Here is a 139,468-nt window from a genome sequence, read left to right as displayed (position 1 = left end):
CTGGTCCTGGATACCAGTCTGGGGAGAGGCAGCAGGAGGTCTGGGGGTTGGCACCCTGTGTGAGCTTTCTACATCTGCGGAGGAAATGCCTCCAGCAAAACAAGGTCCTGCCCCATCCCACAGCCGACATCTCACAGGGCTTGCCATGCCACAGAGTCGGCATCTCCATGTGAATTCCCTCCGAACATATCTAGGCATGGAGTAACGCACCCACAGCTGCTGTGCAGGGCAGCGCTGGGTGTGCACAGCTCCATCCCTGCCCAGTCGTCCATGCAGAGCAGTTGCAGGAGCTATTTCTGCTCACCTCCTGTACTCAGCTGTGGGCACGTTAACCACAGTGCTGTGGGCCAGTGGTAGGGACAGCTGCTGATGGGGGACAGCTGGGTACTGGCCTTACAGGAATTCATTAAGCCTTGGGTATGTGAGTTGAATTTTTATCAATATAGAGATGAAGGGGAAAAAATGACCCTGCTGTGTGGTGGCTCCCCTGCCTGGCACAGAGCGCTTCCACCTTGCACTTGGGGCATGATAAAAATCAAAGGCAAGAGGAGGGGATGCTGAGCCAGTGGCCATGATCCAGGAAAAGAAATTAAGGAAGGACAGCCACCCTGGGGACACCACCCATCACAACAGTCCCACAAGCAGTGGCACCTCTGTCACCACCAGGTCCCTGGGATGGCAGCGAGGGAAGGGGTACAGGGGCCACAGCATCACCCCAGCTTCATCTCTGGTCCCCTCATCCTCAAAGCAACCTGATATCCTCTTCCGACACTGTGAGCGTAGCATGGCAACAGTGACAGCAGCATGGCAACGCTGTGCCGACTTGGAGACGTGGAGGAGAGAGAGTGTCAGTGGATCCCCTCACCTCAACCTTCTGCATTCCGGTTGCTCTGTGCCTACAGGGACTTCTGGGACGGGACAGCTGCTGCAGGTGCCATCTCCTTTGCTCCCTATTGCCTGGTATGGCATGAGATGAGCTGTGGGACCTCAGGCCAGGTCTGATTGCTCCTGATATGCGTTGTCCTTACATGTCCGCTACTTGCGGAGACCCATACAGTGCAGGGAACAAAAGGGACTGAGTATGGGTGGAGAGGGCAGAGTGGGGAGATGTGGAAAAGCAGCACTGAACTGGCTCTGGAGCCCATATCCATGCAAATTTGCTGTGCAGGATTGAGCCTGAAGACGCAAACCCATTCGGTGGGGTGCAAAGTGTCCTGAGACAGCACAGCCCCATCAGACAGCTCTCACCCACGACCCAGCCCTGCCCTTCCTATGTCTGTCCCCCTCCCCTACTTTCTCTCCATCAAGAGGTTTCAGAAACTGATATTTCTCAGTGGTCCCAAAGCCAGTGCTCTCCATCCTCCCTGGAACCCTAACCACTCCAGGAGCTGTGGGCAGAGCAGTGCATGGAGAAACCCCCAAATTTCCCTTGGAGCAAACACTTTCCTTGAGAGGTATGTAGGAGAACAAAGAGGGCAGTCTGGTTTCGGGGTTTTTCTTGGCTGCCAAAGGCACTTCCCCATAACAGACCCCCCCACCTGCTGCAACAGACCCCTCCCAGACAGGGGGGACACCCGGGGATGTCACTGGGTTGCAGGAACGATGGGCATCTGAAGCATCCCAGAAACCCGGCGCAGGGAGCAGCACCATTACACAATGCAGCACACGGCAGACGGTGCAGCGGGGCCAGCAGGGGCACGCCAGCCCCCAGCGTGAATTCCCTGACGTGGCAAAGCCTCTCCCGAAGCCCCCATCGCCACCCACCCGCACACGCAGGCAGCGAGCCCCCGCGCATACGCAGGCAGTGCCCACACATGCTGCCTCTAAAGGAGAAGCCTCGCCGGAGGAAGCGCTGAAATAGCGACTTGCCTCATTCATGCGGCCTCCCCGGAAGCACAGCAGGTGCAGGCAGCATGGGTGCAGGATGGGTTCTGTGCCAGACGTGCTTGGCCCTTCCAGGACAACCCCCACAGCTGCTGCCTGCAGCACTCAGCTCCTAAACGCTGAGGGGTTTGCTTGGCACACATCCCTGTGCATCTGTGCTGTGGGGGGCTCATGGATGGAGGAGATTTCACCTGCAGTGAAATCCCTCTCTTTGCAGAGGGGCACCCATGCTTGCTTTGGGATGGACTTCCCCCGCCTCTTTTTGGTTCCAAATGCCTACAGTAGGGAGATGCTTCCTGCATGGCTTGTCTTAGAAGGTAGAAGGGTCCCCACAGACAAAGGAGACCCTCCAGACATGGGCACGTGCAGACAGAGGTGCCCACAGCCATATCCCCAGCAAAGCTGACTCCCATCTCCTGCTCCATGAGAGCTTTTCTTCCCCAGACAAGGGGCTTGCAAAGCACATAGCCATCCTCTTCCTCCCATTGCTGGACTCCCTCCCAGAGGATGACCTGGTCCAGTAGGGTGACTTTCACCATTGCCCTCCTCATGTCACTTCTGCACATGAGAGAACAAGGGCTGTGACGTGTGTCTGCACAGCACGCAGCACATGCATGGCACATGCATGAACAAGGTGTGCACCATGTCTTGCCACATGTGATGTTTGTGCATGCAGTGCATGTAATACACGTTTTTCGTCCTGGAGGGATGCAGAGCAGCGCATGATCTTTCTCTGGCATCATTGTAGGGGACTGTGGCATAACATCCGAAAACTCCATGTCTGGGCTGGAAGGCCTGGGCTGGAGGTATCATCTTGGCACGCACACTGGATGCTGGCACACACAGTGTGTTGTGAGATTAGCATTACATTAAAGATGTTGCTGCCCACTTCTCTCTTATCTAAACCTTGAAGATGGAGATCCATGATGTCAGCATCAAAAGCAGCTGAAGGAGGGGGTCTAGTGGCAGGACAGTCCTGTTTTGGCTAAAGGTTGACAAAAAACCTGATAACACTTCAGCACAGACTCTCAAAGGCCACGATACCCAGAGTAAGAGTTTTTAATTCGTTAACTCATACTGAACATGTAGAACTTAACTGTCCACCCAAACGATGCTCAACATCACCCCATGGAGAGAAACAGGTATGGTTTAGGACATCAGGGAAAGTATCTTGGAGGGAAAGAAGAGAAAGGAGGAGCAGAGAAAGGAAGAGAGATTGAAGGAGAGAGACAGAAGGGGAGATGGGAAACTGCACTCCTCTTCCTGCTCCAGGACAGTGATGTCTTCTTGGTAAGTGCTGTGCTTTATCTGTTGGTGAAGAGCCACAGTGTTTTGCCAGCACTAGTGACATGCATTGATGCTGTTGCTGCTGGGCATTTATCAGTGGCAAGCCCGATCTGTTCTGTCTGTCATTTCAATAAACTGTTTTTTTTCAACATCTGTGGAACCGTCCAGTGAAAGCTATCATGGGGGGACCCTGACAAAGTCAAAACTCTACTCTTTATGCAACATATGTGCATACATGTGTGTACACACATGATCACGCGGAGCACATGCAACACGTGCACGTACAACATGCACACATGGGTGCACACATGGCTTTGTGCTGAGGGCTCAGCAAACACAGGACACATGGGGCAGAGATGCTTGCACCCTGTCTGCACCTGGCAGACATGACCCTGCTCTGACTGCGTCCTTACATAACTCTGGCTGGGGGTGGGACCAGAAAATGCACAGTGCAGAAAGGAGTACATTCAGCTCATTTCTTTTCCTAGAATAACTTCTCCTTTTTTTAAAATTTTAATTAAATAAAAAAGGTGCCCGAGGAAACATCCCATTTCCACCGCCCACCCCTTGCTGGCAGCCTCCCGACAGCACCGAGCTGCGGTGCAGCACCCGCATGGCACCCAGCACTGCAGGAACTGAGCACTGCACCCCAAGGAAGCAAAAGCACTGAAGCTGCCTCTCTTGCTGAACTTCCAATGTTACTTCCTCATTTTCCTTCAGCTTATCCAAATTTAGGACCGGCTCTGATCACAGCACAGGCTGTGAACACGCTGTTCCCACAGCCCCACTGGGCTTTACACCCTTTGAAGGACAGCCTCGTGCCAAGGAGCAGCCCTGCAATCGTCCCAGCATGCGGCGGCTCCCCGGTGCAGCAGGCAGTGCAGCCGCCCCAGTCCGGGCTCATCGAAAGTGCCGAGCTTTTTTTCCCCTTCAGCGGTGACAATTTCTCCTCCCCGCCTCCCTCCCACTCTCCTTCCCTGCTTCAGGCTGCGCATTCAGCGCTGCTGCCCTTATTGAAGGCTCAGGCACGGGAAATTAGCCCGAGGCTGGTTTTGCACAAGCATTAATTCTCCCACCGCTTTGTTAGGTGCTGTTCGTTTTCTCCCCAAGTGCTCTGCACTGTGACTTTCTCCTCTTTGCTTGATGCCTTTCAACAAACCGTAGTGCTGTGTTTGTCTGCACCCTCTTTAACCTTAGCTCTCTGCTTCCCTTCATCCTCGCTGCGGCTTGGCTTCACCATGTCATAAGATCAATGAGTTGACAAGAGAAGAAACCTTTGTGGACCTGATTCCTAGTGAAGGAACTAACCAGGTACAAAGATTGAGGGTTATCTTGACTACAGTGATGGTGGAGTTCAGGATCCTGGGAAAAGGGAGCCTGACAACTGCGTCCAGTTCTGGGCTCCCCAGTACAAAAAAGACAGGGATCTCTTGGAAAGAGTCCAACGGAGGGCCACAAAGATGGTGAAGGGCCTGGAGCATCTCTGCTATGAAGAAAGGCTGAGTGAACTGGGTCTGTTCAGCCTTGAGAAAAGAAGAATGAGAGGGGACCTGATCCAGGTCTATAAATATCTGAGGTGTGGGGGGCAGAGTGGTGAAGCCAGACTCTTTTCAGTGGTGAATGGAGACAGGATGAGGGAAAAGGAAACTGCAGCACAGGAAGTTCCACACAAATGTGCGCAGGAACTTCTTTACAGTGAGGTGACGGAGCACTGGAACAGGCTGCCCAGGGAGGTGGTGGAGTCTCCTTCTCTGGAGATGTTCCAGACCTGCCTGGATGCCGACCTGTGCGACCTGCTGTAGGGAACCTGCTTTGGCAAGGGGTTGGACTCGATGATCTCTGGAGGTCCCTTCCAACCCCTACAATTCTGTGATTCTGTTATGTCCCCATCCCAGGACCCTTCCGCCAGACAGGCAGCGGTCTAGCCACAGTCAGCTTTGTTCCAGTGCCTTGAGCAGCTCTCAGGGCTGCATCCTCCCAGCCCACTACCTCTGGTTAAGATATGGCTTTGGGAATTGGAGCTCCCGTGCTCCAGATGTGGCCAACAGCTGCACAGCTGCGCAGGACCAGCACACACTTCTAAATCCCCACCTGAGTGAACCCTCAGCTAATTAAGGTCTGATTTTCAGGCCGTCCTCTGTGGAGCCAAGAGATGAACTCGGTATATTCTGTGATTCTGTGAGTCAGAGGAGAGCTCAGGGTTCCCTCAGCTTTTGAGTTGTCCTGTCAAGGCTGTGCTACGCAGAAGGCTGTCAGAATAAAATACAGTAAAAATAAAATAGCAAGCCAATGCATTCTTTCAGAAAACAGTTCTGCTGGATAATCCCAAGTTTGTTTGTTTGTTTGTTTTTAATAAGTCATAATTTGGTAATACCACCAAGGTATTATTGAGCTTTCTACAGCAACTGAATACCAGCTGGAGCCCTGATGAACTGACAGGGCCTTGCCACAGTCAGCTCCTTTCAGAAATTAAGGATTCAGTGCCAGACAGATCTGCAGCTTGGACACACACGAAACAGACATGGTGGGTTTGTCTGGCTCTGGCATGCCTAACTCTAGCAGCAGCCCTGGCAGCTAGCATCACTTCTGGGAACATCTGTAGATTAAAAGTATAATTTGGAATTATCCATAGGAGAAGCCATCAGGTGCCATACTTCTTTACTAAGGAAAGCACAGCAAACATCAACAGCTGGAAGCTGAAATGGAGCCAAGCTGAACTGTAGCATGTGCAGATGTCTCCCCAGAGGTGATCAATGCCACTTGGGCTCCTTACACTGCTGGATGAAGGGTACATATGGGTAGAATACACGTGCCACAAGACCCCAGCCACTGTCAAGCTCTCTCAGCAGGGAATACTTCAACCAAATGCTGGGTTCAGCCACTCTGAGCTCAATTTCCATGTCTGTAACCGTATTTCCATGGCATCCCGTCCCCACCAAACATCACAGAACTCACCTTGCTGCCCTCCCATCCCACTCCCACACTCTGGTTTTGGCCACTCCTCTGGAAAGTCTTCTCTGGGCACAGGTGTGGGTACTGGAGAGGACCAAGTCCTCCCAAGGAGAGCCATTCCCATCTCCACGCAACTGACAAGCCCAAGGTTCTCATCATGGTAGCTCGTCACGATCAGCCTGGGGGGAGGTCTCCAACAGAGGATGCCAACACTGGCTGTGAACCACTTGAGAATAGAGGCAGAAAGGAAAAAGAAACAACCCAGCTGGCAGCTCAGACGCTGCCGGGAGAGGAAGCGGCAGGTTGAGCTGAGGACACGGCTCATTATGCCACCCCCACAGGTGCATGGCGCGGAGCGGCCGGCGGCAGTGCTGGCAGGGGGAGGCAGCAGCCGGCGTCCTCGGCATCAATAGGCAAGGACAAACTGAACAACACCATCATCACCAACAGCCGTTTCCGTCCCCTTCCTCCCAAGTGCCCTCAGGAGTCGGGGGGGACTGATGAGATGCAGTGTCACAAGGACGTGGGAGAGGCTGCTGGAACAAAATATTCCGGTGCTGCTGCTGCCTTCAGTGGCTTTCAAGACCAGCCCAGATAAAGCCCTAAGCAACTCTCTGCGATCCCACGTCTGAGCCTGTTTTGAGCAGGGCTTTGGGCAAGACACCTCCTGGAGACCCTTTAATGCTCAGTGTCAGGCAGGCCTTGTGCTGAGGCTCCCAAGAATGGTGGAGGTACTGGTGGCTGGCAGAGCCACCTCAATTGGATGATCTCCTCCGGGGACAGACCAGGGGCTGCCAGAGTACGGAGGAACAGAATGTGCCCTCATGACCAAGTTCACCTACACAGCATGCAGGCTGAAGATGACCCCAAGACCTGGAAGACAACCCACCACCAGCACCACCTTGCAGATATGACCACTTGAGATCACAGCTAGGACACTAACCGGTAGGGAAGGAGGTGGCTACTCAGCAATAAAAAATAAAGAGTGATACAATAATTTAAAAAAAAAAGAAGGAAAAAAAAAAAAACAAACGGATATGGCTTTTTCTTTCAGCCCTTTCCTCATCCTGCAGCTCTGGGTGCTGAAAAAGGAGGGTGGCATCTCTGAGGATGGGAACAGGCAGGAAGAAGAGACAGCACCGAATACGTGGGCGCTGCTCCCACTGTAGAGAACAGAGTACAAACCCTGATGCTGCCGCCAAGCCCGGTGTCCTCAGATGTATCTTTGGAGCTTGCCCAGCCAGACTTCCACGTGTCACATGGATCGGGAGAGCCTAAGCAGGACTGGGGGCACTGCGGCAGTGAGTGCCATGGCTCCTGCCTGTCTGCTCAGCCATGCTGGGATCTGTGCACCCAAGGCTGAGGAGTGTCCCACATAAGCTTCCAGCCTGAGGAGGCTGCGGTAGAGCCATGGGAGAGGCCTGTGTTTACTGCTTTTACAGCAGCAGGGACTCAGCACCTAACATGCATATATGGAGTTGCAGAGCTCAATGGCCTCATCTGCTGTTCTGACCTTCAAACACTAGATAATTATGTAAGATATTTCATCAGAAAAACGGTCCCACTGCTTGGAGCCATGGTTCCCAGCCTCCCCGCTCTCTCTCCCTGGGATGAAGCTCAACTGCTAAGGCAGGCTTTCGGAAGAGATGAAGATTGGGGTGACACCTTCACAGTGTGCTCCTTGACCCCAGCAGCTCACAGCCCAGGAAATTTCTCAGCCAGAAAAATCACCATCGTGCTCACCAATCTGCAGTGGATTTTCTCTTTGCTTAATTGCATTTTGACCCCAGACAAGTTTTTCACACCTTCAGCATCCTCCTCATCAAAGTCAGCAGCTCCACAGGTTAATCCCGAACTGCTGCAGGAAGCACACTCTTGCCCCGAGGTACCACTGCCAATTTTAGCACGTGATGGCAGCAAGCTCTTTAAAGGAAGAGAGCTCGAGCAGCCATTCCCTGCTCAGCTTCCCCCAGACACACATGATTTTATTATTCTCCGTCATCCCTCCCTCAGTCATCTCTTCCCCCAGACGGAAGAGAGCTAGTTTATGTAATTGTTCCTTGTATGGAAACTGCTTCATACCCTTAATTATTCCCATCACCCTTCCCTGTGTTTTTCTAGCATTTCTTTAAAAGGGTGCCGGATGTGCTGGTGGATAATAGACTGTGGAAGAGCAACTTTGGTTAAAGAGGACACAGCCAACCACAGCACCCAGAAAGGGAGGCAGGGGCTCTGCTGACCCTCCTCCTGCCCTGCTTTTGGCAGCCTCCAGGCTGCATTAAGGCCCCATGCTGCAGCCTCCCAGTAAACGCGCCTGTTCCCACTGTCTTTGTTTCAGCCCACACAGCTGCACACCAAGCGGTCGTTTTTGAATGCAGACAAGGTCAGAGCCTGCTGTGCCCCAGGGCTGCAATGCCTTCGCTGATGAATGACTCAGAAAGGGAGCTGAAGGAGTTTGCAAGCCCAGGGCACTGTCATCACACTGCATGAGCGGCACAAGCCCTTTGTAGCAAGAGCAGCAATCCCTCAAGGCACACAGATAGCAAAACAAATAGACAGCAAGATAGACAGATAACAGTAAGTGCTGGTTTAATATCACGATGAGTCAGATGCTGCGCGAAGAGCACAGTGCAAACACTGACTCTTCCAGTTCAGGAATGGGCAGAAATGATCATGGGCAGCCACCTGCATGCCACCAGGAGACAGCAAATGCATCACCGGCCCCAGCACAGGGCCAGGCAGGGGGACCCATGCTGCGACTGATCTGCTGTAGAACCAAACATCCCCCTGAAATACCCCATTCAGAAACCTCCTCCACTCGGCTACAACGACACAGCACTTGCATCACGACAGCAGCACATTACGCACGTCACCTCCCAGCTCTGAAGTCAGGACTTTATGGGTGCGTTTCTCCTGGATGCAGGCTCCAGAGAAGTCTTCCAAACAGGCACAAGCCACAGAACTATGGCTTCCCAAAGGGCAGCTCTGCCTGCAAGGCACGGCCCTCGGGAAGCCAAGATAACAGCACGAGGCCTGCAGCAGCTGTGCGGGGAGCAGCAGTGCCCTGTCCCTGCATGCTGACACACAGCGCTCGCCAGCCACAGCGGCACCCGGTCCTGCCTGGGATCTGCACCTTCACAGTGAAGTGGCGCCGTCCTGCCCTCCACAGAGACGGCCCCTGTTAGGAGCAAGAACCCACACCCTACGCACGGGTCCAGGCACACAGACCCGCTGCTGTCTCCCTGGGACAGCTCAGTCCAAGGGAGCCCTCGGTGCTGCACTGCCCACCCGAGGTCGCCGCCAGGCTCCGCCGCTACCTGCCGGGATCCAAGATGGCGGCCCGTCCGGCCCCACGCCCGCTGGAGGGGCGCCGCGCTGCGCCCATGACGTCACACGTTCCAGAAGGTTCGCGAGGGCATCCCGCTGCTCTCCAACGCCTCACGAGTGCTGCGAGGGGGGGCGGAGCCTCGAGCCGAGCCTACACCCAATGACAGCGCGCGGGAGGGGCGGTGTCGGCTTGAACTGTCCAATGACCGGTGGCGGATAGAGAGGAGGGGCGCCTCGGCTCCACCCACTCCCTTCTCCTCGCCTTCCGAAAGGCGAAAACCAATCAGCGCGGCTTTCTGCGGGGACGGACGCCACCTGCATCCAATAGAACATGGCGGGGCGGGGCCGGCACCACCTCCGCTCCACTCTTTGCCGGGGAGCGCGGGCGGGACTCCCCAGACGTCACGGCTAGTGGGGGTGGGAGAGGGGGCGGCAGAGTGCGTGCGTGCGCGGCGCCCCGGGACAGCGCGAGCGGTGAGTGCCGGCGGCGCCGGGACCGGTCCTGCAGGGGCCGTGTGGATGGGGCCGGACGCCGCCCTCGAAGCCGCCCTGTGGGGTGTCAGCGTGTCCCCTTGGGGGGGCCGCCGCCCCGCTGCGGGTGTGACATCAATGTCCCCCTGGGGGTGGGAGGAAGGGGCTCGTGCCCCCCTCGCTGCGAATCACAGCGCATCCGGGGAGCGGCAGGGAAGGGTTTAACACGAAATGCTGGCGAGGAGGGAGTTAACAACCCCCGACCCCTACAGTGTAATTTTGTGACCTCCCGCCCTAACTCCCCACCTGCCCCGTGAGGAGTGGAGCGGCTAACCTCCTCCTCCCCCCCATCCGGGTCGCAGCGTGTTGACACGGAGCCTGCAAGGAAGGAGTTAATCCCTGTCCCCAACCAAGGTGACAGTGTGTGGGGAGGGCAAAGGGTTAACTCTGCCTTTCGTACCCACCCCACGGCCCCTATTCCCAGTGGGGGTCACCTCGCCCTGCTCAGGGACAGCGCAGTGGGTTGGGGGCGATCTGCTCCACGTGGGTCATGGAGGGGCTGCGGGGAGGAGGGGGGGTCTGCAGTCCTATCAGTGGAAAATGGGGTCACCGAATGGGAGGGCGGTGCGGAGGCTGTGCCCCATCCCTACCTGGTGCCAGTGTGGAAACTGGGAACCCTCTGTGGGAGTGGAGGGGGCTTTTTCCTCCAGCCCCACTCAAGGATGGATGCTCCGATGGGGCCACAAAGGGAGCCCCTATGGGGAGTTAATTCCATCCAAATGCAGGCATCTCCAGAGCAGGACAGGGAGTGGGGTCCCGATGTGGGAAGAAGATGAGTCCCATCCCCACACATGGGCTGGGAGTGGGGAGCCCACTCGGGGTGAACCCCTCATGAGGGCATCCGGCAGGAGCGCAGATGGGAACCCCGTGTGGGGAGAGAAGTGAGGGCTGAACTCTATCTCCTTGAATCCGATGGCATCCCAGTGGGGCTGGGTAGAGTGGGGAGCCCCATCCTGATGAGGCTGCTAATGAGGCTGGGAATGGGGTGAGGAGGGGACTCAGCCCCATTCCTATGAAATTATCTCCTTGGGGCTGGAAAAAACTGGGGAGACCTTCAATGGAAGCACTGGGGATGATTAGCCCCCTCCCCACACGCAGGGGCGGGCTCACCCCATCCCCACGCAGGTGCTGGGTTGGGGAGGGGGTTGGGGGGGGCTGGCGGTGGGGCGGGGGAAAGCGGGCGGTGCGTGTGGGGGCCTGGGGAAGGGATGATTCATTGCGTGTACTCATGACATCGCTGGCTGCTTCTCTGCGACTGGCAGCCAGCACGGGCACGGGTGGCTCTGCCTGCCCCGCTGCTGCGCTCCCCTTGTGCTGCCTGACCAAACTTGGGCTTCATCTGCCTGCCCCGGTGCTGCCATGCCGGCCATCCTGCTTTTCTGGAGCCGCGCGGAGAGGTATGCATCCACCCCAAGCCTTGGGGCTGCGGGGTTCATCCCTGAGATGGGGACACGGTGCCCAGGGCACCTGCGGAAGGATGCTCAGCTCCAAAGTTACTGTGGGCTTCAGGGGGGAGGATGGGATGGCATCGGGTTTTTCTCAATGAAGGTGATCCCAGAAGGAGGTTTTGTGCCGTTTGGGCTGCAGCTGCCAATGAGACTGCATCCACTGAACCCATTCTGCTTGTGCCTGGGGAGGGGGCCCCGGGGGACCAAGCTCTCCACGACTTTTCCCCGCCTTGTGCATCGATGCCGTCCTACTTTTCTCCCTCCCTTTGTGGGTGCAGCAGCCTGACAGAGGGAGCGCACCATTCATTCTGCAGAGCGCGGGGACTCCCTGCCCTCAGCCGGGGTCAGGGACGGCGGCGGCGAAAGGGCGGCTGAGGGCTGGGATACAGGCAGGGCACGCAGTCCTGCTGCGGAAATGTCTTAATGTGGGAGCTCTGTGCCTCCCGGCACCAGCAATCTGCCAGAAACCAATGAGAGGAAAATCACTGCCTGCAGAGCGCCTTCATTGATGGGTTTCGTCGGCGGGGAGGGGATGGCAGCGCACAAAGGACGTCGCGCTCGCCCCGTGCTGAGGACGCGCTGGCACTGACGCCCGCATCCTCCCTGCACCCGCTGTCCTTGAGGTGATGTTTAAAATAAAATTAGAGCCTTTACGAAGGAGCGCTTGGAGCATGAATGTGTTTATGAAGTTTCGGTAAGTGGCTCTCTGTGTGTCTTGTGAGAATCGCTGTGGTTCGAGCGCACGCGGTGCCCTGGCGCCGCTTATCGCCCCACTGTGACCTCATGGTCTGGGATGGAAAATCTTAGTGGGACCGCTCTCATTGTGGGTTTGTTCCCTTACATGACTGCGGAGCAGGGAGATTACGTCAAATGATTGCTATTCAGCCGCTTGCCCGTCCTGGGGCTGGGTGATCTGATGTCATGTGTAGTGCTGGAACAAAGGTCTCGCTGCCTTTTTGTTAAGGGGGGAGAGGGGTTATCTGTGCAGTGCTTTGCTTCATGTTTTTCCGAGCGCGGCAGCACCTTTCACTGCGGTGTCCTGGCTTGGAAGGCAAATCTGAAATGCTGAAATCCTCGCCCATCACAATGCTCCTCACCCACCATCTCAGCAGCAATTTCCCCTGCTCTCGACAGGGTTAAATGGGAAGGCAGCGAAGGATGATTGAGCAGAAGGGGAGAGTGGGGCTGTGCTTGGCACAGCTGATGTCGGGAGGTGGGAGGGAGGCTGTGCGGGGACAGAGTCGTGTTTTACCACCACACGTGTGACGCTCGCCTCCGAAGTGTGCCTGGACCCAGCGGGTCACCGTCTGGGCACCCCACGGCAGCAGCGGTGAGAGGGGGGGAGGCACAGGGTGCGCCATCCCAAGGGCTGGGAGAGGGACCGGTGGTGCCCAGGGATGGGCTGGAGCCCGGCACGCGTCCTGCCAGCCAAAGACCTCTTGGTGGTGCATGCAGGTTTGGGCAGGGTTTGCTGTAAGGTTGTAGGAATTGCTGTGGGGTCTGTGGTAGCACCAATTTGGGTGAAGTCTGCTGTTCAGGGCATAGAAGCAGTTTGTCTGCAGGCTGCTGTTTGATCTTGCTGCAGGTGGCCCGTTTTCCTTAGGGGTATCTCAGATAGGAGCTTCCGTGCATGTGGAGGCTGCGTCCTGGGCTGGATGGGTGCGTTGGGCTGCCACTACCCCTGGGCAAGGAATGGCTGACTTTGGCTGTGGTAGTGCTTTGTTTCTATGGCGTGGCACAAAACAACCTTTTGGACCACCTGTGGGGACCCACTGCGTCCCCCACACCTTGTCACAGGTTCCTGCTGGGAGTCATAGAGCAGATGCAGATGGTGGTGGGCACGGGGTAGAGCATCTCGTAATGGCTGTGTGGGCTCAGCGGCTCTTAGCACAGAAGCTGGAGGGCTGTGCTGGTACAGAAACGTGCTGGCATTTAGAAGCTGGGATCTGAAGATGCTGTAGGATGCTCTTTACGCCCCCGGAGGCCTTCTCATGTCTCTAACAATAGCTCAGTGCTGCCTCTCCATTCTGCCCCACAGGCATATGGGGCAGAGTCTGGTGTCTGGCCCCATCCTCCAGACCTGAAGCTATGTAACGTTGTGGGGCTGGAGCAGAAGGGGTAAAACTGGTGGTTTGGAGGAAGGCAGAATCATAAAATCATTAAGGTCGAAAAAAGACCTCTAAGGTCATCTAGTCCAACCATCAACCCATTACCACCACGCCCAATAAACCATGTCCCTGTGGATGGACCCAGTGGGTCCAAGCCTTTGCCATGGATGCTGGGGTCATTGTGCAGCCCTGCAGATGTGGTCCAGCAGCGGGCAGCAGGCTGGCAGCCTCCTCTGCTCTAGCATAACAAGAGTAACCCCCAAGACCTCCACTGGGTCTGGTTGGAGCAAGGATAGGAGAATGCCTGATGGCCCTGAAGATGGACAGCTGATGCAGAAACACGTCTGCTGAAGGGGCACAGAAGGCTGGAGCTGCCCAGGAGGAGCTAGGCTGGCATTAGAGCATGGGTCTAGAGAGGGGAGTGGGAGTGAGCACAAGTGCTTAGTGAAACACTCTGAGGATCAGAGGATTGGCTAGGGCAAGGGCTGCGGGAGAGCACAGCAAGGATATTAGGTTGGATATCATGAAAAAATTCTTTTCTGAAAGAGTGGAACAGGCTTTGAACTTTGAACTTTGAACTTTGGAACAGGCTGCCTGGAGAGGTGATAGAGTCACTGTCCCTGGAGGTGTTCAAGTAATGTGGAGGTGTGGCACTGAGGGATATGGTCACTGGGCATGGTGGGGGTGGATTGGGGTTAGAGTTGGTGATCTTAGTGGTCTTTTCCAGCCCTAAAGATTCTAGGATTCTAAGGAGGAGGTACCTGGTGTGGGCTGGCTTGGGAGGATTGGAGCCTTCAGTGGGGAAACCGAATGGGAAAAGACAATGGAAAATGTTATTTGGGAAGTGTGGCCTCGTGACTCATTGAGCTGCTCCCCAAGTTTCCATGATCGTGCCGGTTCACTGTGCCCTCAGCGTGCCTGTGGAGTGAATTAACTGCCGCCCCTTTTTCTTGGGCTATGGCTGTTGGGTTTTCAATGCCTTAGTATAGGCATGGCTTGGTCCTGAGCCTCCCACATGATGGAGAAAGTGAGTGCAGGGAGCTGCTGCCTGTGCTGACCTCACTGCATCGTGTCAGGCTGCGATGGCATTTCACCGTCTCTTATAACACTTAATAATTCTGGCTTACTGCAGTGGTTACATGGAGGCTCTAAGGGAGTGCAAGTCAGGCTAGAAAGCATTTAATTTAATTTTTTTTTTAAGAAAAAAGCCTCCCACCATCGCAAGATGTTTCTGTCTAACGGCTTCGTTCCCTCTGCGCTAAATACAAATTACAGCTCTGACATGCTGGAAGCACTTATCTCCAGCTGAATGCCAATTGCTTTCAGGAACAAAATGTTTGAAGTTCCTCTAAGGTGAGCACGGCGGCGCAGTCCCCACTGCTCCCCCAGCACTGTTGGTGCCCGGTATGGGGCTGCAGATCCCCGTGGGGGGAGGGAGGGCACGGCTGCATTTAGCCTGTCACGCCTACAACAGCCTCGGTGACGTCCTCGCCCCTATAAGCACCCTGCTCATCGTGTGGTGCTCCCTGTCCAGCGAGCGGAGCGCGCGGGATGGCTCCTTCTGTCCCTGCCTTGGCAATGGGGCAGGGGAAGCTGCAGCCAAGGGAAGCACTGGCCGTGCCGCATTAAAGCATCCCTGTGCTTTGCCTCTGCCCCGCCTCGGAGGAAAACTTGAGTTGGGGTGGCTGCGGTGCTGCTGGATGGTATGATGCGGGGTGCTCTGTGATAAGTGGGTGCTGATCCCACCTCCCGCTGTGCCCCAGTGCTGCGTTCACCTTACAGAGTGCCATCTTTCTGCTTTCAGGAATAAGTACTCAGCGCCTGGCAACGTCACCGCCGTCATGGGGAAGGACTACTACAAGATTTTGGGCATCCAGTCTGGAGCCAACGAGGATGAAATCAAGAAAGCCTATCGGAAAATGGCCCTCAAGTATCACCCCGATAAGAATAAAGACCCCAATGCCGAGGAGAAGTTCAAGGAGATCGCGGAGGCTTACGACGTGCTGAGTGACCCCAAAAAGCGAGCTGTGTACGACCAGTATGGGGAGGAAGGTAAGGGGACGATGGGGGGGGGACACAGAGGCATCCCAGGCTCCTGAGGAGGTTGGTATGGGTGAGATGGGGTGCTAACGCCCAACTTGCAGTCCCTCCAAGTGGGAGTTGAAGTGGGAGAATCACTTCTCCACCAGTCCCGCTTTGCTCTGCTGCCAGAAATAACGCCCTGACCCATTTCCCCGCTCCCCAGCCAAGGAGATGGCACCTAGTGTTTGGCAGTGCCGCCCCAAAAAGCTGAATGCCGAGGTGATGGAGGAGAATGGAGCCTGTGTGCTGGGACGGTGCTAGAGCAACCCTTTCCTCGACCTAAATTTCCATCACAGCAGTGCTCTCTTTGCCTGGATGTCCCCCACAGGTTCCCTGTTCACGTGCTGCCAGCCCCACTTTTCTCCCTGGGACAGGCTGACCTACATGATTCAAAGCTTTTCCCAATTTAAGTAATAGGTTTTTTGTTTTGAAACCAAGTGGCTGCTGTTGTCTCCCGGTTGGCATGGAGGAGGAGAGCAGCTCCACCACACACAGCCTTATTAGTCGAATATGGAAGCCTGCAACCCCATTTGCTGAGGGTGAGGAGAGCACTGAATAGCATCGGCATTAATCAGCCGGGGACTTGGGTGCTGAAAAGAGCAGCAGGTCCACTGTGCTCTGTGGAAGGTGCAGCCCCTCCTGGGGGCCCAGCAAGCAGGTGCACCTGCTCTTGGGACAGCAGAGATTCCTTTGTTGGCCCAGCTGGCATAGAACAGGCTCTGTGCTGTGCAATCTTAGGGGACAAGACTTGAGAGGGGACAGAGTTTTGCTGCTGACCGATGGAAATTATGTGCACTCCTGAAAGATGCTGGAGAATGAGAAGTATCTGAAACTTAAGCGAAAAGCAGAGGAGCTCTGTGAAGAAGTGACCAGAGGTTGTCAGCAGTCAGGGTGTGAGAGCAGACCTGGGGAAAATCCCTCTAGGTTTATTTGAGCAAATCTTGGGTGAAGTTCCAGGAAATCTCTGTCTGGCAGTGTGCTGCCTATAGGCATTACTCAACCCGTTATTTGTGTCACTGCCACAGGGGATGCACAGAGCCACGGTGATTTGCTGCTGTTTAAAATTAGAAGCAGCTTTCTCCAGGGAGAAAGTAGCATTTCCTTGGGGGCACCGCTGAAATCAGACCCTGCCTTTGCCTTTGATGGGCATCGTGGAATTAAAGCAACTGTGTAAAGGTGAAAGCTTCTGGTTGCACAGTCCAGGGTCAGAGTCCATCAGCAGGGGCTGCTGAAGTAAGAGTGAGTTCAGTAGTGCAGAAGAAAATAGCTGTGGGGGAACAGCCTGTCATGGCAGTGGGGCTTGGAACTGATTGTACCTCGTTGTCCCTGGCCCCATAGCTAGATTTGGGATTGAGTTACCCAAAACAGAAGCAGCAACAGGTTCAGCCCTTAGGGGACATGGGGTTGCCTGCAGAAATCCCAGCATCTGCTCCACAGAGCTCAAGCACCAGCAACACCAAGTGCCTTCAGTGAGCAGTGCTGGTGGCCCCAGCACATTCAGTCATCTCCCATCTGCTCTGTGCTGCTGAGCATCTGTGGGCTTTTTGCATGTGCAAGGGCAGGGCTTGGATTTCCCTGTGGCTGGTAGCCACTGAGTTATTTTCGGAGTTCCCTGGTTAGTAGCCCAGTCTCTGCTGCCCATAGTCATGCACCAGGACACTTCCAGTTGGGAGAGAGTGACCCATCCCTGGGGTTGGGAAATACTGTCTCCCATTGCACATCTGGGACAATAACTGAGCTATAGCTTGCAGCAATGCGATCCAGGTGTCAGTATGTGGAGAGTTTTCTGGGCCCCATGGAATGAGATGGGCTTGCGAGGTTTGCTTCTCCTGCCCTACAGCCCAGCCCCCAACCTGGGAACCATGCCAGGGAAAGGTGAAGCTCTCAAAACTAGACCTGCACAGCTGAGAGGTAGGAGAGGAATGTTGCTGCTCTTTTCACCCCCTGTGGAGCTGTGGACCCCACGAGGAGGCTGGGCAAAGGAGATCCCAGCTAGGGAGAGTGTGAGAGGAAGAAAAAGTCCTCTTCCACCCGAGGATCCGCAGTCAGAGCATGTCCCCTCTTGTGTTTTTCCCCTCCTGCTGCCAACAGTGAGGATGGTACTGGCACAACAGCAACCCATCAGAAATAGTCCTTTACTATCACCAGCATGCCCTGAAAATAGCTCTTGAGTCTGGCTTGTGTTAACCTTTCCCTGGTCAAAAAATGGGCCCCCAGAGGCATCTTATTGGTGTGACCTGTAGGGATTACCTGTGGTACAGCTGTCAGTGTAGTTCACCTTGGGTAGCAGATAACTCACCCACGGTGGGTTTTGTGTGATCCTTGACTGAGTATTGTTGACTAAATGATGGCCAGAGCACTGGCCATGGCAAATCTGCTCCACCTGCCGCTCACAGTGGCAGATGGTGGGATTCTTAGACTCCTGTAATGTGCAGGGTTTCTTTGGCTAGTTTTCTCTGGACTGGGCAAGGTGTTTGGCAAGAAGTGCTGCTGTTACACTTAGAAGTGATGAGGTTGTGCTATGGGACTGGAAGGGTTCACTTGTTCAGGCTTGGAAGGCACAACAGGATGGAAGGAAGCCTGCCAACAGGGAAAAAAAGGATATGGGCTAGTCATGAAATATATTGGATGAAAGGAGGTAATCAAGCAAGCATTTCAGAAAGAACGGGACCAAAAGGGCTTTTGACCTTGAGCTTGCTGGGTACAAAATCGCAGAATATCCCGAATTGGAAGGGACACATAGATCATCCAACTCATGGCTCCTTACAGGACCACACCCAAAATTCAAATCCCCTCTCTGAGAGCATTGTCCAAGCACTTCCTGAGTTCTGGAAAGCTTGGGGTGGCGACTGCTGCCCTGAAGAGCCTGTTCTGTGCCCACCGCCCCCTGCTGAAAAAGCTTTTCCGAATAACCAATCTGATCCTCCTCTGATGCAGCTTCATGCAGAATACAAGCAGGGGTTGAGATGGTGCCTCCCCGGCCTGTGGAGATCATGCTGCTGCTCGAGGAGTACAGGTGCCGTGGGTCTCAGCAGCTTTCTCCTGGCAGGAGCATTAATGTCTTCTCTTCCTCATTCTCTTCCAGGTCTTAAGACTGGAGGTGGCTCCTCTGGTGGCTCAGGGAACACTTTCCACTACACGTTCCATGGAGACCCCCACGCCACTTTTGCGTCTTTCTTTGGAGGCTCCAACCCTTTCGATATCTTCTTCGCCAGCAGCCGCTCCCGGATGTTCAATGGCTTTGACCAGGAAGATATGGATATCGATGATGATGATGATCCTTTCAGTGCCTTTGGCCGTTTTGGCTTCAATGGCATTAATGGGGTTCACCGGCGGCACCAGGAGTCCCTGCACACACGGAGGAAGGTCCAAGACCCGCCTGTCATCCATGAGCTCAAGGTGTCCCTGGAAGAGATCTACCACGGCTCCACCAAGAGGATGAAGATCACCCGCAGAAGGCTCAATCCTGATGGCCGGACCATGCGAACTGAGGATAAGATCCTTAACATTGTCATCAAACGGGGTTGGAAGGAGGGAACCAAAATCACATTCCCTAAAGAAGGGGACGCCACCCCAGACAACATCCCTGCTGACATCGTGTTCATCCTCAAGGACAAGCCTCACTCGCACTTCAAGAGGGATGGGACGAATGTGGTCTACACCGCAAACATCAGTCTTAAAGAGGTGAGTGTCGGTGGGAAGGAAATGGCACGGGCTGAGAGGTGGCACGTGGCTGTGCCACATGAACCAGGATGGGAGCCAGGCCTCATCCTGTGCTGATGAGGTACCAGGTAGGGCACGAGAGACCAGTGTTCAGTTTTGGAGAGCTGCTCAACTGCTGTGCTGGGTGTAGAACATGGGTACTGCGATCTCTGCTGAGCGTGTCTGGAGCAAACACAGGTGGTATTTACCCATTTTCTCCCTTACCCGTGTGCCTTAACCCTTCTATTTCAGAGTAGGGCATATGGAAGAGAGCTCAGGTGCTCTGTAGGAACAAGGGAGGACCCAAGCTTTCTGACATAAGTCTGGTGCCTGCCTGTTCTCACAGCCACGCAGCTGTGGCTCTGCTGTCCCACATGGCGACGGTACCTTTTCACCTGGTCAGAAGACAGGGTCATACCTCATTCTTGCTGAGAACTGCTTCAGCCCAAACAGTTGAATTTTGGGGGGGTTCTTCCTTCCCTAAATACAGAGCAAATTAAACAAAATATTCAGCCTGTGAGCAAAATGCAGCACATTCCTGCCATCAGTCCTGGAGGTCACAGCGCAACTCACGCCAGAGCAGCAAACCAGGTGAAGGTGGGAAAGGAAGGGGAGCTTACCTCAGCTCAAGATGTGCATTCGCTGCTGCTGCTAACTGCTTTTTAATAAATCCCAGCTGGCAGCTGCATTTAACTTTGACGATTATGGCAGCTGCCATTTGCTGTTCCTTTCAGACTGTAGACGCTGTCTGTCTTCTTAATGAGCTCTTTTTTTTTTTTTTTTTTTCTTTGAAGACAGATTTATGTTCTGAAATTCAGTAGCATTTAATAGAAGTAAGCTCAATGGGCCAGACCTGAGGCAAGGAAACGTGAGCTGCTGAGCGTGCTAGCAAGCTGAGAGCTCTGTGATGACACGGACTGACACTGGCTGTCCTGGGGTCAAGGGAGCACTGTGGGGCAGGCTAAGCTGGGTGCTCTGAAGCAAGCTCATCTCATGTTAACCTGTAGGATGGGAGCTGATTTTACATCATGGTGCAGAACGGATTCAAACAAAGAGGTTATTCCTGTGGCGAGTCGCCTCTCTAGAAATACTTGGGAGAGGCTGCCTCATTTATGGCATCCTGCATGCTATATCACAGCTGCTTCCTTCTGTGCACTCCCATATCTGTTAAAATTAACCCCAAGCTGTTAGTCAGTGCCTGACCTGTTAGTCCAGGTGGACAGAGCTGAGCTCAGCTCTGCCTTTGGAGCAGCAAGCTGAGAAACTGCCTGGCTCCTGCCTGCAAGATGTCTGTGGTCTCCATCCAGCTTCCTGTCAACAGAGCATGTGTTGGCATTTGCTTTGCTTGATGCAGTCACAAAGAGAGACTGCTGGAAATTGCTGGTCTGGGCAAATTCCTCATCTCTTTGAGCTGGGCTTCCTGTTCTTTGCACAGCCTCACTGCAGACCAGACGTGTGGGGGAGCTGCTGGCCTGGCTGCCATCCTCAGCCCAATGCTTGCCAGGGTAGGGCAGTGCTCTACTGCTTTCATCTTCCATGAGTCGCAGCAGCTTAAGAGCTGCAAAACGTGAGCAGATGCCAGGAGCTCCCCAGCTCCATATGCCATCATCTCAGTATGTGATGGAGCAAATCACAGCACAACCTCTTCATCTAAGCCTACAGCTATAGCCTCTAGTTCTGTCCTCGTGCTTCATCCTTGCAGGAGCCTTGTTTTAGCTGTAGCTTTGAGCTTCAATGCTGGAGCGAGCAGCACAGCATGGTGCCAGCAGGAGCTGGGAGCTGCAGTCCCACTTGTAGTCATGTGCAGATACATGGGGAGGGCAGGAGGACTGGGGATGCAGCATCACCTGCTTCTTTTGTCTCCTTCTCAAACTGTAGTAGGGGTGAACTCAGTCTGCTGGCTCTGTGGTTGGGACTTGCAACCCCCGGAGCTGCCTCCAGCAGTGCCAGGTCAAGCAGAGGTGATGGTGAGGGGTTGCCAAGGATGGGCAGCTGCGTGTCTCCTTGGGGCATGGGTGCTGCAGATGAAGGAAGTGGAGCTAGGCTTCCCTAGAGCCTTGTGGGCTGCAGGGAACTATCCATTCCAAAAATTACAGTGGGTGGCTAAGGGAGGGAGGAGTGACAACACTAACAGCCCTGTCAGCCTCCCAGTAGGATTATCAGCACTGTTGGGTTCTCAGGGAGATGGGAGCAGCAGTACCCCGCAACATCCTTCACCTGACATCACCTTCCCTGAAGTACCAGCAGCCCCCCCATTGCCACGAGCAGAGTGGGACTGCTGCTGACCCAGATAGAGCTCAGCGCTCACAGCTCAGACATCAAACCCACACCGGTTTCATACCCAGGCAGAAACTGAGACACTTTCTAGGATGCAGGGCAGCTCCCATGGCTGCGCTCACTGCGTCTCGCCCCGATATGGGCTCTTGTGTTGCCTGAACAACCAGTTTTCTTACACGGCAGCAAAGTTGGGCCAGAAGGATAAAAAATAGGAACATACGGTGGAGGAGTGATCGCCTCAAACTCTTACATCTTGGCTCTCAGAAGGAAACACTGAGATCCTGTCTGTATGTGCTGTTCCCACCTGCTTCTGCTCCCATCCCACAGCTTTTGCAGGGCAAGAACCGTGCTGGGGGGCAGCACCCATGTGTGAGCCTGGCAGGGCTTTGCTCCATCAACCCCCCATCCTCTTCTGTGGGTTGGATGCAAACATCCCAGCCGCTTTTCTCCTGCCCTCTTTCCATGTCAAACGCTCACTCTGGGAGAAATTTTTCCTGATATTCAACCTGAAACCTGGCTGCAGCCTCCCACCTCCTTAGCCCAAGATCCAAGCCCAGCATGGATGGTGCTGTGTTGGCTTTGCTGCAGAGCCTCAGCAGCACAGAAACTGAGAGGAGAGCTGTTCCTGCTGGTGCCTCCTCTTGTGATGGCTCTGGAAGCTTTTTCAGAGGATGCAGCTGCAGAGCATCCTTCCCTACTTCCTTTTGGGTGTCTTTTGGGGATGGGGGTGGACAAGTGCTTTGTGTGCAGGGCAGGACCAGCCCTAGGAGTCCTCCCCTTCCAGAATTATCGCTCTGCAGCCTCTCTCCTTGCTGAAAGCCTGGAGACACTGCTGCCCACATATACAGCAGAGCTGTCTGAGTTATTTAAGGACACAAGGATTTTCTTGCTGCATTCCCACGTCACGTGGCTTGCTCATGCAGGCTGGTTTGCGGCTGCTGCCGGTTTCTGCAGTAGGCAGCACCCAGTTCCAAGGAGGGAATGGCAGCTTTAAAATCACCTCTTGGCTTTGCCATGGGGGAATGGAGAACGAAAAAACCTCCCTGTGGCAGGGATGCAGGGCCCACTGGGGTCACACTCCCCAGGCCTGCGTTTTCAGGTCCTGCCTCACTGCCTCTTCCTTCTTGGGTCACCAAGGTGTAAAAATAGCCGTGGGGCAGCGGCGCGATGCCATAACCCATGGCGGCCCCAGCTTCCAGGAAAGCATGGTGCTGTGCCGCGTGGCTGTGCCGTGCCACGTGCCCTGGGCTGTGCTATAGATAACCCCAGGTCTGCGCAGCGACAGCTGATGCACCGCAGAGGCATCCGATGAGCTCAGCTGGGTTTTCGGCTGCCCCTATCCCCATCCCGGCTCCCCAGTCAGGTGGTGAGGAGCTAAATTTAGGCTGCTTGTTGTTGGTCATTGGTGGTGCCGTGGGGAGGAGCAGGGATGGGGACTCGGCAACACAGGGTGGGAGGCTCAGGGCTCTCGTGGTGCAGTTGCGGGGCCGGCTGATGGTGTGTCTCCCTTCCTGTCCCCTCAGGCCCTATGCGGCTGCACCGTGAACATTCCCACCATTGACGGGAGGGTGATCCCGCTGCCCTGCAACGACATCATCAAGCCGGGCACAGTGAAGAGACTGCGCGGGGAGGGGCTGCCTTTCCCCAAGGCCCCCAGCCAGCGAGGAGACTTGATCGTGGAGTTCAAAATCCGCTTCCCGGACAGAATAGCTCCCCAGACGAGACAGATCCTCAAGCAGCACCTCCCATGCTCCTAGAGCCCCGGGGGACTCTCCTCCAAGCAGCAATACTCCAAATGCACGTGCCGCAGCATCTGGCTCACACAGAGCAGAGGTGCCAGAGCACTTTCAAATGCAAAAAACCCACTTTTCTTCCCCAAAACTCCCATCTGTCCCACCCACCTCTGCCCCTCTTGCCCCATTTTGTACTCCAGTGGTGGGAGAGTCTCCTGCCCTCACCTCTCTCCCAGCTGCCGCCTTTTTTTGTTTTTTTCAGAGGTCCGGCTTTGCTGCCTCGCACAAGCGCACGGCACAGGCTGTGACTTGGGGATGTGCATCACTTTGTGGTTTTTGTGTCACCCGCTTTTCAAGCCAACCTTCTGACCGGAGGGTGGGATTGTAGGGAGCTCAGAGCAGTGTAAATAGGACTTCACGGGATCTCGCGTCCCTCCTTGTTAGATTTCTCTTCCCTTGATACTTGCTGCTGTTCAAGGTCCCGCCGTACCGAGGTGCCAAGGAAACCGTCCTGAGCGCGTACGGCCAAGGGACCGCTCCTACCGGACCGTTTCTAACCTGGGACCACAGCACCCAATCCTACTGCGGTCCCCTCTCCTGTGCCAAGACCACCACCGAGTGTCACCTGTGCCAATGGACGGAGCTCAGAGCAGTGGGGACGGTCCCTTCCAGCCTCCTGCCCAGGCTGGGAGCTTTCTTGTTCAGATGTGTTGAGTTTGCATTGCTGCTTTATTTTTTAATACATATATTTAGCTCGTTAGGTAACTCCGTAAGGGTTTTCTCTGCCCGTTTTGGGTTTCCTGGAGTGGTTGACCCCGCTGTTGGGGAGCAGCTCAGCCATACAAACAACCTGCCTGTGAGAGTGGAGAATGTGTGTAGCACAAGACTGGGTGCAAAAGCAGAGCCAAGTGTGAGCGGAGCTGTGGTTTTGACTAGTGTTCGAGTTCAACCTTATGGATTGTAATAGGTAGAGAAATGCACGTGTATATATTTTTCTACAAGGAAGTCTAATTCAGGAGGTGTTTCCGAGTGTGACGGTGGAGCTGAGAGGAGCATGAGGCAATCTGCTTGGTGGTTTGGTTTTCAAATGCTGTATTTTTTTAAAAACTTTGGATTTCCATCAGGAGAATTTTTATATTTCTTACCTTCCTCGGCCAACTCTGCCTCTTGCCATTTTTTTCCCTGGAGGGGCCAGCCAGGCTCCTCCACCACTGCAGCTCTGCGCCTGCCTGAGCGGCGCGGAGAAAGCCAAGGCGCTTCCCCGGGCACCTTTCTGTGAAGGGAAATCACTGGCTTGAAGCAGGGATCTGGAGGTATACAGCTGTACAGTGCATCACGTGGCAGGAGGACAGCCCGTGGGCATGGGGATAGAGCACTTGCATTATTAAAGCACTACTTAATTTATCAACCAGTTTGACTTCAGGTTGGGGCGCGCCGCCTCTTCCCTCCACTGATCTCTCTGGAGTTCAGCATGCAGAAAACTGGTGGACACTGATGGAGCGAGAAGACAGGTCAGCACACAGATGCAAGCTGCTTTGTTTTTCTCAGTTTCTATGAGACCTGAATGTTTTATAGTGTTTTGGGTTTTTTTTGTTTGTTGTTTTTTTATGTAACTTTTTTTTTTTTTTTTTGTAATGTCAGTATTGAAGAAAAATAAAAAATATTTTGAAAAATATAACTCATTGGTATGTGGTGTGGTGGGAAGTGCTCACCCCTGGTACAGGGGAAGGGCCTCAGGCTACTGCTGGTCCCATCTCTCCTGTTGGAGTGATGCTGGGACCCAGCTCTTCTCAGAGGAACCCCGGTGCTCGGTGAGGAGAGCAGCACAGGATGCAGCCAGGGAAATTCCCTCTGGTGCCAGGAAATCTGCTTGTCCATCGGTGCAGTCAACCCACCAAGGAAGTCCATTCTTTGAGACCTCCCACCCTGGATAGGGCAAGGACCACAGCGAGCTGCTCTGGGAGGAGCTTGAAACGAGGCTTTTCATCAATCCTTCCCTCCCGTTCCCATCCAGAACTGCGTGTAACCCCGCAGCTTGGTCCTGAGGACAGCAGCAGCCGTGGTCCACCCCTGGTGGCTTCGGAGCAAGCTGGGTCAGGGATTCGATGGGAACAGGGACTGGAGCCGCAGTGAGCACGGCCACCGCCTGCCCTCTGCTGGCAGCAGGAACCCAGTAGGCCCATGGGCTGCGGGGTGATGCCAAACCAGCCTGCAAATCAGCGCCTTGGCCGTTGGGGGCCTCCCCGCCACACACCTCGTGCCCGGTGGAGCCGAGCTTTACGGCTGTGGCGCGCTGAACATGGCTTTAGGGCCACGCCAGGGAGCTCTGGCCATGGCAATATGGGAAGAGCCCAGCCAAGCTCCCAGACTCTGTCCCCCTGGGGGCTACTCCAGCCCCAGCCACTGCTCCAGAAGTTCCCATCCCAGGGGTGCCAGCCCTTCCAGTAGATTTAATCAGTATTTGTAATTAGGAGAGGAGGCAGGGAAATGAGCTCCAAGAAACTGGGACACACAGCACCCCCCGCCTCCTGCCCCAGGCTGCAAGGTGCACAGCAGTGCCGATGCTGGATTTGCCAGCAATACTGCCCAAGCTCAGCAGTGCATGGTGGCATCCCCAAAGCACCTGTGAAGAAGAAATCTGCTCAGTGCCAGAGCTGGGTAAGGCTTTTAATAAGTCCAGAAGAGCTCCTAAAGAAATAGCCTTTTACCCTTCCCTGGATTGCAGACAGCACACTTCCCCAAGCAGCAGCACATCCCCACGAGCTGGCAGCGCTGTCCTGACGGCATTGAACGCGGGTGGTGCAAGGACAGCCAGGCACTGTGCTGGAATGGGTCTCTGAACTAGGTCAGACCACCTGAGCAGGTGCTGCCCAGCCTCCCAGGGGCTCCCCCGGCCTCCTCCTGCAGCCAGCAGCAGGTCGCTGTGCTATTTAAGCAGTGTTCTCAGTTTTGGTGAGTTTTTCCCCAGCCCCTCTTTTCTCCTGGATAGCCCCATCATTCTGCCACACTGGGATTCCCCTCACTCCTCATTTCCTTCCCTTTATGTCCAGGTGATCTGATGGAGTTCTTCTAAATGTGGCAGCCTTTGGGGCCAAAACGCCCTGGAGTCTCCCCAGCAACCCTGTGGGCACCTTTACTGCTCATTCCAGCACAGTCTCTACTTACTCATCTCTGCAAAAATCCCATTCCTGCTAGCCCTGAGTAGCTGAGGCACAGCTCTTCTGTGAATCTGACAGCCAAAACGCCAAGCACTCTTCAGTTGAGAGCTGGATCACATACAGCCTGGTGCACTGCTCTTTTGGGTGAGTGCAACAGGTAATCCCATTTGTAACATCCCACACACTGCTAAATGCACCCCAAAGCTGGACAATGCAGATGGCTGGTGAAAGATACCTACCTACCATTTGGTGGCCAAAGCTGCACATTCAAGTTAGGTAAGGAGAATCAAATTAGCCAAAGGAAATTGCTGTGACAGTTCAACCTAAGAGCATGCATCTCTCTGCCCTGTGCTGATTTCAGATCTGCAAAGACAAGGCACAGCCGTGGGCTCCAGCCACAGATGAGCAAGGGTGCACGCAGACAGAGCAGGAACCAGCCGCCAAGCCCAGGGAGGGCTTCTCTCATGTGAAATAAGCGCAGCAGAAGCACATTTTTCAGTTAATAGAAAATAAAGCAAGGATCAGAATGTGAAAGGGAGGAAAAAAAAAAAGCACAAGAAGTGGATCAAAATCTGACTACTGAGACTGCATGGAATCACAACAAAAAGCAGGCTCACAGCAAAGAACCAAACCTTTCATCAGAAGCCCAAAGGGACACAGGGATTGTTTCCACAAAGGTGGAAGTCTCCTTGCAGAGTCTTACAAAAACTGCTGCTACAGCATCAGAGGAAGCTTCCATTCCCTAACCACATTTGGGTTATCCTGCATCATAAGCTTAGGAACAGCCCAGGAACCCTTCTGTGACCATCTTCAAGCAGGGCTGATGAGAAGAGGATACCTCAGGGAGTCCTTTGCTGCACAAGAGCCAAAGCAGCAAGAGACCCAACAGCTCACAGCCAGCACTGGAGAAGCAACACCAGATACCTGCCATTTAACTCAGTGCTTACTTCCAAGTTGGGGCACAGGAGAGAGACTGTCCAACCACTTTCTTCCATTAGCATCAAAGAGCAACTACACACACTCCAGGAAAACGCACAAATATTGGCTGTGCTACACAAGAGAGGCAGCTGAGAAGCGTTCAAGACTGCAAGTGAGACATGGGATTTACAAGGCAGTATTGCCAGTGCTGTGGCAGTACTACATAAAGGAATTGCCAGAGCCTAGAGGCTAGAGTTTTGTGGGATTTTATTCTTTTTTTTAATTATTATTTTTGTATTTTTTTTTTTTATTTTTTTTTTTTTTTTAATACAGGCTAGCGTTGTACCCTTTGCTAAAGCTGCTGATTCCGCCACATAAACTAGAACAGAAATTTCTCAGAAATTAAGTAGGATCCCCTCCTTGTTAATTCACTGTCTGCCTCCCAACTGAACATCGGTCTGGATTTGTGTTTGCAGAAAACATCCCCTGTACAAAGTCTGACGTGCACCTACACTGTTCTCACTGAGGAATGAAGAAGCCGAGAGTCCATTAACGTTGGATTTTCCCTGTACAACGTGGCCTGATTTGGAGTTTGGTCCACTGAGGACAGCGAGTTAACCATAGAGATCATCATCGTTGTCTTCACTGTACACATTGCCCCCGCTGCCACCTCCTGTGCCTTGGCTCGGCCCAGCGCCTCCCTGGTTACCTGATGGGAACCTGCACACAGCAGTGCGGAAGAGAAGAGATGCAGTTCAGAAGCCTTCCCACAGATCAGCACAATTCCCTCCCTCCACATCAACACCCTGATGCCAAGAAGGAAAAGGTCAAGAAGCGCAGTGAAGTCTTATGGCAGGTCATAAAAAGGCTTACAGCGCTGCCAGATGTTGCTTGCATTAAAGGAAAAAGGGTTGATGGGCTTCAGGAGCACTAACAGAGCAGCTGCAACTGGCCTGCAGTGCAGTTGGTACCCACCACGTGCTCAGCTGGCTGTAAACGCTGGGGAGAATGGGAAAAAGCAGTGGAAGAGGGATTGTTATCAGAGTACATCAAAACTGCCCTCGGCGCTCTGTTCCTGGGGCTAACCACCTCGCTCTGCCCTCCCCGCCTCCCTCCATTACCTGAAGCTGCCAAAGCCGCGGCTCTGCTGTAGAGTCTGTGCAAACATCTCGTATTTCCTGATATCATTGTCGCTGACAGAGCGGCGAGCAAAGCGCATGGCCTCCTCAAAGTGATCCCTGCGTATCTCAGGAACCGGGTCATCCTCCTCCACTTCCTGCAGCAGGACGGAGAGCTGAGATGAGCCACGTGCAGCTCAGCACCTGCCCACACCTCCCTCTGGGTCAGGATGCATCAATACCCACTGAGACAGGGGCTAGAGGGGGATGCTGCAGCAGACTGACTCACAGCTGCTGCAGGGGCCTGCTGAGCAATGCCAGTGACGAGGCACCACAGGAGGCCCTCGCCCTCCCACAAGAAGAGAACAAAGTGCTCCAGCTCAGCACTCTGTGCCAAGAGCCTACAGCCTACTCGTCCTCATCTGAGGATTACTGAGAAAAACTCATCATCCCTCACCCACAGGCAGTGGGCTGCCTATCTCATAAGTAGGGAAGCTCAGAGTGCCCCACTCACCATGGCAGAAGGGTTGGTCTGCCTCTCACGTTCTCGCCTGATCTCACTCTCAATGGACTCTCGGATGGCCAGTTTGCAGGCACGCTGGCAAATTTCTGTCAGGTCAGCCCCCGAAAAGCCATTGGTCATCTTAGCTAGGAAATCCAGGTCAACATCCTAGCAAAACAAACAAACAAACAAAAAAAAAACAACATACCCCACAAGGAAAGCATTTACACCTTGTACTCTCAAATGGCAAAGAGGTGCCTTAAGGCACTACCTTAACTTTGGCCAGTATGAATAAGATAAGCAGTTAAGGCTCATGTTCCTGGTAAAAGTATGCTACACACTAGGGCAGGCCACGCTTCCCCCCACACCCAGAAAGAACCTGCCACATGGCTACAAATGTCCCCCACTGCTCACTTTCAAGAAGGGGCAGGCTGACTTGACATTTCAGCTATAATTTGCTCAGATCTTAGCATTTGATATCAGTGGACCAGTTTCAGTCTGGAAATGGAGATGGGGCAGAGAGAGATAAAGAGGAACAATCTTCTCCCTTCAACTGGCACAGTGGCACCAGAACCTCCTCCTAACAGCACTTAAAAAGTTAAGCGTGGCCTACAGAAGTTTGTTCACTCGCTTTGCATCTGCTTTTCTCTGATAAATGCTATCGATTTCATTACTGCCTGCTCCCCAGGAAAGGGATATAATTCTTGTCTATGAAAGAGTTCAGCAATTAACTGCAATGGCTCCTCTTCAATTTCCATTTCCCACCCCCGTTTTCTACATTTACTTTTTCAGAGTACAAGAATCCTTTCCATCTTGCCATAACAGGCATTTCCCATTCCTGCACCGTGGGCAGAACTGTACTATGTGATAAAGCCCTGCTGCGTTACACACTGCTATCTAGCTGCACTGATACTTAGTTTTAGATCTCGAGCCTATCCCTACCTCTTCACTTCCATCCTTCAGGGATGGAAGGTTTCCCAGCTCTGCACGGTGTGTAGCAGGCACCAACCCTCTCTCTGCCCCCAGCTCATGGGGAGTATGTGGAGCACATAGCAAAATCAAACCAGATACACATAGCACCTACCTTAGCAACTGGTGATTTCCTCAGGTTGGCCTTAAGAATAGCAACTCGGGACTTCTCGTCAGGCAGGGGGATGTAGATGAGTTGATCCAGGCGGCCAGGGCGCAAGATAGCTGGGTCAATGATGTCTGGCCTGTTGGTAGCACCGATGATGAAGACGTTCTTCTTGGTGGACATTCCATCCATCTCTGTCAGGATCTGGTTGATGACACGATCTGCAGCACCACCACCATCTCCAATATTCCCACCTCGAGCCTTTGCAATGGAGTCCAGCTCATCAAAGAAGAGCACACAAGGGGCTGCTTGGCGGGCCTGCAAAGCAAAACGAATGATTAAATACCATCAAGCAAGGAGCACACTGGTTTCATACTAATCCTCCCTCTAGAATCAAAGCAGTTCAGAAGAGCATCAGAGCACTGTCACCTCCTGGAGAGCTTGAAGGAGCTGCTTTAGAGCTGTCTCCTGCAAACAAACCCTCCATAAACTCTACTAATAACAAAATAATTTCCCCAAAGCTGGGATCACTGTGAACCAGACAGGCAGAAGGTGTCAGCTCTGATGGCTAGAGGGTAACTGCCTGTGCAAGAACTCTCCATTCAAGATCTGGGATATCACTTTGTTGTTCAAGCACTGGGGTATTTAGATGCCGTGTGGAAGGGGGAGATCTAGTCACTGCCTTCAGTACCAAACATGAAGTCAGAGAGAAAAGGGAGCCACATGCTTCTTCAAGGTGTGCAGCGAGAACAGGTGCAAACTGCCGCAAAGAAAGTTTCAATTAGAAATAAGGAAAAAAATCCTTCGCAACAAGAGCGTTCAAACACTAGCACACAGGGCTACAGATGTCAAGGATTCTCCATGCTTGGCATGTGTCCAGAACTAATATACACGAGGTCCTATCATATGCAAACCAAATTTCCAAGTTGTCTCTGTGCTCTGGACAAACACTTGGAGCAGATGGTATCTGAGGCTCTTTTCCAACTGACAATTTTTTCCTCTCATTCTTCCTTCGACTTTGCCCTTTCAGCAGCTTCCCTGACCTTGCAAGAGGACTCCCACGGTAAACAAGACATGTACCTTCTGGCACAGGAGGTGACACTATCTACAGGGACCTGGGTAGTAGGAGTCAAACTCCTTTCTATGTCCTCCATACTGAAGAACAAGAACCTGTAGGATGCTTTGAACATCTGTAGTGGATATTACATGATGAGGTTTCAAAATAATTACTAGATATGTGGGGGATGTTTATGTCACCCTAATGCCGGCCTCACTGCTAAGGCACTGGGGCATTTGTCATCTGTAATAACAGGTACTGACTGTAGAAGGACAAATCCATTTACGTATCTAGCTTCCCAAAGAGAATTAAATCCCCAGCAACAGGAAAGCAGCCCCTGCTCACACTGCTAGTTGGAGAAACACAAAATACACAAACAATAACCAGGCCAGTTCGGACAGTGCAGTCCCAGCACAGTGGAGACAGTATGTGGGACATCTACGCACAAATACAGAACAGGGAGCAGAATAAACACCTACCTTGTCAAAGATCTCGCGCACATTGGCTTCTGACTCTCCAAACCACATGGTGAGCAATTCCGGCCCCTTGATGGAAATGAAGTTTGCCTGGCATTCATTGGCAATGGCTTTGGCCAGAAGTGTTTTACCACAACCAGGTGGCCCATAGAACAGAACGCCCTTTGATGGAGTCATGCCAAATTTGAGGAACTTGTCTGGGTGCTCCACAGGATACTAAATTAGAACAATAACACAAAAACCTTAAAACGGACCGCAAAAGGCCTGTGCTTTGTTCCTACCAAAAAGAAACCCCAAAGAAGCAAAACAAACAAACAACAACAAAAAACAATTGAAAAAACACCCTGAGATTTCTCGTGAGTTAAATACAGGATTCTGTCTGCTCAGGGCCATTGGAGTTTTTTAAATGGGGACTGGTTTGAAAAGCACCACAGCTAAACTGCAAAGTTGCCCTAAACAGTCCGTTTACTCTTAAGGACTCAACACTACAATTTGGGCAGTTTTCCAGCACACTTAAACCTAGCTTTGCTCTGCCCTGCAGAAGCAAAAGGGAACAAACAGCTCATCATCCAACCTAGTCAGCTCTGTCCTCCAGAGATAGGCAAGGTGTCTAATGTGAGCACTTACCCTTAGCAACAAGGTCAGATCTAGGCAATGACTGAACACCAGAAAATTAGACTGAAAATTAATGGGTTTTTGTTGTCGTTTGGTTTGTTTTTAACACTCAGACAAGGTGTCTCTGCAGTGCTAACTGAAAGCAGGAATGTATCAAAACCCAGCCATACTGATGCAGACACAAGAAGCTTCCACAGAGCATTTGTGACTCTTTGTGTCCCTTCATAGCATAGTTCACTATTACTTCTCACCTGTCCCTATGCTAGCAGTGACAAAAAGCTCTTTGAAGGCTCAGTGCAAAGAATTTTCATTCACCTTCTGGCATATAAAGCCACTAATAAAGCATGATAAAACTCTCAGCAGTGGTCTCCACTTAAGCAGAACTATTGCTGTTCCTGCACATAGCACAAGATACGCTAAAGATGTCACTGCAGACTCAACTAAGGAAAGCCTGACAGGAAAGTTGCTTCGCAAAACCTTCCTCTCCCTCCGCTCACTAACACAATATTAGGGTATTTTCAGTCCACTACAAGCAATTACTCTAAAAATCTCAGCATTTCACAGTCCAAAACAGAATACTGAGATTCTTTTTACGCTGACTTGGCAAAAATCCGTTGGAAATCCTCACCTGTACAAGCTCCTGGAGTTCTCTCTTTACATCTTCTAGACCACCAATATCTTCCCAGGTAACCTGTGGCACCTCCACCACAGTCTCCCGAAGAGCAGAAGGGTTGCTCTGGCTCAGAGCCCACTGTTAATAGAAGAAACAGAACTGTATCATGTCACGATAAAACGTCTCAGATAATGCACCTAGAAGAAAAAGGGGCAGTTTTGCATTACCCTGAAGTCATCCATGGTCACAGCCAGCGAGTTCATAACTTCAGCATCAATGGTTTCATCTTCCAGGTCTATGAGATCCATCTTTTTTCTGATGGCCTGAAGAGCAGCTTCTGAGCAAAGAGCAGCCAAGTCAGCACCAACATGTCCATGGGTCTCATTTGCCACCTGAAAGCAAAGCACTGACTATGACTCACAGGGATACAAGCAAGCATTCACAAGGAAAGGCATGCTCTGGTCACTCATTCAGAGGTGCAGTGAAACTATGAAATACAGGAATGTCAGTGCTCCACTGTGGTTTTCAGGAACAGTACTACCACATATTTAACAGGCAGAGACACTATTCTGTGCCCTGTCTGAGATCAAAGTTATAATTGGAATTCAGAAGGTATGCAGAAAGACAATCACAAAGGCTGGAGCTCTTCGCTCAGGATAGAGATTGCAGGAAAAAAAATGAGTGTCCCAAATCACCACAACATTCATATCCCTAAGAGCTGTTTTAAACTTACTTCATTTTTGAAGAGAATGCCACAACAAACACAAGAGGACAGTGGCAGTCCACATGCAGATTCTACTGACACATGACTGCTTCACTCTGCAGTGCCATTCTTAATGAGCAAGAGAGGATTTTGGTCACTGCCAAACTAATTAGAAGAAAGCTCAGAGTCACACATCCACCAGTTTAAAGATGTGCTAAACGAGCAACTTTTGCTGGTCAAAGCCATAACAGCTCTTCCACTATGAAACACTGCACAATGAACATTCACCTTTTCCAACATCATGCTGCTCACCTGTTCCAGATCCACATCATCAGCCAGTTTCATATTTTTTGTGTGGATCTGCAGGATCTCCAGGCGACCAGTTGCATCTGGGATACCAATATCTACCTCTCTGTCAAAACGACCTGAGGAACACAAAACATTAGTTATGCTACTGATTCTACAAACCAAAGCAGCTGCAGTGACTGTTTTCTTCCAACTGAGCAACCTGACAAGCCATAATTTTAGAAAATGCCAGAGCTTTGAGTTTCTCTACAGCATCCTTCAGCATAGAGTCAGATCAGAGAAGGAGAGGCCTTAGCAGGGTGAGGAAAGTCTATGTTAACTAGAGTTCAGGATTACAAAAAAACAGATTGCTACTGGTTTAGTAACTTTCTTCTGCATCATTTGCAGAAAAAGATGCTTCTCCAAGATATCGCAAGACATTTTTGTTTACTCCTATCTCTGTGTCCTGAGCATAAGAACTTGAGAGAACAATTTACCTTTTCAGAACTTTTTAGTACTCATCATACCAATACTCAAGCAGTGAAATGCCAAAAACTAACATGGGGAGGCAGAAAGCCTACATATTACTGAAATACTAACTGAAATACATATGTCTATCATTAGCCTCCAGTAATGCCTCTGCAGACTGAAGATGCCTTTTTGTCCTGTAAACTAGACTGGCTTGCTATTACAGTCTTCACTGCTCGTATACCAGACATTCAATCACACCGCAGAGCTTTGGAAACCCAGATCTTGGAAACTACCTGACTCCTCACCAATAAAAATTAAGAGAAGCCAGAAAATCGTTCTGCAGCCTGAGGCATGAACATCCTCTCAAGAAGCCATTTACTCCTTCAAGCTAGCCTCAACTAAGAAAGGCTACTACTAGATTTCAAGTATTCTGTTATTTCCATAAGACTAGAAAATTATACCAAAGCCCAGAATCCTAGAAGTTAACCTCAAACAAGCAGTCAGAGACAAATCACAATCAACAAACACAGAAAAGGTTTAATATTAATTTTCAGTCTTTTCAAGGCTCCTGAAGCATAGCCTGTAATAAAGTATCTGACAGACAAAACAAGATAAACCAGTTACCAAATCGCCTGAGTGCTGGGTCAATGCTGTTAGGTCTGTTGGTAGCTGCCATAACAATCACGTGTGCTCGCTGTTTCAGCCCGTCCATAAGAGTCAACAGCTGGGACACTATGCGACGCTCCACCTCTCCATGCGTCTGTGGGGACGGAAAGCAATGATCAGACTTAAAACTCCTCAGCACAGCACAGGTATTAGTGCTGCACCACAGCAGACAGAAACTAGAACCACCAGCTGCTTAGAAACATTGTGCATGACACACAGTTTCTCTCAGGTCCAACTGCTGCCTTGCCCTATACTCAGAGCACGGAGATTCATGCCAGTTGCTACCAAAAAGGGTGTACAGATGCATCTTAAGCTCCCAAAGGCTATTTTTACCTTCTCTCTTTTCGGAGCAATGGCATCCAGTTCATCAATGAAAATGATGGCAGGTGCATTCTTTTCAGCTTCTTCAAAGGCTTTCCTCAGGTTGCTCTCAGACTCACCGGCCAGCTTGCTCATGATCTCAGGACCTGAAAAATAGCAGCACTGTGGCACCCAGAAGAGAAGCAGCCAGCTCCAAGGCATGCAGCTGAATTTTTTCAGTACAACATTCACATGGGAGTATCTATATTTCAAGCCAAAGCAAACACTATCAACCAAATTCACTAAATTTGCAGCTGAACAGGCAAGAACAGCATGCGGAATTACTTTCTATCGTTACTCCGGTGTCTTCAGTTTACTCTAACAGAACGCAGTACTTGACTACAGTGAGCTACCTTTAGCTGCCTCTTTTCTTACCCTATTTCACACTTGGTGAGCTTCTCTGTAATGTGCCACCACACACTTAATGCCAGTCCTAGCTTGCGAGAAAAGCAATCAAATTATATGGTGATGAATTACCAGAGTAGGGAAGGAAAAAGCTGTAAGATACCGAAACTGTCTTCAGCTTGTTTTACACAGGTCAGCATTTACCTCTGTACAAGTTTATAAATAAGCTCCAAAACAAAACAAACAAGTATGAACAAAAAAACGCATACACAACCAATAAAAAAGACCAAACCCACAAGCAAACAGCCAAAAAAGCACCCCATGCAACCTCCCCCCAGAACATTAATTCATAAAAATACCAACACATCAATTCCAGAAAGGACAGCAATCCCCTGAGACTTCCTACAATTGCTAAACTCTAACACTCAATCTGATTTGTTTAGGTTTTTTCCATCATGATGATGGGAGTGATCACGAAGACAAAGTATGCTTCTTCAGAAGGATCCAAGGAAAAGAAACCTGACCCTCAGGAGTGTAAAGCTGCTAGCTGAGTGAAGTGCTCTAGCTGCAGAGCCACTGGTGCAGGCAGGTACTGTTTCACTTCAGGTAACTTGGCAATTCACACCAGCTCTGTCTACTGCCTGCTACTTCAGTTTTGGGATGAGCAGACAGCGCATCACTAATCCTGACAACAAATGCCATTTTTACAATGCAACAGAAGCGCAAGTCTGTGAAGACCAGCTTATTATCAGCTCATACACTTAGGAAGGATAAGACAAGGGCAACGTGTGCGTAGAGATGTCCATTTACTTCTGACATCTTCAAATAAAAAGCAAGTTAATTCACTACCACAGGTCACTCCCATGACATCTTGAGATAAAAAGCACATACTGCTGCTCTCTGCTATGCTTTCACCTTCGTGGGTCTCATTAAAATCATAGGAGAGAGGAAAAGCAGCAGTTCTCAAGTACAAACATTCAGTTATTGTAGCACTGATTGTAAAACGGGAGAGAAGAGTACTGAGGAAAATTCAGAATTTTGTCTTCAGAGTGGACACAAACTAGTACCTATCTATCTCAACTGCTGTTAAGTGATAATGATCAGCATGAGGTTCTGCCTTTTGTAGCTAAGTTCCAAGGTGCACATTACAGCTTTCAGGAAAAGTTCCTCCCAGCTAAAGAAAAGTGAAACAAAACAGGTCTTGTACTTTATTTGAAGGGAAGATAAATGCAATGCAGAGTAGCTTCTCTTCTGAATAAAATATGCTGGCAAAAAAAAAAAAGTGTTTACACCCATATACATGGAATAATCTCACTGCTTCACTCCTAGCTGTGCCCCTACAACATAAATGAACACTCAGACAGACTGTAAGTTCCTGCAATGCAAAGCTGCCTTTCAACCACTACACTTAAGTACGGTGCCACTACAGATTCTTCTGCACAAATGGCCTCTAAGCAACTCTAGGGGGGCACGTGAAAGAGGTAAGCAAGGACAGACGTCAAGGACACAGTGTGCCTACATAAGTCTTATTTAAACCATTCATTACCATTAGCTGGATGAATGATTACACGGCAGATCTTGGTCCAAAGCAGACCCAAAACTTACCATTAATCAGGAAGAAGAAAGCCCCAGTTTCATTGGCCACTGCTCGGGCAATCAGTGTTTTGCCAGTGCCAGGTGGACCATATAGCAGGATTCCCCGTGGAGGCTAGGAAAAGAGATTTAGGTGGTAAACTAGTATCAGAATGCCTAAGAATCTTCACAATGAAATTCCAAGCATTTGATAAAGTCAGTCTGAAATGATGATGCAACCTCATGCAACAGCTGCTACGCTACCATCAACACCCTGACTACTTTGCATGACACACAAACAAAAACCTCGCCAGTAACCAACAGTGCTTATTCAAAACATTGCTCTGTTTTGCAAGTGCCACTGCTTCAATCTGTAAAACACGTAAGGAAATTCTCCCCTAATACCAGCAAAAAGGAAGACACACAACACACAAGTTATTCCTCTTACTTATTCCCCTCCAGTACACCCTAAGCCTCCTACACAATGAGCCATCAGTGAAAGCGAGACCACTCACCCACCTGATGCACACAGGTGCTTACCTTCACCCCTATGGCCTTGAAGAGAGCAGGATGTCGGAGGGGAAGTTCCACCATCTCCTTGATCTGAGCCAGCTGCTTCCGGCAGCCACCAATGTCATCATAGCCCACCTCATTCAATGACTCTTCTTCATCCTACCAGGAAGGAAGCTTATCAAACATTTGAGAGAAAACAATAGTTTGACAATCCCTCCCCAGATCCAGGAGCCTGGGCTTTTGCTCAGCGTCATTTCTTTGTCGTTTTGAGAATCTCATTTCCAAGTCTTTCTCACGTCTCACATTTGTTTCTTAGCTCTGACTACCCAAACATACAGCGGCAATTGCCTGCCACAGGAGGTATCCCAGAGAACCCCCATAGAGACAGGGTCCATCCCAGGGACCCCTACAGGGGGTTCTCAGCAGAACCCACCCTGTTGGACAACACCCTGAAGCTAAAAAACTGAAATGTCCTTGCCTCTGCACAGTGTTTTTCAGCAACAACTAACATCAGTATGTTATCAACACTGTTTTCATCTTAAAGCTAAAACGTAGCACCATACCAGACACAATGAAGAAAATCAACTCAAGGAAACAAGGACACTGTAACATTAGGCCACTCAAAAATCATAAATAAACATCAGGTGGAATCTTACAGGGGTTCAAAGGCTCACCAAGCCTGTAACACTATTTCAATACGAGACTGTCCCTGACAAGTGCTGAAGATCTCCAGGGATGGAGATTCCTGATCTCTCTAGGCTCTGCTCTAGGCCTCAGGGAAATCTTTTTTCTCTTATCTGCCAGGAACTTCTCTTGACTCAGCTTGTGCTACTGCCTCTAGTCCTGTCCCTGGGCACCGCTCTCAGTAAAGTCAGGTTGCCTACACCTTTCACAGAATCACCTGGGTTGGAAGGGACCTCAAGGATCATGTAGTTCCAACCCCCCTGCCTAGCAGGGCCACCAAACACACACATTCAGATCAGGTTGCCCAGGACCCCGTCCAACCTGGCCTTAAACACATCCAAGGACGGGGCATCCACAACCTCCCTGGGCAGCCCGTTCCAGGGCCTAACCACTCTCCTTGTACAGAACTTCCCCCTGACATCCAACCTAAATCTTCCCTCCTTCAACTTCGATCCATTTCCCCTAGTCCTGCTGTTGTCAGCCCTTTTGAAGAGTTTACTCCCCTCGTGGGTGTAGGTTCCCTTCAGGTATTGATAGGCTGCAATGAGGTCACCCCGCAGCCTTCTCTTCTCCAGGCTGAACAAGCCCAGCTCCCTCAGCCTGTCCTCATAGGGGAGGTGCTCCAGCCCCCTGATCATCTTAGTCGCCCTCCTCTGGACCCTTTCCAAAATCTCAATGTCTTTCTTGTACTGAGGGCTCCACACCTGGACACAGTACTCCAGATGGGGCCTCACAAGAGCCGAGTAGAGAGGGACAATCACCTCCCTGTCCCTGCTGACCACCCCTCTCCTGATGGAGCCCAGGATCCCATTTGCCTTTCGAGCTGCCAGAGCGCACTGCTGGCTCATGTTCAGTCTCTCGTCCATCAGGACCCCCAGGTCCTTCTCTGCCGAGCTGCTCTCAAGGACCACTCCTCCCAGCCTGTACGGGTGCCTGGGGTTCTTCCGGCCCAAATGCAAAACCTTGCACTTTGCCGTGTTGAACCTCATTAGGTTCACCCAAGCTTTCCAGCCTGTCGACCTTTCAACCTTGCCAGCAGGCCTGCTGCTTCACCTTTCCTACTCTAGGCCACATAGGCCCACTCTCCCAGCCCCATCTCATTTCTTTTGACCTCCACCTCGTCATTATTTTGGTAACCTTGGCTGAACCTGCTCCTGTCTGCCTCTGTGGTGTCCTAATGAGCCCAAGGAGGACTCATTCAGTGTCCAACAACTGTTAGACAGAGAGGGAAGCTAACCAGAAAACAGCACTCAATCTGATTTGCAGCTAGTTAAAAGGCAGTCATGGCAAATTACTCCTATTCCTGAGATTTCCTATTCTATAAAAGTAAGGTGGCCTACTCCTGATGGACCAGCCACTTAGGCTGCCTTAAACTTTGGATGTCCCAGGTTAGATATCTCAAGAGCTTGAAATAAAGGAACTCTGGAATTAAATGATGCATTTAATGTCCATAAATTCCACTCAGTGCCCAGCACTAGATATCTGGAAGCAGATGCAAAACCAGCTGCTACCAAATTATGGCCTAGGCATTAGTGTAATCTCAGTATCTGAGGAAGGACAGTGGAAGCACATTTCTCCAACCACTGCCAGCAGCAGCTCATCCCCTGGAAACAGAGCTTCCAGCATAGCATTCAACACACAAAATGCCATTCCCAGAGCTGAAAGCACTGTCACAGAAAGAGATTTTACAGGGCAGACTGGAGTCAGTACAAGAACTGTGTGCAGGATCCCGCTCACCTCTCGTTTGATGGGCTCTCCCTCGCAGTGGATCACAGTGTCTGGAGCCACTATGCAGTAGGGGCTTGGATCTGTCTCCACCACTTTGAACTCCACTGCACGCATCCCTCCACGCACCAAGAAAATGTCACCTGTGAAAACCCACAATTCAGTACCCTGTTGCAACTGACATCTACAAATGTCCATCCCTATACTATCCAGCAGCCTCAGAGGACAAGGAAATAGGCTATATATGCATATGCCACTGGCATTTTTCATACTGCTTTGTATTTCAGACTCAAGAGCTGCAAATACTGTGACTGTCAGGACATCATTCAGATCTGCAGCAGTTTAATTTTCTTAAATTTCATGCAGAAATAAACAGAAAACAACAGAAAGGAATGCTCCAACTAAATACCAAACAATCAAGCATAATTATCATATTTATTGTCCATTCAGTTTCAATTTAGCTTTTTTAGGACTCTTTTTGTTTACCAGAAAAGAAAAAGCCCTTTAGATTCTGTTTAGAAAAAAAAAATAAACACGCTAATAATAGGGTTCAAAAGAAAGATGTTCATGTTTTTCTCTGTTGCCTTTAGAAACTAGCTATCAATTTACAAATGAGCTGCCTGCTTGCAGTGTATAGCCCAAGGGACAGTAGACAGCACAACTGCAAGTGAAAATTTGTGAGACAGGAAAAACCAAAGGCAGACTGAAATGGTGTGCCAGCCTGAGCAACCAAAGGTTTTCAAGAAATACACAGAGCAACATGAGACTCGATCCCAAAAAGGTTGTTTCTTTACACAGCTCCCCAACTGCCCCACTTTGACTCCCAGTGCCTTACGTCTGAGAACAGCAACTGCAGGCTGTTTCACTAGAGAAATTCACTCCAGCGACCATCTGTACATTGCTTTTGCCACTACTGCTCCAACCAGGTGACTTCCTGGAGTGGCCATTCCAGCCCACACAAGGACATGCAAAGATAAGCCCTGAATGTCCTATTACAGCCTACTGGCTCAAAGAACGAATTCTATCCAGAAGCAATGAGGGAAGGGACAAAAATCTCTAACGTAATAAAAAACTTTGAATTTATCTCAGGAAGTTGTTACCAGTTGCAACAACTGCTTGTTTCTAGAAGCAGAATAATATGTTATTAAATACAACTCCTGACTGAATTGGGCCACAGAAACTAGAAAACTTTATTCAACTTGCACTTGATATACTTGATAATACTGTATTAGAACGCACTCGTTCCAGCAGATGTGCTACTGGTATTGCTCTAAAACTGCAATTGGTTTTCTAAGCACTCTCTCAGTCATTAACTGATTTTGAAGAAGTGAATTTAATGAAAGTGTCACCTGGTATATCCAACCAATTGCTTAATACAGAAGCAAAGACCCAATCCTCTCAAATTGTAGCAACTTAGTTTAAGATTTTCTCCCAAGTTCTACCCAAGCTTTTTATTTTTATTTATTTATTTTTTTAAACATACTCACACTCTGGGTAGCAAAAAAGATGAATATCAGTATCAGTAAAATCTCACTCTAAAGATGCCAGTCTGATGCCTTGCAAAGATCTGTCCATAGAAATCACCTTTACTCAGTCTCAGGACTACAGCACATAACCAGGACATCAATAACAAGTGCTGTTACCTTTCCTGATTGGTCTGTATGCTTCCAGGAAGTATGGTTTGAGATAGACCTCAAAGAGATTCCCCGTGATTCCTTCTACTGTGTCATCGATCGGCAGCACGTGGATACGTTTGCCATACTTCACATCTGGGCAGGGCTGGATGCTGCAACAGAAGAAAACATCAGTTGGCCACATCACCCTGGACTTACACACAGGTCTGAAAAAGGTGGTATTTCTTCTCAGGCCGGTACAACTCCCAGAAAGGACTATCCAAATCCTTGCTGAGACTTCCCACCTTCCTAAGAACATTTAAATGCTGAGGAACAAAACACCCTAGAGAGCTCGTCTACACATCACACCTTCCTTCATTCCATCCAACCCTGCTGGGAGTTTCATACTTTCTTCCTGCTCTTCCACCAGGATGTCCTTCACTAACCCAAAATTCACAAATTACTAGAGCAGAAAAATGACCTGCAGGAGTTACAAGCTATTTTTTGTTTCAATAAGGAACTAGCTACAGCTGAACCAACTGTAGGGAAAGTGGAGATGCGGGTACCTTTTGTCTTTCATCTCTCTCTTGTAAATTACCACAAGGAATCAGAGCCTCCTGATACACAGCAAAGGTTCTCAAAGTACCAGTCAGCGGTAATCAGCTTGCAGCCAGGTATCCATCCATATGATATCCCACTTTTCAGAAACTGAAGCTTAGGTGGAAGTCCTAAGGCCCTTTCTCCCATTTTAAATAAACACTGCAACCATCATTTTACAGTGTAGGTGTGTAGGCCAAAAGCCCGCTGTAGTGACAGCTGCAGCTGAAAAGTAGAAAGCTCAAACTGGCTTTGCCTGCTTAAGAAAAGCCTACATAGAATTGCAACTGACTGCACCATTTTTTATGCACTACTTTGTTACACACTCTTCGCAGATACTTTCAACATAGGCTTTACAAAGACGATACAGCAAAAGAGTAGAGGAAAAACCAGACTGCCCCAGAAGGAAAACAGTTTATGGATCACAAGCAGGAAGCGTTTAGCACATGAATCTGGATTTTGATAGAGGCTAATCTGCAGAAAGCAATACAATAAGTAATTAAATATCAGCAATAAAAACTTACAGGGCAACAAATGTGGAAGTTTTCTGACTGCTGCAACAACACTATTAACTGATTTATAGGGTTGAGAACTACCACAGACACAGTCCCATCAGAAAAGATGAATTGTTACACTAGGAAAGACTTTGAAAGTAACCCCTTATCTAAAATGAGCATTCACCTTTACTTGAAACAAACCGTGTCAGAGGACTATCCTGCTCCACACAGGGTACTGTTTAAAATTTGAATTTTCTAGTATTAGAGAGACAGGTGATATAGCTTCACCTCTCTCCTCAACAAAGTTTGTATGAAACAGTTTGCATGTAAAAGTTATGCCAGTTAACACCCTGGAAGTACAGTGCCAGGCTCCAGTTTTCCCAGAACATGTAGGAGATTGCAAGTTAGGAAGATTCTCAATCTTGGAACCGTCAGCCTTCCCATATTTAAGCCTGCATATAACACTTCTGCGCTTCCAAAGTGCACACCTGGCATTCCCTATCTCCTATAAGCCAAGATGTACTTGACACAATGTTATCTCTGAACCCTCTCCAAGTGTTGCACAACAAAATTATTCCTGCAACACTTTTAAATAATTCCTAGGTATAAAGTTACTTTCAGAACAAAACCTGAAATTTAGACATTCTGAATATAAACATATTCTGAGGTCTTTTAATCTACACTGCTTCACGCTTTTTATATCCATCCCCAGCACATTTGAACACTTGTATGTCACAAGGCAGCTGGGTTCTTAAGCTAGATACCGTGAGATAGGTTACAATATTGTTTGATGCCTTCCATTGTTATTCATATAGACATAAAAAAAAACCCAGAATTTGCAAGTTCATCTGACAAAGTAAACTTGGGATCATTGAACTACCCAATTTAACTACAGGAGCTATGTTTGTGAAAGAGCTAAAGACATCAAGAATCTTTACCATCAATTTTCAGTATTAATCTGAGTGTGTACACAGTCAGAAACACGTGCAAAAGTGAAGTCAGATCCCTGATGGAAGCCACACACTTGGAAACATTTCAGAGATCTTTTCTAAAAGATATAAAAATAATTCCTGCAAACTTTGTCTCTAAATTCAGAGCCAGTACACAAATTACATAGGCAACTAAGGCACACGCACTTGTTAGCAAGCCAGTCCCCACCTGATCACGTCACCCAGGCGCACTCTCAGGTTGTTGCGAACCACCCTATTCATGCGAATCTTCTCATCGGAGCAGGTATCATCTGACAGAACAATGCAGACTGCTTCTCTCCTCTTCTTTCCTTTTAGGAGAACAGTGTCTCCTCTGAACAGCTGCAATTCATCCATTTTTGCCTGTTAACAGTAAGAACATTAGAACAAGCCTTTGATAAGACAAGAATTCAAGCATTTGAACGCAAGTCACTTGACCTTGGTGAATTATGGGAGTGACGTACTGAAGCCACAAAGACACTGGATCTCACTGCATAGATCAAGAGCTAATCCTGAAACCAGACTGAGGGCGTAAACTCAACTGAATCTTAAAAGTTCATGATGAAAAATCCATTTTTATTCTGCTAGAGTGCTAGAAAACAAGACAGTCCAGCTCCCTCACTTGTAACAGCTGCAGTTTCTAATACAAAAAAAATTCAGATTCAGGCTGCAAAGTTAAATTTCAAATTAACACACAGCAGCTGCTTATGTATTATCTACATTAGTTTTTTTGTTAATAGATGACACACCTGGGACAGTGATACAACACTGTTGTCTTCATTGATGGCTTCATCAACAATTAACCGATTGGGCCTGTTCTTCTGCTTCAGAATAGCAGTCGATAAGTCATCTGCTTTAGAACTGGTGAAGAAAACAGAAGGACTGAGTTTAAGTGATAACACTCCTCCCTTTGCAGACACCCCCCTGCTTTGGTTTCCATTTTCTACATATCACTGTATCTTTTAGAATCTATACATGTTTGTAAAATAAAGGAGAATGTTATTCCCAAGCACCAGTTTCAGGTGTTCAACGACAACATTTCCTGTGAGTAAACATTAAGTCAGTCCCAAATGGAAATGGCTATAAAGTTATCTATGAAAAGAAGCGGTCACTGAGATGTTGCTGACAGTGTTTTCCCTAAAAGAATTACTCACTCATCTGCAACCACATGTAACCACTGCCACTGAAACAAAAGTTTAAGTCCATCTGGTGTCCGATCCCAGATAAATGGGGGAATTAAAGAACAATGCCACAGCTACCCTGACAGGAAGAGCTGGTAGGAGTTCTGCCTGTCAAGGTCTATTAGTTAAAGCGAGCAAGCCAGTGAAATTATCAAGAGCTCATTAAAAACTGTTGTTTTTTTGTTTTTTTAAGAATCCTTCTGTAATATCTTCACAGAAGTCTCTGAAGCTCTAGCACACTACACCACAAGAAATACGACAGAAAATGGCTTGCTTGACTTTGTCAAGGCAAATAGAAATAGTAAGGAAATGAAAGAAAGGCAGATTAATACACTTTCTTAAAAAAAAAAAAAAAAAAAAGCACAATTTGGAGCCAACTGATTCCTGAGGAGCTCCTGGACTTGTACTTCAGCCAGACAAAAAAGCAATATGGTTGTAACTTCCCCCAACAGACATCTGACTACTTTTCTCTAAGTTGTTCAGATGTGCCAACATCTAAGGTCACAGAAAATAATGCAGACTTCAGCTTGATTCTGACAACAATAACAAAAATGCTTTTCTCTGTCTTGAGCAAGCAGCAAAGAGCAGGCAGCTTTTTGTGGACAACCGTGTTGGCTCCATTTAGCTCTTGAGGGACAAAATAACCGGAAGTCAAACCTCGAGTGGAAGCAGAATAACAAGCACTGCTCAGTACGAATGCAGCATGCTGCAGGATGAACTGCGCTTAGCAGGGTCACTGCATCTTGAGAAGCATATCAGAAAGGTCTGTCATACCTTGTCTACAGCGTGACGTCACCCCCACACACTCAAGACAGAAGTTTTTCCAAGACAAACTTTGTGGAGCCACCTCTTTTCCCTGACACTTAGAGAGGGACAACAAGCAGCAGCCAGGGAGCGCAGTCAGTGGCTTTCTAAAAGATCTTCCAGCTTTGCATAAGTCCCAGTAGCAGAGGAAACATGTTGCAAATGACAGGGAAGCGAACAAAATAAGGAGTTGTAAAACATGTTTTTCCAGGACTGCGAGCACTGGGCAAGTCAATTTTTCCCCTTTCTTCATTCATGTGCAATGTGTAAGAAATTAATATATCCCCCTTTCAATCGTTGTGCAAAATGCTCCAGACCCACTCTCTAAACCCAGTGGGATACAAGAAAGGCTGCTGTCTACAAGCAGGAAGAAGCCCACAGCTGCCATCTTCAAGGGAAAATGCGGTCTCGGCAACGTCCTAAATAGGCTGGGACTTACACACACAGAAATAAAACAACCCTAACTGAGAAAACTGGGACCAATACGCCACCAGGCCATTAGTCAAAACAGCAAACAAATAAAGTACTTTGTTTAGCATAAGCACCTGGGCAAAGGAAATTATTTCAGTAGGTGCACTGCAAATCTCAAACTAGGGGACACCAGACAGCAACAATACCTCTATTTAGTCTGTTCAAGTTTGAATGCAAATCATACTCCTCCATACATCAGACCAGATCCAAAGGCCTTTTGATAAGAAACCATTGCCAGACTTTGGCTGCATAAATTGTCATTGAAACTGAGTAACTATCTTTTGGGATGCAGAGATTATTATGCAGTCTAAAATACATGCCAGGACACAAGATAAAATGGAAGAGAAATTGGGCAGCAAGTGAAAAGTTTCTGACCAAAGCTTTCAATAAACCAAAAGCTGCATAAAAGCTGGGGAGAAAAAGCGCAAACACTTTGCAGTACACAGCAGTGAACAGCACAGCAAGAGGTACATTTAGCTCTGCTGAATGCGAGGAGAAAGTTTTGGTACCAAAGAACTGAATCTGCAGTTTCCTAGGTAAGAAGCAAGCGCTGAATCAATGCTATCATTACATTACGGCACCTAGAGCAATCGAAGAAACTTGGAAGCATTAGAAAAAAAATCTAGAGGAATCAGCATACACATATCTAAATGTCTGGGGTCTAATTATAGTAGTTATAGTTATCCAACCTAATTGTTGTGCAAAAAAAGAAAAATAAAGGTTTTAGGAAATTACACGACAGTCACACAGGAAAGTGCCAGCTCTGACGGACAAGTGTTGCCCTGTCTTTCAGTTACAACTCAGAATATCACCATCACTACTTGTTTTTGTTCTACCTCTCCTGGGGGCTTCTCAAGCATTAACTGAAAAGCCAGAACAAAACATGCCCCTCAGAAGGAGAGCCCAAACTGAAATACTAAGCTGGAAACCTATGACATGCATTGTGATCCTCTTCTGCCAGCCCTCCTATGTGTGCTGGTGAACTCCAGTGAAGTGCCAAGACAGACACCTGGCCTGAGTAACTTTTAATGCTCCTCTATGAGTTTTCTGCCAGAGAGAAACTGCAACATCTTCAGATCACCTCCCCCACTCACCCCTATTGTCAACTCCCTCACTCATTTTCTCTCTCACTCCTTTTTTAGAGGTAGAGAGGGGCTTCTAAAATATTTCCACACTTCTAACATTTTTCTGTGCATCAGAGCACCTTTGTTCAGCAGACAGTAACACCCAAAGGCTGTAAATTATGGCAGACAACATGAAGCAAGCAGAAAATAATCACTCATTAGCCATTCTCCTAAAAAAAAAAAAAAAAACACACAAAAAAAAAAACAACAAAAAAACACTAAAGAAAAGAAACAACTAAAATCACAAGAAATCCTGATGAACTAGGGAACTAATACATTCCTGTAAGTCCGTGGCAAATACATAGTGAAAGGTCACTGACTCAAGATGGCTCCAATTTCAGCAATGAAAGTGAAAACAATCATGCCTTCTGGAGGCTGCTGGGCTTTTTTATTAACGTCCTTCTGAGACAAACCTGTCAGTAGCTTCTTACCATCCTGAGCCCAAACATCCACGATACAAATGGAGCTGCTTTCCCCAGGTAGATATTAAAAGCCATTTTATCCATTAAAGCAAATGAATGGCATTTCAGATGACTGCAGCCACTTACTGGAACAGCACAGGACGACCAAGCAGCGAGTTCAAAGGCACGCTGAAGATGAGCCAGACAGGTACACAACAAAAATCTCTCAAGAAACCACACTCTGTTAGCTCGTGCAGTGCTATAATTCAACAAGATGGCTGCCAACAGCACTGAACTAAGAACTGTGGCTAAAAGGCAACTGTTCCTTACTTGAGTAACTTTCTATGCGGTGAGAAAACTTCGCAAAAGGAAAATATGTCTTTTTCACTCAGCTAAAAAATAGTTCTATTAGACTATCACCTTCATCACAAGCTCTACCACAGACGCTGAATTCTTGGCACACCTTCAAGGAACTGATTTAGCAGGACCAGGTCTAAATTTCAGGAGTTGCAAAAGAAAATCAGAACACAAACAACAGACACTAAAGTGACCGAAAGTGCCTCTGGCAATGCCACGGAGTATTTCCGGATTCAGGGAATCAGTTCGGGCAACGTCTTTACTCATTTCAAGAGCCAACCCAGCGGTGTGAGCACGTGGGATGGAAGCTGTGGGACTGTTACTGCCCAGCTCATTTTTGAGAAGCGTGAAAGACGATCCTCAGCCCGGAACCGAGAGCGGCGCGAGGCAAAGGCACGGGAGATGAAAATAGAGCGGACCGCCTCAGCTGCCGCGGGGTCGGCCCGGCACAGCACAACACGCCCGTCTCTCCCCACGCCGAGTCACTTGCCAGGCCGCGGCCACGGCCCGGGGGTGGCTCGGAGCTCGCGGGAAGGAGAGCGGGCCGCAGCTCTGCCCCTCTCGCCGGCCGCTCCACTGCTTCCCCGCCGCCCCGCAGACAAAGCGCCGCCCGGCCGCGACCCAGCGCGGGCGGGACAGCGGGGTGCGGCGAGAAGGCCCAGCCTCACCCCGCCGTGACTCGTCGCTTCCCGGGCACGGACGGCGGGAGGGGGCGGCGAGGGCCCCCTCCGGGCACGCGCCCGGCCGGGAGCGCGAAGAGCGGCCCACCCTCCTCCCCCGGCCCCGCCTCCGCCCGCTCGGGCCTGCATGACACAGCGAGATCGGGAGCCGGAGCCGGGCCCTCGCCGCGTTCCGAACGGCTCGGCCCGGCCCGGCAGCGCCGCGCTGTGCGGCGCCGAGGCGAGGGACGGGCAAGAAGGCCGTGCCGGGCCCAACGCCTGAGCGCCGGGCCTAGGCCGCAGCCTGCCGGAAGGAGTTCACACTTACTCGGATCCCGAGGCCATGGCGCTGAGGGGAAAGGGGCGAGGGGAAGCGCGCGACGGCGGCTCCTCAGAGCGGGCGGCGGCGGCGGACGCGGGTCTCGGGACGGGCTCGCGGAGGACGCGGGTCGGGGCGCTTCGCGCTGACTGAAGCTCAGAGCCGACTCATCGGAAGGGGGAGCTCCGCCCCGCCCCGCGCCTCCTCACCTGCCTAGCAACAGCGTGCGCTGGCCAATCGGAAATTCCGCCCCGCGCGGAGCTCGGCCAATAAGAAAGCGGATAGAAAGGAGGGGGAAGAAAAAAAAGAAAGAGCGCCCTCTGTCCTTCGCCCCGCCCCCTTCCTTTTCACCTCCCAATCGTCACTAGCCAAGCGCCACAATGGTCAGCCAATCGCAGCGCTCCTCTGCTGCGGCCGCTCTACCAGACAACGCGGGCCGGGCAGCCAATAGCAAAAATCCGCCAATAGGAAAATCCAGGCGGGAGCTCCCTCCCCGACAGCGACCCGCCTCGCTTCACGGTTGGCTAGCACCTGAGCGGAGAGACACGGAGTATGAGCGCTGCAGCCAATCAGAAGGGCGGGAGCTGGTGACTGACAACTTGGCGAGCGTCACTGGTGCGATGACCGCGCACGGGCTCTGCCGGGCGCTCCGTGCGTGGGCGAAAGCGTGGGGGCGCGCGCTGTGTTGTCACGCTGGAGCCCGGAGACCCGAGGTTTGGTTTTGTTATGCTTTCTCCCAAATTTAAGGGATCTGGGGACAGTTCTGGAAGGTTTGACTCCGTAGGTTGTGACCCCTTCGAGAGGCACTGCACACCATCCACCTCCATGCACCCCAGCACCTTCCAAAGCTCTAATTTGGCTCCTGTGCTCCCCATTCCCTCTCGGGGGTAGCAGGAGCACAGCAGGAGCCCCATTGCAGGCCCACGGTTACACTAGAGGCCAGGAGAGCAGCCCTGGGTCTCAGTTGCTTTTGCTGGCTCATGCACCACACAGGAGGTCAGAGCTCCAAGCCACATACTTGAGCTTCAGTCACTTTTCTAGGCTCCAAACTGTAGTGACTGAGAAAAAAGCAAACATACAAAACACAGGTAAAACAGGGCATGTGACAACCCTTTATTTTATAAGAACGTCCAGCTTTGCCATCAGCTCCTTGCAGCAGGGAGCACAGAGCAGGATTCATCATGGTACAGCAGCACAGCTGATGTTAACTCCAAAAGAGCAAGGGTATCTCCACTCATCTCCCACACTCCCAGGACATATTCCTCAGGCTCACAGCTGTGCCAGCAGTATCAAGACCATGATCTTCACTGTGAGAAAAGAAGTCCCAGAAGAATTTACATAAATTAAATAGATCTGAAGCTGTCCTTCTGTTTCAGACTTTTGGGAAACCACCTTCGTCCAAAAGTTGCTTTGAGTCTTGGAGGAGTCCTTAAGGACCTCATGCCACCCTGGAAGGCTGCAAAACTTCAGCAGGTGGCAATGAGTGGACTGGACTATCTTGAGGAATCCTGCCTTGTGGTCCTGAGGTAATCCTGTATGCATCTAGCAAGAGATTCATTCTTTGAGAAGGTTGCCTGCTTCAGACATGAGTCCAGGTACAAAGGGAAGGACCTGAAAGAGAAGAGAGTGTTGCAGCCATAAGATCTGTGACATTCCCTCACCACAGTCTTACTATACTAGAAAGTTCACTCCTCCTGCACTGCATAAAGCTTCCAATTCTCAGCCCAGCCTTTACTCTCCCATTTTGCCATCACAAAACAAGGCCTTAGCTCTGTGTCTGCTCTTTTGTAGAGCATCTGACTACACAGAGGGGCAAAGCTCCTCAGGTTTTAAACTGAGACAGGAGAGGTTTAGGGGAGATACTAGGAGGAAGTTTTTCACACAGTGTGGTGACGCACCGGAACAGGTTGCCCAAGGAGGCTGTGGATGCCCCATCCCTGGAGGCATTCAAGGCCAGGCTGGATGTGGCTCTGGGCAGCCTGGTCTGATGGTTGGCGACCCTGCACACAGCAGAGGGGTTGAAACTTGATGGTCTTTGTGGTCCTTTTCAACCCAGCCCATTCTGTGATTCTTTGATTCATTCAAACTGCAGGCACAGGCTAGGAGGAGCTGAGTTAAACAGTTCACTGTTTAGAACACAGGCTGCACTGTCAGAGCTCTTGTGTGTGGTCTCTTGACATCCCACATGCCCTACTACACACCTTCCTTGCCTTTCCTGCTGCCCATCTTCCCCAGCATGGCTCTCCAAGTACTTCTGCCAGTAATTAGCAGCCTCTTGTTTTCGGTTCAGTTTCCACAGGACTTGCACCAGGTAGAAGGCAGCAGTGGTGTCATCTACAAGACACCACGATGGATTCAGACATTAGCAGGGAAAGATCAGGCCCCCCGTACTGCTGCAGTGCTGCAAAAGAAGCTTAGCTACCAGATGCAGGAACATGAGGACAGCTGGTGCAACAGGGGAGGAGACTGTCTATGTCATAGGCTCTAATTATAACCCTGGGGCTGGCAGCCAGGATGGAAGCCAAGACAGATGGCATCAGGCCTGCAGCACAGCCAACCACTCCTCTGTTTGGACACGAGTTGGGGTTTTCCTAGCATACACATCTGCAGTCCCAGTGCACAGCACTGGCTGGGAAGGAACCTCAGTCAGGTCTGGGACCACCAGTTTTGGCAGATCCTGCTAAGACTCAGACCCCTACAGCATCTCAGCACTGCTGGAACACTGAGCAGCAGAGTTTGCAGAGATCACCCCAGAGCACTCATAGCACACTGCTCTGCACCCTGCTCCCTTAAAGGCCTCCACACTCAGCCTCTGGGCTGCCAGGTGTAGACAGGCACCTTCCCTGGGTGAAGCAAGACTCCATCTATCCGGCTATTTTGTTCTAGAAAAGCAAACCTTCTTGAGAAGAAGCTGACGGTACCGGGAGTGGGAAGGAAGAACTGAAAACTTTCAGGCTGCCTTAGGGCAGTAGTCATGATCAGTGTTCTGATGTATTCATCAAGCAATAGTTAGTAGTTCACCAAACTCACCAAGCTTCAGAGGAGCACCTCAAATATGTAACATGCTAGTAGCCCTTGGTATTTGAACAAGCATGACCTAAATCATGATGTCTTCCTGCTGAAGTCATTAAAGCAGTACAGGGAAAAAAAAAAAAAAAAAAAAAAAAAAAGTGAAAATTCTCTGTTCCTCATGAAAAAGAGCCTCTTACCTGGTGAGATCTGCAAGCCATGCTGAAAATCCAGCAAGGCTTCCTTGTGCCTCTCCTGCTCCAAAAACTGTATCCCGCGCCCAATCAAAGAAAGCAACCTGATCTTCTGGAGAACCTTCACTTCTGGCAGGAGACTCTCTGTCACATAAAGTCACAGGTTAGTGGTAAAGACGTGTGAGATCTGCTTGGGCTGCTCATCTTCCAGCTCCCCTTCTGCACAAACAGCGGCAGAGCCAAGACTGCTGCCAGGCTGGGAAAGGCCAGGAGGCAGCAAAGGGTAAGACCAAAGAACATCAGGAGCTTGGTATGTTACATGCCTACAGTGTAACAGTAACCACAGCAGTAGCTTGGCCTTTGCCTGCTCATCTGCAAATCTCACACAAATCTTTCCTCTGAAATCCAGTACTGAGAAGCTTCACAATTCATTTAACTGTCACCTTTGTGAGAGAGAAGAAAGCAGAGCAAGGCCAAATTCTGCTCCAACGAAACCAACCAGTCCTTTCAGTGTGGCACAGAGCTCAGCACACCGCAACAAACACCTCCTGCCAAAGGTGGCACCGGAGATGCAACCTTCTTTTACATGCCCCCGCCAAGCATACAGATGCAGACAACCATACACAGATCCCACACAGTGCCTACCTGCTGGTTCAACCACACAGTGCCTACCTGCTGGTTCAACCACACAGTGCCCTACCTGCTGGTTCAACCACACAGTGCCCTACCTGCTGGTTCAACATCACGCCCACAAGGCTGAAATCGCAAGAGGTCGTTGAGGCACCTGCAAAGTGGTAGAACAGAACTTCAGTGCCATGCCTGGACTAGAAAGTCAGCTGTAAGCTGTCACACCAGCCCCCATGCTGATCTGTGCTCTGCTCAAACCAGTCATTACAGCCTGCTAGAGAGGCTGTCTCTCACAACACGACGTTACCTGCTGAATTGCATTATGGCCTCCTTGCCTTTGCCAAGCTTAGTCCATGCCCAGCCCTGGTGCAGGTAAGCAGCTGCTCTCCATATGAGGCAGAACAGACTCTCTCTCTTCTGAGACAGGAGCCCACCAGCCAGCCCAGTCTCCAGTGATGCGCGCTCTGGCTGTTCCAGCTTCTCCTCAACTTGTACTTTCTGTGGGATTAGGTGAGTTGTCCTGCTGATGACCTCATCACACACTGTTAATGAATCCTGATACCTTCCATCTTGCTCCAAGGCAGATGCTGCTTCCAGGAACACCTCAGGGATCCTAGGCAGAGGTGAGCCACTATCTAGGGGAACCTGGTGAGCAAAAGTGATGGCAGCACTAAGATATAGCCAAGCAAAAGAACCATGTTTACTGGAAACCCAGAGCTGCTGCCCAGCAAAGCTTAGACCCAACCCCACAGCCACTGGAGCCTGTTGCAGGAAGCAGAAGGTGTCGAGCAACAATAGCTCAACAGTCAAGAAGGCAAAGCCCTACTTCTAAAGCAAAGGGTATCCAAAACCAGGCCAACAGCTGCTCCCTATAAGAGGGAGCTGTTTCTCCAGACAGCAGTGGCAAGCAGTCTCTTGAGCACATCCAAAAACAGACAGGCCAGAGTCACCAAATCCCAGTTCATTTCCTCCATATTTCAGGTTAGACACTGGAGCCTGGAGTCAAGCTGTGAAGTCTGGGCCAAGGCTTCATCTGCCAAGTCACCAAGATACCTGCCTGTTGCTGCAGTCCCTCCTGCAGCAGAGCCAGAAAATCCAGGTAATGTTCCACTGCATCAGCCACCCTGAAGAAACAGGACAAGTGTTGGAAAACAGGGTGAGCCTGAGAAGTGCCAGCAGCCAGGCTTAACCTGAACTGTCAGCCTGCAGATGCTCCCTGCGCTGTACTCACTCTAGTTACAATACCTACAACTTTAGCAGAGTTACAACAGCAGTACTGGACTTCCAGGAACACAAAAAAGAAGAAAAAAACCCACCACAGATCCCAAACAAGTAGCATGTTGCAAGCAGACTAGAAGCTGCTGTTACCTCCCATCCTGGAGACACCTTTGTGCCAACAGGTATTTCACTTCAGAGGGGTGGTGATGGCGAAGGAGAGAAGCTAACATTCGTGTGTTGACAAGGAGATCTGCTTGGATTAGGAAGTATGGACTAGTGGAAGTAGCTGATGGAGAGTTTTTTTCCAGAGCCTGCAAAACAGGAACAAAATATATTATCAGCACAAACCTTGTCAAGTCCCAAACAGCTGCAATCACTTCTTATTTCTGGCATATGCAGATGTACCCAGAATTTAGAAGTAATACATCCTGTGCACAAATCATTGTCATTCACTACATTACAGCCACTTTCAGGACAAGGAAGATCACAGCGAGACAGGCAGATTCATACATTCCACACAACATTAGGAGATATATAAGACCATTCACCCAGAGAACATGTGCCCCAACTTTTCAGTTCACATTGCTCTGACTTGTCTGAAACAGCATCTCCCGTTGCAGCCACTGACCTGGTTAGACCAGATCTGGGGCCATTAGTAATAAGAGACTGCTCTCCACGACTGTGTTTGTATGTCATGCATTTCAAACAGCTGAAGAGCCAAGCTCAGTGTTTATGGCTGTGACCTGCTCCTCCTAGGATGATCAAGTTTGCTATGACTGACTAATGTACACCTACAGCCACCATCTGCCCTATAAGGCCTCTCTACTAGACAATTAAGAGACTGATATTCTCTGACACCAGAAAATAGCCTCTTCTCAAGCCACCGAAAATCTGAACTAGGACTCAGAGATCTTGCCACATCCAACAGCTGGGTGCCAACAGCAGGAACTCCTGACCAAGCTGGGCTCCTTCCTGCCCACTGATGAATCCAAAGAAGCAGTTGCTGAAGGCACTGGATTTCTACTTCAGAAACCCCCTCAGAAAGCAGAAGCATGTTTGAAGGTCCATGCGGGCTCTGTGTGACAAAAAAAAAAAAAAAAGCCAGCAGAACTACAGGAGACATATACCTCATAGAGTAGAGATAGGGCCTGCAGCTCTGCATCTGTCTCCCCCAGCTCCTGGTACACCGCTGCAGTGTGAGACAGGGCAGGATGGCACTGGAAGTCTACCTGGAGGGCCCGCTTCAGGTGCTGAAGTGCTGTCTGAGGCTTGCCCTAGGAAGGTGAGAAGAGGTGTTTGCTGCAAGGACATCTTACTGATACCTTTACAGTTCTGCTTTGTTTCTCTAATGATCCCCCCTATGCAAAGGCAGTTTACGCTCATATAAGTTAGCCCAGCAGCTCATCAAACCCCCTTCCGCACTGCCAGCCTCCCTCACAGAACTCCATCCCCACCAGGCAGCATATTCATATCAGTTGTTCACAGCACTTCAGACTCCCTCCCTGGAACCATTATTCTGAGTTTATCTTTCCACGTCAATCTTTCACACTCAGACAAAAGCCTTGCCTGTATTTTGAGGCTGCCAAGGAGGCTGGAATAACAAGGGAAAATTCTGCTTGAAACCTTGACTTCTTGTAGCAGACTAGGACCATGCAGAAGCAGCATGGACATTAGCATGTTTCCCCAGCTTGCTCTGGGCTGCTTTCCCTTTTCCCTTCAACAGGGGGGAGGTGAGGTTTGGCCATTACCATTCTCTGAGCACAGCAGCCAAGGCAGACGTAGATCTGGGCCAGGACCCTCGTGGAGCAGAATCCTCCTGCAGCCTCCTGGAGAAGGCAAAAGGTAGTGGGGAGGTTCCCTGCCTCCAGCTCTTGCAACCCTAGGACAGATCCAATATTTCAGCTCTGCAGCTTCCCTTCCCATTTTGCCTTTCCATCAAGCAAGCACATGTAGACACCTTCCTCATTCTTCCCTTGCTTACAGATCTACTCTCACAAAGGAAGCAATCCTATGGGTCCAGCTGTGCTGGATTCTGGGCTGCATCAAAACAGGAGTGGCCAACAGGAAAAGGAAGTCCCTTTCTGCTCTGCCCTTGTGAGACACCATCTGCAGTACTGCATCCAGGTCTGAGGCATCCAGCACAAGGATGCAGACCTGTTGGAACAGGTTCAGAGAAGGCCACAAGGATGATCAGATAGCTGAAGCACCTCTCCTGTAGTGAAGACAGACAGAGCTGGGATTGTTCAGCCTGGAGAAGGCTCACTGTGGCCTTCCAGTACCTAAATGGGGCCTGCAGGAAAGATGGAGGAAGACATTTTTCCCAGATCATAGTGATAGGAGAAGTATTAATGGCTTTAAACTAAAGCAGGGTAGATGTAAATTAGACATTAGGAGGAAATTCTTTACTCAGACAATAGTGAGGCACAGGAACAGGTTGCTTAGAGAAGCCCAGGAGTGTCCATGGTGAGTGGAGCTATAGACAACTTGGTGGAAGGTGTCCCTGCCTACAGCAGGGAGGTTGGAAGTGGATAATCTTTAGGGTTCCTTCCAACCCATACCATTCTATAAGTTCTGCTCTACAAAAATAATTATCTGCTGAAATACGAGATGACAAGGTTGCACAGTAGCTTTGCATGTCTCTCACAGCATTGTAATCAGAAGGAACAATATACTCACAAAAAGTCAGGCAACTAAAGACAAAATAAAGCCCCCTGTCAGCCTTCTATTTTATACAAGGTCACTGTGAATCCCATACACCAAGCTAAGTCACAAGGCAGGCTGAAGAAGAGGGAGTCTTAGCTGGAAGAAAAATCAGAGAAACACCAGATACCAAGCTTAGGCCTAAAGACTGAGTCCATGCTCTTTTCTGAAGAGAAAAGCCCAATGGCTGGCATGCTTAGGAAGAGCAACCAAAACAACAGCAGCGGGTGGGTGAGAGGAGGGTGTGCTGGGACAAATGAGCAGGGGAGGGAGTGACAAGGGTGACCACCTCCTTCACACAAACCTTGCAAGAAGGCAGCTGCAGTGCACAGGGTCCCCTTCAAGTCCTCAGCGCTCTGTACAAGGGAAATGGAGGCCTCCTCAGCAGGTGCTCTCCATGCCTTGAGAAGGGTGAGGAGCTCATTTTTCTCTCCACTGCACGGAGCTCTCCCTGGATCCTGTGAACATACAGAGGAGAGAAGGCAGGGAATGCTGAGGAGAAATAGGAAAAACAGACCCCATGGTAATGGGAAAGAGAACACCAACTAAGCCCTTCCCAGTGATCTATGCAGGGGAGCATTCCACCCCCTCACTTTAACTACAATCCACTCACACTGTGATTCCTGCCTGACCCTAGGCAGCACCTCTCCACATCAGCGTGAGGTGTAGCCAAAGGGACTCCCAGCAAGGCAGGTCTGAGTGCTGTCTGAAAGCATCTGCCCCTCCTTATCAGCAAGAAGGGTTCTTTGCCTTGCTCTGTAGAGACTGCAAGTCCACCAGCAGCCTCCATCATGTGCCTGGTGCCCCAGGATCTCTGGGATCCATTAACACATTTGGGACTGTTTTCAGTAAACTGGGATGCCAGGTAAAAACAGAGGTGACTGGGAAAAAGTGTTTCAGATCTGCAAATGCTATGGAAACATATGCAGAGTAGGCTTTCTGACAAACACAGAATTTGTGTCAGCTCTGCATCCTTTAGCAAACTGGCAAGTATTTATTTTAGACTGTACAAATATAGGTACAGCACACACTGATGACTTAGAAACTCACAGTGACAGCAAGAAAGTGAAATACAAGCCCAGGCTAAATGGGGCTCCTGGCAGCAGCAAACAAGTCAGACGCTTCCCTTTGAGGTAGAGCACACAAACTGGCTAATGCCCACCCACAGGTGCCTTGGCTGCAAATGACGTGACTCGCCCAAAAAAGCTTCAAGTGCCAGCTGTAGAGCAAAGCAGGCTACAAGAGTTGCAGTAGGCAAGGTGTAACCTGTGTAAGAAATCCCCAAGGCTAAGAGAAGGTGGCTAATTCACACTTCAGAGCTGTAGGAGTAGCACAACAGGCAAACACTCTGGCACACGGCAGTGCAGGAGCTGCTCAGCAGGCATCCGTGCTCAGATACCTCAGCACTGCTCAGGAGTCGGAAGAGGTCAATGATGCTCTGCAGGCAGCTATCTGCCAGCCACCATGCTGCCTGCAAGGCCCCCAGTCGGTGCAAAGGTGCCTGTAGTTCCTCAACAGTTACTTCCTGCAGCACCTTCTGCCACAGCTCTTCTGTGCTAAGGTCCTGTCCAGAGGTTCCACAAGCCTCCAGAACTAGAAAAAAAGATAAGACAGAAATCAAAACTAAACCAAAATATCTCACCAAAAAGCAACCACGAGACAACAGGCCAATACTCTGTAACAGCCACCTTTCCAACAGGCAGAGAAACGCTGATACAAGCGTGGTCTCCTTGGCAGTAAGGGATGGAATGGACTTAACAAGGCTTGCCCAGGCTACAGAAGCAGCACAGGAAGCAAACTCTGACAGTGGAGCTAATGGCTTCACACAAAAGAGACACTACACAGTTTAGAGCTACGGCTACAGCTTTACTGAGCTCTCCTGATATTTTATACCCTGATATTACTATTCGTCCAAGAGCAAACGTGCTAACACTGCAGATTTCTCTCCAAATTTCTCTTGCAGCATTTTTCAGTAAACTTTCTTTGGTCCCACCTTACCATAATAAAAACACTAGTTTGCTAAAGTCACTAAAACTTTGCTAGAGAAATGGCATCTTATGTAGTAAAAACTCTCCGTTCCCTTAAATTTTTCTGTTTTGCTGCAGGCAAGACAGCCACACAGCTGCACATCATCCACAGCCAAGTGCAGCTCTACCTCCTCCATTCCTGGCAGAGCCAGTCTTCCTTGTTCAAAGATCCTTCTCTTCTGGCCAATTATGGTACATCACTAAAGCACCGAAATAGTTTTCCTTACCCCTGCAGAGCCCTTGGCGTATTCGTTCTGCTTCTCCTTTGATGGCACAGTCAGATGTTCCCATGACAAAGAGCAGCGAGTTGTAGAGGACAGTAAGCTCCAGAGGCATCATAGGGAGGGCAGGTGGCAAGCCTATAATCAAACCCAACAAGACACTGATCTTCCTCTTCACGGCTTTAAAAAGCCCTACAACCACCCATGCTTTGTGACAAGTTTCCTGTCATTTATTTTGTTGTTATGGTGTGAATCTATAACTTGAGGATTGCACAAACTAGAGTGACAGCAGATGCTCCCCACCTCTCCAGGTGCCAGCAATGATTCAGCCATCTGCTCCTCTGGTATCCAGATACTGCAGCGTTCCAGGCCTTATTTTACAGCACTTCCAAAAGACCACCAAAAACCTGCCCCCTTCCAGTACTGATCTATTATCTTGAACATAGACAGACCTCCTGCACTGTCTCTCCCAGGTACCTCCACAGAGCAACCTGTTCTGCTCCTCAAATCCTCCTCTCAAATGAGAGTGCATTGCTCTCTCATCGGATTCTCTCTGTAGCCCACTTGAAGCAAGGAATCAGAGAATCATCTGAGTTGGAAGGGAGCATTAAAAGTCACCTAGTCCAGTTCTGCAGTGATCAGGAACAACTGATATAGGCTAGTTTGTTTAGCAATAGGGACCAGTATATTAGTGTAAGGACCAATAGATCAGAGCTTAGCAAAAGGAACCAGTGAATGCTAATTCTAAAACTTTCCATTTCAACTTTGCCTGGTGTGTGAACAGCCTTATTTTCTCTCAGTTTTGCTTCACAGGAAGCACTAGAGTCATAATACAACACTTATTTTTGCATTTTACCAGGTGCAAGGATGTTTTCCTCGAATTTCATTTATATTGTTTTGAAAGTTGCTCGTTATAGTCTAAAAAGCAATGGGCATTTGCCAAGTTGTGGAAAAACAGCTAAAGGTCAGCCAGAAGTCTTAGTGATTAAGCTGATGGTGGAAAAATGGGGATAAACTACCACCCTAAATACAACTGCGCATGCCCAGAGGGACATTAGCATATATTAATGACTTCTTGGAAAAGAATGAATATGTATGTAAGGGTACTGCATATGTATGTCTTATTTGTTTAAATGCAGAACCTGAACTCTGAGAGAGAAGACTTGTCAAGTTGCCCAGTGCGTATCATGAGGAATAAAGGAATGCTACTTTCTAACACCACGTTGGAGTTAAGAGTTTTCTTCTCAGATTTTGGATGACACACCCACAGCTCCATCAGGTGCTCAGAGCCCCTCCAGCCTGACTATGAACATCTCCAGGGATGGGGCATCCACCACCTCTCTGGGCAACCCATTCCAGTGCTTCACTACCCTGACTGTAAAAAAACCTTTTTTGTTATATCCAGTCTAAACCACCTTTCTTTTAATTCGAAAGCACCTCCCTTGTCCTGCTGAAGTCTGTCTCCTCCTTTCTCACAGCCTCCTGGTTAGATACTGACAGGCTGCTCTCAGGTCTCCCCAGAGCCTCCTCTCCCCAAAGCTGAACAGCCACAGCTCTTCCTCAGCATGGCACGATGACAAGCTGTTCCTCTCCTGCAGTCACTCTTCTCCAAGGAAAGGCCTCCTCTTGCTTTCCAGACATACCTAAACTCGGTTGTGCTTCCCAACGAGCTCAGACAAAGGCCGGGGCTGAGCCTTAATCCCTTTGATTAAGGACTGAGCTCAGTTTCAAGGCAGCACAGAATGCATCACCCTCCTCCCTTCAGCTCACCCCAAGCGGCGGAATTCTCAAGGAAGCAGCCTGGGAACACCAGCGCCCTGCACGGCCCGGCTCTGGATCTGCAGCAAACGGCAGATCGCAGCAGGGCCGCCACTCACCCCGCATCCGCAGCAGCAGCTCCCCGAAGGCGCCTCGCAGCTGCCGCGCCGCCGCCGCCGCTCCTCCGTGCGCCGAGCACCGCGCTGCCTGCAACGGACACGCTGACCAGCCGGCCTCACACCGGGGCCGAGCCTCGTGGGGACAACCCGTGCCGAGGCCGCGGGGAGGGACAGGGGGACGAGGGGAGTGCCTCACCCGCCATCGTCCGGCCAGGGCCTCGCACTCGGCCGCCCACGCCTGCAGGCAGCCCTGCTCCGGGGCCGCCCCGCACCGCTGCCGCTTCATGGCCGCCGCCACCCGCGCCGCAGTCCTCCCGCCTTCCCGCTCTCCTCTCATTGGCCGCTGCCCTCTTTGCCCTCGCCGCCATTGGTCGGGAGAGAGCAGTCGCCACGGCGACAGTTGAGGGCCAACAGCGGAAGGGACGACGGCGGGCGAGGAGGCCCAAACCGCGACGCCCCGCGGCCGGAGGAGGAGACGGCTACAGCCTGGGCTTCCCCGTCGAATCACAGAGGCGTTGGAGCTGGAAGGGACCTTTTAAAGGTCATCTGGTCCAACTCTCCTGCAAAGAACAGGGTCACCTCATTGTGGCCTTCCAATACTTCAAGGTAGCATACAAACAGGAGGGGGAACAGCTGTTTATGAGGGTGGATAGTGATAGGGCAAGGGGGAATGGTCTTAAACTGAGCCAGGGGAGGCTTAGGTGAGATATTAGGAGGAAGTTTTTCATACAGAGGGTGGTGACGCACCGGAACAGGTTGCCCGAGGAGGTTGTGGATGCTCCATCCCTGGAGGCATTCAAGGCCAGGCTGGATGTGGTTCTGGGCAGCCTAGTCTGGTGGTTGCAACCCTGTACATAGCAGGGGTTTGAATCAAGGTGATCTTTGTGGGCCTTTTCAACCCAGGCCATTCTATGATTCTATGGTCTGCATCTCAGTCAGAGCTCAGACCCTGGCCCAGTCAGAATGTCTCTGTATAGCACTGCTTTGCTAGTTTCCACCCCAAAATCAGAGCCCAGTGCTGTTGAATTGTGCCACCAAGAGACCAGATCGTGTGCAGGAATGATGGCCTGCTTTAACCCCGCCTTTCTCCCAAGGACATCCAACCCAAATAGCTAAGGGAAGAACGTGGGGCCTGGTGAGGTGATGGGCAGGAGGGAGGGAAGGAAAGGGCAGGATGCTGCTGCTCCCATCTGCATGCTTCAGCTCCATGAGAGAAGCAGCCAGCTGTGGTGACAATCTGAATGGGAGAGTGCACAGCAGAGCCTTCTCCCCCAGCATGCCAGGTTTCCTCTTCTTGGACCAGCATGCCCCTTCCACCACATGCTCTTTGGAATTTTAAATGAGCAAGCACAGCCATGTTTGTTCCACCACCAGCAGCATGTCATGATTCTGAAGTCATCAAGCTTTGAACAAATATGAACTCTTATCCCCAAAACACTCAGAAGAACAGCAGCCAAATGATTAGCTCAAAGGCCATTAGGGAAGGCCAGTAAAGACTAGACACATGAATGAAAGAAAATAAGAGCATCTCCAGCCCTTGGAAAACTTATCTTGACTCTAAATTCTTTGGTGTAGTAGCCAGTCTCCCTTGGCAGAGCAGTCAGTATAAGGCCAGTCCTCTGTCCTTGGCATCACTGCATTGACAATCACATACTTGCAGTTTCATTACTGCAAGTAATAAATTCAGGTGACGTGAGTTGAAGCTACATCCTTGTACCTCTATAAGAGGAGTCAGGGAATGAGGCTGCAGTATTTCTGGAGAGTAGACTGAGACATGAGTAGGCATCATGATTTGTCAGAAGCTCTCAAGGGAGCTTCAGCTTTTAACCCAGGCTCAAATCTATTAAAATATGTGCCTAAAACAAAGTCCTAATTTATACTCTGCAATGGGGACCACTGTCCAGTTATTTTCTGGTGAGATGTATGAGTTTTTACAGAGCTGCAGCTCTGTTCTCTCTGCTCTGCCCCAGCCTCCCAAGCCACGAGCCTCCTGTTCTAGCAGATTCAAAGAGCTGCCACGACCTTGCAGGCAAGGGGCTGAGGAAAGGATACTGCACATACACAACAGGCATGGGAAGGTTTGGCAGCACGATGGTACCTGCTAAAAGAGGAACTAGTCCAAGAGGTGGGAGAGAACAAAGCCCAGGGGCCTGGGTTGCAGCAGTGGGAGCGTCGCAGCATTAGTGACCTTAAGGGCTTCTGCCAACACAAACACATCCAGGCAGCAAGCTCCTGACTGGGTTATATGGTTACAACAAGACATATGGGGGCTCCAGACATTATCTAACATCATGTTAAATAAAAATTCACTGGTTACTGGTTAGTTGCTACTTCCATCCCTTCCCTTCTTTCCAAACAAAAGCACTCTCATTCCCTGGCATTACCCCAAAATACCTGAAAACTTTTTGGCCACCAAGGAGTCACAGTATATAGTCAATAACCTATCTAAAGGATGATGAAACTGCTTAAGCCTATCTAATTGTGAGCTGTAATGTTTCTCTGCAGCTCCCAGCCACATGCTACTGCCCCTTTCCCTGCACCAGCACTGCTGTGCATGCAACCAAGTTGCAGTGACCCAGTCAAGGCAGTTTTGTCAGATACAAACCAGTCCCTGCTTTTGTCAGGTGAAATTAAGCAGGACAGAACCACAGAGGTGGAGAAATACAAAGCTGAAATGAAAGAGCAGAGGCAGTAGGACAGAAGCTGGCCAAGCAATCAAAGTCCAAAATTAGAGCAATGTAAGCCTCTCTGGAATTCCCTCTGACACCTGAGCAAGCACTACTACCCAGGTTGGGCAAGAAACAAAACTAAACCTGTCCTGAAAGGATGTTTTCCACAGCTACTGGGCATTTGGGACATGACAATAAGAACTCAAACAATCACTGAGATGGCTAGACACTTTCCCCAGGGCCTTCCAGAACAGAGTTGAGGAAGAAACAGAAGTTACACAGGCAGATTTTCTCAGACTGAGCAAAGAACTCAAGCAGGAGCAGTTAGAATGCATGAGTCAAAAAACTAAGCAGGGACCAGAACAAAAATTGAAGGAAGGACCTCAGACAGGCAGTCCTCAGCTCCTTCCAAAGAGGAAAGACATGAAAAGCATTTCATAGCACCACAGTGGTATAGGGCAGTAAGGAATCCCAGCTCCTATCAACAGTGCAGGGAGAGTTTAGCTGGAATCCAGCCAGGCACCATGGTCACCATCTTCCACCTCTGCCCGTACAGATATACATCTGATAGAACAAACTCAAAAGTGGGTTTGAGACAGCTCGCTTGCAGCCCAAAGCTACGAGCAGAAAAGCAAGATCTAGAGGGTAACAAGCACCCAGTACTGAATCACACATCATCCTCCACAATGCCTAGGGTGCCATCAAGGTGACAGAAACTTCCTCTAGCACATACATGGATATCAGTGGGCTAGGCCACCATGCAGGAGTTGCCACCTGCTCACAAATCTCAAGCAGCTGTTCTCAGCTCTCACCAAGGTCAATCCTGCAGTTAGCTTCGTGAGACTCCCCTATCCTCCTAACAAGATCCAACACAGGGGTGACTCAAATGCTCTGTCACTACATCCTGCTAGCAACTAACTGTTCCCAGTCTACCAAGCATGTGCTCAGGAGGAGACCAAGAGCCCCGGCTGCTACACCCCTGAATATGTAGGCAAAGCACGCAAAGGCCATAAGTGGAATTTCCCAGTCGTGGACACAATTTACCCTGCCATAATATTCCCAAAAAACTAGGCCTGCTTCAGGCTGTCCAAGACAGCCCAGTCTGCTCTACTCTGCCCTTAGTACTGTTTAGGAACATGAGGAAAACAGGAGTGAGTATAGGGCAGGAGAGGCCTCATTAAGAGCAATGAACTAGCCTGATAGGAGGACAGGTGCAACCAAGACCCTGGGAACCATCTGCTAACATAATTATGTGCACTCTGTTTCCAGCATGAAAACTGAGCATGCAGAGAGAAGTGGTGGCTGTAGGACCCAGCTGGAGGGCAGAGTTATAGTAGCCTTTCCTCTCTATCCCTCCTTAGCAGACCCCTTCAAGTGAGTCAGTGTCTCTGTACAGGCAAGATGATGCTCTCCAGGCACATTGCAGACCACTGCAGCCTACTAGCTGCACAGTTGGGGCAGTTGTTGGGAATGCAGTAGCAAGACATCCTGCTGTTGTTTCTGTAGAGAAGCACCTCAGGACTCTTGCTTCTTGGCTTCCTCCTGTTGCTAACAAATGCACGAGAGTTCCAACCTTAATTGCTGAGAAGCATGCTCCCTGCAGAGCATCACGATGAACAGGGAACAGCTGGCACTGGTCCTTTTGCACAACACTGAGGCAGGGAGCTAGGGATAATCCCAAACTACTGTCGGCAGGCACTCATTGCTGATGGCTGTTTTACCCCTCCTGGCGCTAGGGAATCAGGGAGATGAACACAGCCTTGGCCAACGAGCAAGTCAGGCTCCCCAGATCTTGGTGCTACCTGAGCTGAAGCTGGCTGAACCAGGTGCTAACGGCACAGTCCACACGCATCACCAGGGAGATCCCCAGCAGGAGGCAGATGCTGCTCACCATGAAGCCCAGAGACTCAAAGAGGAACCTGGAGGCACAACAGATGCAATAAGGTATCATGCTACCCACACTCCCAGCAGATTGTTTTTCCTGACAGTGAGGGACTGGTAGCATCACCAATCCTAAAACCTGGATTATGTTCATTCCTTAGCAGTGGATGCTGCTTGCAGTCTGGAACCCAGGCACGCCTTTGGTTCCTTGCTGGTTTCAAGGCCATTCAGCAAGACACTCAAGAGGGACTTGGGAACCCTCAGAAGTCAAGAACACCCACACATGCTTACTATCCCAAAGGTTTGCATCTCATTTGTAGTCTGGTAGTCAGAGAGTCTTTGGCTCTCTGCCCTGAATATTCTTAGCTTGCAGGTGGGCTCTGGGCGTCCCTAAAAATCAAGATAAGGAAAAACTACAACACTCTAGTCTGAGTCCAGCTTCTGAACCTGAAGAACGAATTAGTGAAGAACAATCCTACAGCCTCTACTAGTGATATAAGATCAATCACATGGTCACTTCCAGCATTACTGGCTCCGAACTGTAGCCAAGACTTCAGCAATATGAGCTGTCACCCAGCATCAGAGTAACTCCTGGGACTTACTTTGGGGCAAAGACCTTCCAGACCATGAGGTGCCTCCTGAGGATCACAGCTGCACACACACAGGCCAGAAGCTGTTGGTGAGACCAGGAAAACAAAGTTACAAGTGACATTCTTCTGGGCAACAGGTTTATACCTGAAAGCGATACTAAACTGCAGACCTCAGAGGCCAGTACATCAGAAATAAGCATCCCAAAGAGGATTCCCTCCCAAAACAAATCAGGAAAGACAAACAACTTGTGGTGTGCTGTTGGCCTTCTCAAAGCAAACAGTAAATTGCACAGATTAAGAAGAGGATTTTTGCATCTCCTTCTCCACCTCCACATTTCAACCCCAGGCCTGTCTCTGACCCATTTGAGTCCCATCTCATGTCAAAGTGCCCCCATGGTTCTCACAGCACAGTTTTATTCTCAGTTATCCATCCCAATCTCAGACCATACCTGTGCCCCAAGGACAAAGAGGTACTTCAGCCCCAGCTGCAGCAGAGCAGTGGAGAACTTCTCTGGGGACTCCCGCAGCCTCATCTCCATCATGTGTTCGTCCACCGTCTGCAGCTCCTCCTGAGACTCCCTCTTGGACTTCTTCTGTGAGCTGGGCATCTCACACACAAAGGGCCAAAGCAGGAGCAGAGGGCAGCCAACTACCTCGAGGACAAAGGCACATGAAGTTACCAGGAGCCCAGGAGATGAGGCGCAGTCTAGGCTCTGCCGTCATGCCCTGGATGTGGCAGGAAGCATATACTCCAGCTCCAGCTTGCTGGTCAGGCACAACTGCATGGAGGCTGCAAGCCACTGGCAGCTCTGCAGCCCCAGAAGGGGACAGTGAGGATGCTGCTGTTCAGTTGGTGCCGGAGCCTTCCTCACCTTGTGCTCAGCCTGCAGGCCTCCAGACAAGGCAAAGCTATGTCTGCTCAGGCTCAACGGCCCAGGAAGAAATTGATTTACCTGCAAAGAGGATATGGGAGGCAAACGTGTTGGCGCCCACCAGGACAGCAGGAACGAGGTTTGTACTGTGGTCAAGGTGAAAGCCCACAAAGGCTGCGTTCCAGTGGATGGCCGGGAAGACGGGCTGATGGCCCGTGGAATAGAAGAACTGTGAAGCAGCAAGGAGCCACGAGATGACTGCAAACCAGGGCACTGAAAAAGACTCTGAGAGAGAGAAAGATATCAGTATCAAGGAACAAGATAGTCCAAAGAAACCCACAGGGTTTTCTTTCATGTTCCCCTCCCATTCACTCTTCTCAGACAGAAACTAGTCAGGATGCCAGTATGTGGCCAGGTACTCCCTCTGCTGCCCACCCTGCTCCTGGACTCTGTCAGCAACAGAGCGCTTAATGGCTGCATCCACTTCTGGAAAGAAGCATTAGGGTAGGACCCCCTTGTTCTCCCACACTGCCTCCACACTGCATGCATCTCTCTTCTATTAGAGAATTTAAGCAGCTCTAAATAAGCTAGAAGGATCCTACAAGGAGGATCTGTGTACTACCATTCCCCAGGAGCAAAAACTCGTCTCTGCCTCTCTCACTGGAAATAGGATGAGGCTGCAGTCTCACGAGGGTAACACTCAGGTTGCACATCCAGAAGATGTTCCACTGAACCCTGACTCACCGGTGTCTCCTGCAAGGCTTCTGGCACGTGTGTGGATGTGCAGCAGCACAAAGGCCTCCAGGAAGAGGAGTAGGAAGGCAAGACTGAGCCTCTCAGTGTGCAGGAGCATCAAGAGGAAGCCCAGGAGGGTAAGTGCTATGACCAGGGCAGCCGAGTACACACTGCCTAGCCCATAGGCTGCGACTGTGGCCCTGCAGGTGCGCCGTTCCAGGCGACTCTTCTCAGACTCCTGCATCCTCTTGTAGATCTGAGGGATGACCTGGAGCAAGTCGACTTTGGAGCTGGGAATCCCCTGATAGGGAGTGACAATGGATCCTGCAGATTCCCGTGAGTCCTTGGCAAACACCGTCATGGGATGGCACAGCAAGAGCAGCAACCCAATAGACGCTAACCCATAGACAGCCCATGGAAAAGCAATGACTGCCACTTGCACCAGCTCCTGCAGCTTGCCTAGAGAGTCCTCAGCACTGGAAGCAACAGCCCAGTAGCAGGCGATGCAAAGGACCACCAGTGGGAAACCCCAGCGCACAAAGAGCACAACGGGGTCTGAGCTGTTCAGATTGCCATAGTGTCGCAACCAGCTCCGCACTGCATACACCATCCCAGCCAGCAAGGCCACACATAAGAGGTAGAAGAGGTTCTTGGCCTGTGTGTTTCTCAGGCTGGCAAGAGGTGGAAGGAAAACAGAAGGCCGACACTGAGGGATTTCTTCACGGCACTGGTGGAAGAAACCAGAGAGCCGCAGGCAAACCAGAAGCACAGCCACAAGGCATAGCAGGTGCCAGCTCTCTTTTCGGTAAGAGGAAAAGCCAAGAGGCTGTTGTTTGTGGCCTTCTGGCACAGTCAGGCGACCATCCCAGTGGAGCTTTCCTATCAGCAACATCACCAATGAGGCCAACAGGAATGGGGCAACTTGGGCCTCAGCTACCACAAAGCTATCAGAGAACATAGCTCCACAGCGGAAAAGGAGAATGCCCATGGGGAAGGCCAGCCCCAGCCACACTCGCAGTCTTTGCCTCAGACCAGAGCTGGCCGAGAGTGGTTGGCTGCCCAACAAACGGGCTCTCTTGGGATGCCAGCCCCACCACTGACAGAAAAAGCCCAGTAGAGATGCTGCAGCTGCCGAAGACAACAGCAGGAGAAGATCCAGCTCCTCCTGGATGAACACACAGGCTAGCCCATACAGAACAGCTGTCACCAGCCCCCAAAGCAGGGGATACAGGAGGCAACTACGATAGAAGGAGTCTGACAATGTGGCCAGCTCTGAGGCCACATAGCAGAGCAAGCAGGAAGCAGCAATGAGGGTGCAGCCTGCCACCATACGCAGAGGATGAAAGCGGGCCCAGGACTGGGTGCACACAGCCCGTGCCTGCCGCAGATAGAGCTGGAAGCGGCTGATGAGGCTTCTGAGCTTGGACTCCAATTCCGGAGACACCAGCATTGCCCTCTGCACCTGGGCCAAGAGCTGAATGTGCTCCTCTACAGCGCTGGAGAAAAGCTCCTGCAGGTGCTGGAGCTGCTCTGCTGGCAGGTCCTGAGCCACCAGCGAGTAGGAGTGCAGGAAGCGGTCCACCTGCAACAGGAGAGAGGAGACAGCATCAGAAAGGAGTGCTGGAAAAGAAATTCGCTACCATCTTTCTCACACAACTCCTCTGGAGTGCAAGCAGTCTCAAACTGCCAGCCGTTCTGAGGACAACCACGTGTTAAGATGCGTCATATGGACTGGTCACTCAGATGCAAGAAAACTGTATCTCTCTGCCAAAGCAACATCCCTCTGAAATAACATATCTGTCCTGACAACAGCACTGACACCTTTGGGCACCAGTTCTTCAACTGTTAACACTACACATTATTAAAAGTTCATATGTAGAGTCTTTAGTAACCACAAGGTAAATGTCCCCCCAGAAGTTCAAGTCATCACCAGCTATTACTCTGAACCCAGTGCCAACTTTCATCTTGTGTTGGTTTTTTTTTTCCCTGACAACAGACATCAAATTAAACAGCTTACAGTCGATCATTTCAAACTGTTCACTCTTTTTGACAGGTACATTAAGCCAATGCGCTAAGGAGAGCTCCTTCTGCCTTTTACTTCAAGATCACAGGAACAGAGCTAGCTATGACCCCAAAGTTGCAACAAAAGTCTTAAGAGGGCATTAACAAGTCAGGGCACCTGTGCGAACATTCACTGCTCCACAGTGCAGATCAGCCCAATTCCAAAAATATACTGATAGGTTCATATGGCTTCCAGTCACCATAGAGCACAGGAATAACCAGTCTGCTCCTGTCCTTGAATGGTAAACACATGCACTAGCTCTCTCCCAGGCCTGCATGACCTCCTTGGAATGCCAGTGCTCCTTCAAAACCAGTGTGATCAAGCCAGAAACAGACAACTAGCTGCAAAGATTTAAGAGACAGCTCTAGATATGGCTAATTCCTCATACATGATGAATATTCTCAAGGGCTAATGGTCAGTAAAGTGTACTATCATCTCTAAATGACAAAGAACACTGCTCCTGTATAAATAGGCAGCAGACACTGAACACTTCTGCCTTCCCATTAGCAATAACATCCTCTCCAGCTCTTCACCGATATGCAGCAATGGTGTCTAGGCCACATAGCCCTGGCTGTTTCCCGGTATCTGGGCCAAAACAGGACCTGGACTTTTGGTTTGCTTTCTTCCCTGAGAACCGCAGGCCTACACCAGAGCACTGACTGTGGACTTCAGGAGTTAATGTAAGGCTTGCAATGTGCTTCTAGCAATACAGGATCCCTCAGAGGCAGCCAGGCTCTTAGCTGAGACACATGCCTTGTAATACATCTGACAAAATGTGTTCTGCAAAGTGCCAAGTGCTTCACACACCATCCCCATGTCTTCCATGTGAGCTCATGTCCTAGCACATGGCCTGTCCCACTCCTTGGGCTTTTTTTAATAGCTGTAATATGCCATAAAATACAGGCTCATTCACGTTTTGTCAGTCAGTTGTTGAGGTTCTGCATTCTCTTGCACTTAGAGTAAACTGTTCCTTCTCTGTTCCAATTTATTCTCAATTACGACAAGGTGTTTCTTTCATTTTGTACTTCATTCACTACCATTTTCCTCCTGCCACTGATCTAGGACAGTGTTATAGCTAGCCCTGTTTCTTCTCCAAAACTGAAGAAACATTAAAACACCTGCATGTACTCCTCAATCTCTATTAAGAAAACTTGCCTCTAGTCATCTTCAGCCTCAAGGAAACAGCTTCTCCAAGTAACCAAACCCACCTCTAACCGCCTTATCCTAAAGCAGGTAACACTTCCAGGCCAGTATTTTTCTGCAGCACAGCACTCATTCCCAGGTACTAAACAAGTGCTTCCCATTAATACTTGGAATATGATTCTGTCTTTTACTGGAACAAACACTGCAAGTAGGTAACTCACAAATTTCTCTATGAAGATAACATCACATCACTACCTCACCTACACCAAGCAGAACAGGTATGTGCCTAAGAAAACTTTCTTTCTCTCCTCTAGTTCAGCAGTGAGGCCTGCCATAAACGCAGTGCTATCAACCCAGCATGTGAACAACTGCCAAAGCACCCGGCTTCAGCAGCTCCCAAGAAACTGAATGCAGTGAATTCCCAACATGACCAAGAACTAGGATCACACAGCTAACCCCTGGCACTACCACAGGACTGCCAGCAAGTCTTTCCCTGCCGTACCTGCTTGGCATTGATGTGATAAACCAAGAGCTGCTGCAAAGCTTCAGACCCAGTGTCACCATCCCCGGAGAACAGCTCGGCCATCACTTCCCCGATGTTACTGTAGGGAATTGGCACACCCAGCAGCAGGGCCACAGTGGGCACCAAGTTCACCTGGGGAATGGCCTCAGGTTCCTGAAGGAGAGGAATCGGACATTTGTGAAGGACGCAGCACAACAGAGACTTTCAGCTGGGAGAGGGGATGATGGCAAAGCACCTGTTGAGCAGATACTGGGAAAGACAAGGGTTAAAACACAGGGGGAAGCTCAGTCCTGCCGAAGGCAGATGACAGAAGATGCCTGCAGGTCCCTGGGTCTGGCTCACTGTCTAACAGCTCATCTGACCCTACACAAAGACTCCTCGCAGTTGGAGGGACTTGAATACCAGCCCCCCCCATACAGGTCATGGCTCTGCCTCCAAAGCTGAAGGTACATATCATTCCTGCAGACCTTTTCAGAAGGCCTGTGGGAAGCTGCCTGCCCTGTCATGTACGTTTGCTGCAAACTAAGTGGTAAAGATGTACTGCAGAAGTGAAATAGTTCAACAGAATCTGTTTTCACTCCTCTTGCAATCACATTTTTCTCAAACGAACTTGTCTTACCAAATATACCAAACTGTGTTTGATGCAACCTGATATTAATTAAATCCAGGTATTTTTAACTTCAGTTATTTGCATTATTTGTCAGGTTTTCCACCCTTCTCTGAGGAAAAGTGATAGACTCCCTGTCCCTCTCAATCTAAACGATCCCAATTGAGCTGTTATTCTCTACACCCCACAGTTTGCCCCAGATGCCACCTCAGGCAGTAGCAACTAAGGATCTGCTTCTTACCTTGGGAGGGTCGGTGCCGAACAGAGGTGTTTTACTATACACAAACAGTGCAGCATTCACTTCCCTCTGGCTGTCACCACCATGGTCTCCAGTCTCTGTCATGCCATGGTCTCCAGCCACCAGAAGGAGAGTGTCATTCCCCAAGTGATCCACCAAGGACCTGTCACCACATATAAGGAAAGTCATCAACCCCAGGAGCACAGGTGGGAGAGGAGATATCCATCCCTTCCAAGCTTGATCATGTGAGAGAGCTGAAGCTCACCAAAGGACCTAAGCAAAACTAGGTGCTGACACAGAGCTGTACCAACTAAACCAGGGACTGCAACAACAGACGCTTCAAAAATGAACTAAAAAGTCAGAGTGCTGAAATAGGGTGGATTAATGTTGTTTAAATCTCCCATGAGTGTTCCTCAAGGCCTTTGGGTATCTCTAAAAATAATGCAATTCAAAAGGAATGTTCCCAGTTTCAGGCTAATCCCATGAGGGTCTTATCTACTGCATCACATTGCGTGAGCAAATTCCTACTTCTGAGGAAAAAAGATCTGGGATTTGTCTCTGAAGGATGCAGTAAGTACAAGACAATGCATCTGCACTCTCACATGCAGAAAGGCAAATTAATTCCTCCTTGTAGCAGCAAAAATGAAATCAATCCTGATAATCGACAGCCAAAGCATTTTAGCTTCAGGCGCGGCTGTGTAAGCAGAATTTCTGGATTCCGTTCTGCCCAAACACACAACTCGTATGCAGTAAATTCACACAGCCTGTGCAGTAAATTCAGCATTCCCTCGCCAAGGTTCTCCAAATGTTTCTCAAACATTAACTAGGTCTCAGTGACGATCTCTATTTCTAACATGCAGAAAGTGAGGTTTCACCACCTGATGGTTTGGTTGAAAACTAAGGATCCAAGATCTGAAGACAGCTTCAGCTCAGAAATCAAACCCTGTTCTTTGCCACTCCCTCACAAACATCTACACAGATGAGACTGCCCAATAGCTGGGGTCTCAGCTGCTACTGGTCATATGCATTCTCCGTGGTAACAGGATTTCTGTGTCCATAAATCCCCTGGTAAGACCCCCTAGTTTGGCTGAAAGCAGGAACCAGTTGGCCATCCCCTACTACTGCAATCATCACCTCAGCATCTCATTCATCTGCGTAAGCTTCTTGGCCATTTCAGGATGGTCAGGTCCATGTTTGTGCCCACAGTGGTCCACACCAAGGAAGTGAGCAATCAGCAAGTCCCACTCACCACTGTTCACTGCAAAACAAGAAAACTCCTATCACACAGTAGCCTAGGATTCAGAATGTGCTCTACTCCCAGATCCCTCTGTCAGAGCTGTCTGGCTGCTTTGGAAACTACTGCTTTTTCCCGTCTTTCCAAACAAAGGGGACACTCAAGAAAAGGAAAATCCAGAAATCAGTTCTTCCCTGAAGATATTTCAGGTTAGACTCATCCATGTGCCTCTCTGCATCCCATGTGGAACATGGGCCCAGCATACCAATGCTGTCCCCAGCAAGGGACATACCCCTCCCCTCTGCTCCAGGGTCTCAGTACATGAAAATCAACACATTTGCAGTTAAATGACAAACTAAATGACAAATTAAAAGACAATACCCATCATTAGGGGAACTTCCTCACCTTCACCTTAAAAGACCACCGCAACTTTGACTTATCTACATTTATATACACACAAAGCAAAGAACATTTCCCCTAACCTAAGTCTCAGAAAGGAGTCTGAAATCACATAACATTCACAAATCAATCTCACGCTTCAACTTCTCCTTGAGACTGGGAGCAGCAATGTGCTCTCACCTTCCACAGGGTAGCAGGACCTCTGAGTTTGTCCTAAAGCACCTCCAGGCAGAGAAATAAAGAAAGAGGAAACAGCTGCTCCTCTCGGCTGTGTATTTCTAGGACAGACAGTCAAAACTGCAGCCCAGTCCTATCAATCAGCCCTACCTCCCAAATGGAGAAAAAGTATTTAGAGAAACAGTTTATCAGTCCTCAAAGCTGGCTTATCTGAGAAAATCCAGCTACAGCGCTCCAATCCCTGGGCAGCAGACATGAGTGGGTGCCACTGCCCAATGCTATCATGTAAAAATTCTTCAGTCCTACCCCAATCTTGCAGTAGGAACCCTGTATAACATAAGAGTTAGATCAGCCTTCAGGGAAGAACTGCTTACCAGTTGGATAAAGATACTGCAAGATCCCGTTGTCCACAGTGTGAAGATCCTTCACATTGAAAGAAGGGAAAAAATAAGAGCGGAAGAACTTCTTCGGGAAGAGTCCTTCCCAAGTATCATCACCCATGAAGACCACCCTTCTTCCTGAGGCAGAAAGAAATGAATTAGTGAGAGCAGGAAGCCCATTTGAGTCAAGCCATTACACACACTAGTACAAGCCTGGGAAGATCCAGGTCAGCACTGGCTCCTCTGAAACCCATAATAAAAGAGACTGAGACTTTAAGTCACCATCTGGTTGCAAGTGAGTTTGAATCAAGGGAGAGGTCTACCCCCTCTCTAAGCCTCTAAGTGCCCACAGCTCCCAGTACAGCAGCACAACCTCATTACTTATCATTAACCTCTGCCATATCACCTTAGTAGAAAGATGCATAGACTAAACAGGCCAGAAAGTAGACAGTCGTCCATTTGTATGACTGTAGTACTGAGCAGACAGAGCAGCACCAAGGGCTGCACAATCCAACTGTAAAACACAAGGCAATAGACGGCTACTGACAGCAGATGATCAAAAGCTGAGCACTAGGCTCCAACTTGAAACATAACTGTGGGGCTTTTATACGTAGAAAAGGCAAGAGCATGGATGCTTACCACTGCCCACACTTTGCCTGCCCTTGCCATATCTGCAACCAGCCACACCTCTGTGTTTTCAGAGCGTCTCCAGCCTGGCAGCAAAAACCACCTCCCCCATAGCTAATGCTGTGGCACAAGGTCTACCAGTGCTTTTGCACTCTGATGACTGTCTGCATTTGCCTGCCTTGCTTGCACAGGAAGCTGACAACCCAGAAACATTGCCTCATTCCAAGCAAAAGCACAATTGGCATTTGTGGCACTTGAGCCCTTAAAAAAATCTTTCTAAGTAACACAAGACAGCATCATACCATCCTCTCTCTGCTCCATCATCCCATCTTAACAAGAAACTCTTTACTGCCTCACTAGGCATATTTAGGTAACACCAAACTATACATAAAATGTGGTAACAGATGCAGACAAGTGCACTATCTGCGTGAGGTTCTCATACCACACGTGGCCCTAGCTCCACCCTCATCAGGTGTCTCACCTAACTGCCAACTGACTTGCAGTGCCCTTGGCTTGTCAGAGCCACTCCTGGCAGTGACCTTGCGACAGCCACCACTAGTACAGCCACTTTCACGTGTTTCTCACCATCTTTGAATAAATCCTAAGCCAGATCCCAGCTTAGGATAGAGAAGATAGAACAAGATAGAGAAACCCCAACTGCATAACAGCTTCAGCCAAGTCTGGGGAAGGGTGAAAGAATTAGCTGACAGGCAGGAGGTGTGCTAAACAGTTCCCTTGACACAGAGAGAAGAATAAAGGTTCCTCGTGAGCACTAACAGGTGCCTTCTACATGCCCTTCCATGACTGGACACCACACGTACCATTCTGCACCAGCTGTGCCAGCAGGTTGTCCTCCTGGATCGCATAGGTAGCAAAGTTACTGCCCACATCAATGAAAGTGGGCAGTGACCCAGTGGTGAGGCCCTTGATGCGCTGCATGGTGGCAGTGGGGGGATCAGCTACGAAGCGGTAGAGGCGGGCATGGTGGGGTTGAGAGGTTGCCAGGTGGTGCAGAAAACTCAGCTTATTCTCATAGGGCAATGGGTTGACCTTGGCTGGGTTAAACAAGGCAAATTCAAAACGGAGTGCATCGATGATAACAAGCACGATCTTGGGAAAGCGCTGGGGCAACCAACAGGAGCCTGGGGGAAGGCTCTGCTTGTCCCATGGTGGTGGTGCAAGTGGGTCTGAGCAGGAACTGCTGTTGGCAAGCTCAATACGGGTGAGCAGGAAGCCACTCATGAAGAGCCCAATACCAGAGAAGAAGAGAAAGCAGACCCAGGCCAGGAAAAGCAGCACTGGCCACCGCTGCATCCTATGGGGAAAGACAGATAAGCTCAGTCCCCACAGCTCTACCTGAGCCAGGTGACGCACTCCTGCCAGTACCCATCCCTAGTCAGTGCTTTGCACACCAGCACTTCTGTCCCCAGCTCTCTTCATAGCCACCAGCCACTGCCCTGTGACTTTGTCCCACACCAGCCAGTACCAAACCTGGTACCACCTCCCCTGCAGAGTAACCCCTTGTACCCTCCTGCCCTGCTGCAGCCGATCCCCTCCCATTTTCAGCTCCCCTTGCACTTTTCAGCCACTCTACCAAAATTCCCAGGCACCACAGAGTAACCCAATCCCCAGCCAGCCCCTCACACCTAAGCCTCTACCTTACCCCCCAGCACTTCTCTAGCACCCTGACTGTCCTCCTACCCGACACCACACAGCCACTTTCATAACCCCCAACCTGCTGCCTAAACCCCAACACCTCACACACACCCCAAACCTACACCGTGCCATCCTCACACCCCCCAAACCTCTCCTGTACCCCAGACCAACCACCGCTCCCTCTGCCATTGCCCAGTACTCTGGCTCCTCCCGCACTCCAACATTCTTCTCCGTTCCTCCCATTCCCCTCCCGACCACCCCTCTGCATCTCGACCTCCCTCACAGCTCCCCCATCCCTCACCATCCACCATCTCTCACCCACCGCGGCCCCTTCCGTCTCCTCATGGTCCTGTCGCTACCATGCACTACCCTAGCACTCCCGCCCGGACACTCTTCCGCCGCCACGACCTCCCCTGTACGGCTCCAGCTGTTCTCAGCCCCCCTGATTCCCTCCCCCCACATCCCTCCCAGCCCCATCGCACCCCACTCGACTCACCTGCGGCCGCCGCGGCCCGGCCTGAGCCGCCCCGGAAGCGTCGGCGGCCCGAGAGCGCCGACGTGCGGCGGCGGATGTGACAGCGCCCCCTGATGGCCGTGTGAAATTCCGCCGGGCTGAGTCCTCCGAGCGCCTTTCACGAGACCTGAGCACGTCCCAACTCCTCCAGAGGGGGATCCATTAATTAAGTATTAATTAAGGACGTGAAACTATTAGGAAGTGCCCAAAGGAGGGCTGCGAAGGCCGTGAGAGGCGGCTGAAGGCCCTGGGTGTGCTGGGCCCAGAGCAGAGGAGCGGAAGGCAGCGCTGAGCTCTGCTCTGTGTGACAGCGACAGGCCCAGGGAACGGCATGGAGCTGTGCCAGGGGAGGGCCGGGGGGTGGGGAAAGGCTCTGCACCAGAGGGCGGTGGGCACGGAACAGCCTGCCCAGGGCAGCGGGCACGGCACCGAGCTGCTGGAGCTCAAGGGGTGTTTGGACACTGCAGTCACGCATTGGGTGAAGCCATCAGTTCGATTTTGTGATCCTTATGAGTGCCTCACAACCCAACATATTCCATGATTCTATGGTAACATACCGCAGGGAACACTCCAACCTCTGCCCCTGCATCCCCAGTCCGCTTCTGCACCTGATGGAGGAGGTTCAGCATTTATCCTCTGATCCACAGACCACTCTGATCCCTCAGCTGGTATATGCCAAATTCCAGAGCTGCCCTCCCTCCCCCTGCATACTGACACCCGCACCAGTTTCTAGCATGCTCCTGTACCCACTCCTGAGTGGCACCAGCAACAGCTTGAGCTACTGCATGCAACCGCTGGCACAAGGCCTTATGAAATTCCAGCGACTGGTGGCCCTTGGCTCCAGGCTCTTCTTGCAGATTGTCACAGGCTCAGTGCCTCTCAGCTCAGTTTCACTTCATGTTGCACCCCTCCACGTTGGGACATGGCCCTGAGTACCAGAAGGATGTTCTGCAGCAATGGTACTATTTATTACATGATCAGATTCAGATACAAAATAAGGGCCAAGGGAAGAAGAAGAATGTCTGGCTGGGGAAGATGGCGGAACAGGGCTCCCCACAGCCTCACAGGCCCTGGACAAGTATCCCCTTTCTGGTGGGTGCTGTCCCATCAGCGTGTCCAGTGTCTGTTCAGCCCCACTAGCTGGAGGTCACCTGCTCTGCCTTAAGCATCTCTGTGCTGGGGGGCTGAGGATCCCCATGGGCTGGAGGTAGCTCATCCCGGGTCTTCACAGCTTGTGTCTTGGTCAGTGTGGTGTAGATGCCCAATGCCTGCAGGAAATGAGAAAGCCATCAGGGAGGAGATGAGACACACTGGATGATACAGGAACAAAGATGGTCATTTGTCCCAGGAGAGGGCCCTGTGAGACAGCAGGAAGAGTACTTGCATCAGGTCTATGTCAGAAGACAGGGTGTACATAGGGCTGGGACAGAGCACGCCCCACAAGTAGACAGGGCCCCAGCTTTTCTAAAAGGGCTCTGCTCAAGGCCTTGATGTTGCCATGCCACATCACCATTTTAAGACAGCTATACGGAGAACAGATAGCACACAGCAATGCCTTAAGGAACCAAGCCAAATCCCTGTCTACATTCAGTTCCATGCCAGCAGAGAAATGGTCAGGAAAGAGGCAAATTTACATATCAAGCAGACAGAGAGAAGTCAGCACTTGCCTAGTATTTTTATCAGCTTGTTCTGCCCTCTCTTCTACAGCTGCAAACCAGCACAGCCCCATTTTGCAACCAGGGACTGCCACAAACGGGACTGTCTGGTTCCCACAGGATGCTGCAAAGCAGCTGCTCCAGCCCACACCTTCACTATCTCCCAACAAACAGGATCCCATTGCTGACACTGACCTGTGCTACCATGTGGGTGACATCACCAGTGTTGGTTGGGAGCAGGACCGTGTTGGAATCTTTGGCAAGCTTGGAGAAGGCGCTCACATACTGCTCAGCCACAGAGAGAGAGGCTGCTGCACTGCCATGCTGGAGAGAGACAGATCAGGCTCATCAGGAAAGACGCCGAGTCATGTACCACCAAGAGCTCAACCCAGCCTGTCCTACACGGCAGCACATTACAGCAGCAAAACTCCTCACTGCTGCACAAGTTGCCAACAGACATCAGGGAGGGATGGAGGGAGCACGCAGGAGGGAGGGAGCCATGTGCCACCCCCACTTAAGTTTCACCTCTCTCAGTGCTAGCGCCAAAGCTCTGGCTTCCCCCAGGAGCCATGGCTTACCTGCTGTGCGAGAGCAGCTGCCAGAAGCTGAATGGCCTCAGCCTTGGCCTTAGCTCTGACCAACATGGCATTGGCTTCTCCTGCAATGAAGCACAGCAGAATGCACATCAGAACTGAGACAAAGCACTTGCAAGAACTACAGCAAGAAAATTTCGTTCATGCAAAGCCCCCTTTTAGATAACAATAACCCAGTGTTGTTCTACAACAACCTTCCTGCTTCCCCAGGCTGTGGAGGGGCCCCTAAGGCCTAGCAGAGAGAATGAGCAGCTGAGGAAGCCTGGCCCACAGCAATGCAGTCTGCTCTCAAGGAGAATCACCCCTCAGTACAGAGCAGTGCAGATCCTCCCCAGGCCCTAGTATTCAAGACATATTCCAATCCAAGGCACTACCAGCAGCTTTGTTGATTTGTTCGGCTTTCTCAGCTTCTGACGCCAAGATCTGGGCTTGCTTCTGCCCCTCAGCCACGTTGATAGCAGACTCCCGCGTCCCCTCTGATTCCAGCACTGTTGCCCGCTTCCGTCGCTCTGCCTCCACCTGCAAAGACAGGAGCTGAGGCTGAATCTGGCAGGCAGCTCCGCACCACACTGCCATTCGCTCACTGCTCAGCTCCCAGTGGGACAGGGGAGAGAATCACAGAAAAAGGAAGAAGTATAGAATCATAGAATCATAGAATCATAGAATCACCAAGGTTGGAAAAGACCTAAAAGATCACCCAGTCCAACCGTTCACCTATTCCCAACAGCTCCCACTAAACCATGTCCCTCAACACAACATCCAGTCTTTCCTTGAACACCTCCAGGCTCGGTGATTCCACCACCTCCCTGGGCAGTCCGTTCCAGTGCCTGACCACCCTTTCTGAAAAGTAATACTTCCTAATGTCCAGCCTGAATCTCCCCTGCCTTCTTTATAAAGATAAAAGCTATTTAGTAAGACAGCGAAGGGAGAGAGAAGTAACACTAATGATAATTATATACACATGCACAGTTTTACAAAATGAGAGATTCACAAAGCAATCGCACACCTCCCACTGACTGATGCCCAGGCAATCCCCTAGCTACCTCCCCAAAGTTTTTTTAGTTTTTTCACCTATCATAGGGTATCAAACATTGCTTTGACCAGTTTAGGTCAGCTATCCCTGTACTGCCTTCTCCCAGCACCCCGCTGGGAAGGGCAGTATGAGAAGCTGACCAATAAATGCCCTTGATTCTGTACAGTGTTGCTGAGCAACTAAATCATTGGTGTGTTATCAACATTGCTTTTTTCTTCTAGAGCCAAATTACAGCACCACGCCAAGCATCGCAGAGGAAATGAACTGTGTCCTACATAAAAGCAGGACAACAGGTCAGCAGCCCACCTGCCACAATGCTATGACGGAACACCACCCACAGGGAGAGGACAGCAAAGACACATTCCTAACATTCCACTTGGACAAGCATGGCTTAGCACAGGGCAAGAAGATGGCTGCAAAACGTTAAGAGATCCCCAGTGTGGGCTGGTTCTCCTTCTTGGGATTTTAAAGGGAGCCAGCAGAGCTTGTGTGTACCAGGCAGAGACCTCCACTGCAGGAATAAGGATCAGATTTACTCAATAGCTGTGCATTTGCAGCCAAAGTGCCAAAAGGCTTCCTCCCCTGCAGGACAGCCCAGTGCTGTAAGCTCTGGATGGAGAACAGTGGTGCTGAATGGAAAGGGTGGCTTATGTCTCATTCCACACTGTTCACCCAGAGAGCCAAACCTGCATCTGCATAGATTCCTTCACACGCGGGGGCACGTGTATGTCCTTAATCTCATAACGTAGACACCGGATACCCCAGCAGTCTGAGGCTTGGTTGATGGCATCCACTATGTTGGCATTGAGGGATTCACGTTCCTGGAAGGTACAGATGAAACAGTAGAGAAAAAAGAGGATACAGAGATCAGAAGGGATGCAGACACGCCCCCTGTGGGCCAACATTAGCCAGAAAAGCCCTACTTCAGGAGTCAAAGGCAGGGCTAGATGATCCCACTATCTCTTAAGGTCACATTCTCCCAATGAGGGCAGTGACTAAAATCAAAATTGCTGATACACTGCTGTACATCAGTGTACAACTGGATACAAAGATCTTTCCCAGGAATGCAAACAGTTCCTCAGACCACCAAAAAAAAAAAAAAAAAAAGCAGCATGGGGGTTACAGCCCACTTGAACATGGTCAGCGTGACACTCATCTTGGGCTTGAGCAAAATGTTGATGATTTGAGAGAAACAGAACTGCACCATCCAGGTCAGGACACAGGGCACAAAAATAACTGATGCAAGACACATCTCCAAGGATCCACAAACAGGCTGAGACAAACAGAAGCCAGAAGCTCTCTAAATAAAATGCATTTTGGTATTAAATGTATCAGCCTGGATGCACAGAACCCGCAGGGTTTCGAGAAGCTGTCAGATACTGGCAGCTCCAGTATCCACCTCCCCAACTCACCCGGAAGACTCTATCAAGGGAAAGTTTGCCAAGTTCAGATCTCATCGTGGTCTGGGCCAATTGGGTCACAGCATACTCGGGATCCTCCACCCCGTAGCTTGCCTGGGAAACAGAAGCAAAATGTACAAAGTCTGTGGTAATGCTGAAAGGGACCTCAGGAGAGGCAGAGTGGGTAAACCTAGCGCTAAGATGAAAGATCTGCTGCAGACATGCTTGCTGAGCTCCTCTTCCCAGAGAGCAGCCCCAGGGAAAGGGGCCACCCACCCGCATAGCACATAAAGGATGGAGCACGTGTTTCAGAGTAAGGTGAGATGGGAGAGGCCAGTAAATTGTGCATGAGGGGCTGCCATGGTGGCCAGCACGCTGAGGCTGCACAGAGCCCACTAGGCACAGCCAGAGCTGCAGGCTGCCTCATGCCTTCAGGTTGAAGCTTAGCCTCAGCATAGCAGGGATGGTACCTTGTAGGGATCCATGACACGCAGGTAGAGCACTCCATCAATCTGCAGGGTGACATTATCTGCCAGGAGAGAATGACACATTCTGTTTATCAAAGCAAATGCATGGCACCTCCTCTGAGAGAATTAGCAGAGCTGTGAAAGGTGGTCCCTTTCCTGCTTTAGCATGGCAGGTGTTGGCCCTTGGAGGCAGTGAAATTGCTTTTGATAAATTCTTTGCAATACCAGGCAGTGTTATTAGGAACGTCAATGATCATAGATAGGAAGAAGTTAACCCATCTGATGGTGACATAGCTTCTGACTACAGAACACCCATTCTCAGGGAGGGGCCTTCATCCAGGAAACGCTCTCGCCGTGGAGGCCAGTCCTTGAATGAGCCAGGGAGGAGTCCACTCCTTATGGTCACGTGGAAAGCAAAGGTGAACTGCTTGCATCCGTGCTTCCTGGGCCAATGCTTCACCAGGTGCTCAATCATCAGTTCAGGTCATGACATAACAGTTTCCTAACAGCTGGATTAGCAGAAATACAGATCCTTGTGCAAAAAGGGCTCCTACATCCTCTACAAAGTGCCTTATTTTTACAAAAGAAATCTCAGGCCTTGATATCAAGATGTTTCATGCTATAGTGATGCTAACAGATAAAAGTTTAAATGAGAAATAAACAGGATGCTTAACACTAGAATTTTAACTAACGTGCCCACCAACCTGACCTGAAATATCTGTATGACACAAAAACATGGGAAGATCTTCCTAGTTGAAAATGGAAAAACATATAAATTCTGAGAAACTGATCCCTTTCTGTGATGAACAGATCAAGGCAGTAGTGGAGCAGCCCAGACAGACTGACAGGGTTCTCCTGGTCACACTGCCACGGGTATGGGCAAGCCTGGATCCCCAGGACAGGGCCGAGTGCAGGAGCCTGTGACATTTCTGACCACACTGCCCCTCACTCACCCTGCACGCAAGGGAAGGGACAGGAGACAGAAGCCCTTCTTACCTAGGGTGACAGCTGACTGCTCTGGGACATTGATGACGATTTCTTTGAGACTCTGCACATAACGTATCCGATCCAGCAGAGGGATGAGGAAATTCAAACCCTGCGACAAAGGTGCGATTGGACAGCTGAGCCCTGAAGCCAGGCAAGGGTTTTCCCACCCAGACAGCTCAGAACAGAGGGAAGTACAAACGAACCCCAAGCACGACGTGCTCCCATTGCTGCCAGTAAGTTTACTTCACACACGAGGGAGCTTAAATTACCTAATGCCATAACACCCCTCTACAGGAAATTCGTCTACAGGCAGTTTTAAAAGGATCGCAGTCGGTACGAACAAGCACAGGCACTCGCACCATCCCCTCAATCCGCGCACAACACACGTGCTCGCTACCGCTCTAGGAACCTGCGGAATCCAGGAGGGGAGAAAAGCGGCTCCTTACAGGCTCGAGGATGCGGTGGAACTTGCCCATCCTCTCCACCACCCAGGCCTCCTGCTGCGGCACGAACAGCACGCCGATATTGACGGGTAGCCCGGAGTTCAGCCGCTGCGGGGCCGGGGCCAGCCACGCCGGGCGCTTCAGCACTGGTGCTCGCTGCGGAAAGGAAAGGCACGGAATGGGGCCGGCGCTCCGCACGCCTCTCATCCCCCGCCGGGCTGCCGGCCTCCATCCGCCCCGCGCGGCGAGAGGACCGGGCTGCGATCCGGGGCTCCCTGCGGCCGCACACGGAGCTCAAGCCGGCCGAGGTCGCCGCCCCGCTCCCCTCGGACCCCAACCCGCTGCGGGACGCTCTGAATCCCGAACCCCGCGGTCCCCGCACCCGCAGCAGCCCAGGCCCGGCTCGCCGCGCCGCCTGCGCCAGCATCGCGCCGCTCCCCGCCCGCCGCCCCGGAATGCTCTCCGCGCCGCCCCGCCCCTTCCGGGAGAGCCGCCCGTTTCCTCCTCCCGGCCCGGCCCGACCCGGCCGCCTCGCCCCATGGTTCCGCGATGCCCGAGGTCGGAGGTCCGGGTTACGTTTCCAAACGTTTATTAAATAAAAACCAACACAGAAGTACCGCTACTGCGCTCCGGGCGGGGCCCCAGCACGGAGTGCCGCGGGGCGAACCCCCGGCCCTGGGGTGCCGCAGGGAGAGGCCAGCGGGGTTCTGGGGCGAAGGGCAGGGGCAGCTCCTCACCTGGCCCTCACGGGCCCCCTGGGAGGGGGGGGTTCCACCCGGCCCCTGAAGGGCCACAGCCCCCGCTCCGTGTCATTCCGGCCAGTGGCTGGCGCCCTGCGCGGAGCCGCGCCCCGATACGCACGCACAGTGATGTTTCAGCCACGTGGAGTTGATGCCCCCTCTCGGCCAACCCTCCAGGCTCGTCCTTCGCCCCTGCCCTCACCCCCATCACCCCGGCTGTCCCCTGCCAGGAACCATATCTCCAACACCTCTGCACCCCTATGACAATAAATACTAATAAATACAAACTTCTGAACTTTCTGCTCCCAACCCACGGCCGGGCGCAGGTTGGGAGGAGCCCTCCCCCTCAGCTCCAGCCACACCTCCCAGCTTGCAAAAGTCCTGGGCACAGCCCCAGAGTGCTCCCCAGCCCTTGCCCCTCCTCATAAATCCCCTTTGGTGATGCCAGCTCTGTCCCAGGGCACAGCTGTGACATCAGTGCTGCTCAGGAGGATGGGTGCGTAGGGCTGGGGACACTTCCAGGTGGCTGCGCTTGGTCTCTCTTTTACTCAATGATCCCCAAAGCACTGGGCTGGGCACTGCTCGGTGGCCCTGAGCAAGGGAGAAGGTCAGGGCCAGGGTGAGTAGCGAGGGTTTCTTGGCATCTCCGTGAAGGATTTTAGTTCATATGGGATCCCCGAGTCGACCTCAATCGACTTGCGTGAGAAAAGCAGCCGGATGTTGTCGTGAAGGTAGATCTTCCCAGACTTGGAGCTGTGAAATCTGAGAGAAGGATGAAGGAATTTTAGGCGTGCACACAAGTGCCAGGACAGCCTAACTGACAGCAGGGGACACAGCTCCCTTCCCTTCTGTGGCCCCTGATCAAGGTAGCCACATTCCGGTTGCCTTTGGAGGGATAAAACCCACTGCCCTTGGGCAGAACAGCAGCTTCCACCTCCTTGCAGCCCATCAGTGCAACAGAGGCTGGTCCCTGCTCCTCCTCACAGCTGCAGGGTCAGGCTGCCGTGTTCCTAGACCACCAGGTCTACAGATTTGGAGAAGGAAACATAGGGAAAAGGGGTCTGGGAGCCCAGGGTACTCGTGGGCAGGTCCCCATCCCACCCAGTATTCCTACCTCAGGTGCATCAGGTAGCAGAGGACCCTGCGGGGTGGGTCGGTGCCTGGTGGCTCACTGCAGGACACAGTGGCCCCCTTCTCTTTCCCCACAGGCACCAGGAAAATGCGGTGGCGTAGGAAGGTCATGTGATTGGCAGGCATGTCCTGGAAGTCGTACGTCACCAAGAACATCTTCACCACAGTCTTGTTGGGGTTAAATAAGGTCTGCGGGTAGAGGATGGATGGGTAGTGGTCAGACAAGGTAGGTACTGCTGGGGCATCTGGCCCCATGTCAGTCCCAGGGGGTTTTGCATGAGGCTCAGCTCTTGCCCAGACCATAAAATCCAGCAAGTGTTGCTCAGAGACCCAGCCAACACAAGTAAGTCATGTCCACCCAACTCCACTCTTGTGCTCCCATCCCATCGTCACTGCACATATACAGTCTCCTGCTGGGGACCCCACTAGCCTTGACCTTCCCCAGATCTCCTGTCCCTGTGTCTCACAGCAAGCACCCTGGGGGGTCCCATGCTTCCTCCACCATGCTTTTTTGTGTGCGTGCAAACTCTTGATAGAAACAGAAAAATTCGATGCCCCATTTTTGGAAGCATTCAAGGCCAGGCTGGATGAAGCTTTGGGAAGCCTACTCTGGTGGGAGATGTCCCTGCCCCACAGCAGTGGTTTGGAACTAGATGATCCCTTCCCAAGGAAGACATTCTACGACTGTGTGATAATGCAGCATGTCCACTTCGAGAAGCCACAGGAGTCCACTCACCACTTGGATGGTTCCAGCTTTAGGAACACTGTAACCCTTCTTTCCCAAGGCTTCCAAGTCAATCACTCCCTGGGGCAAAAGAAACAGCATGTGTGAGGAGAAATGTATTGTCCAGATGGGACCTGGCAGTGCCGAGATCCCATTTCTTCTTTGCTTTGCAAGTTAAATGGTAGTGTCCTCAGATGTCTAGTTGCTTGAGCCGTGCTTTCCAGAGACACGCAGCCCCCCGATTAGAGAACATGCAGCGTCTGGACACAGCCCCCAGTCACCTCCCCCACAGTCCCAGCCCACCCGTGTACCAGGAAAGGCGAGGGCGCGCTGTGCTCGGAGATGTCGAAGTAGGTGACATCCACGGGCAGGGTGACATGCTGCGGGCAGTAGGAGCCGCTGGCACCGATCTCTGCGGTGAACCCCTCGATGCGCCCCGATGGTGCAAAGCGCCCTTTCAGGATGGACTCCTGAGAAAGGAGGAAAGCATTACAGACCTTCCAGCACTGTGTAAGGTAAACAATCTGAACTGCAGGCTGGTGTCTGCGGATCCCTGTGTGCCTCCAGGCTCTCTGGAGGCCCTGGCTGCACGTTCAGACAGAACCCACAGGTGGGCTTAAATCACCCTTCTGACACAGAGGACGTGCTGGCTAAGCTGTCCTCTTGGTGAACATCTGCTGGCCAACATAGCCAACACGTGCTGGGCCCTTGGACAAGCCACCCTACCCCATGCCAACTGCTGTAGAAAGCAGCTGGCTCTCATCAAGCTCAGCTTCTCCCAGACTAGTGCCAGCCCAGCCCAAGCTTTCAGGACCCACCTCCCTCCCTAGCAGGTCATCACGATATGGGCACCATTACCTCAAAATTGCCCAGCAGAGCATGGCTGACAGTGGTGGTGGCCCAGGATGATGCAGAGGAACGGGTTCCTCTCCGGAGGCTGCTCCGGAGATGTCGCCTTGAGAGAGAGGAGAATATCAGCACGGGACTGAAGAACAGAGACCTGGGCCACACGTTCCTCAGAGTGCAGATCCCTCCCCAGTGGGAATGGGGGCAGGTCCCTCTCTCCTGCCCCTTTCCTCAGCGGAGGTTGAACTCATTTTCCTAACCCTGGAAGCAGTCTCCCTCCACTTCACAGCCAGGGCTCTTGTGGGTCTTGAAAGTCAACCCAACCTGGCCACCCCACTGGGATATAAGGTGCTGGTACCACTGTACTCGAGACCCTACAGTGAGGCCTCGCTGCCACGACACTCACGATTTGAGGCGCAGCCCGCTCTTCAGCCTCCTCCCGACTGTAGTGCAATCTGCAGAGCTCTGGAAAGGACATGAAACCAGGAACTGTATTAGGGCAGCAGCTGGGGATGTGCACCTCAGGAGATGCTACCACCCATTGCCCTGTCCCACAGTGGTCCCAGCAGATGAGACAAGTCCCTCTGAGGCTGAGCAGCACAAGACATCTGGGGCTAAAGGGCTGCCCAAATCCAGAGCTGGCTACAAGGGCAGGTCCTCACCCTCCCAAACTGGGCCTGTTGAGGAAAGCAATGGTAGTGCCTGAGCCAAGGGTACAGCACACAGCCTCCCACCCTGAAAACCAGGTCCTAAGGAATGGCAACAAATAAGACAAAGCTCCCTGGGCAGCCTGGGAAAAGTCCCATCCCCATGCAATCTGTGCAAAGTCTGGGCACAGGGTCATGCTGCCCACAGCCGGGCTCCTACAGCTGCAGGGCGGGGGCCTAAAGCCACATTGCTGTCTCCTTTTAAAGGCACCCCCTTTTCAGGGGTTTTCCTTTCTGGAAGCCACACAAAAGGCAGCACAGCACAAAGGGATGATGGAACTGGCTGGCATGACTGAGAAGGCATGACAAGGGAAGCTACTGGAGAGCCTCACTCTGCTGCTGGGGCAGCCAAGCTGGGGACAGTCACCAAAAAGGGCACGAGGGCAGGGATAGAGCTGTGTCCCATGCACGGTGCATTCCAGCTCTGAGAAGCAATCAGCCAAGGGTGCCTCTGCTTCTGCAGAGACAAGTGACAGCCTACATACTGCCTGTCCTAGGGCCAGCCACCAGCCACCGCCCTTCCCATGCCTGTGTTGTACCACTGGGACAATACGTAATGCCATGCCACTGTGGGCTACATGCCCAAAAAGAACAGCCCAGGACATTCCCTGCCTCCTCCTGCCCCTGCAGTGACACTCACCTTGGCTGTGGGAAGCAGGTGATTCCAGAAAGGGGCTCCCTTGGCGTCGGTGCTGCGGCAAGCTGTGGGCACTGGGTGGCATGGCAGGGCTCTCTTCTTCCTCACCAGCTGGGATAGGCTCTCATCCTCAGAGCAGGAGTCAGCCATAATCTCACCAGCCGGTAGCAACTTCCTTTTGGCTGGGCAGCTGCTGCTGCTGCTGTTCCCACAGGGTGTCTTTTCCTGGGAGCTCAGGTTGCTAGGCTCAGGGCTGAGTAACATCTGTGGGGCTAGAGGCTCCTTGCACCCATTAGCCACCACCGGCCATTCCTCTGCTTCGCCAGCCCCGCAGCGGTGAGCGGGGCTGCTGCCTGGCTTCTCTCCCCTCCCACCACAGTCCAGCTGGGGTTTTTGTGCAATATTGTGCAAATCAAGGTCAGGTAGGTTATGGTCACTCATTTGCTCCCCATTCTCCCAGCAGTCTGCAAGCTGATTCCCCGGTGGGACCGGGCAACTATCTCTTGTGTGCAAAGTACTGCAAGCAATGTGCTGTGGCCAGAAGGAGGAGGTATCTTGCGGCTTGTCCTCTCTATTGGCCTTAGGGCTGGGACTGCTCACACACCGGTGCTCCACCACCTGCAGCCCACTATGGGAGAAATGCTGGGCAGAGCCGCACAGAGAGAGCTCGTCCACCAGCAGACCATCCTCAAAAGTATCATCGTCCTCCAGGGCAGCCTGCCCCAAGCCCCCATCACGCTTGCTGTCCACCCCACCACCCCAGTGAGTTCGTTTGGGATCCCGCACCCCCTCTGGAGTTCGCTGCTCAGGGTAGCTCCTCTTGAGAGTCGGATGACTGCCTGCTCGTTGCTCCGTGCTCTCGGAGGAGCTGGAGAGATGGGAGAAGATGGAGACCTGGTAAACCTTCTGGCGCTTGATCTCTGTCTCGTTGTAGCCCATGAGGATGCCGTGGTGGGCACAGTGTTGTGAGGAAGGCTCCAAGGCTGCCTCTCCACTGGGTCGGGACAGGCTGGAGTCAGCGCTGCGCTCCGGGGGCAGGGACGTCTCTGTGTGGATGTGCCGCATGGAGCCTCACTTGGCTGGACTCCACGTGGAGTTGGAGTCAGGACAGCCCATGCAGCAGCAGGAAGGGGACAGTAAAGTGCCACAGGTGATGCCGAGAGGGCAGAAGCTAGACCTCTTGCTCAGGATGTCCAGGTGAGCCCCCCAGTATGGGGCTCTAGAAAGAGAAAGGAGTGAGGTCAGGCAAGATCATGGTCCTTGTCCAGCTTTCCAGCCCTGCTGGGAGACAGGCAGCTCTCCCCCGGGACGAAAGGAGGAATCAGCACAGTGTGGCTTCTCCAGAGAACCCTGTGGCATCACTGACCTGCAGGATCAGCACTTTTATCCCAGCATGGACACAAAGAGGATTCTCCAGCAGGGCTGGAGGCTATTGCAGACAAGTCTGTACAAGCAAGGAGAAGAGGGTCTGCCCTCTGCTGGGGACCTGACATTCTCGTACTGCTCTGAAGTGCAGCAGTAAGGCAGGTCAGACCAGTCCCAGGGACTCAGGACTGTGACCCCATCAAGCACCAGCAATCAAATCTGTGAGTCCTTGCCAAGAAAACCTGTGCCAGCCACATGCGCCGAAGGACGCGGGCTGTCTCAGGTTGCCAGCTCCACAGTAGGGATGGGAACCTGCCTGCGCAACCCAGTGGAATCTGAACAATTATCACAGCTAGCTAGCTCTGATAGCTTGGACCAGAGTCCTCAACCACATGGATGAGCAATTGAGCAGCACCAGGAGTAGCAGAGACCACCATGGACTCCTGCACCATCCATCCACCCCTGTACTACCCATAAGACCCATCCTTGCATGCCTGGAGGAGTCAACCACCTTCATGCTGCACAAGACCTTGATTTTATTTTCACTGTGTTTCAGATGTGGCCATGAGCTGTCTGAATTGATAAACCCTGAAATGTCTGCAAGAGACAAAGAGATGAGAAGTCTGCATAAAAATCAGTGGCGTGCCAAGGAGCTCCATCGCCTAACGCAGCCTAAAAACAGCCCATACCTGGCAGCTTTGCCCTTTGCCTGTCTCCACAGCTGCCTCTGCTCCTTTGGAGCAAAGGCTTAGGGGCAGGCACGCAAGAGAAGTAATTCTTCGAGCAGGTCAAGGCCATACGGAGACATTTTGACTCCGACTGTGGTATTTTGACTCCGACTGTGATACTGAAGGAAAGGTGCCAGACCGGGGTGGTTGAGCCCAGGAAATTTCTTTTAAGAGAAACAATGAGAACACGCACCAGTACATGCTGGGGCCAATCGCCCGGAAAACAGCTTTACAGAAAGTGCCCTCAGATATCCTGGTGGACTCCAAGTTGCCTATGATCCAATGGTGCACCCTTGCCACAGAGAAGGACTGTAACTCCTTCCCTCTGCCCACAACTGGTGAGGCCGCTCCTGAGATCCAGGAAACGGCCACAAAGATCATTAAGAGAGTAGGGCACCTCTCCTATGAAGAAAGGCTGAGAGCTGTAACTATTCAGCCTGGAGAGAAGGTTCAGAGGGGATCTCATCAATACCTATAAGAACTTGAAGGGATGGTGCGAAGAGGACGGTGCTCTTTCTGTTGGCATCCAGTGACAGGACAAAAGGCAGTGGGTGCAACTGAAGTACATCAGGCTCTGTCTGAACACCAGGAAGTTTTTTTTATTGTGAAGGTGAAGATGTAGATCCTTGAAGATCTATAAAAGCTGCCTGGACATAGGTCGAAGGCAACATGCTCTGTGTGTCCCTACCTGAACTGGGGTTAGCCCAGATGGACACTGACCTCAGCCACTCCATGATGGCCCCCACTCCAGCCTGTCCTGTGTGCCCCCACACTCACCTCTCTGCAGCAGAATCCCACTCCACTCCGGATCAATCTCCCCGTCCCACAGTGGGCGGTCGTTGGCACAACTAGCTGAAGACACTTGCCAGCCAGGCACCCCCCAGAAGCGGCGTGGCTGCCGTGGAATGGCTCCCACCATCACGGTGTGCCTCCAAACCTCTGCAACGTCCTCTCCAGCTCTTTAGTCTTCACAGCAGCTCTGAGGGGAAAGAAAAAAGGGGGAGATGCAGGGCTAGCGTGATATAGATGCTCACCAGGAAGAGAAGGACAGAAGAATATTGCTGGCCTGAAGGGTCACACAAGTGGAGATGGCAGTCTTGAGGTCCAGCCTCTCCCCAATGTCAAATAAATCTACAGATCATGTAAGGCAGTACTTTCACCTTATTCTCCCTTTAAATAATAAATATTTTAAACTAAGCTGTGAACTCTCACACCTTGCTTGTGCTTTACAGTCTTTACTTGCTTTCCTGTATGAAACCCTGTGTATATGAAGAGATCTCTACTTCAGTGAGGCTAAACAAGGCTAAGTGCAAGCTGTTGCACATGGATCAGCACAATCCCACATACGTGCACGGACTGGAAGAACTCCTTGAGAGCAACCTCGCAGAGAAGGACTTGGGGATTCCGGTGGACAGAAAAGCTGTATATGAGGTAGCAGTGCATGCCTACAATCGAAAAGGCCAACAGTACTGTGGGCTGCATTAACAGAGGGGAGCAGGGAGAGGGAGGGGACTGTCCCCTCCTGCTCTGCTCACGAGGCCCCATCTGCTGTATGCGTCCAGGTCTGGGGCCCTCAGCATAGGAGTGAGCTGTTGGAGCAGGTCCAAACTAGAGCATGGAAATAATCAGTCTACTGCAACATCTCTGCTACGAAGAAAGGTTTTGGGAGCTGGGCTTGCCCAGCCTGCAGAATAGAAAGCTCTGCAGAGACCTCCTTGCAGCTCTTCGGTATGTAAATGGACCTGATGACCAGAAAGGAGACCAATTTTTTACACAGACTGATAGTGATAGGGTAATGGAGAGTGGTTTTAATTTAAAAGAGGGGAGATTTATATTAGATGCTATAAAGCACTGCGGCACTTCAGAGCAGTGAGCTCTCAAGAACAGCTGTGGGTGGCCCCATCCCTGAAGGCACTCCAGGCCGGATAGGATGAAGCCTTGGGCAGCCCCCCAGTGGGTGGGAGACAACCAGCCCATGGCAGGGACTGGGACTGGGTGGGCTTTAAGGTTGCTTCCAACCCAAGCCATTCTCTGATTCTACAATGATTCTATGATTAATTTTGGTGATCATTTCATAACTTGTTTTCCAAGACACTGCAGTCACCAGAAACCTGTGGGCTTCCAGCTAGTTGCTGATCTCATGTCCATCCACACTTTCATCCACCATGCAGGACATTTTCTGGCCATACAAAGAAAAATACTTGCAATTACTTTCCTCCAGCCAGAGATGCCTGTCAGGAAAGGGAGAAACAGGAGCCTGACTGCCCTAAGACTGGAGGTTGGTTCCTCACAAGTGTTCTGTGGAGCACAGACAGCAATCTCTTCACACAGCACTCACCTGCTCAGAGGCACCCTTTATGTACGGAGATTTGCAGATAAGCGCAGCTCCCTTGTGGTTGTAAACCACTCGCACTGCAGCTTTGATGCCTGGAAGAGGGCAAGGAGGAGAATCAATCTGAGCAGCAGCTCATGGTCAACACTTTCACAGCAGGCAGGAGACCTTGGGCAATTCCACCCTCAGCTCCTCTGCCACAGGACTTCTTGGAAGCTCTGCAGTTCCAGGAATCTCTGGGTGAAGGAGAAGGCGCTGCCCATCACTGGGGACTGTGCGCATCTCTCCCCAACACAGCCTCAGTTGGAGGCTGTCTGGAAGGAAGCTGCTACTGTCCTATTGGACATCTTGACCACAAGCACAAGTCCCAGAGCCTGGAAACAGCAGGGCCAAGCAGATGAACAAAATCCCAGCAGGGATGCTCAAAGGCACCAAATACACAAGTGCACCCCTTTCTAACACTCTGGTCCATCAGATCCTATATCAGTGCAAGGAGCATGTTGCCTGACCTAGTCTGCCTCAGAAAAGATTCTGTTCCCTCATTATATTTCTGGTAACATTTGCAATTAGTCCCAGTTCTCAAGTGAGGCCAGCCCAAAAGCCACTTCCAACAGAGCCAGGGGAGGGGCACCCCCAGTGAGCAGCCAGAACTGAGATGCAACATGTCAGCTCCCACGGAGCACTCAAACACGGCGAATCAGCACTGCAGCATAACAACCTCCTGGTCTAAAGCCTCAACAAAAGCTCTTTGTAAAGCTCAGCCCCTCCTGGCATTCTGCAGGAGGGAAGGCAGGTGGATGTCTGCAGCCATGGGAAGATGCCATACTGCTGACACACCGTGCTCGGCTCGTCTAGAACAGGGAAAGCTCCAAAATCAGGTAACTGCTTCCCTTTTCCACCTCCAGGGCAGATCTGCACCATGACTTCCATGGCATGGTCAGCTACTGGGAAGCAAAATCAGCAAAAGTCGGCAACAGTCAGCATGGGGCGGTGAGCAGAAGCCACATCCTTCCTTTACGTGTCCATGCAGGATAATGTGCAGGTGCAGCCTTTGCTCTTTCCTTCTCTGTCCCACGCCCTTCTATAGTCACAGCCCTTCCCAAATCCTTATGTAGGCAGACTGAGCCCTTTGCTCCCCAGCGGCAGCTGCCTCACAGGAAAGTCTGACATCACAAACTCACCCCAAATGAAGTCTCTATGCCAGTCCCCAAGGGATGCCAGCACTGGGCAGTAGTGCATGCACCTAGCACAAGGGGCTGCACCTCACCCTGCCGATCCAGGTGCCACTGTCCAAAGAATCATGTGGGGAAATACCAGAATTCCACAACCTGCCTCAGAAAGTCCAAACACAGAGACTCCAAATACCTGCAGCCACAACAGGGATTCCAGAGCCCCACTTCTGGAGGTCTGGATGGGATAGCACCAGGTCTGAGTCCTCACTGCCCCACTGAACAGTATGGGTGCCAACTCCTGGATGCAGCACATGAGACTCCCTGTGTCCAAGCCAGAGATCCAGCCCCTCCCACACCCAAGCAGCTGTGATTTTGCTGATGTTACACCCCACACTGGTTCTCTGAAATAGGACTGACTAGGCTTTGCCTGCAGGGCAAAGCTTGGCAAGAGCTTCTCCTGTTCACAATGAGCTTCCAGGCCAGTTGGAGGAGATGCCCCACCTGTCCCAGCCCAGCACACAGAAAAACAGGATGGCTGCTGCCAGTGCACAGGCAGAGTTCTGTATCAATCACATATTGAAGGAGGAGAAATTCCCCCCGCAGCGCCACCAGGGTCACACTCCAGCTGTGGTTTTGCAGGGCTCTCCCAGCAGCTGGATCCAGAGCTTTCCCCTCTTCTTCTAGCCTGGCTAATCCTGGGGAAAGGCACGAGACTTTGCCAGCTGTAGGACACATTGTGCTAAAGAACCTGCAGGGAAGGGGGCACATTCCAGATGCTGGGAAAGAGAGCCTGTGTTCCCTGGGGACACCAAGCCAGCAGACCATGACGCAGGATGACACAGCCAGGTCTGGGGGGTCAGGGACATGGCTTACCTGCTGCTTTCATTCCTATTAGCCCATCCAGGGGGAACACAGGATAAACAAACCGTGGACTCAATCTGCTGGCAACAGAACAGGATGGCAGGAGAGGAAGGGTCCCCGGCTGGGCAATGCAGCAGCTGTACTGCATGCTGGGATGCAGCCTGCAAAAGGATCTGCTGCTGTTTTAACTGTTCTGCACCACACACAGGGTGGGCCAGAAAGGAAGTGAGGAGATTGGAAGTAGCTCTGCCAGAGTGGGGAGAGAAAATCTGCAAAGGAGCAGCCCTGGGATAGAGAAAGTTCACCCAACGGAACTCACAGGGCTTTGCAGAGGGCAGGTGGCCATATCTGAGCATCACTGCCTGAGACAGAGCACCATGACTGTGAACTGGTGGGGATGAGAGGGCTCCTTGCACCTTTCACACAACAAAAAATCAGAAAAGCAACCTCAAACTGGCTTTTATCTTGCTCCCTCTTCTGGGCAGTGCTAAGGAAACCTTTGCAGCATCACTGGGAATGAAACAGAATCCAAGCAGTACAGGAGAGGGGTTGCTGTTACAGGGAAGCACAGAATAATCCTCAGTACAGAACACAAGGCAAGAGAAAAGGCAGTGGAAAACTGCTAAAGAGTGACTGCCTGGAGGATAAACCATAACTCTGTTAGTCCTATCTGAAAAAAAAAAGGAAGGAAACCTAACCACGGAAAGCATAAGGCCACAAAGCTCCCTGCGCAGGCTGAGAGCAGGGCTTGAGAAGCAGAAAGTTTCCCTGTAGGACAGCAGCACAGCAGCAATACAGACATCAGAGAATGGCTTCTTCATGGCCTCTGTGAGATTGGGTATGCCACCATCAGGAGAGACACAGACAGGTGACGCTGGGGACACTTCCAGCACCATCCCTGGGAGAGGCGGTAATGGGAGAGAAGGCAGTGAGAGGGACGTGATGGAGCAAACAGCACTTGAAGGGCTGAGTGGGGTGGAGGTGGCTGTGACACTCCCCTGGGCTTCAGGCTGGGGAGGAAGAAGCTCACAAAATGGGAAGCAGGGAGAGGAGAGGAGTGAGGATGCAAAGGGAAGGAGTATCCCACCGCAAGGGCAAGCCCTGCTCTCGGGGCTCTGAGGGAGGCCTGCTGCCATGCCAGATTTATACAGCTGCAGTGCCTCACTTGGTGCTGGCCCCTGTGCAGATAACAGAAAGGAAGCTCAGGGGCTGGACAAAGATGGGGCAAGAGGTAGCGCCCACATTAAGCTTCTGAAAACCACCGGGAACAAACCCTGTTCCTCCCTCTGCCACCATCCCAGCAGATCCCAGAAGGGTCAGAGACCCCTACGTGCTTGGATACTCCCAGTCCCCACCATGAGCTAGGGTTTGCCTCAGAGCGCTTTCCAAACCCCAGCTCCACACACAGGTGCCATGGAAGGCTGTGAAGACACTGAGCTTTGCACCTGCCCAAGCTAGGAGAACACAATGAGAGCTCTCCCAAGAAGCCTGGAGGCTTCACCCCTGGTGCCTGGTTTGCCTCAGACACCTTGCCTTGGCATTTCACATACCGGCAGCAACACTGACAATAGCCTGCAGTGGAAAGAGGAGCTGGCAGGCTCTGCAGGCAGATCCTATATGCGACCGCCACCTGTGTATAGCTTTCCTCCACGTCCAACCCCCACCTGCCAGCCTCCCCTCCATGCACAGCAGCCCCTCTCCCCCAGGATAGCACAGTCAAAGAATGAAAAGCAGCTTAAAAATCCAACAGGAACATCGAGCTGCTCTCCAAAACCGGCAGCATCCCCTACCCACCCAGCCCAGCCAGGCTCAAACCTCTGCGATGCAGCCTACAGCGATCAACCCGGAGCCCACGGAGCCCACGGAACCTGCAGCACGCAGAGCGGGGAAATCCCATGCAGCAGCCGCTGGCAGGAGGACAGCCCAGGTTGAGGACAGACCTTTGTCTCTGCCTGCCTGTCTCGATCGCTGCTGGAGGAGAAAGAGGGGGGCGGTGGGGGGGACAGCGAGCAAAGATAACACCCCTAGGAGGGATGTCACAGTCACGTTAATCACTTGGAATTCCAGCCAGCACAGAGCCGGGCGCTGCAAATATGGGCAGCAAATGGAGATGCTCAAAGCTCTGAAATAATTGGATCCTTTCACAAGAGCCGAGCCCAGAAATCAGCGCAGGAATTCAGTCCCGATGGAAGTCGTGCGATCGAATAGGCGGAGAGGCAGGCACGGCACACGCAACGCTCAGCCGCCGCCGGCTCCGCACCCCCGCGCCGCTCCGCTCCGCTCAGGTGTCTGCCCGGCAGCAGCGACGGCACCGGAGGGCCGCGACGGAGAGCCCCGCGCGGAGCCCGGCCGGGGCCGTCCCCTCCCCGGCCAACTTACTCCACTTGTGGCAAGGTGCAGAACCGCTGCCAACGTGAGAGCGGGTTTAGCGGAGGAAAGCAGAGGCCTCGGAGCCCTGCCTGGCCGGGAGAGAAGCCCATGCAGAGGAGACCCCCGGAGCTGCCCACCGGACCCTGCGGGGCGGTGCGCGGCGCGGAGGGCTCGCGGGCCCGCGTCGCCTTCCCGGTGAGACGCGCGCAAGGCACATGCAGGCTCCTGCTCAGCGCCTCAACGGCGATGAAAAGGCACGGAGGCTTCTGCCAGAAAACAAAGAGGCAGCGGCAGAGCTGGGGGTGGGGAAAACTCTCCGCTGCCCGAGAGGATCCCTGCGGAGGCAGCAGGATGCTGCCGAGCCGCACCGCAGCTACTCACCCCCGCCAGCCCGCGGTGGCGCCCACTCGCCTGGCGAAGGGAGGATGGAGGGTGGGACGGCCGCGGTCCCCTCCCCGAGGACGCGCGGGGTGGGAAGTGCCGCAGGACGCGAGCCAGGCCCAGGACAACAGCTGGCCACCAGGGGAAAATTCCTCCGGGCCGGCTTCTCCTCCCCGAACGCCGCTGCGCCCTTCCGCCTCGGGGTGACCACCGCGTGCTCCCGAGGGGAACGCGCACCCATTGCCAAGCACGAGTTTCACCGTGAGCGCAGCGCCATGGTCTGGGGGACGCTGTGCTGGCTCGGCGGTGGTGGTCACTCCGGAGTGACAAAAGAAGCGTCCGCAGTGGAAGTGTGTCCCTGATCACCCTGCACGGGGACACCAGGGTAGGCTCCCAACCTGTCCCTCCACGGTGGCAGCCCGGCGAGCAGGGACTGCAGTGGCCGTGGGACCGCATAGAGCAGCGGCTCCATCCCTGACCTCGGTGCCACCTGGAACCCATGGGAAAATTTCCACTATTTGTCATAGTCACCCACTCAGTGGATGGCTGCAAAAGCCAAATCAGTGCTGGTGGAGGGACAGGACCACATCTGCTCTAACCCCACAGGTGGGCCACAAGCAGGGCAGCTAAATGCTGTGGCATGCCCAATAGGTCATTGTCCAAGCAGGACTGGACCATTGCCATGCTAAGTGATGCACACACATTAGGATTAACAGTCTGAGTCTCCGATATGCCACAGGGCAAAACAACACCCTAGGCTTACTCCTGCATCAGAAGCCTTGAAGAACCATATTCCAACGTGTCTAACATGACCCCAAAGGAAAGGCAAATTAGTTACTGTCAGCTCCTGGCTCATCCACTCCATCACACGGGAGCATGGCCTGACCTCACTGCTCTGAGAGCCCTCCAACCACCCTCAATGCCTGACTCTGCAGGGCAGTTCAACTCTGCACCCCCTGCAGCACATTGCCTATTGCTCCCATCCCAGCCCCATCCTCCAAAACATCAGTGTTTATGGCATCCCTGTGTACATCCCCCATGCCTCCAGCTCTTTGCTGGTGCTCTGTTGCCACAACCGACCCCAAAACTTCCCTTGTTGCCTCCATAATGATCCTTCCTGCACACACACCCCATAGGTCTGGACGGCACCCACTTGGCAGACCTACAGCCGCGTCACCTTTCCCCACCTCCCTGCCAAGTTACTGCAGAACGTCCTGGGGATGTTGCATTACCTGGTGTGAGTCTGAACACAGGCATCAAAGCTACAGATGGAAGAGGAAGCAGGCGGAGTGCCTGTGGTGAGGAAGGCAGCAAAGATTGTGCAGGCAGTGCTGACCCTGTGGGAACCATCCCTTCTCACCACAACCCCTCTTGCAATACACTTCCCTTTACCGTAAGTGCCTCCAAGGGAGGTGCCTGGGGCACTCAGCCCAGCGTCATGAAGCTGCAGCCTGCAGATAAGATGGCAGCAGCTGCAGGGACATTCAGCATCAATTCTTCTCCCCAGGCAAGACATCCACGTGGCATGGGAGGAAGAGATACCACATGGGCCCCCACCCTGCTCACCCTTTTCCAGCTGCGATTTAGGAAGCACCAAGGCTACAAAGGCAGAGCAGTGACTGGGCATGAATCCAGGTTGAGCTATGGACATGTTTGGCTGTAAAGAGTTGCATACATCCAGGAGGGCTACTGTGAGGAAGGAATATTTCAACCAACATTCAACGTACTGCGTCCTTCAGTGAAAGGCAAAATCTTTTCTTCTAGGGGGAACTGAAGGCAAGAGAGCTGCTGGCATTTAGGAAGAGGTGTCACAGCTATCACCTTAACACTTCTGTTGCTGCCCAACCAAACACATAAGAAAACTCATAGAATCGTGTGACTCAGAAGGGGCCCTTAAAGGTCACCTGGTGCAACTCCCCTGCAGTGAACAGGGACACTACAGCTCCATCAGGTGCTCAGAGCCCCTCCATACTGACCTCGGGTGCCTCCAGGGATGTGGCATCCACCACCTCACTGGGCAGCCTGTGCCATGCCTCACCACTGACTAAAAAACTTCTTCCTTATATCCAATACAAATCTCTCCTCTTCTCATTTGAAGCCATTTCTCCTCTTCCTATCACCACAGATATTGATGGTCCATTCCTGTCTTTCTTACAGCCCCCCTGTAGATACAGACAGGCCGCTCTCCGGTCTCCCAGTGGAGTGGACGCAGCGCTCCAGGTGCGGTGTCACAGCGCAGAGCAGAGGGGCAGGATCCCCTCCCTCGCCCCGCTGGCCGCGCTGCTTCGGATGCAGCCCAGGATCCGGCCGGCTGCCTGGGCCGCAGGGCACACTGCTGGCTCACGCCCGGCTGCCATCCCCCGGCACCCCCAGGTCCTTTCCGGCAGGGCCGTGCTCTGTCCCGACGTCCCCCGGCTCGTACTGGCAGCGGGGGTTGCCACGACCCGGGTGCGACGCCTCGCGCTTGGATGTGCTGAGCCTCAGGAGGTTCCCCTGGGCGCAGCGCTCAGCCTGGCCAGGTCTCTCTGGACGGCATCCCGTCCCTCGGCCGCGTCGACCGCACCGCACGGCTGGGTGTCATCCGCAAACTGCTCAGGGTGCGCTCCGTCCCACTGCCGTGTCACTCGTGATGACGCTGAAGGGCGTCAGTCCCAGAGCTGAACCCTGAGGGACAGCACTTGTCACTGATCTCTAACTGCACATGGATCCATTGACAACCACTCTCTATAAATAATCTTGCAACCAATTCCTCATCCAAGTACACAAGTTCTTTTGAAGCACAGCATGGGGATACGAGGGCATTGGGATGGAAGTGCTGGATGGAGTTGTCAGCATCGAGAACATCAGAGCCCAGACAGTGCTTCAGGTCATGGAGAACCTCCCCTGGAGTTATCTGGCAGGTGTAACCTGCAGGTGGCACAGCACCACTTGCCAGTGTATCAGTATTCTATGATCAGTATCCTGCATCTTCTCAGGATGACAGCAAACAGCATGTGTTTGAGACAGCTGCACCCACAGCCAATGCTCCTGACCCAGACACGAGCCCTTGTGTCTGTCTCTGTACAATATTATGGATCCCTGTACAAACCCCACGCGCTGCTGCTGCACTCTGGTTTGCTGTGCCGCCCCAGCTCAGAGATCTCAGTGCTCAAGTATAGTATAAGAGATATCTAAGTAACACAATGGGGCCAAAGCAGTGTTGAGCAGCAATGTGTAGAGGAAGCCAGGGGAAGGCAGTGCACAGCACTCACATCAAGATGCAGTCCAGCATCAAGAAGCCCAAGGGAAAGGCTGAGATGAACAACTTGAGAATGGAGCTGGGGATAAACAGAGGCTCCTGGGAACATCCTAGACCTTGAAAACCCACATAAAAGTGTCTGGGGAGCCTGAATGCTGGGGGCATCCTTTGCCAGATGGGGAGGCACATGTCGCTATTGCCGAAGGTCAGCTCTGCTTGGGCTATGTACAACCTCTTTGCTCTTTTTGTTACTCCTGCAGATGGGACTGGGCAAGCGCTAAAAACCCTTCTGGCACTTGCACATGGGACAGAGGCTTCTGAAGCATCAGACACCAGGGTCAAAGTTAGGAGACCCAATAAATCACAGAGCGAAGCTGTTTCTGAAGACAAGGCTGATGAGGCTGCCAGCAGCCAGCCTTGCAGAAGGACAGGATCAGGAAAAGAGGAGCCATGAGAATAAAAGGCTGGCAAAGAAACAGAAAATACTGGGAGCAAGTAATTCTTTCCAGACAGTCCTTTAGGCTCATCTCAGCCTCCATCTGCTCCCTATCTGCACGGGATGGTCAGGCAGCTGAATCCTTTAAAAAGACTCCTGGTGCCTTCCCCTCTGATTGCCACTGCCTCCAGGACTGGGACAGGCACCACAGGAAAGGTAACCCCAGAGTCCTTCCAGCCCTGCTGCTGGGGGCCGGCATCTTCTCCACTCCCCAAGAGCACGAGCACCCTCCTGCAGATCACACTCCACACTTCCAGCAGAAAAAGTGGGGGTAGTTTATTGCCCTATGCTTTACCACTGTGGTGTTGGAGACAGGCTTTTTATGCTTGAGCATGCAGAGAATGGCACAGTCCTCTGGGGAGAATGGTGCTCCTGCTAAGGAACATGGAGACAAAGCAAAGAACAGGGTGATGCTGCAGCAACTCTGAAGGTCACGAGAAGGACAAAAATAAATCAAAACATGAGCTGTGATAATTTCAAATGCAATGAGGAAATTTTTTCCTAACATCTAATTGGAACTTCTCTTGATGCATCTTACGCTGTTGCCTCTTATTCTGTTCCAGGATACTTCCCAGGACGGTCTGTTTCCAGCTTCTCTCCAAAGCCACTGGCACCCCCCATCCATCTCCCAGCTTGAACAGACCTACTGCTCTCAGCTTCTGCTCCTCTGTTGGCCTCCAGCCTCATAATCTCCATGGCCTCACTTTCACTTCCAAGTGTCTCTGAAGGATGCTGCAGCCCACAGATTTCCATCCCTCCCAGCCCTTTGACAGACAGGAAGGACAGGAGGTGCCTGCAGCCAGCCCCAAGCAGCAAGCCCCTACAGACCCTAGGGACATTGAAACAAGACCCCAATGCAAAAACCAGTGAGGATGGGTGTTTTCAAGTATGCGACCCATAGCTCTGGTTGTCAGAGACACCAAGCACCCACTGCTTGGTGCCTGCTGCAAAATACCTATCTCATCCCAAGGCAGGAATCCCAGATGCACGGTCTTGAAAGTTTGGCCCTACTCTCCTCCCTCACTCAACCTTACCTTTTGTACGTGTGTGTGTGTGTGTGCGCACGCACAGGGATAATTCCTTTTTCCTCTCCATGCTAAGAGAGCACTAGGGATGGGATGCAAAGTTCTGGGCAGAATCCAGACAGGACTCGCTTGGTCTGTGTGGCACATGGTCAAGCCAGACCCTGGCCCATCCCCACCACTCTGCTGCCTGAACCCCGGGTGCTGTCCTCAGCAACAGAGCCCTGAGGATTCCCCAGCTCCCAGGAAGACCCTGCACCAGGCCCTGGGGCTCTCTGAAAGCCCAGTCCTGCCACAGCACCTGCCCTGTGCTTCCTGCTGACTCACTGCCCTCTGACTCACCCTCTCCTCCTGCCTGACTCACCCATTTCATCCATGGTGCCTGCAGCCCATCTGTGGGCGGCAGGGTAATACCATAAGCTCAGTGAGGAAGCAGCAGAGCAGCAAGCTGGTGCCAAGTACCCTTCTCCCTCAGCACTTGGCAACAGCAGTGACACCCTGTCAAAGTAGCAGGGCAGCCCAGAGTGGGACTGGTGCCATGCACTGAGATGAGGAGCAAGGCTGGAGATGGGTTTCCTCTAGGCTCTGCGGCGACCTTCCAAGCAAATCCAGTAGCTTTATCAGCCCTCCAGCAGCTGGACCCACCTCTGGTTGTAGGACTGTGACCCAGTGCTGCCCGGCATGGACATGCCCCTGGATACAGCCCAACACACATTCCCATGCTGCGTACCTTCACAATTCAGGCATGAACTTGTTGAGAGCTGGGGTTTTCTTGTAGCATGGCTACAGTCATTCAGCATCAACCAACACTGCACAGTCCTTGCAGCGTGCACAGGTTTGGTCAGTTCCCCAATCCAAACGGTGGAAGCCATGTACATGATGCATAACTTCATGTACACTTATCCACCTTGAGACCATTTCCCAGACTGGCAATTCCTTCAACAGCAGAAGCTCAAACAAACAGGCTTTGTTCCACATCCTTTCCCCCAACCATCCCTCAGCACCATCTCTTTCCAAGGCCTCCTCCAAGCTGATCTCTCCTCGAGAGGTGACAGAAGGCAGACCACCCATCACTGCTGCTTGCTGTGCTGGAACACCAGGCTCAGTAAGCAGCTCCGCAGAGCAGAGCACACCCATCTGCGTCAAGGAGCATGTGCCTAGGCCGTTCCTCTCGCTGCAGCAGGACAGGCTTTGCTGGTGCTGCAATAATGGCTGAACATCCCATATCCAGAGGGGCCACACAGACCCAGACATGTTGGGGGGCCCTTCCATTTGGGAATTAGGACCAGGCTAAGCCATCTTCCCTTCCCTGGCGGCATTCAAGGCCAGGCTGAGGGGGCTGTGAGCAACCTGATCTACCAGGAGGTGGCCCCTGCCATAGCTGGGGTTTGGAACTAGGTGATCTTAAAGGTCCCTTCCAACCCAAACCAATTCTATGACCCATTCTTTAATTCTCTGGCCAGGGAAGGACAATACACTGCATTGAGATGTCACATATTTAACAAGGACAACAAACATTTTTCTGCCAAAGCGCAGGGGTTTACATCAGATCTCTTGGTTCTCTTAGGTTTTTACATGTATGGCCTCACCATGTACTCACAGAGCCTTTCAGCCTTCTCAGGACAAACAAAATCAAGATGTGAGCCACATAGGGTTATGTAGCTTCTCCTGCACACATCCATCAGGATGCTTCACCCCCATGGTCCTTCAAGGGCAGCAGGGTCACAGATCTGCAGGGTTCATTGCATGCCATCACCGCTATGTCACCAACGTGACAGTGCCAGGCAAGTACCTGAACAAAACTGCAGCCATAAGCAGGATAGGCCCAGCTGATTTAAATGCACACACTTAAACCAGCCTCTGAAAAGATGGGCTTCCCAACAAGCCCTGGGCGGCCAGGAGAGCAAGGAGAACCTTTGCCTTTGGGCACTGGGAAGCTGCTCTCACCCTGACACCCTTCCCACACTAAGCAATCTCCTGCAACTGCCTGCACTGCGTCTGCAGCCTACATGGCAGAAGACCAGCAGAGCAACCCTCCAAGGGGTCACAGGACCTTGCTGCCTTGTAACAGCACATTTCAGGGCACCAAGGTGCGAACCGTCAGCAGGGATATTTACTCACTCGACTTTAAGTCAGCAATATGCTTCTGCCAAACAAAATGCCAAAGGGCAGAGTGAGAATGAGGATTTGGAGCAACTACAGAGGAGTTCAGGCTTTTTGAATGCTGATGCTAAGCAGCTTTGCTGAGCAGCAGTAAGTACACAGAGTTGGTGCACACAACTTGTTAGTCTGACATCCATTAAGGTGAACAGATAGTATCATTTCCAGGAGCCTCAATATCAGGCTTTTCTCTTCTAGGGTCTCCTCAGAGTACCTCGGTGTTCCTCACATTTCCCATCGCTGTGCTTGAAAAAATAGAGCAGCTGACTGCTCTGGGGGCTGTAGTGACCCCATGGAGCTGCCAGAGAAGACAGAGCCTGTGACAGAGTCTGTTCCCCTCCCAGCATCACCCCTCTGCCAGTGCCCAGGGAAATGAAATAGCTGGAGCTGACACCAGCAGTCATGGAGCATTCCCAGGGACCACTTTCTATCTCCTAGACAGAACACAATGAAGCATCAGCCCTTTGTTCAAAAAAATCAAATCCAAGGTCGTATAATCCAGTATAAGGACCAGATGTAGAATTTCTTTAAATTAAAGCTTAGATCAGGGGGCATGCCCATGGTGAGGAATGGAGCTAAATGGCTGAGTGCCTGCTAATCAAACCTGTGAAACGTAAGGACTGAGCTTCCTCTTCTGGTCAGTAACACAAATCTGAGTTTACTAAAATTGGAAAGCCCACCGTGTGGCCCGCAGCTGGCGCTCACCCTTCCTGCAAGCTGCAAACCCCTATTGTCTTGGCAGCCCAGATCAAATCTCCCTCTGCAAGGAGATGCTTCTGTTGACTCAGCACATCCTGCAGCCCTGCACACATCCTGGGTGGGCTGGCTCACACCCGTCAAGCCTCAGGATAGAAATGAGATGTGTCCTCCTTCTACTTCGCTGCAGGAAGAGAAATGGGGGATTCCGCCATCCCTTCCCTGGTTTCTTTTGCTGACCCTTCTGTTGCTGTGCCCTATGGGGTATCCAGAGCAAACAATGCAGCTTCACCACTTCCCCCTGCATTAAAAGCCATTCCCCTTCTAGCAGGTTCTTTTTTCCTTTTTCCAATCAACTTCACACCAGGATCCTTGCAATTTAAGCAGTTCCCTTGTTCCTCCAGGATGAAGAGCCTGCTACTTTTGCCCTGATCAGTTCCACAGTTTCACCCTGACTAGGTGTGCCCAAAAACCCCACATGCTGCTCCCTGGCCAGCAAAGCACTTCTCCAGCGCAGGATACTCCACACATTCACTAACAACCTTGCGAGCAGGGACAGGAATGGCACAGCTTGATCACTTTCACACCGTGGAGTGAAATGTGGGGAAAATAACAAAGAGGAGCCACTGCAAAATGCATGGAGAGAAGGTGAGAACTGAGCATATGACTCAGGCCTCATGGCTCCCAGCCCTGCATTCTGTACTCATTTGTTTCAGCACATAGCTGAGCTTTCGCTCTGGCTGTAAAGCTTCTCATGCACTCACTCTCACTGAATTCCACCATCTCTTTCTCTCTGCTCCACTCCCAAGAGTGCTGCTGCCTCCCAGTAAAGGGGTTTCACCCACCTTTCTACTTCAACACATTGGGAGAAGTTCAATCAATTCCCTCTATTCTTATCCCAACCTTAAAAGAGTTCTTTGTTCCTGCCACAAACCCTACCCCACCACCATGGTTTAACCCTTGGGGCACTGCCTCAAACTCTAAGTGCTGCACAGAAGCAAGGCCAGTTACAATATCCTTCACAGATTCCACAATAGAAGAGTGCTGACAATCTGCTGGCAGCTTGCAGGATGCAGTGAGGAGAAAAAAAAAAAAAGAAAAAAAAAAAAAAGCCATCTTCAATCATCCTCATCCTCCATGGAAACTACTGCCAAGCAATGCAAGTGAGAACTCTGCAGAAAAATGTAGATGGGTTCAAAACCCTTTATGGTGCTTGCCCTCTGGATTACTACAAAATGTGCTCTACGCAGTCAGATTCAGACATGCAAGGAGCAGGGGTGAGGAAGGAAGCAGGATGGAGTATCCCCTTGTCCCCCCTGCAGGGACCTCTCTGTTGCTGCCCCCAGGTACAAAGCACAGGCAGCAAGGGGTGTCACAGAACTACTGCTAAGCACTCCTGACCCCTGTCTGTGCAGATAAGCTCAGACCTGTGCTGGAGTAGTAGCCCACAAATCAGATACTGGAAAAAGGCATGGTCATGGGATTGCCAGTGGGTGTGCAGAGGGGACGGGAGATGTAGACACTTTCCCCTAGCCAAGCAGGATCCCTGCCACAAGAGAAGGCAGAGTGGGATAGGGCAGCTTTGCAGCACCCAAAGTGCCAACTCTGTAACACACAGGGCAGGCTTGCGCTACTGCACCCCAAACAACACCTCTGCAGACAGGATGGGGCAGGGCCACCTTGCAGCACCCCAAAGTGTCATTTCCTACCAGCTGCTGCAACCTCCCCTCCTCCCCTTACTGGTCAGGTTCTGCCCCTCCCTGCTGCCTACGTCATGGGGAAATTGAGGCATGGTCCCTGCCCCGGGGAAGGGAGCAGCCAGGCAGCACCCAGTGCCAGCAAGTGGGGTGAGGACAGCGTGAAACCACACCCCTGGGCAGTCCAGGGTGAGAGTCTCTCTGCTACAGGGCAACCATGGCATGTTCCTACAGGGCTGGGCATTGGGATGGGGTGGGTGATGTAGGGTGGACATCAGCCTGATGACAGCATGCTTCTGCAGGAGGGGGCAATGAAATTGCAGTGACACCCATCAGGTGTCACTGCACCACCGTCAGTAGGTGGAGCAGTTGCTTTCTGCCAAACATACAGTAAGAAGAAAGTCATTTGGCACAACCTGGCATGAGGGGGATCTGCCCTCCTGCCACCTCTGCCCCAACACCGTTTCCAGCTCAGTGGGGCCACTGAGTGGGAAAGCAAAGCTCATGCTGCAGAAGACGTGCAATTATAGTGCATTGCTCTGATACAGCTCTCCTGGCATCTTGCCTTGGGCTCCTATCCCCAGGTCACTGCACTTCAATCTCCTGGGCACTCCAGAGAGCAGATCCTACCACCCCTTCCCAGGAAATGTCTTCACATGATATCCGCTGCTGTTGTCACACAAAACATCATATTACTGCCAATACCCTTGCCCCAGCTCAGTTTCCCAGGACACAACATATTAGATTAAATTCATTATCCCCTATCACTTTATAGCACAGTCTTTTCATTTCTCTCTTAACACACATTTGAGACATATCAAGTTTCAGACAGCCTCACTCCAAAGGAAATTTTCCGCTCTTTCCTTACAAGAATTACAAGTGATGCCTTTTCCTTCTGTTGCTCCTCTCAGAGGTTCACTTTTGAACAGAATTTGACTCTTTTTCTCCATGACACTGCTTCCGTCACACCGTCCCCAGGCTCTGGAGGGCAGCGTTCTTACCACTGCTGGTACAGCTCCACTGGCAACATTTGGAGCTCTACTGCAAGGAAGCTTTCAAGAGTGAGATGCCTTTCCCTTCCCAAGCAGTGAGCACAGGCATTTCCTGTTAGAACTGCTCCTCCTTGCTCCCTGGCCCTGCTAAATGACAGGCTTCTTCTATCGGAAGCACCACTGAATCCTGTTCAGATACCCAGATACAGAAATTTTGTAGAGAACCAGAATTAGAGGGCCATAATCTGTAATAAATCTGCAATACTGAGCTGCAGGAAGAGCTGCACAGGAGAAAGAGGGAGGGCTACTTTCAATCTGAAGTCTGTTTCCTCCACAAATCCAAGCCATGAAGCAGCCCTGCAGTTGCAGGAAACAGGCACAACAGCCAGAGGAGTGCTGTCAGGCTGGCAGCTTGATGTCACAATTTTCATTTTCTCTCTAACAAGATTTATCACACAGTCAGAACAAACCACTGCAAATACCTTTAGATTGCAGGCTGCCAGCCTCAGGGAAAGGCTAGCAGACCAACTCGAGACAACAAGCCTGAGAATGTTCCAGTTCCTCAAAATCTGCTAGTATTTAGAAGGCCAACCATATCCTCGGTTGCATGTACAGAAGCATGATCAGCAGGTCGAAGGAGGAGATTCTGCCCCTCTGCTCTGCTCTCATGAGTCCTGACCTGGAGTACTGAAACCAGTTCTGGGTCCCCCAACACAGACAGGTCCAGAGATGGGTTGCAATCAAAGGGCTTAAGTACCATCCCTATGAGGACAGGCTGAGAGAGCTGGAGCTCTTCAACCTGCAGAAGAGGAGGATCTGGGGGGACCTTGTAGTGATCTTCGGGTACTTTAAGGGGCCTACAGGAAAGATGGGGAGGGACTTTTTATAAGGGCAGGTAGCCACAGGACGAGGGGAAATGGCTTTAAACTGGCAGAAGGTAGACTTAGACTAGATATTAGAAAGAAATTCTTTACTGTGACGGTGGTGAGACACTGGAACAGGTTGCCCAGAGGAGTTGTGAGTGTACTGTCCCTGGAAGTACTCAAGGCCAGGCTGGATGGCGCTGTGGGCAACCTGGTCTAGTGAAGATGTCCCTGCCTATAGCAGGGGGTTGGAACTAGGTGATCTTAAAGTTCCCTTCCAACCCAAACCATTCTATGATTCTATGACTTTTGAGCGTTGCTGGCTTCTAGAAGATGAACTGAGAGCAAAGCTCAGGCCTGCCATGGTCTACTGGGCTATCTACTGAGCTGGACTATCTTCTCACAACTTAGGGAATGCAGCTAGAATGCCCACTGTGACAGATTTTCCTCCTGAAACCAAGAACCATTCATGCCCCTGCTGACACTCCTAGCACTCTTTCAGCAGTGGCAGCATTAAGCTTGCTGTCAATATCCAAAAGGACACTGGCTATTTTCTCAGTGACACCGCTCAGCTTCGTGTCCCCATCTGACTACCTGCAGGTGATGGCACATATCGCACACGGAACTTTCCGAACCTCAACAACACAGCTCAGCCAGGAGGAAATCTCTCTTGGCTGCTTCTCCCTAAGTGCTTATTTCAGTGCTTTACATTTAACTCCTCCCCAGACCAGGAACCAAGTGCGTGACCCCGTGCCCTGGGGCTTTTCTGGTGCTTTGTGCTGTGCTTAAAAACATACAGCATGAGAAGGAAAGACAGAAAAAGAGGGAGTAGCACTTCCAAGTTGACACAGTTCTAACTCATCAGGTCACAGTGCCCAGAATCTGAAGAACCTTAGACAAGGATCTCGGCATGCAAGGTGCTGAATAAATGGAAAATAACACTGTCTGCCCTAGAAACTGGCAATCCATGCCCCAACATGCACACATTGCAGAGCCCTCCCCATCAGGCTCTGCTATCACTCCGTGGCATTTCATAGCACATCCTGGAGCCTCCGTCTGGTGGAATGATCACAAAAAAACAGGCTGTGAAAAATAGGGACAGAACGAACCGCTGCTTGGCTCAGTGGATTTTGACCACTCTCTGCCAATCATTCCTGCCCCTAAAATACTGTGATGCCAACTCTCACACTAAGCGCTGAAGGTCACATGCATTAAGAGCAATGCTCAGGCTGTGGATCTGAAATTGCCCTTAGCATCAGGTGGGAAGGAAGCTTTAGCTGCCAGCACAGAGTGAACTGTTCCCTTTTCTGAAGGAAGGGAGCCTTCTTTGGAGCCCAAGGGAGGAAGCATGCAGATATCTGCAGCAGGCCACTTTCGGATTCCAGCTTGTTGGCTTTCCCTTGGGAACACCACGGTCTGAAGCCCAAGGCATATTTTACGAAGTCCAGCCTGTCTAGGAGTTTAAAGATGGCTGGAACTGTAGCACTATACAAGGCAGGAAAGCCCATACAAGTTGTAAAATCATCCAAAACACGACACAGACGTTATGGTGCACTGCACACAGTGACATAGATTTCAGTGGAATTTCTGAGGCTTTGCACCCTCGTTCAGAGCTGGAAGCTCAGGCAAGGACTATGATATCTGAGAACACAGGGCTGTTTGGGTGGCTCACGGACAGCCGTCCTCCCCATCCAGCTGCGCAAATCCTGGCCACAGCGCACACAGCAGCACACACAACCTCATAACAACCCATACGTCTGACTAGCAACAGCTCAGAGCATCCTCTGGAGATAGGGCATGCCTCTTGCTGGACTGGGGACCAAGCACTGTAACACAGTGCCAGCCTGACCTTTGGGAGGTGTAATGAGAGAAGCTTAAGCTTGCACCATGATCCATGTCAGGATGGGCAAGCTGTGCCTGCTGCCAGAGTCCCGTCCCCATGGCCCACACCCAAGGCTTCAGGCACGTGACAGAGGACAGCTCACACAGCGAGTGGTGATGGTGTTTCATGCATCCTTCAGTACCACCAATCGGTGTCTGGCAAGCAGACTGCCCAAAAGCAGCTTCAGAAGTGCTCAGTGCTCCCCTTACCTGCCCAGAGGCCTCACACCGTATCACAGGGCTCATCGGAGAGCTTGCTCCCCACTGGAGTGCAGCTACCCCGCAGCAAGGCAAACCGGCTGCGCAAGATGGACGGTGCACAGCAGGCCAGGCTCCCTCGGAAGATGCAGGTACAGCTGGGCCCATCGATTAACTGAGGATGAGCAAAGGCAGCAGGATGACGCTGCCCTCTGTGACTCAGTGGGAAGCTCAGGTGACTCGTTTCCTGCTGGCCGGGCCTGCTCTGCAACTCCAGGCTGGAGCTGGAACAACCACTGACGGGAGAAGGAGAGGACAAAGCACGCTGGTCCCCTCCCAGGGCCCACTGTAGCAGGTGCTACAAGGCAGCTGTAGGTGCCTCAGAGGACTGGGGGTGCTGAGGCCTGCATCAGGATGCACGGCCACAGCATGGGCTGCTGAAAGCATGGGTTGCCATGGCAATCCCCCCAGCACAGCTCACTACCTCCCTCCTTTGTCTCTGCTCCCGTAAGCCTTGCTGTGTGCTTCCACCATCCCACATGTGAGACCTCAGTATGGCATCTGACAAACCTCCAGAAGCGACATGTCTCCCCAGGGAAGGAAAGGCGGGCAGAGGTAGAAGGCCACCCCCGTAAGCTATTGTCCCACTACCCATGGGACGCCCACACTGGGCCCATGTACATCATCCCAGCTGGGTGACACGTGTCATTGCACTGCACGCTCCCTCCCTGTGGGACATGGAGCCCTTGTCTCTGACACAGAATGGCTAACGGCACCTCAAAAAGCCACACAGAGCTCTGCCTACCTTGTGGCAGCACAAGGCTGTATGGAAAGAAAGGACCCAGGCTCTTTTTGCAGAAGCCTAGTAGACACACTGAGAATGGCAAATCCATGCTTTCCAGTCCCAGCACATTTCCACTGGAGGAGGCAGTTCTGTGCTGCTACACTTAACCTTGCTGTGGCTTAGACTGGACACAAGATCCTGATTTGCTTTCTGTCCTAAAAAACTGTTGTCTGCTGTTGCTTTGTGGTATTATATGGTTATTCAGCCTAGCATGTGAGCACAGCTCCCTGCTCCTTCTCCTCTGACGGCTGGGAGATACAAGAAAAGACAAAGGACCCTTCTAAGCTACACGGAGGTGTGATACCTGCCAATATGCTTAGGTGAATTAATTTAATGACTTAGCAGAATGGATAAAACAGCACCCTCAAAAGCTCTGCTTTTCTCCTCTCTGCTGCTTCTTCTCTGCTCATCCCCAGGGTGAACAGGGCCCACCATAGCTGATTACATCACTTGAGGGTTAGGGCAGAAGCCTTGGTTCTTATACAGGATGAGTCATGGAGCTCAAAACATGCAACTTCCTTCTGAAACCATCAGATGTGCCTCACACAGGCTAAAAATAAAGATGGGCCAGAACTGCAGATGCATCCTTGCATAGCACTCAGGTGACAACAAGTTGTCTGAGCAATAGGAATCACAAAGTCCAGAGATGCTCCAAATTCTTGTGCATATACACAATGGAGAGGCCAGGAGGCCTCACCTTACACCAAGCTGGGCTGAAGGAAGTCAACAGCAGATGCTGTGCAGCCAGCTGGCCACACAGAGAAGGACAGAGCCCTGCTCTCATTGGCTTGGGTCAACATCCACACCCAAAGGTACTAAAGATTTCAATTGATGCTGGATGCATCTACCCAAGGCAGTAGAAACAGACTACCACAGACAAGAGGGAAGCTAAATTTTTGGCAGGTAAATGCTGGAAAGATGGTGGATGGCAGCGAGACAATGCAAAGGTCCTAAGGATGCTTGGTACGAGGACCAAAGTAAATACAGGCCGCAGCTATATCTGATGTGGAAAGAAAAGAATTTGATTAAGAACTTCAGGTAAGGACGAATTCAAAGTTCTTCTGAAACCTCAAGGCATTATGCATCTGCAAAACCTTTACAGTCTAGGACACAGGACTCTCGCGTAGCAGGACTTTACACAAACAGGGGCCAAGAGGGACATCTGCAATGTCTGGAGGCTAAAATTAGCCCCAGCAGATGATCTTCTCTCGAGAGCAGTAAGAACTGAACAAGGATCCAGCTGTCCCAATGCTCCCAGTATTCAGATCTCTGAATACCCAACCTACTTACAGTAGAGATGGTAGGGTAGAGAGGATTCCTTGCATAACTCCAGTGCAAATACTTGGGTCCCATCCCAAGGGTGAGGAGCATTTCCTTGAGTTTCCAGTTACAAGAGAACCATGGAGCAATGAGAGCCTGAATGTCTAAGAGCACACTGAGGGAGCAGTGCCAGGCCAGCCACCTTCTGCTGAACATATAACCTCTGGTTTACTATGTTTTTGAGTTTTCCAGCAGGGCATCATATCCCATTCCTGATGGAAACACTGCAAATCTAATCAAAGGTTGTCAAGCTATACTAGGTTACTGCCAGCTGCACTGAACTGAACTAGTTTCAGGGGATGCTCAGGTTGGATATTAAGAAACGTATATTCTCAGAAAGAGTGGTAACACATTGACATAGGCTGCCAAGGAAAGTGGTGGAGTCACCATTCAGGAGGTTTCCAAGAAACATGGACACATGGTACTGAGGGACATGGGTTAGTGGGCATGGTGGGGATGGACTGGCAGCTGGACTAGATGACTTTGGTGGTCTTTTCCAAATTTAATGGTTCTATGACTCTAAGAATATTAAACCAGCCCAGATATAACCTCCAGGATATAATTTGGTTTAGGTGATAGCCAAACCAGAAAAAAAGAGGCTCATGCTATGACCAGGTAGTGAGAGAAGCTGTTGTCTTACATACTAGTAAGAGGTTTATCATTTGGGGAGGCATAAAGCTCTCTCTCTAGTTATCAGAGAAAGGAAAAAAGTAGATTCAACATGGAGATCCCCATAGTAAAACATCTCTGGTCACAAAGCAGGCAAGCACTGAGAGAGTTTTGTGCCTGGATCTTCAGGAAGTTCCAGCAAAACACACCTATTCACTGGTTGCAGCCATATAATACATCTCCATCACTAGGAAAGATGTAGGATCACAGCAAGGAGCAAGCACTAGTGACCACCATAACTCAGCTAGATAAAAGGGCTGCCCTGCTGCTGCCAGTCTGTGTGACAGGTAATCTGCAATGCTCATGCAGAGCTGGCATGAATGAAGGACTCATTCCTCCCCTGCTGTTAAGTTCCAGGTGAATCTACCCCTGCCTTAATGCTTGTGAGTCCCACTTCAGCATCTGGATGAAGGGAATGGGAAAGAAAGGATGGCCTGAAGCCCAGTCTCCACTTGTCTTGGCCAGGCCCCAACTTTCCTTGGCAGGCACTTAGAGGAAGAGCTGTACAGCCCAGGCAGTCACATGTGCTAAGCAGTGGCTTCCCTATGAAATCTCTTTAGGCCAAATCGCACCTGAGCTCTGGGCAGAGAGGCTCTGTACTGCAGTTCTCCCAAGGCACAACTTTTTGAGGTGAAGGACAGCAAGCAGCAGAGAGTAGCAGTTGGGAAATCCTCCTGCTCAATGCTGCTGGCAGAGAGAAGTACAAGTTCAGTGAGCAGCACAGACAGCAAGTTCCCAAGGGCTTAAAATACATTGCCCTCGAGCTTGCAATGTTGCGCAGGGGTCAACAGTCTTAGCAGCACAGGTGACAGGCACCCGGCTCTTCCAGTCTAGTGACATCTGTTGCATAGAGGGATGGAGTAGAGGCAGGAGGGAGGCACTGTGGTCCTAGGTCTCCTCAAAGAATCCTGAAGGAGGAAAAAAAACAATACCAATTGAACAGGTGCTAACCTGAGTGTAGGGTTGAAGCAGAACAGAACAGCAGCTCTCAGCAGCGTGGTTTTGGGGATGCTTGCTCTGGCTGTGTTGGGTCACCTGGAGAGACAAAGGTAACATGCAGAGATACGTGTTAGACTCAGCAGAGAAACAATTTGCCTGTACAAGACAACTTTACCAACACTGTCTGGTAAGCAACCACTCACATTCTAAACCAAGAAGTTCGACAGCACGGCACAGAGCTGAGAAACCCTGAGCAACCCAGTACTGTGATGATTCTGTATGCTCTTTCACCGTTCCTACGGCTGCCCCTACAACCAGGCCCCTGCCATTGTCACCCTAATCACCCACGTGAGTCCAGATTGGTTCCCTCAGAGAGCATGAGCTGGCTTCCAGAGGCCACTGCTGCTGTCATGCCCTTATCCCAAGTGCAGTGGGAAGCCTTGACTTTACTCCTTTCTACCTCCACAGTTGTACTTTGCTCCACCTCTGTGGGTGCGCTGGCATTTTGTTAGCTGTTAGCTTTGTGAGGCTCTCTGTACTCTGCCCACCAGATCTCACAGCAGAGCTGAGGCAGAAAAGGACCAAACACTGCTGCTGGGGAAGTTGGGGCCCTTGGCAACTCAAACTCACGCAATCAAATGCTGCAGCGTTTCCCAGGCTACAGCAAAGGGGGAAAGCAACAACCACTTAACAGAAGCCTTCATGAGGCCAGCCAGAACTGCCACAAAGACGCTGTTTAAGGCTCCTCCCCATGCAAGTATAGGCTACAGAAACAATGCTGTGCAAGAGTGAGAGCTAGGTCCTTGAAAACCTAGCTTGATGGGACCAGCCTACTCCAGATGAAATCTGGAGTTCCCTGAGCCACAAGGACGATCAGCAGAAGCGGGCAAAGAGCAGCCCTTCTCTTCAGCCCTGGGTACCACTCTGTACCTCCAACCTCAACAACTGCTGCCGAGTGGCTGCACTGGCAATGCCCTGCCAGCATGGGGTGGGGGAGTCAGCTCTCAGACACAGAGAGGCACCCCCACATTGGATTCCTGGAGCACCAATCTGTAAAATGACCACAAAGCCACCCAGAAAAATTCATGCCTATACTATTAGCATGTCAATCTGCACCAGCACCCGAGGAGAGGTGCTGCCAGGACACTGCACTGCTCAGTGAGGTTTGTGAGGGACAAAGATTTTCAAGGAAACTTACGAGTCAAAGAAAACTGCAAACCACAAAGTTTGTGAAACCAGGTTTTCTGGGGCCTATAGCCATTTGACTTGCTTGCTCGAAACAGAGAAATGGAAAAACAAAGGAGAAGAGCTGGTTAGAAAAGATGGCTCTGGGGAGCAGAGGGGCCAGATGCTGCAAACATGATGGATGGGAAATGTGCAGCTGCATTACAAGGACCCACACCACTGGAAGGGCTGCTGGGTGCAACGCCAGTTGGACAGCAATCAGAATACCCCACAGAAGACTTCCACTGCCAAATCACCCACAACGACACCTGCTGTGAGCCATCTGTTAACATACAAATGGGTCCCTTTGGGATTTCACCCACATTGCCCTTCACACCTGTCCAGTTTCAGATTCAACTCGTTAAGGCCTCCAGCCATAGAAGGCTTCAATAACTTAATCACAGTTACAATGACAGCCTTCATGAGAATGCTAAACCAATACAGCTTAACCTTTTCGTTTCTCATCTTTTGTCACACATGTAAGTTGACACATCTTCTCATTCTGTATCCAGAGAGTACTCTGAGCCCCCAGATGTTGTGGAAATCCACACTGCATGACAATACTACCAAACTAGCATGAGGAGAAATCAAGGCAGGCACAGGACTGGGGATGTGTTGGGAGACTTAGAATCACAGAATAGTTTGGTTTAGAAGGGGCCCCAAGGCCAACCCTCTGCTGTGGGCTGGTTGCCCACACCAGATCAGGCTGCCCATAGTCTCATCCAACCTGGTCTTGAATGCCTCCAGGGATAAGGCACCCACAGGTTCTCTGAACAGCCTGTGTCACTGTCAGCCTTGGGACACTGACTTTCAGGAGTCAAATCAGCAACTACCCCCTCATACTGCCCATAGACTCAGGAACAGTCATTAAGCCTGAAAAGAACAGGTCAGGTGTCCATGCCCTCTGCTAGCAGCACAGCAAGGCTGAGGCTGAAGTCCAGTACCAGACAGAGAGGATGAGGACAGCAAAACTTATGAGCTGCCCTCTCTTTCTAGGCCAGCTGAACCTGGGGAGAGAACTCCCTCCCCTCTCCCCGTACTCAGGAATGGAGAAGACCTGGAAGCACCAGGAGAATGCAGAATGGAAAGCTCAGCACATACTGCAGGGAGCACGCACAGCTAGGGTATCGAGATCAGCACTGATGAGGCTACCAGGGCGAAGAAGCAATCCCACGGGTAAGATTAAAGCCATCCTGAGGAAGGACAGAGTGCAGGGAGCTCCCTGGCCCAGCCTGCTGACAAGGTGAGCTGTGCCAGAAAGTGCTCCCAAGACCCGGCACGGGGAAAAGACAGCAGCTTCCCCTCCTGCAGGAAGCGTCTCCATCGTATAGGCTCAGAGCGGGCAGCGACGGGCCGCGAGCCTCGGCCGGGAGCCAGAGGACACTGAAGCCGCGATGCCACCGCAGCGTGACCCCAAGCCAGGCTCCTGCCCGCCCACCCCCCGACCCGCTCGGAGCCGCTGGACGGCGCTGCGGTGGCGGGGAACTGCGTGCTGTGCCGGGAGGCGCAGCCCTGTCGGGCCTTGCCCGGAGAAGGCAGTCACCAGCACTGTCAGACAGTCGGCAGCGAGTCTGAGGGGCGGCCCGAGCCCCGCGGGTCCTAACGCCCTTCCGAAGGGCTGAGCCGCGAGCAGCCGGACAAACGTGGGGACATTTCCTCCCGTTCCACCTGCAGCGCTCGGTAACCTTGGGGCCTCACCGGGCTGCCGAGGTCTCCGTCCCCACGCGCCCTCCCGGGCACCAGAGGGCAGCAGGGCTTCCCGGCGGCCGCTCGCATCCGCCCCACGCCGAGGGACGCGTTTTACCGGAGCGAGCCGCGTCCACCCTACCGGGCCCCGCAGCGCCGGTGCCACGGACCCCCGCAGGCACGGCCGCAAGGTGGGTGGTTACCGAGGGCCGTTCCACTGCAGCCACCCCCGAACCTTCTGGAACCGACGGGGCGCATTAACCCATTCGGCATCGGGCATCGCTCCCCACCCTCAGTGCTGGCTCGGCTCGGCTCGGCTCGGCCCGGCTCCGCCGCGCACCGCGCGCCGCACCGCCCCGTCGGACCCACCAGCGCCCCGTCGGACCCACCAGCGCCCCCTCCGCCGCCGCTGCCGCTGCTGCCGCCGCCGCCGCCGCGGCCCTGACTGCTGCGAGGCTCCGGCCGCTCCTTCCGGGTGTCCGCGGGGACGCACCCCTCGGCCCGCCTCCCCTCGCTGATTGGTGGCCGGGGCGGGGCTCGGCGCGGGGGTAGCGGACCGGTGGGGTCCGGCGACCAATGAGAAAATGGAGAGAAGCTGACGCTCAGCCCTGGAGCCCCGCCCTCTTCCCGCCCCCTCCACGTGCGGGTGTGTGATGACAGCGGGGAAGGGGCGGGCTCACGCCGCACGGCTCCTCATTGGCCGCCGACGGAAGGGGCGGAGCTTGACTCAGCTCCCGTGAGGGGCTGCCATCGCCGTGACCCGTCACCCCGGCCGCTGCCTTGACAGCACGGTGTGCTCAGGGCCAGTTACCCAGTCACAGTGTGTTCCAGCCCCGCAAACCTCCGGCCCATCAGATCTCCTGCTTCACAGACCCCCAGTCCCACAGACACAGTGTGTTCCAGCGTCGTGAACGCTGCCCTTTCAGTCCCACACGCTTGGTCTGCAGCCCCACAGCCATGATGTGTCCCAGCCCCACCATGGCAACTGAATCAGCATGGCAGCTGAATACACCCAGTACTGTTCCCACAAACTCCCGGCCTTACAGACCTCACCTCCACAGACACAGTGCATCCTACTCCATGAACACAGCCCAGTCCCGTACTCTCAGCCTCCAGCCTCACAGCCCACAGCCCCACAGCCCCCAGACTCCCAAGGACACTGCTTATCCCACCCCAAAGATATGGCCCTCACAGCCCCACCAACATGACATCTCCTAGTCACAACCCCATGGGTGTTCCTCTCCCTATGGGCAGGCCCACCAGGCCTAACTGCACAGCCACAATACTGCCCTAAATCTAGCAGACTCAGGCCCATTTAGGGTATTTTACACAGTGAGTACCCACCACGGCAGTGTGTTCGCAGGAGCACATCTCCTTACTGCACACAGGTGCTGTTTATGGGGAAGAAGGGCCTGGTAGATTGGGAGTGGCCTCAGCCCTATGCTCACAGCTGGAAGCAGCTGAAAGAAGCTCGGTGTTAACAAATGGTTAATGAGGCATTATCAGCCTGGAGAACCTGACTGATGTGTTGGTTTGGCCCCTCAGCAGCTGAGAGATGTGGGCTCCTTTGTCCTCTGCAGGAATAATGCATCTCTATGTGCTACGTGGGCAGTGGAGGATTAGTTGTATCCCACGTTATTTACCTCCCATTTAGGAATGCTTAGGGTTTGCGAGAGATGTCCCTGTCAAGCACAGTCTCTTGGCAACCTCCCCTGGTTTGTAGAACACAACTCCACATCCAAAAGCAGGACAAAGGAGCAGAACACGAGAACTCATGCTTGCAGGCTTGGTGGGGTGAGGGTGCCTTTGTATTTAGATTGGACACATTCATTTTCATCCTATTTCCCTGCTCACAAACTGCATCACAGCTGTTTGTCAGTGTATGGACACGGGACTTCGGAGAAGGGCTCAGAGATGTGGAAGTTGGAAGAGCCACTCCATGCACAAGAAGCGTTTTCCACCCATGGCATGGCATCATCCCTGGCCACCTCTCTACTTCCAGCAGGGTGTTTCCCCAGGAAGATGAGGTGTTCCAGGCTGTCCTTCTGCATGGAGCCCTACTGCCTTCAGGGTTTCCCTCTAAAGCTGTGATGGCAAGGCGCCGGTGTGGTGAGTTCATGGCTGGGTGAGCACCTGCCAAGCTGCCCTGACAGCTGTACCGCAGGGCTGGGCTGGGCTGGGCTGCTCTGGCTTGGCCGGTTTGCCAGGCAGCTCTGCTGACACTGGAAGGACTGCTGTGGTTGTAGTTGTCATTGTGGAAAGGTGACCTCCTCACACACACACACTTGTTTCATCAGTATAGGTGGGTAGAGCAGCCAAACTGAAAATGCCCAATGGCATACAGAGTCCAGCACTATCATAAAGGTGTTTTTGATGAGCTACGGTGGTAGGGTCAGGCTGGGCTGGTCCAGAACACCACAGGAACCCCAAATCTACAATACCGTGCCCCTTCTATCAACCAACTTTCAACACCTTGCAGAGGAGGGCAGCACCGCATCCATTATAGGGCCATGCTGGGAACACAGGCATGGGTAGGCAAACTGACCTTCCAGGCTATCAGACTGAAGGCAGGTCCTTACCTAGCACTTCAGCCACCACACCTCGCTACCTGTCTGTAGCTAACACAAAAAAGTGGATTGTAGCCATGGGTAATGCTCAAGAGGTTCATCCTGAAGCTCTTCTCTGAGGGCATTTTGGCAGATGGGTGCGCACTGCAGTTTGGTATGTTCAGGGTACACAGTAGAAAAGCCCAAGCATGTACTCAGAGGGACATCTCCATCCCTGAGGGTTTGCAGTGCTTGGAAGCCACAGCAGATCTGATGTGCTATGCCTGTCCAGGATCATGTCAGTACGGGTGGCAAGATGTGGTGTCACCACTATAAGCCAGAGTCAAATTGGCAGTGCATAATGTGGTGACACATGAATTCCACATCAAAGATAAAGTTCAAGACACAGCTCTCTACAGGTAACGATGAGCTCTGTCTTTTGAGAAATTGAAAGGAGAAATCCTTTTGAAATTCCTGAAGCCTGGGCAAACCATTGACTCTGACCACTATATTGTCACAACGACTAAGCTGAAGGCTCAAACTTCCACCATCAGGTCAGAGAGAAAGCCTTTGTCTTGCAACATCATAATGCCAGGCTCTGTACCAGTATGAAGACTGTGGAGCACACTGCAATCTTGGCTGGACTGTCCTACACACCCACTGTGTAGTCCAGCGCCTTCTGTCTTCATGCTGTTCAGGCTGATGGAAAATGAACTGTGCGAGCAACATTTTCCTAGCACATTTATCTCCTTTTTGGTGAAAGAAAGAAAGATCTTACTCCATCCTTGAATACCACTGAACCTAAAGCTGCAGAAGAGCATCATTTCAGGTCCAGCCTGGAGCTGGGAAACTGGGGCTGTGAACAGGGACAGTGCAGGGATTAGGAGGGTAGGGTGCAGCTGCTGCAGGACTCCCCTGGAACAGTGCTAGATGCACAAATCTGTCCCTCTCTTGATGTCCCACACCTCAGCTTCTCTCATAGTTTTATCCCTGCAAACATTTCCTTCCTACCTGCTTTGAGTTGATAAGCTCCATTTACCAGCCCAGATAGCATCTGTTGCAAACAGCTGGCTGGTGTGAGCTGTGCTGGGGCTGTTGCATGCCAAGGCTGCCTGGAGCAGTGCTGTGACGTCCCGGCTGTGCTGTGCATGCAAGCCAAGATAGCACATAGTAAACATCCCCTTAAAGTCATCCTGGAACAGGGAATGTAGGCTGCAGTCAGTCCGTAATGCATTGTGTCGCTCCTTCATGGCACTCTCTGACCCTGCTGCACTGTGCGTTCCTTCATGGCTGCACATGCAAATCTGCTACACATGGCAGCACAAAGGCTGCAGGGGGACAGCCTGCTCCAACATGGACCTCTCCCATCATGGCTGCAGGAAGGTTCTGCTCCGCGCCTGGAGCGCCTCCTGCTCCCCTTCTGCACTAACCCTGCTAATCTAACATGGAACAGCTGCGGGGCTCTGCTCACAGAGGCCATCCCTGCAAGCTCCAAAACCTTGACCAGTAAACCATGTACCTCCCAGGAACTCCTGGTGCCACGCTGGGAAGCAGATGCCACCGGCTGGCACCAGATGGCAGTCCAGCCCAGCTTATTTCGGTGGGAAACCAGGAGGGAAGCTCGGAGCCCTTGGGAGGAAAGAGGAACCGAAGGAAATAACAGAGCTCTAGGGTGCTATGAGCTCTTCCCTGCCCTCCAGGGGAGCAGGGACATTCGGGGACTGCAACCAACCTGCTGTGGTGGTCCTGGGATTCACGGTTAAAAGTGTTCACGAGTGTCCAACCCTGCCTAGCTGTGCTCTCCAGCAAAGATATGGAGATAAGTGTTTTTACAAGGTCCTTAATGATGCTGGGGTCCAGCATCTCCAGATCTTTGTTCTCACCTCTCAGGGATCACTGTATGGGAATGCAGTGGCCTTTCCAGTGCAGGAATGCAGTGTCTGATGCACAGACTCAGATGCGCATGACCCAAATCGTTTATTACAAGTTCTCACAGTTATATACCTTCACAAGTTTTCTTTTTCTAGCTTTCCCATCCGCCCCTGCAACTTTCCCATCCACCCTTACATGCCAACAGAGCATTCTACAAAGCACTTCAACCGTTCACACAGGCGCTTATCCAATCTGAGCCGTGAGACGTTCTTTCTTCTTCCAGAGGTTCTCTTGGTTCTCATGCTGTTTATCTTGCTCCACAGCTTCTGCTGTGAACAGTTTTTCCTGTATTCCCACACAGGAAGGAGGTGACTTTGTGTCTGCAACTTCCTGCAGGTGTGTTCATTGATATGGCCATGAGCAGGAACGGCAGGCTCCCTTTTCTATCCATCATCCACCCACCCACCCATCCATCTGTCCGTCCATCCGTCCACCCACCTGCCAACCTGGCCACTCACCTTCTGCAGATACTTTTCTGTGAGAATCATAACCATAAGAGCTGTAGAAACCCTCTATGGGATAATTCAGTTGCATTTCCTTAGTGGTATCTTGCTCATCCAAGGATTTTTCTGTGTCCCTCGAACAGCCAAAGCACCTGCGTGTGGCCACAGTGCTGGACTGAGGCCACACTGATGCACTCCCTTTCCTTTCTTCAGGTTGCTCTTCTCTAATGGGGACACATGGAATGCTGCTGATCCATTAGTCCTAGTCAGGAGCCTGCACCAGCCCCTCTTATATATATATATATTATACCCTATAAATACCCTTGGCATTTATATTCAAATTTCACACTGGACTTACTTCTGCTTCCAGATTTTGGAGAGAAACCTTGCTGAACTCTTCAGCTCATTCTCTCTTCAATTTAAGCACATCTGAATCTGTAGCATAAGCAATGCCAGAGCTGCTCGCCATGCTCAGATGTATAAATAAACTCAGAACCACAAAAATGCTAGGATGCCGAGAAGAAAAAACTCTTCCAGCTTCAGGTGCCCAGCTCTGCCTCCTCTGTTGCCTTTCCTCCAGATGAATATATTCCATCCTGCAGCAGGTCCTCAGGAGGACAGAGAATTAAACACCAAAGAAATCCTGCTCCAAAAGAGCAAGCTTCTTCCAGCAGCTGGCGTCTCGTACCAACAGGGCTAGATCAGGAGTCAGTGCATCATCTTCACCAGATTCAGCTGGGATAAAAAAACAGGGATCCTTGTACTTCTAATGAATGTGCTGCTCTTCAGCTAGGCATCCTATCTGCTGCTAAGTGTGTGAGGGAAGGATAGAGGATAATTTCCATGAATTAAAGTTGCAGATCTTTCCTTCTCCATTACTAATCCCCATTCAGATTTAATCAGGCAAAGAGTGTATTTCAGGCACTGAAGTCTGACTTATTGCAGAACTCCCTGCTCTTGAGAGTGAGCTCCAAGGGCTGCTCTGAGCTAGTAACAAAACAAACTCAACTCTGAGAGCTGGCAGACTGTGACCCGACTGTGCGTAGAGACAATGCCAAAGGCACTGGTGGAAGATGAATAGGTGTTGGCCAGGACCAGATAGCATGACAGTGATTCTGCACCACCCAATGGAAGGACTTAGTGAATGTCCTTCCAATGGTGATCAGCTTTGTACAGCCAGGTTGAGCTTGAGTCCACGTGATGCATCTCCAAGGAAAAAATTGTGGCAGACCCAGGTTAATTTTGGACAAAGAAAACTAGATCTAGGACAGAGAGGGGGAAGGGGATGAGTCCCCATCATGAAGCTGAGTGAGGTGGTGCTCTGGGTGAGAGAGCCTCAGACTCATCTCATTTGATATTTTCCTTCCCCTGATCTGAGGCCCTTTCACAGTCAGCGGAGAGTAGTTTGAGGGGAACTAACCCAGATTGAGAACATATTTGAGGGTGAAGGTAACTGTTCCCGAGAATTTTTTACATTGAGTTTGTGGAAGAAGACAGAGACAGACACCTGTGCTACAGACACCTGTTTTTGCCTTGCTGAGCCCTAACCTGAAGGTGATCTCAGACAGCTGAGTGGAATGTCTGCTGTGGCACCACAGAAACAACCAGAGAAGGCATGGTATGCAGAGCAGAAAGGAAACAGGTTTTCAAAAAGAAAACATGTTCAGTGTCCCTGTGATGACAAGCCATGGAGAACAAAACATCTGCTCATTCCCTAACTGTGCACTGGGACAGCAAGAAGACCAACAAGGGGATGGAAAATGTCCCCAGGATCTTCATAGGAAAGTGGAGCAGTTGTACAGGCTTTCACAAACCTGGTGTCAGGAGAAAGCTGCTCCTCATTTATGTCATGACCAAGCACTGGCACATGCCAACTCTGTGAAACAACTAAGTGACTACATGAGCATACAAAAACGCAGTAATGAGGCAATGCAACGATGGCAAGGACAACGATGTGAGGATGAGTTTTGAGCAAGCCTTGTGTGCAAAGGGAAAGTTTCTTTGGCTTGATTTACTTCTGCAAGGTTACTGCCTGCTCCCAGCTATTCCCTCTGCTCGACTGTTGGCCAGTCTGGTGTGTGTCACAAACCCATTTAATCACTGTTGGGAAGGGCTGGTAGCTGAACAGATGCATAAAGCACTTGAATAACTCTGCTCTTTCTTCTACAAAGATGAGACAGGGTAGACATCCCGGTTTCCCCATCTCATTATGCAGGCACAACTAGCAGAAAAATGTACTACCTAAGGAGCATCGATGCTGCCTGTACAGCAGCCTGAAGTTCCTGAAGTTACAGTCTTCAGTCTGTACATACTCACCTGACCAGCACTAAATATACAAGGCCACAGGGAGGAACTTGCCCTAGAAAGTACCCAAACTGTGCAGCTTTTCGATTAGCTTTAGATTCTGACATTCTCCAAGAAACAAGTTAGGTTTGACCTGGCCATGGGGCTCTCAGCATCTGCAGTGAAAGATGATACTTCACTGCTGTTGGATGCTGTTGTAGCAGGTATCTGTACACAGAAGCAGCACTTGGGCTTCTTGGTATCTTCTGGGGAAACCTCGGCATTACAGAAGGGTGCATACAAACAGGAATGCTTTCCTTCTGTGTTATTTCTGCTTTGCACACAGAGCCCCAGTGCCAGAAAGTCTGACTTTTTTTGCTGTCAGTAAAGATTGCTGTGGGTGCTGCAGGCTGTACCTAGCCTGCAGATGTGTCTGCCAATAAATGTTTTCTAAGCGCTTCTCAGTGCAGAAGATAGCACTCTTCTCACCAGTTGGGAGCAAAAGGTGATAGGTGTCTGGGTGAGAGCTGCTGGCCAGAGAGAAATTGCCAGGTGGGGAAACATGCAGATGGAGGAATAAAAGAACCTGTGATGGAAAGAGAACTCTCTTTACCAGGAATCTTTGTAAGCAATCAGCAGTTTTGTCTGTATGTGTATACAAATGGAGTATAAACAGCCAGCAGCCAAAGATCAAAACACGGGAAAAAAAAATATTGTCTACATAAAATTTTCAGTGTTTCAGATGCTGACTTTTTCTGTACATAAAATGAACAAATCAATGTGAAGAAAATTACAAGCAAAAGTTTTATTCCCTTTAAGTAGGTAATCTTATTGGCAGCTCTGGGAGAACATTGGGATCTCTCTCCAGAAATGCTGCCTATGCTCCCCCAATTGTGTTTGTGAACGGATAATATTTTCACAAGTATTACATAGTCATTACTTTTACAAAATCATTCTCCTATCCACTCCCAGTGACTGCCCAACAGATATAGCCTTATTTGGTGGTCTTCAGTGTCGCATCGCTGGCAATAGATTGCTAGACCTTCCGTGGTCGCCTCCAACATGGCAGTCTTGTTGTTTAGCCTGCTGATCCACCTCCCGCAGTTGGCTCATCTCCTTGGGAGACACCATGCAAGTGGTGTCCCAAAAATTGCAGCGGAATGCAAGGACAACCGGAGAAGTCTCTGCACACACAGATAAGGAAAAGGAAGGGGAATGTCTTGATGCTTCTGTTATTTTAGGGTAATTCCACCTGCTGTGTAGATCCTGGTTTCCTTTCATGTTGATAAGTGATAAGGGCTCCACAAAACTGGTGCAGTTTTTCTGTCATGTGTTTCTTTTGCCTAGTTAAAGCACAACAGTCTTACAACATGCCTCCCCACCTAGAATGCTACATCACAACTATCATACACAGCATCTAAAGGCTACTCTGATGTTTCAATCAAGCATTGATTAATTAGTATGATTATACTATACAACAGTTCAGCGGCTAAGCATATAAGGATAACAAACCAAAAGGCAAAAAACCCTCAGCTTCGCTCTTTGCAAAAAGATAAAAAAAAAAAAACACAAGCCAGCATGTAAAGATATATTAGCAAAACATTTTGTGTAATTACTTCTTCAAATTGTACTTGCACAGTTGCCAGTACTCAACATTTTTCCAGGCAGAATTTTCCATGTTAATGCATATAACTCTGAACATGAAAGCAAACAGCATCTGGAAGCAAACAACTTGCAATAAGTGCCATTAAAAATTTCAATCTGCAAACCACAAAATGATCCCGACCACATTGAAAGGGTGCTTCCAGTCTGTTTCTTTCCTACCCACTAAGCATAACAATGACTTTGAGTTCATATTCTCTGTTTGGGATTGTAATGCTCACACCTCCACTTTAAAAACAGAGCAACATCTCCCCAAATGGCAAGAGGAATTTTGACTACTATAGTCAATGTCTATCCTATACATTAGGAAATTTTACTCCATGTACAGTGGAGCCATTCTCCAAGCTCTACCAGCATTCACTCTCCCATGGGCAAGGGAAACAGCCTTGCTAATGACTAGAAGCTTTGAAAGCATCAAACAATTTAGAGCCAGGTTCTCCAGGGAAGAAAAATGACATATGAAAGCAATTGTCTAATCATGATCTAATTATCCAACTGGAACTTGGCCAGCATGCTGGGATCCTAAGGAAAAGGTTGTAGGGTCTCAGCTGAGTCCATGCACTTGAGATTTTGGCTTTATGCACATAGCAAGAAGCATAGAGGAACAAAAAACAGGACTGGTATTGCACAAAAATGCTTTGAACTGTGCAAATGTCATTTCATGTCGGTTGTCTCTTGGTGGCCTTTTATTTGTAGATATTAGAGATCCAGCTCTGCCTTCTGGCAAGTCTTAGACCCCCAACTGCTAATTGGCAATTGCGGGTATTGGTCTAGACCTCGACTTAAGCTTCCGCTGGGCATCTCTGTCTTGAGAACTTATTAGCATATGACAGTGGATGTCAGAGAGGGCTGTGCAATTTCCATGCTCAGACATGAGAAACAACACCAATAGGGACAGGAAATACTATCACAGCATAGTGGAAAATTTCCTTGTAGAAAACTGGAGGCTAGATGGATCCAAAGGTTCTGCCAAACTGAGCCATGCTGGGATTCTGTGAGATGAGAAAAAAGGGAAGCAAAGGGGGAACGACTCAGTCCTTCTCCTTTGTAGCTTTCTGCCAGGGCAAACCTTAACGGTGGCAGAATCCTTGCAGATCCCTTATCTAATGTTCAAGCAGACATATCCATGCCAGGTTATCTCTCTTCACCTTTTGCTGATTTCAAGTAACAGTTTTATGTAACCAGCTGATTTGGACTTCCATTAGCAAAGAGCAAAAGTGGGGTTTAGTTTGCCCTTTTAATTTGTTTTACAATAGAAAAGAAAGTTGACAGAGCAGTGTTTTCCACTTCCTATCATTCGATTTTTTATATATAATTTATCTTTATCCTCAGCTACTGTGAGGCTCAAAGAGCTCTAGAATGGTGAGTGTTCTGGTTGCAGATAAGTGATAAGGGCTCCACAAAACTGGTGCAGTTTTTCTGTCATGTGTTTCTTTTGCCTAGTTAAAGCACAACAGTCTTACAACATGCCTCCCCACAACGACAACAATGCCCAGCTCAAGAAAAAGAAGGAATCTCAAATACTTAGCCACAGCTTTGAATTTACAAAGCTTTAGTACTTGCTTTTCAGCAATGTATTTTATTCAGAGATGCGGCAAACAGTTCAGAGGAAGAGTCCCCAAGGGAAACTCATCCTGTTCAAACATATGTTACTCAAGGAGCTCCTGGGGAAGATTTTGTGGGTGTTCTCTATTTTTATTATTTCCTCAAAACTTATGATCTTGGAACTACCATCTGGGATACATGGTGAGGTTCAGCAGCCTCAATAAAAAGGAGTTCCTGTCCATAAATACGACAGCTTTGAGACTGTAGTGCTACATCTTCTGTGACTTATCTTCACCTGCAGCTTGCTCTGGTATTAAGGAAGCTGTCCCACAGCTGGCAGGCAGCCTGTATTGTTGACACAGATACGCAAATCTCAAGTGAAAGTGCAACAGTCAGCAACAGAGTGCTATGCAGTGTGTGGACATTTAATGAAATAGAAGAGCTTCTCTTATTTTTGCATTTAAAAGCTTTGGACTTTTTTTTCCCCAAAAAATTCTTTGAAAAAAGGGGCAGAAGGGCAGAAGGAGGAGTGACAGCAGCGAGACTCCTGGACAAACCTAGGAGGATAGTTTTGAAATATCTGCACACTTCTCCAAGGAGGCTGGTGGCCAAAAAAAAGTGCTCACAAGAGGACTTTTGTGCTGCTGTCACAGCCCTGAAATCTGGACGTGTGCGTCCAGAGGGGCAGTGAGCCAGTCTGCTTGCTTGCTTTTCCCTGTTCTTCATGTAGCAGGAAGGCATGAGACGCATGCTCTCTGCCTGGGCTGCAGCATCTGTGGAACAGTCTTGGGAAGAGTTAAGCGACCTGTTTGCATAAGAAATGTCAGTCAACCTGGCTACTTCTAAAGGGCTGGTGGTTCTGGGAAGCTCTGTGAGGTTGGCATTTCTCTGCTTTGTACTTTTTTGCTCTAGGAAGCAATTGCACAAAGCAGATAGGAGAGACCTCTGCAGTTACATGGCACCTCTTCCTCAGAACCTACCTCTCGGGCAATATTTGCCCACAATTTTTCCTTTTGCTTTGACAAATAGTTCCTCTTTTACCTCTGACAAATGTTCCTCTGCAATAGATAAAAAGCACTAAAGCAAGAGAAAAGCTTTCCTCTTAGGCTTCTCTATTGAGAAACAGTTTCTTGCACTCCTATTAGCATGCACAGAACAAAAAATGACAGCACAGCTGTAGGACAGGAAATGAGTTCAGCTGGTGTGAGGGCTTCTGCACACTGCCAAGCTAGAAGTCTTGGAAAGGTAAAATATCAGATTTCTTTCAAATGAAACAGTAATTCTCTCTCCCTTTCTCTCTCTATAATACAACAGCTATTTTCCAATTTCTATATGAATCTGATCAAAGCAGAGTGTTTAATAGCACAAAGGGTACTGCATGTTGCTATTAAATCAGGTGGCCATTTCTCAGAACTGCATAGATCTCTATGTAATGTGAGGGACCAACACCAGGAGATATTGGTCTGATGTTGTGTCCTGCTGTGTACAATACATGCCACCTGTAATTGAGAAGAGGCAGCTCAGAAGAAAAAAGCTACAAAGCAGAGACCATGCAGAGCCAGCGACCTCTGGACCACTTAGAATAGAGTTCTTTTTTTTGGGGTGTGGCAAAGCAAAATCAGAGAGGGAATGGCGTTGCTGACTATAAACTCATTTAGCAGGCAAACACTAGGAAGAATAGTGCACTGTTGAAAGCTGAGGTTAGAAGAAGGATAACAGAGAGCATAAATATGCTTAGGCTGGAGATGCTGTCTTCTGACTCACTTCTGAATAGCACTGATGCAACCACAAGAGCTTATGAAAGAGCAGGGGATTGCAGAGACAGGGCTTTTGACCCCAGAGATCCTCAGCTCCTGAGCACTGATGATCAGTCTGGTCAAGGGGACATAGCTAAGAAAAAAATGAATAAACATGGCTAAAGGGAGGTATTTCCGCCGATATGAAGGTCATCCGAGTCTAAGGAAAAAGATTTCTGAGCACCTCCACATTCTTCACCTCATGGATATGTTGTGCCATATGCTGTGAGAGGAGCAGCAGGTAGTGGCAGTCCACGCTGGCCAAGTGAAGGGTCACTGGCAGCAACCACCAATCCCAGACCTGAGACATCAGATTCCTGGAAAATGTCCCTTCTGGATTCTGTATTTTACACAGACCCTGTACTGCCAGCTTAGCTGTTCAACGCTTGTCCATATAGAGATCCCATGCTGCATGTGGCAGCCCACATGTGCTCAAGGACGAAGCGACACAGCATGCTCAAGAAACACTTTTGAGATGCTCGAGATAATTGCCTGAGAAATAGGTTCAGTTCTACCGACTGCTGTGTGAGTGGCTGAAAGACTTTTCTGTGAGCAGCTGTAATGGAAAGGTCAGTTCCCACGGAAGCTGCCTTCTTATGCAGAGGGGTTTTTTTTCCAGAGATGAAAGAATGCCTTTTGCTTCTCCAGACTTTTGAACAAGGTTTTGTAACCTAAAAGCTGACAGATCTTTTTGTGCTATATGTTTTACATGGTGACAGCGTCTGGATGTCTTATCTTTGCTATTATCTGTGGGATGTCCCTAATCTTTAATACTTCCATCCTTAAATAATTATCACAATCTCCATTTTGTGGATGGAATATTAGGGCTGAAAGACTAACGCCTGCTCAAGTGCCCATGCTATGCAGGTAGGAAAGCTAAATGTCTGCAGAGGGTGATTTGGAGGGCTAAGGTGAGACATTCCTGAGCATGCTAAAATACTTGGTGGAATCATGACAAGTTGTACAGAAGAGCCTCTAAAGTTAAGCCACTGATCAACAACGTATGTTGATATATCATTGTCACTTACTGATGTTATCCAAACTTTTTTAGGAAAAGCTGAGATGGGGATGCAGGAAAAAAGATGCCCAAAGCTACAGCTCAAAGTTTGGCTGTGAGGGATGCGGTCCCTCACAGCCCTACTCACCTTCCGTGACATTACAGGCAGGTGCATTCCTTTGTATATGGCATGAGGCAGAAGTCCTATTCATTCCAAACCTTTAAAATTTCACAATTATCATTCTGGTTGACAATTTCAGAGTGTTAAAACAAAAACTTGGTTAAAATATAACATGGAATTACAGGCTGCTTCCAGTGTATGTATGTGCTCTTCTTTCCCTACTGCACTTACTATCTACTGTGATCCACTCCAGAGCAAGCTGTGCTTGGAGATCCTATGGAAATGGCTCCCACACAACAGGTAAGATGGGATGCAGTGCTGTTCTTCAAATGCTGTATTTTATTAGAAAATAAATGGAACAGAGATACCAGTGAAAGCCTGCTCAGTAGCTGTTGCTTTTACTGACAAATCTGAGTGTTACTACTCAATACTAGAATATCAATCAACTGCTTAGTCTATATGCAGCACTCAGTTCCTGCCAAATGTCATGGGGTAAATTAAAAGCTTTTTTTTTTTTCCTTATCTTTAGAGCTTAGTCCCAGAAAACAGGTCTGAGATGATTTTGTCAGTTGCATAACAGAAAAAATGGTTTAACAGATCTAAACCTTTTGATTTAAAATAAAGCCCCTGTGGGTTTTCTACATGTCAGATTTCAGCTTGATCCATTCTACATCATCAGAAATACAAAGCTCAAAACAGAAGAGCAGGAAAAGCAGAGGAAAACACAGTTTACTTAGATTGCAAATAGATCTACAGTATTGCTCTTTCAACAAGGAAACTATAGCAAATAAGCAGGTATAAAACAGCTGACAAGCTGTAGTGAGTGGGAGACCACCCACTTATAACCTTCCTATTCAACAGCAGGTGATCCTGAACCAATGGCTGGAGCTTGAGTAGCCAGAGAAAATTAACCCTTCATTAACCCTTCTTTTGCAGAGAGTGAAAATTGGGCATCACTGTGGAGCTGCCAGAGATGACTTGTTTCTGAGTTTGCAGAGTACCTCAATCTTAGCTCAGACAGGATTATAGTTTCTGTGTACATGAATGTTAGTATACTTGCTGCGTGTATTTCCTATCCTTGACTCAGTAAAGATCTCCATTAAAAATAAAAAATAAAAAACACAGTGCTGACAGGGTGTACCAGTGTGCTACCAGACCACACTGTGAGCTGCAGAATTCAGACCCAGTCTGCAATAGGATTTGGGGCTTTGCTTGTGGTTAAGTATTTGTGAATCTTGTATTTCTTTTTGTGCATTTGTAGAAACAGACCTGGAAAGATCTACGCTTAAGAGGGTGAAGATGGCACAGGAATTATTCTTTCTCTTTAGATTGTCGACATATTTTAGTGCTGGACTATTTCTATGTTTATGACAACAATGTTCAGAGGAAGAATTAGAAAAATAACAAAGATGCATTTGAGGACTGCCACTTCAACTACAACAACACAGAGGAATTGATTTCAAAGAGCAACTCTAACTTAATTAGGGATAATTCCACCTGGCAAAAGTCTCACCGCTGTGGCATCGTCCTTCTTCCACAGCCTATCTGAGGTGCAAAGGACAGAGGGGATGGACAGACACACAAGCAAACACAGTCTTTGGGAGTTAGGATCTGGCAAGGGTTTAAATGATCTCTTTAAATTAAATAAAGATTGGTAAAACATTTCAATCAAACTACAGCTCAGAACTGCAAGAAATTTCTAACACCTGTGATAATCCTAGCACTCCCAGTCATTCCTCCTAAATAGATCTCATCCAGCAAAGATCTTAGCTACAGTGCTTATTTGATCCCATGTTTATTAATAATATATTACTGAAATATTAAAAAAAGTGTGACATCATCTGCTTTTGATGAGGTAATTGATGTATTATGGTAGCATTTGTAAGCAGCATGAACAATGGGGGCTTGCTGTAACAAGTGCTGTGTGATGCCACTGGGGACAACCATGGCTCCAAAGACTTCATTCGTTATATTAAGACAGATAGAGGAATAGGAAGCAACAGCAGAAGCAGAACAGTCATGATGGGCAGAGAATCACAGAGCCATAAAGTCACCTCGGTTGGAAAATATGCTTCCAGATCACCAAGTCCAACCATTAACCTGACGTACAGAGACCTGCCACTAACCATGTCGCTTAGCGCTGTGTCCACACACCTCTTAAATACCACTAGGGATGGGTTCTCCCCCACCTCCCTGGGCAGCCCATTCCAACAGTTGACCACCTTTACTGTGAATAAATCCTTGTGAGGTTACTGTGGACAGCAGCTCCTGTGCACCTCAAGGGTTTTCTTTGGCTGCAAGAGCGAGAAGGCCCAGAAGTCTGAACAGCGGGGAAACCCTTGAAGAAATCCTTCACTGACAAAAACTTGTAAGGCTCCACTGAAAAATAAAGGTGCACCAGAGATGAGGAAAGGCTGAGAATCTGATATCCTACCTTCAGATGCGCAGCTCAGACATCCCCTGGAGCTAGATGGAAAGCCTGCATTGTGCCCAGCTCACAGCTGGGAGGCTTTGATGATGTACAGTCACAATGCAGAGGTCGGTGTGCCAGAGCTGTCGCAATCTGCTGCTGCTAAACCTCAGTAAGAGGTAAATAAGCAAACCAGAGCCTCTGTGGGGTCAGGAGCACCTCAGCAGTGTAGATGTCACTTCAGGACAGGAGGAGATCCCTCCATCCACATCAGCTCTGTCCCTGACAGCTTCATGTGCTGATGGTACCCAAACACACTGCCATGGATGGAAGTATTTCTGGTCATATGAGCACGTTCAGCTTGCAGTCTAAGGGCCACTTATGAGAACAAAGACATTTGAGGGCTCATCTTCGTATCCCAGGGAAGCTGCACATATTTTGACACATTTCTGTAACCGATGCACTTATGTGGAGTGAAAGCGGCAAAACACACTCTGTTGCACAGGGCAGAACTCATTCTCTTCTGTCTCAGTCTGAGTTTTGGGAAGCTTGGTTGTGCCTTTGAAGGACTCAGACAAGACACTTTTCCTCTGTCCTCAGTATAGGCTTGCGGGTTGTTCTAAGTGTTAAAGGCACAGAACTAATGTTATATTATGCTTTGCCATTGTGGGAATGAAATGTTGTTTCTGCATTAGATATTAAAAAGGGCAATTGTTTTGAAGAAGTAGAACATAATGTGTTTGTATTCTGTAATAATTGATGTAAAAAGTAGGAATACTGTATATGTTAGCAGCGTGTTTTAGAAACAGAATTGCTGAGTCATGTGATTAATTCTTTCTTGCAAAACTGTAATAGTTGGTAAATGTCCCAAACAATGTGAGTGTAGTGTCAGAGACTAGAAAATATATTGTAGAGTTGTTCTGTTAGGAAGAGAAACTCCCAGCAAAAGAAAAACAAATTTATCAAACATCAAAGCAGCCGGGGCCTCTACACAAGGCCAGACTGTCTCGCTCTGTGGGAAGGTTGGGATGTGACAGGCAGGCATTAAGATACTCCCCTCTGTCCTCCTTCCGAGCTTATCTCTATGCATGGGAGAACAAGCAGATATCCAGAAACAATGACCAAGTGTGGAGTAAGAGTCAGAAGTTAATTAATTAATTAGAGATTTACTCTTAGCCAGCGAAGATTTATGTTTGTCCAGTGTTTGTACATTTAGTGAAGCGTTGAGAAGATTGTGAACCTGCAGTACTCACCCAATGAGGAGCCAGGGGAGAAAGAGATTAAGCGTCGGGTGACAGGGCATGAAAAGATGGAACACTGTTTCCTGGGTGCTCTCCTGCTTGCAGGAGGCCTGCCATTGCCATTGCGAATAACATCTGCTTTATCGGAGATACCGTCCTGCTAAATTTTTTTGATATTTCCAACACCATTAAGTTACACTTCCAGAAATGTTTTGTTTCTCTTTGCACCCTCTGTTTGGAAACAAAAGTGCACTGCATCGCGAGCCTCATTAATAGCTGGGGATGAAGCAGCACTGAAAGACCACTCAGAGGTGTGAGAAGAAAAAGAGAAGGAAGGAAGGAAGGAAGGAAGGAAGGAAGGAAGGAAGGAAGGAAGGAAGGAAGGAAGGAAGGAAGGAAGGAAAGAAAGAAAGAAAGAAAGAAAGAAAGAGAGAAAGAAAGAAAGAGAGAAAGAGAGAAAGAGAGAAAGAGAGAAAGAGAGAAAGAAAAAGAAAAAAGAAAAAAGAGACAAAGCTCCCAGGAAGGGAGAAGCCGCGGGGCCAGGGCCTTCGCCACGGTGACGGGGCTGCGGCGGCGGCGCCCCCTATCGGCCGCCGTGAGATGGCGGCGGGGCGAGCCGCCCGCCCGGTGCCTCCCCTCGGCGGGGCGCGGCGCGGCGGTCCGGCTCCTCCTCCGCTCGCCGCGCTGCCGCCTCCGCCGCCACGCCCTCCCGCTCGACCTGCGGCCGCGGGGCGGCATGAGAGGAGCCGGGGGTGGCTGAGGCGCGGCGGCGGGGAGGTACTATGTCGCTCCTGTGTGTGCGAGGTGAGTGCGGGCCGGCGCGGCGGCGTCGGAGCACCGTGGGCCGTTCGCACAGGTGGCGGTGCCCTGTTCGCCCCTCGGGGGTGTATCGGGCCGGCCGTGGGGAGAGGCCGAGACTGCGTGCCGCGGAGCACCTGCGCGCGAGTTAGTTTGCGTTCTGAGGATCCGCTCGGGAGCGGGAGCGTGGCGCTCTGATTTCTGCGCGTGGCTCCTCTGTGGTTCTCAGCGAGTGATTCGCACCTTCCCGCCGTCCCAGCGAGCCGTCGGCTGCTCCCCCGCTCCGCGGGGCGGAGAAGTGTCGGGAAGCCGGGAAGGCAGGGCCGAAGCTCGCGGCTCCGCGCCTGGGCAGGTGTCTGAGCGCGGGCTGTGCGGCGGGGGAAGGCGGGGAAGGCGTGGTGCGGGGTGCCGTGCGGCGTCCGAGTGCTGCGCTTCGTTGGAGGCCGCTGAGCGGAGAGCTGCGGGGCTTTAACAGCGCTGTGCGTGCTTCAGACGTGCGTTTTTGTTTCAGACTATCGCTGTTACCGCCCTCTTGCCGCCCGGCCTCCTTCACTTGTGCAGGATGGATCGTAGCGCTGGTTGCATGCTCCTTATCTTAGTTTCAACTTCTTGCTCTCTGGAGCCAGAGATGTAAAATCCCTGAAGGAAACCGTGTGCCAGGACTCGTGGTTCGGGGACGCGGCTACGCGGCTGTCACTGTTCTTTAGGGCGTCCCCGTGCTGTGCCCTGCGGCTTACAAGTATTGTTTGAATGTTCTCAGCTCCCTTGCCAGATATGATAAAAGAAAAAGCCCAACACACTTGCTGGTGAGCTGCTCTCAGTCGAGCTTTTTCTTTCTTTTTGCTGATGTCCCTCGATTTGACGACAGCAGTCCATTCAGGTGCTGAACACCAGAGTATCATCAGCATGCAGTATTCTGGGGAGAGCACTATTCTTTTATGAGAGGGTTTTCAAATTGCATTTCAGCCTTGATATTTAAAAAAATATATATATCTTTTTGAGGAGTTAGGAAATATGCGTAAGTGTGAAGCTTGTCTTAAAAATGTTCCATAGATCTCTGAAGCACATGCTGAGCATCTCTGGTGGGCTTACCCATTTCAAGCTCTTCCTCCAAATCCCCTAATTGAAGCTGATTCTTATTATCTCAGTGGAGCTTACATATTACAAGGCTGTTTTATTTTCATTCTTTTTGGTGATTTTTCACCAAAATGCTTTCGGGCTGTCCTTTGAAAAAGTCTGCCTCTTGTGTTAAAGGTGTATTTATACTCATCTACTAATGTCATAGTAACAGTAACGGTAATGAATGGATAATACACTACAACAACACCAACTGTATGTTGCATTTACTGAAGCAGTTCTGCCTCCTCAGGCTGTTCTTTGTATGTTCATAGAGCCTTTGGGACAAAAGCGTTTCAGCAGCCTGGAACTGATTTCTGTGATTGTCTTATTTCTGCTCAGGTGTGAAGATCTAAAGACACCTGAGGTAGCTCTGACTGTATGTGATGGGGAGCTGTGAAAGTTGTCTTTCATATCCACCTGCTGTGCTAAGGTGGTAGATCATACTGGCAGCAGTTTAGATGGCGCTAGGCAGGTTGGCCAGAAGGATGCAGGATACATTCCATTTTCTGAACACTTTTTTCTTTTTTAGTGGTCATGGCTGAAAGAATGAGCTGATGAGATCTCGCATCTATGAACCATGATCTGTAAAATGGTGATATACTGCTGTGGAGCACTTGAAAAAACAAATTAGGTACCGGGAGATGAAATAAAACAGCAACTTCTGGAGCAAGCAGGAGAGAGCTCTATTTATATAAAAAAAAAAAAAAAAAAGCCACTTCTGTTTCCATTAAGAAAGGTACATGCATAGGTTTGTATAGTGACTTGGATTTGGATGCTGTAGACCTGAGTTTAAAAAAGAAAGACAACCAGAAACCTGTGAAGGAAATGTAGGCAATTAGGACACTGTTAATTGCGTCTGAATTGCATTTTAACAGATAACAGAAACGTGGAAAAAACCTGAAGTGGCAGTGTAACAAGAAGCCTAGCAGCCCGAACGTGTTGTAATTCACTTATTTCCCCCTCCTCCTCTTTGAATTATGTGCATTAATGATATTTTAATGAATGGATAATCTAAGACAGTGCACATAAATAGATTTGAATTCTGTGTTTCTTTCTGGAGGAGCAGCTGACATTCATGGCTTCTTGATCTTATTTTAGGTGGCACATTTCTTTTACTGCTTCTTCTCAGAGATTGAATCAGGTGTTTTCTTAGAAGCTTTGCACTGTGTCTGTCACAGAGGTACTTGGCAGGAAGTCTGAGCGCAGCAGAACTCTGAGCCGGGCTCACCTGCAGGCAGAGTGAGCCAGTGGCACAGGCTGTTCCAGGAGTAACCTAAGGGACTCCCTTGGAGGAGTACTCTTGAAAGATGCAGAGGGTCAAAGTCAAGGAGCAAAAGGAAAAAAAAAAAAAAAGCTGAATTGTATGTGACTGATTTACAGCACACTTCTTCATATTTTGATTCTACCCCAGAAGAGATTGCATATACTCCAGTTCAGAGCAGCTGTGCCTGGATTATGTCTGATAATCTTCTCTTGGCACAGTTCTCTTTACTAGTTTGTGTTTAGTATTGTGTTTGTTAAAATAGCAGGTATTAAATAAAAGTAGTCCCAGTGAAGCAGTTTAATTTTTTCATGTCAGTCTTGCATTGTTAGCTCTCCTGGCCTTGTTTTGGAAGTCTTGATGTATTTTTTTTTTCTTGGATCTTAACTTCGTTCGTTTTTTCTTCTGATCTTTCCTGTCTACCAGATTACAGATGGAGGTACCTGCCATCGCAGCTCGTAAGGGTCATTCCAAGCGAGGGCCCTGCCAAAGCCGGATCATGTGGTTACGAGTGCTCTGTCATCAGTTCCTTCCCAGCCTTTCACTTGCCCCCCAGCTCTTGGTGTCTCAAGACAGTGGCATGGCTTCTTACCACTCAGCGATGTTTTTCTTCTAGTTTTCCACCCCTCTGCTTTGTGACAGCTCCCACTGTATCCTTAATCTCTTTGTCTCCCTAGCTATCCATCTGGTAACTGTAGTAAAATTTGTGTTGATTTGTGTCATACATCGTCTGTCTTGCTCACTGTTTGTCTGAAATGCTCTACTTCTTAGCTTTTCCAAGGATATTGGCAGTGGAGGTCTTCTGTTGTCCCCACACCTACTGTGTAGCTTAGCCCCACGGGGGGGCAGTGCTTTTGTTGTCTCGGGGCCCCATCTGCAGCATCTCTGTGAGGTGCAGCTACCTGAGGCGTGCAGGAGCTTCTGTGTGGGGATCTGTTCTCGTCCTGCTCTCTGCTGCTTCAAGTTGTCGACTGTTACATGAAATGGCGCTCTCTTGAAGTTAGGCACCTTTTTAATGATTTTTTAAAAATTTTTTGTTCGTTTATTTTTTGCAAACTACTTTGTTGTTGCTGTTGTGAATTGCTGCAGAACTTGCTTGTCCGGTGACTTCTTTGGCTTAGTCAGAATAGCTTAGTATTCTAAGCAGGGGGCAGTTCTACAACTGTATGGTGTCCATATTCTGAAATGGCTGCAGAATTGGGGGAAAAAAAACAAAACAAAAAGAAAACCTGCCTGTTTTGGGGTGGATAAAAATGGAAAATATGAGAGATTTTGGGTTCTGAAAGCAGTAGCAGAAATGCAGGTATTAATGGAACATTGCTTGATGAATAAGTATTACAGACTGGTTTTCTGTAGCTGTTATTAGTCAGAAAGCTACCAGTGTATGTATGTTGGAACCAAATGAAATGTGTTATAAGTCTGGATGATAATGCTGAGGAATCTTTTCTCTTAAAGGAGC

At 50.7% G+C, this 139,468-nt stretch overlaps 7 protein-coding genes across 16 annotated transcripts in view; 2 read left to right on the top strand and 5 right to left on the bottom strand.

The window, feature by feature from the left end:
• The first annotated feature begins 9,855 nt into the window (after positions 1 to 9,855).
• DNAJB5 (DnaJ heat shock protein family (Hsp40) member B5) lies at positions 9,856 to 24,933 on the top strand. 6 transcript variants are annotated; one of them, XM_042838440.1, is made up of 4 exons: positions 9,856 to 9,924; positions 15,342 to 15,589; positions 18,705 to 19,303; positions 23,122 to 24,933. In XM_042838440.1, the coding sequence occupies exons 2-4, from the start codon at positions 15,379 to 15,381 to the stop codon at positions 23,353 to 23,355; spliced, it is 1,044 nt and encodes a 347-aa protein (XP_042694374.1). In that variant the 5' UTR covers positions 9,856 to 9,924; positions 15,342 to 15,378; the 3' UTR covers positions 23,356 to 24,933. The 6 variants fall into 6 exon arrangements, with proteins under 6 accessions (XP_042694374.1, XP_042694372.1, XP_042694377.1 ...); XM_042838438.1 differs by lacking the exon at positions 9,856 to 9,924 and adding an exon at positions 11,206 to 11,378; XM_042838443.1 differs by lacking the exon at positions 9,856 to 9,924 and adding an exon at positions 11,387 to 12,123.
• A 1,051-nt stretch (positions 24,934 to 25,984) lies between these two features.
• On the bottom strand, positions 25,985 to 49,285 carry LOC122171079 (valosin containing protein). The gene is made up of 17 exons (XM_042838416.1): positions 49,188 to 49,285; positions 44,612 to 44,723; positions 44,053 to 44,225; positions 41,831 to 41,973; positions 40,200 to 40,330; positions 37,806 to 37,937; positions 37,299 to 37,401; positions 35,322 to 35,455; positions 34,947 to 35,082; positions 33,879 to 33,991; positions 33,091 to 33,255; positions 32,879 to 33,001; positions 31,639 to 31,851; positions 30,112 to 30,420; positions 29,040 to 29,195; positions 28,529 to 28,683; positions 25,985 to 28,127 (listed from the first exon to the last, which is right to left on the bottom strand). Exons 1-17 carry the CDS (start codon positions 49,202 to 49,204, stop codon positions 28,022 to 28,024), a joined length of 2,421 nt encoding a protein of 806 aa, XP_042694350.1. The 5' UTR covers positions 49,205 to 49,285; the 3' UTR covers positions 25,985 to 28,021.
• A 982-nt stretch (positions 49,286 to 50,267) lies between these two features.
• Positions 50,268 to 61,388, bottom strand: FANCG (FA complementation group G). The gene is made up of 13 exons (XM_042838397.1): positions 61,052 to 61,388; positions 59,181 to 59,312; positions 58,326 to 58,519; positions 57,231 to 57,384; positions 55,975 to 56,105; positions 55,354 to 55,500; positions 54,377 to 54,537; positions 54,066 to 54,132; positions 53,316 to 53,653; positions 53,110 to 53,165; positions 52,388 to 52,525; positions 51,380 to 51,512; positions 50,268 to 50,789 (listed from the first exon to the last, which is right to left on the bottom strand). Exons 1-13 carry the CDS (start codon positions 61,386 to 61,388, stop codon positions 50,672 to 50,674), a joined length of 2,106 nt encoding a protein of 701 aa, XP_042694331.1. The 3' UTR covers positions 50,268 to 50,671.
• A 1,021-nt stretch (positions 61,389 to 62,409) lies between these two features.
• On the bottom strand, positions 62,410 to 77,358 carry PIGO (phosphatidylinositol glycan anchor biosynthesis class O). 2 transcript variants are annotated; one of them, XM_042838444.1, is made up of 11 exons: positions 77,341 to 77,358; positions 76,010 to 76,503; positions 74,556 to 74,699; positions 73,506 to 73,629; positions 72,375 to 72,534; positions 71,506 to 71,679; positions 67,808 to 69,380; positions 67,145 to 67,348; positions 66,641 to 66,840; positions 66,204 to 66,274; positions 62,410 to 65,639 (listed from the first exon to the last, which is right to left on the bottom strand). In XM_042838444.1, the coding sequence occupies exons 2-11, from the start codon at positions 76,500 to 76,502 to the stop codon at positions 65,519 to 65,521; spliced, it is 3,264 nt and encodes a 1,087-aa protein (XP_042694378.1). In that variant the 5' UTR covers position 76,503; positions 77,341 to 77,358; the 3' UTR covers positions 62,410 to 65,518. The 2 variants fall into 2 exon arrangements, with proteins under 2 accessions (XP_042694378.1, XP_042694379.1); XM_042838445.1 differs by lacking the exons at positions 62,410 to 65,639; positions 66,204 to 66,274 and having other exon boundaries at positions 66,704 to 66,844.
• Positions 77,359 to 78,304: 946 nt separating this feature from the next.
• Positions 78,305 to 84,089, bottom strand: STOML2 (stomatin like 2). Its single transcript, XM_042838405.1, has 9 exons — positions 83,940 to 84,089; positions 83,503 to 83,602; positions 82,510 to 82,568; positions 82,052 to 82,153; positions 81,326 to 81,460; positions 79,981 to 80,125; positions 79,592 to 79,671; positions 79,209 to 79,337; positions 78,305 to 78,626 (listed from the first exon to the last, which is right to left on the bottom strand). The coding sequence occupies exons 1-9, from the start codon at positions 83,967 to 83,969 to the stop codon at positions 78,495 to 78,497; spliced, it is 912 nt and encodes a 303-aa protein (XP_042694339.1). The 5' UTR covers positions 83,970 to 84,089; the 3' UTR covers positions 78,305 to 78,494.
• Positions 84,090 to 84,508: 419 nt separating this feature from the next.
• Positions 84,509 to 118,317, bottom strand: FAM214B (family with sequence similarity 214 member B). 3 transcript variants are annotated; one of them, XM_042838450.1, is made up of 11 exons: positions 118,245 to 118,317; positions 114,958 to 115,041; positions 93,153 to 93,241; positions 91,592 to 91,793; positions 88,725 to 89,940; positions 87,784 to 87,842; positions 87,390 to 87,486; positions 86,843 to 87,001; positions 86,544 to 86,612; positions 85,791 to 85,996; positions 84,509 to 85,438 (listed from the first exon to the last, which is right to left on the bottom strand). In XM_042838450.1, the coding sequence occupies exons 5-11, from the start codon at positions 89,784 to 89,786 to the stop codon at positions 85,285 to 85,287; spliced, it is 1,806 nt and encodes a 601-aa protein (XP_042694384.1). In that variant the 5' UTR covers positions 89,787 to 89,940; positions 91,592 to 91,793; positions 93,153 to 93,241; positions 114,958 to 115,041; positions 118,245 to 118,317; the 3' UTR covers positions 84,509 to 85,284. The 3 variants fall into 3 exon arrangements, with proteins under 3 accessions (XP_042694384.1, XP_042694385.1, XP_042694386.1); XM_042838451.1 differs by lacking the exon at positions 118,245 to 118,317 and adding an exon at positions 116,144 to 116,159; XM_042838452.1 differs by lacking the exons at positions 91,592 to 91,793; positions 93,153 to 93,241; positions 114,958 to 115,041; positions 118,245 to 118,317 and having other exon boundaries at positions 88,725 to 91,580.
• Positions 118,318 to 135,557: 17,240 nt separating this feature from the next.
• Positions 135,558 to 139,468, top strand: part of UNC13B (unc-13 homolog B) — a 204,221-nt gene continuing 200,310 nt past the window's right edge. For both annotated transcript variants that reach the window (XM_042838404.1, XM_042838403.1), the window contains exon 1: positions 135,558 to 135,635. In XM_042838404.1, the coding sequence (XP_042694338.1) occupies positions 135,614 to 135,635 (22 nt within the window). In that variant the 5' untranslated portion in view covers positions 135,558 to 135,613. The remainder of the gene's footprint in view (positions 135,636 to 139,468) is intronic.

This window comes from Centrocercus urophasianus, unplaced genomic scaffold (genome assembly GCF_019232065.1).
Source record: "Centrocercus urophasianus isolate 14NV4802_14NV808 unplaced genomic scaffold, USGS_Curo_1.0 seq_8, whole genome shotgun sequence".
Lineage (NCBI taxonomy): Eukaryota > Metazoa > Chordata > Aves > Galliformes > Phasianidae > Centrocercus > Centrocercus urophasianus.
Note: the sequence above shows the minus strand (reverse complement) of the source record. Positions and strands in the feature narration are given on the sequence as shown.

Coding starts and splice junctions, on each gene's coding strand:
- DNAJB5 (XM_042838443.1), top strand. CDS start 12,056: ATGTTTAAAATAAAATTAGAGCCTTTACGAAGGAGCGCTTGGAGCATG. Junction 15,590..18,704: donor CGACCAGTATGGGGAGGAAG/GTAAGGGGACGA, acceptor ATTCTCTTCCAG/GTCTTAAGACTGGAGGTGGC. Junction 19,304..23,121: donor CAAACATCAGTCTTAAAGAG/GTGAGTGTCGGT, acceptor CTGTCCCCTCAG/GCCCTATGCGGCTGCACCGT.
- LOC122171079 (XM_042838416.1), bottom strand. Junction 44,226..44,611: donor GTGTTGTATCACTGTCCCAG/GTGTGTCATCTA, acceptor TACTGTTAACAG/GCAAAAATGGATGAATTGCA. Junction 33,002..33,090: donor TGACCATGGATGACTTCAGG/GTAATGCAAAAC, acceptor TTCTATTAACAG/TGGGCTCTGAGCCAGAGCAA.
- FANCG (XM_042838397.1), bottom strand. CDS start 61,388: ATGAGAGGAGAGCGGGAAGGCGGGAGGACTGCGGCGCGGGTGGCGGCG. Junction 55,501..55,974: donor GCTGCTGTGCTCAGAGAATG/GTAATGGCCAAA, acceptor TCACCTTCCTAG/GGCAAGCCTCAGACAGCACT. Junction 53,166..53,315: donor GCCATAATGCAATTCAGCAG/GTAACGTCGTGT, acceptor ACCACTTTGCAG/GTGCCTCAACGACCTCTTGC.
- PIGO (XM_042838444.1), bottom strand. CDS start 76,502: ATGCAGCGGTGGCCAGTGCTGCTTTTCCTGGCCTGGGTCTGCTTTCTC. Junction 66,841..67,144: donor CTCCCATATCCTCTTTGCAG/GTAAATCAATTT, acceptor TCCTCGAGGTAG/TTGGCTGCCCTCTGCTCCTG. Junction 65,640..66,203: donor TGGAAGGTCTTTGCCCCAAA/GTAAGTCCCAGG, acceptor TTGTGCCTCCAG/GTTCCTCTTTGAGTCTCTGG.
- STOML2 (XM_042838405.1), bottom strand. CDS start 83,969: ATGGGCAAGTTCCACCGCATCCTCGAGCCT. Junction 80,126..81,325: donor AGGAATCTATGCAGATGCAG/GTTTGGCTCTCT, acceptor CTGTCTTTGCAG/GTGGAGGCAGAGCGACGGAA. Junction 78,627..79,208: donor TCACCCACATGGTAGCACAG/GTCAGTGTCAGC, acceptor CATTTCCTGCAG/GCATTGGGCATCTACACCAC.
- FAM214B (XM_042838450.1), bottom strand. CDS start 89,786: ATGCGGCACATCCACACAGAGACGTCCCTGCCCCCGGAGCGCAGCGCT. Junction 87,843..88,724: donor ACCTGCTTCCCACAGCCAAG/GTGAGTGTCACT, acceptor TGTCCTTTCCAG/AGCTCTGCAGATTGCACTAC. Junction 87,002..87,389: donor CTCTGCTGGGCAATTTTGAG/GTAATGGTGCCC, acceptor CTCCTTTCTCAG/GAGTCCATCCTGAAAGGGCG.